We start from the raw sequence: 144,179 nt of genomic DNA, 5'->3' as shown, positions 1-144,179 counted from the left end.
TGTTCTCTCATAGAACTAATATCTCTGTGTCTGATTTTTCACTCAGAATATTTTGTCATCATAGGCATAGCTTCCTTCTGTTCCTGGATGTCTCTTTTCACCCTGCTGTAGAATGCCTTGGTCACTCAACTGAAAGACATAGATCCTGCTTTGTCATATCACTAAAATTATGATCTTAAGGCATCGATGTATGTAATAATAAGGAAATATGAGTTTTTGCAGCATTTCACTGACTATGCTAGAGTTCCCTGACTGCAAGGTAAGGATGACTGTTCACACATGGGTCATTTTATCTCAACTTTTAAAATTTTGTTTGATTTGGATAGAAAACATTCCAAATGTAATTTGATGTACATATTAAAAATTGAGGCATATGTGACACTATTCATCCAAACCTTTAGACTTCAAGTTCCTTGTAGTAGGAATAGGTATCTTAGAACTTAAACAATTCATAGTATTCTATCCTCTGTATTATGGGTCATCTAAGTTTTTTCTCCTTTTCATGCTCTTAAGTCTTTGTGTTTCCCTTTCAGTTTCTTCTCTATGTCCTAAACTTGTCTGTAACACCTGAAAGACTATTCATTCCTACAAATGATATTCAGGGTATAACAGGTCAGGTCAGAAAACTGTTCCAGATCTTGGCGTCCACTGAACTCACGCAAAGGAACTTTTTTTTTAATTACGTGGTAAAAGACAGGAGGCTGCAGTTAGCCTCAGATAGTTTTCAAAGGACTTAATGATTTTGGAATTTGAGGTCAGTACTTTTGGTTGGAAATAATCAATGGGCAAACAACTGGCTTATAAGAATGCAAAAATTCCTACTACCCACTTCATCTGTAGTGGTTTTCAGAAGTGGATGAGAATTTTGATAGAAAATTAGGAAATGTGTTTTTTATGGGAACATACTATTTAGATTAAAGATTTCTTTTACTATGGGGGTAATCGTAGTTTTCCTCTAACTCCTGAGAGGGTTTTTTTGTTTGTTTTTTTGCGGTACACGGGCCTCTCACTATTGTGGCCTCTCCCGTTGCGGAGCACAGGCTCCGGACGCGCAGGCTCAGCAACCATGGCTCACGGGCCCAGCTGCTCCGCGGCATGTAGGATCTTCCCAGACCGGGGCACGAACCCGCGTCCACTGCATCGGCAGGCGGACTCAACCACTGCGCTACCAGGGAAGCCCCTTCTGAGAGTTTTTAACTGAAGTCTATGGAGATAGAATATTATTGGGATTAATTTTAAGCTCAAAATACTCAATTTTTAAATTTTTGTTTTCAAAACAATGCACATAAAACATTTACTATATATAAACTTCCTTTTGGGATTTTGGGTAAGAAATCTCCATTTGTGTCATTTCTTGTTTCAAAATCATATTCTGTTGTAGAAAAACTTGTATAAGAACTGCTTACTTTGTAAGCAGACCTCTTTAGAAACGTACATTATCTGTACTATAGCAGCTGTTTTTCATCACTGCAGTGAGGTCATATAGCTTGAGAGAGAATTTGAGAACAGATCCATTGACTCTAATAAATTCTAAATAATAGTCACAGTGAATGTTACTGATTTCTTTTATAGCCTCCATTCATTGTTTTATCCATCCTAACAGTTCTTCAATTATCACCAAAGTATTCCACCCTGCTAGAACCCATGTGATTCAGGATTAGTTGGCCCCATCCTCAGAGAGTGAACTTGATTGGCCAGGGTTATCCCATTCCTTTAGGAACTCATGAATCAGGGCATGGCATTCCTTTTGCCAGGACTTGGCTTAAAATTACGCAGTTTACCATACTTAGGCCAATGAAATGCCATGGGAGTTTTTCTGAGAATTTCTGGGAAAGGTTTGCCTGCTCTTTGGAGAGAGTCACTGAAATAAATACTTTTTCATCTCATGGGACTAAATTATGTGAATGTGAAGTGTGGAAATGTTTTAACTATTTTGCCAGCTTCAGGGAACTGGTTTAAGGATAAATCCAACAAACAATAGGACAACCCGTTCTGTCTTGCATCATAGAATAGGGTAGAGATTTCTGTAATCTTTGAGGAACTTTTCTACTTCACTGGGCCTTGAACCAAAGATGCTGTAAGTACAGTCAAGGATTTACAGAAATAAGGAAAAATAATTGGGAAGAGATCATAGATCTGAGTAAAACAGAGGGTGAGTGAGGGTGCAGGATCAATATGGACAAACATCTTGATAAAGTACATTTCAGCTCAAGAAAAAGTGACACAGGGTTATGCTTTGCACTTGAACTCATCCGACCCAAGTGCTGATGTGGGGAAAGGGTGCTCAGAGCACATTGGAGTTTATAGTAAAAATCTGGTAAAGGGAGAAAAAGGAAGGGAGAAATTTAATGATGTTACATTTAATCTTTACATCATCTCTCTCCGGTAGGCGCTTCAGACTTTATTGCTAGTATGCAATAAAGTCAGGCTTTGAACCACATTGTTTTAACTCAGTAGCCCACAATCTTCTGAGAGGAGGAAGGAAGAGCTTATTTCTCCTCTGTTTGGGAATGTGTTTCCTGGTACAATCTGGCAAAAGAGTCGAGATATGATGTTGATTAGGAATGAAGGAAAAAAATATCAATATTTTTTAAAACATTTAAAAATTTTAAATTCATTTAAATTTGTTCTTTAATTGAAGCATAATTGAAATGTAACATTATATTAGTTTGAGGTGTACAACATGATTTGGTATTTATGTATTGTGAAATTATCACCACAGTAAATTTAGTTAACATCCATCACCACGTGTAATTTTTTTTCTTATGATGAGGACTTTTAATATTTACTCTCAACAGTTTTTGCATATGCAGTATGATGTTAGCTATAGTCACCATGCTGTTAAAATTACATCTCCATGACTTGCTTATTTTGTAATGGGATGTTTGTACCTTTTACCCCTTTCAGCCATTTTGCCCACCTCCACCACCTGCCACCTTTGGTAACCACCAACCTATTTTCTGTATAAAATTTTTACTTTAAAGATTTTTCTTTTAGATTCCATCCACATTTAAGTGAGATTGTACAGTATTTGTCTTTGACTTGTTTCACTTGGCATAATACCCTCAAGGTCCATCTGTGTTGTCAGAAATAGCAAGATTTCATTCTTTTTTATGGCTGAATAATATTCCATAGTGTGTATGCCACACTTTCTTTATTCAGACATCAATGGACACTCAGGTTATGTCTGCATCTTGGCTATTGTAAATTTGCAATGAACATGGAAGTGCATATATCTTCTTGAATTAGTGCTTTCGTTTTCTTTGGGTAAGTACCCAGAAGTGAAATTGCTGGATTGTATGGTAGTTCTATTTTTTAGTTTTTTGAGGAACCTACACACTGTTCTGCATAGTGGTTGCACCAGTTTGCAATCTCAGCAACAGCACAGGAGGGTTCCCTTTTCTTCATATCCTCACCAACACTTGTTATTTCTTGTCTTTTTGATAATAGCCAATCTAACAGGTGTGAGGTGATATTTTGATTTGCATTTTCCTGATGATTAGTGATCATGAGCACTTTTTCATGAACCTGTTGGCCATCTGTTTCTCTTCTTTGGAAAATAACTGTTCAGATCTTCTACCATTTTTTAATTGGATTTTTTTGGGGTTTTGTTTTTTTGCTATTGAGTTGTATGAGTTTTTTAATATATTTTGGATATTAACACCTTATATATATGATTTGCAAATATCTTCTCCCATTCTGTAGGCTGCCTTTTCATTTTGTTGATGACTTCCTTTGCTGTGCAGAGGCTTTTTAGTTTGATGTGTAGGCATACTATGGAGATAATTGCTGGTTCAATTCCAGACCACTGTAATAAAGCAAATATCTCAGTAAAACTAGTCACATGAAATTTTTGGTTTCCCGGTGCATTTAAGTTATGTTTACACTATATTATAGTCTATTAGGTGTGCAATAGCAATACGTCTAAAAAAACTATGTACCTTTGTTAAAAAACACTTTATTGCTAAAAAATGATAACCGTCATCTGGCAAAAAAAAATGTTAACCATCATCTAGCAATGCAAGGTTGCCACAAACCTTCAATTTGTAAAAAAATATTCAGTATCAGTAAAGCACATTAAAGGGTAGTGCAATAAAACAAGGTTGCTTATAGTCTCACTGTTTTTTGTTTTGTTTTGTTTTGTTTTTTTGCGGTACGCGGGCCTCTCACTGTTGTGGCCTCTCCCGTTGCGGAGCACAGGCTCCAGATGTGCAGGCTCAGCGGCCATGGCTCACGGGACCAGCCGCTCTGCGGCATGTGGGATCCTCCCAGACCGGGGCACGAACCCGTGTCCACTGCATCAGCAGGCGGACTCTCAACCACTGCGCCACCAGGGAAGCCTGTTCTTATTTTTTTCAGGTATGTACCCAGGAGAGGAATTGCTGGATCATATTTTTATTTTTTTGAGGAACCTTCATACTGTTTTCCATAGTGGCTGCACCAATTTACATTCCCACCAACAATGTACAAGTGTTCCCTTTTCTCCACATCCTCTCCAACATTTGTTATTCATAGACTTTTTGATGCTAGCCATTCTGGCAGGTGTGAGGTGATACCTCACTGTAGTTTTGATTTGCATTTCTCTAATAGTTAGCAATGTTGAGTATATTTTTGAATGCCTGTTAGCCATCTGTACATCTTCTTTGGAAAAAAATGTCTATTTGAGACTTGTGCCCATTCTTTGATTGTGTTATTTGTTTTCTTTGATATTGAATTGTATGAGCTGTTTGCGTATTTTGGATATTAACCACTTGTTAGATAATTTACAAATATTTTCTCCCATTCTGTAGATTGTATTTTTGTTCTGCTGATGGTTTCCTTTCCTGTGCAAAAGGTTTTATGTTAATTAGGTCTCATTTGTTTATTGCTGCTTTTATTTCTTTTGCCTTAGGAGACTGATCTAAGAAAATATTGCTGTGATTTATGTCAAAGAGTGTTCTGCCTATGTTCCCTTCTAGGAGTTTTATAGTTTCAGGTCTTATATTTAAACCTTTAAACCATTTTGAGTTCATTTTTGTATAATGTACAGGAATGGTCTAATCTCATTGTTTTTAATGTGGCTGTCCAGTTTTCCAAGCACCACCTGTTGAAGAGACTCTTTTCTCTGTTACATATTCTTGCTGACTTTCTCAGAGATTGACCATAGGTGTGTGGAATTATTTCCAGGCTCTGTATTCTGTTCCATTGATCTATGTGTCTGTTTTTGTGCCAATACCACACTGTTTTCATTACTGTAGCTTTGTCGTATATGTAGTCTGAAGTCTGGAAGAATTATACGTCCAGCTTTGTTCTTTATCCTCAGGGCTGCTATGGCAATTTGGGGTCTTTTGGGGTTCCATATAAATTTTAGTATTATTTGTTCTAGTTCTGTGAAAAATGTCCTGGGTATTTTGATCAGGACTGCACTAAATCTGTAGATAGCTTTGGGTACTAAGGCAGTTTTAATAATACGAATTCTTCCAACCCAAGAGCACAGGATATCGTTCCATTTCTTTGAATCATCTTCAATTTCTTTCATCAATGTTTTATAGTTTTCAGCCTGTAGGTCTTTCACCTTCTTGATTAAGTCTATTCCTAGGTATTTTATTATTTTTATGTGATTTTAAACAGGATTTTTATCTTACTTTCTTGTTCTGACATTTCATTATTATTTTATAGAAATGCAACAGATTTCTTTGTATTGATCTTGTATCCTGCATCCTTGCTGAAATTATTTATTAGTTCTTATAGTTTTTGTGTGGAGACTTTAGTGTTCTCTATATAGGCTATCATGTCATCTGCAAATAGTGACAGTTTTACCTCTCCCCTTCCAATTTGGATACTTTTTATTTACTTTTTGTATCTGATTGCTGTGGTTAGGACTTCAAAAACTGTGTTAAATAGAGGCATTGAGAGTGGCATCCTTGTCTTGTTCCTGAATTTAGAGATAAGGTTTTCAGCTTATCACTGTTGAGTAATATGTTTGTTGTGAGTTTGTCATAAATGGTCTTTATTATGTTGAAATATGTTCCCTCTATACCCACTTTGATGAAAGTTTTTGTCATGAATTGATGATGAATTTTATCAGTTGCTTTTTGTGCATCTATTGAGATATTCATGTGATTTTTATCTTTCCTTTTGTTAATGTGGTATATCACATTAATTGATTTACATATGTTGAATCATCCTTGTGACCCTGGAATGAATCCAACTTGATCATGGTGTGTGATTCTTTTTATGTATTGTTGGATTCAGTTTGCTAATATTTTTCGTTAGCTAATATATTTTTAAGGATTCTTGCATCTATATTCATTAATGATATCCACCTATAATTTTCTTTTTTTATCTTTGACTGGTTTTGGTATCAGGGTAATTGTGGTCTTGTAGAATGAATTTGGGAGTGTTCCCTTCTCTTCACTTTTTTGAAATAGTTTGAGAAGGATAGGTATAAATTCTTTTTTATATGTTTGGTAGAATTCCCCAGTGAAGCCATCTGGTCCTGGACTTTTGTTTCCTGGGAGTCTTTTTAAATTTCAAATTCAATTTCACTTCTAGTTATCAGTCTGTTCATATTGTCTGTTTCTTTTTGAATCAGTTTTGGCAGGCTATATGCTCCTAGAAACTTGTCCATTTCTTCTACGTTGTCCAATTTGTTGGCATATAATTGTTCATAGTATTCTCTTATGATTTTTTGAATTTCTGTGGAATTGGTTGTTATTTCTCCTCTTTTATTTCTACTTTTGTTTTTTCGGGTCCTCTCTTTCTTCTTGGTGGGCTTGGCTAAAGATTAATCAATTTTGTTTAACTTTTCAAAAAACCAGTTCTTGGTTTGATTTTTCTATTGTTTTTTGATGTCTATTTCATTTGTTTCCTCTCTGATGATTATTACTTCCTTCCTTCTGCCAACTTTCAGCTTTCTTTGTTCTTCTTCTAATTCCTTTAGTTGATAGATTAGGTTGTTTGAGATTTTTCTTATTTCTTGAGGAAGGCCTGCATCACTATGAACTTCGCTCTTAGAACTGCTTTTTGTTGCAACCCCTAGATTTTGGAAAGCTGTGTCTCCATTTTTGTTTGTCTTGAAGTGTTTTCCTTTTTCCTCTTTGATTTCATTGTTGACCCACATTTTTGGTAGTAACATGCGGTTTAGTCTCCATATGTTTGTTCTTTTCCCAATTTTCTTTCTTTAGCTGATTTCTAGTTTCATGCTACTGGGGTCAGAAAAATGCTTGGTATAGTTTCTATCCTCATAAGTTTGTTGATGCTTGTTTTGCGACCTAGTATGTGATCTATATTGGAGAGCATTCCATGTGCACTGGAAAAGAATGTGTATTTCTTATTTTTTTTAGAAGTAATGTCCTGTAGATACCAAGTAAATTCGACTGGTCTATTGTCCCATTTAAGGCCACTGTTGCTTTATTGATATTTGTCTGGATGATTGGCCCATTGATGTCAGAGGGGTTTTAAAGTCTCCTGCTATTATAGTACTATTGTCAAGTCCTCCCTTTGTGTCTGTTAGTATTTGCTATATATATTTAGGTGCTCCTGTATTGGGTGTGTATATGTTAACAAGTGTAATATCCTCTTTTTGTTTTCCCTTTATTATTCTATAATGCTCTTCTTTGTCTTTCATTATGGCCTTTCAAAGTTTATTTGTCTGATATGAGTATTGCTACCTCTGCTTTCTTGTTGTTTTCATTTACATGAAATATCTTTTCCTACCTCCTCACTTTCAGTCTGTATGTCTTTTGCCCTGAAGTGAGTCTCTTGTAAGGCACTATACTGAAGGCTCTTGTTCTTTTTTTTTTTTGGTGGTACACGGGCCTCTCACTGTTGTGGCCTCTTCCGTTGCAGAGCATAGGCTCCGGACGCGCAGGCTCAGCGGCCATGGCTCATGGGCCCAGCCACTCTGCGGCATGTGGGATCTTCCCAGACCGGGGCATGAACCCATGTCCCCTGCATCAGCAGGCGGACTCTCAACCACTGTGCCACCAGGGAAGCCCTCTTGTTCTTTTTTATCCAGTCAGCTGCCCTGTGTCTTTTGGTTGGAGCATTTAGTCCATTAACATGTAAAGGAATTTTTGATAGTTATTAATGACTTATTGCCATTCTAAAACTGTTTTCCAGTTGTTTTTGTAGTTTTTTTCTGTTCACTTCTTTTTGTTTTTCTGTTGTGGTTTGATGATTTTATTTCATAGTATGCTTGGGATCCATCTTTTTGATTTTTGTGTATCTATTGTACATTTTTGATTTGTGGTTATCATGGGGTTCATATATGTTAACCCATAATTATATCTACTTTCTTTAAACTAATAGTCATTTAAGTTTAAACACATTCTAAGAGATATTAATTTTTTATTCCTCTCCCTCATATTTTGTGTTTTTGATATTATATTTTACATCGTCATGCTTATCCCTTTACTGTTTATGGTAGTTATATTTGCTTTTGCAATATTTTTTTGTCTTTTAATCTATGTACTGGCTTATTTAAGTGCTCTTCAGGAAAAAAAGTGATCTTCAATCCTTACTTTATATTTGCTGTTTCTACTGTGATTATCCCTTTCCTTTAGATTCTTACTTCTTTTTCATTTAGAGAAGACCCATCAACATTTCTTTTTGGGTAGGTTTATTATTGCCAAATTTTTTTAGTTATTGCTTGTCTGAGAAGTTCTTTATCTCTCCTATTTTAAATGACAGTCTTGCTGGGTAGAGTATCCTAGGTTGCAAATTTTCCCTTTCAGGAATTTGAATAGATCACGCTGCCCCCCTTCTGGCCTGAAAGTTTCTGCAGAGAAATCAGATAATAGCCTTATAGTGATCCTTTTGTATATGACTTTTTGTCTTTCTCTTGCTGCCTTTAGAATTCTCTCTTTATTTTTAACTCCATTAATTATGATATGTCTTATTCTGGGTCTGTCTGAGTTCATGTTGTTTCAGATCCTCTGTGTTTTCTATACCTGGATGTCTGTTTCCTTCTTTAGATTTGGGAATTTTTCAGCCATAATTTCTTCAAATACATCTCGATAACTTTTTTCTCTCTTTCATCTTCTGGAACCCCTAAAATGCAAATGTTGGCATGTTTTATGTTATCCCAAAGATCTCATATGTTACTTTATTTTTATTTATTTGTCTTTTGTTCTGATTGGGTGATTTTCATTCTATTTTCTAGATTACTTATGCATTCTTCTGTGTCATTTAGTATTCTATTCATTGCTTCTAGAGTGCTTTTTATCTCAGATATTGAATTGTCTATTTTTGTTTGTGTCTTCTTTATATTTTCTAGTTCCCTGTTAAAATGATCTGTGCTTAGATGAATTCTCTTTCCTAATTCAGTTAGCATTTTTATTATCAACAGTTTGAATTCATTGTCTGGTAGACTGATTATCTCTGTTTCATTATTTTTTTTCAGGGGTTTTGTCTTGCTCTTTCAATTGAGAGTAGTTCTCTGCCTTTTCATTTTACTTGCTCTGTCTCTGTGAATATAGGTGAAACAGTTACCTTTTGTGGTCCTGAAGTGGTGTTCTTATGTGGAAGCATCCTTATGTAGACCTGTGTGCCGTTGGTGGGAGGGCTGTGTTTGATGTGGATTCCAGTCACACATTTCCTTAGGGTGTGCTGGTAGCTATCACCTTGGTGTAGGGGTTGTGGCTGGTGATGGAGAAGCCTGAGCCTGTGCAGGGTGTGAGGTGGAACTTCCACTCTCCTTAGTGGCCATCTCTACCCTTTCACAGGTGGAGTCTGCTCCCAAGGTGCTGGAGCAGAAGGTTGAGAATCTGGGTCGAGCTGGTTGTGTGTTCCATTTAAGTGTGTGTTTTTCCTCCTCCCTGCACTGGGGTCTTTTCCCCAAAGCAGGGGAGTACTGAAGCAAGTGGGGCTCCTGTGCTTACAGTGGTCTGATGCACTGGTTGTGTAGGCATCTGTGGCTACCTCAGACACAGCTCACATTCACATCTCTTCCCCTGTTGTGGTCACTCCAGATCTAGTGATAGGTTGTGGCATCAAGTGGGCAGGGCTGGAGCATTTGCTCATCTGGGATTGCATACTTGTGGTCACAGGAGTTCAAGCAGCTGGGCTGCCGTCAGAAGTCTGGGCTGCTTATGGGGTGCTGTCTTAGTAAGCACTAACAACGGCCTCCACCATCCCACCTGTAAACACCCCAGGCCCCAGGTCACCTCTGCATCCCAAGATTGAATCTTTTCCCAGTTGGTGGGAAATCTCCCTAGATCCAGGGCCAAGCTGTGGTGTGGAGTGGGTGAGGTAGGAGTGTTTGCTTGGCTTGGACTGGGGAGCCCAGTGAGGCAGCAACTACTAGGGCTGACCTCTCTCCGCCCTGTCTGTTGGCAAGCCAGCACCCTTGCATTCCACACGAGTGGAGCCCAGGCTTCTCCAGACTTTCTATCTCTCCCAGCATTCTCCAAGCAGCCAAGGGAACTTGTCTCCTTCCTGTAGGACCCTAGAACTGGGATGCCCAGTCTGTGACTGGACCCACTCACTTCCCAGGGTGAGTGTCCATCTGTGCAATCTCTTTTCCTCTTAGTACCCTCCCAGGAGTATTGGTCCCAGACCGGTGCTTTTTTTCTTGTCCTACTCAATTATGTGTGTATCTTACTTACAGCCTTGGTTTGTAGGAGTTCTGCCACTTTCCAGTTAGTTTTCCATGAGAATTGTTCCACCTGTAGATGTATTTTTGATGTGTTTGTGGGGGGAGGTGAGCTCCACATCGTCTTGCTCCACCACCATTTGATCTTCCTCTGATCAGTGATCTTTGACGTTACTATTGCAAAAAGATTATGACTCACTGAAGGCTCAAGATGATTAGTATTTATTACCAATAAGGTGTTTTTAAATTGAGATATGTACATTTTGAAGATGAAATATATTTGACATAAAACATTATGTAATTTAAGTTGTATAATGTATTGATTTGATACATTTATATTCAATATATTGTAATAGGATAGCCATTTTTCATGATAGTTCACACCTCTATCATGTCGCATAATTATTTCTTTTTGTGGTTTGAATAATTAAGATGTAGTCTCTTAGCAAGTTTGATGATTATAATATAATATGGTTGTCCATATTCACTGTACTATACCTTAGATCTCTAGGACTTATTTTTCTATGAGATGCAGATCTGTACCCTTAAAAGACATCTCTCCTATTCTCCTACCCCTCAGCTCCTGGTAACCACCATATTACTCTCTGTTTTTACAAGTTTGACTTTTTTATATTCCACATAAAATGGATATCATCTAGTATTTGTCTTTCTCTGTCTTTTAAAAAAATAAACAAAATGACAATCTTTAGCTAGATTAACTAAGGAAGGAAGAAGACATAAATAAAATTAGAAATGAAAGTGGAGACATTATAACTGATGCTACAGAAATACATACACTCGTAAGAGACTACTGTGTAGAATTATATGCCAAAAAATTACATTACCAAGAAGAATGAATAAATTCCTAGAAACATGCAATCTATCAAGACTGAATCAGGAAGACTTAGAAAATCTGGACAGTCATAATAAGTAAAGGTATTGAATCAGTTTCAAAAACCTCTCAACAGAAAACCCCAGGACCAGAAGGCTTCACTGACAAATTCTATGAAATATTTAAAGAATAATTAATGCCAGTTCTTCAAAAACTCTTCCAAAAAAATTAAAGAGGAAAGAGGGAACACTTCCAAACTCATTCTACAAGGCCAGTATTACCTTCAATATAAGCCATTATCCAGGAAGAATATAAATGCAAAAATTCTCATCCAAATATCAGCAAGTTAAATTCAAGAACATATTAAAAGGATTATATACCATGACCAAATGGGATTTATCCCTGGGATGCAAGGATGGTTCAAAGTACCCAAATCAGTAAGTGTAATACATTGCATTAATAGAATGAAATTTAAAATAACTTGATCATCTCAATAAATGTAGAATAACATTTGGCAAGATACAACATCCTTTCCTGATAAAAACCCTCAACATATTGGGTGTAGAAGGAACCTACTTCAACATAATAAAGATGTGATATATATAATACACACACACAAATGCACGCACACACACACAGAACTCAGTGTTATTCATCTATGAGAAAGAAGGACATCCTGCCATTTTTTGACAACATGGATGGACTTTGATGGCATTATGCTAAAATTCATGCTTTCATTCTAATCTTAATTACTCCTATAACTAAATATACATTGTGACATATATTTTGAAAATTGTAATTCTAATTTATATTTTTTTATCCTACAAGAAAACTGTGATCTTATTATAGCTGTTATTTTCCAACTAAACCTCATACTATAGTTGATTTAGTGTAATAAAAAATTCTTTGAGAAAACGATTGTAATGGTGTGATGTGCACATGATAATTTATTTAATTATTGCTTAATTTTGAATATTTACATTACTTCTAGTGTTGGCTTTTATGAATTACTGCCCAAAATATTGTTTTTGCACACCTTGATTAATTTTCTCTGTATGGTTTCTCAGGAGTATACTATGAAGTCAAAGTCTATAGCATTTTTAAGATTCTTGAAGCATTTTGCCAAATGTCTTAATTCTTTAAAAATTACAGAAATTTTCTGAGAACCTAATAATGAATGGAAAAGTTAGTAGCTTGAAGGAATAGTTTCTTTATATAATGAAATCTTCACAATCATTGATGGATTTAAATCTTATTTTGCAACTTAATAGCAAAAGCAACTATTACTAATTATTATCATTATCCTACTATTCATCCTTTCTTTGTCCTTATTCCTCTCCTCTTAACCTCCCTTCTTACTAATGCTATCACTTTCCTGCAATGAGAACAGAGAAATCTTTCAAAAACTAGGGTTAGATAGCATAGAACTTTCACTAACCTTATCTCAGACTTTGTTGGTGCAAATGGCATTATTTTGTTCTTTTTTATGGCTGAGTAATATTCCATTGTATATATGTACCACATCTTTTATTTATTTTTGGCTGCATTGGTTCTTCCTTGCTGTGCACGGGCTTTCTCTAGTTGTGGTGAGTGGGGGCTACTCTTTGCAGTGCGCGGGCTTCTCATTGTGGTGGCTTCTCTTGTTGTGGAGCATGGGCTCTGGACATGCGGGCTTCAGTACTTGTGGCTCACAGGCTCTAGAGCACGGACTCAGTAGTTGTGGCGCACGGGCTTAGCTGCTCCATGGCATCTGGGATCTTCCCAGACCAGGGCTTGAACCCATGTCCCCTGCATTGGCAGGCAGATTCTTAACCACTGTGCCACTAGGGAAGCCCTTAAGTCAATTTAAAAGAGATCATATCAATTTAAAATAGATTAGATTCTTGCTTTCCTTCATAAGGAATAGCATCCTATAAACTGAAGAGAATTCTTTGTATTTTTAAACTACGGGAAGTTTTCAGATTCAAGTTGTACAAATTATTTGCTGTTTAGTGTATGTGCAGAGTTTATGGTTCTTATATATGCAGTGTATATTTTCCCTGTGCTCATTCTGTTAGGCAGCTATGATGTTGAGATGTACATCCCTAAGGGAGCTTTACTGAGGTTTTCTATAGGATTGGTATAGGCAGAAAACACCTATCCTAATAAACTAAGTTATCTCTTTTATTCTGCAAGTTGTAAAACCCTGGGATTTCAAATGAGGAATGGTTTAAATGCTGATGTGAAAGCTAGGAAATGCTGAATTTGGCTCCACAAATTGTTAGGTCATACATTTATATTGTTCAAGAATGGTGTTCTTTTTGGCTAGTGCGCCAGTGAAGAATCTCAATCCTTAGAAAAGAATTTTATCATTTTATCTTGCTGATCAGATAGCCAAACCTTAAAAAATTCTTAAAATTAAAACAACTTTAACTTAAATGTATTAAATTATATTTTATTTAACTTAAATTTTATTACATGTATTAAAATTTTAATTCCCTTTATTTTTCATTTAAAAACTTAAAATTTACTTTTAAACAACTCCTTGGGATATCTACTCTTTAGGACTTTGCTAGATTATATAATCTTGATATATTGGAAAACCAGTTTCTAGTAATTTAGAAATTAGATCTAAGTGACTGGTACACATTGGGTTATTGACAGCATGGAATAGCAACAAAATAACAATAAAGACAATAGGTAATATTTTTTCTGGATCACTAAGTATGTTCCAGAGACATTTTGGGTGTTTCATACATACTAACAGATTTTTTCCCCACAACAATATGAGGTTTGTACTATTATTATAAGAGTTAAGGCGGACATAACTCTATGAACATTGTATTCTAGTTTTCCATCATTGTTGCCTGTATCTTGCAACAACCAGCTAAATGATGTCCCTTTTCACTCTTGCCCCTCTACAATCCAACCCAGTAACTACATCCTGTGTGTGTGTTTTTTTTTTATGTGAACATCTCTCTCCCTTTCTTTACCCTTTTAATTTTCTCCTTAATGCTCCTACTAGATGTTTCAAACTCCTTATAATTATCTGTCTCCAACTTACCTCTCCAGCATCATCTGCCTCTTTACTCAAACTCTTCCTTTTTAGGCTAAACTTAGACTTCTTGGAAACTGTCATTACTACTCTACCGGCTTTTCTTTTGTGCCTTCTTCTACCCCTGCCCTATCCTGAACATCTTTCAGATCTTGTCTTAATTATCAATGCCTCAGGGATAATATCTGTGATTCCTGCTGGATGTTTCCTTAGTGTTGTGGTCTTTCCTTATAAAAATTTCACACAGTTTTTACTACTTGCTGGTATTCTATCTTTCCAGGTAGAGTGTCAGATGGCAGAAACTGTGTCTACACCATTTCTCTACATATTAGCACTTATTTCTGGAATATGCTAGTCATTTTATAATTATTCTTTTAATTTTGTATAATAATTCTTTTAATGAAGTCTGATGCTTTATTATGTATTGAATAATGAAAGTAATAATTTTACTGACATATTCTCAAAGTCTTCCACTTTATTCTGTATTGATAATGAAATTCTGATACTTGTGTTGGTATAGAAATAAATATATGAGTTTCTAATTGGTAAGTCACTTTATCTAGCATCCCACATCTCTCTCACTGTAATTACATATTCTAAATAAAGAACACAGGATTATTCCTATTGAAAATGCAATGTAAACAAAACAAAATAAATAAGAATAGGTAACCTTAGGCAGGGGTTTGGCTGGTTTGCAGTGGAGGCCTCCAACAAATTCAAAATTTGGTAGCAGTGGGAGAGGAAATTCAAAATCCCAGTATGTTCGAATGAGCCACATTTCAGCTGTCCCCATTGTCTTTAATAATGTAGTCGGTCTTCCTGGAAGGATAAACTAAAACAACAAGAGTTAGATCAAATGAGAGTATTGCCATGTGAATATAGTAGGTAGTTTTTGGAAAGGAGCTTGGAATGATATAGCCAAAGATGTTTGAAAGTGTTCTCTAATAAAGCAAATATATATGTATGTGTATAGTGTACATCATATTGATATTGTATCATATCATATCATATAATACGGAAACCGAGCTACACAAGTAGAAACAATTTCCAAATGCTACCTAAATATTTGTGCTACAAATATGTGTGTAACTCTTCAATCTACCTGTCTTCATTTATCAAGGCATTTTATGAGGTTTCTAGTGATTTTTTTTAAGTTAAAAAAAGAAGTTTAGTAATATAGATATATAATTGCTTAGAGAAGTCCTAAGTGCTTCAGTTTGTGTTTTATGACTTCCTGGAGGAGAATCTGTATGAGTAATGGGAAACAGGGTTATACTTTACCCTATAATTTAATATTTTGATAATACTTATGAAATCATTTTATATTTTCATTTCCTTGTTTCACTTATAAGAGACAAAATTCTGTTACTTTATACAAACTCACCTTCCAAGGCACTAGGAAAGTTAGGACTTCATGCTACCAACTAAAAATATGACTTACCTAGTACTTCACTGTAAAACTGATTCCATTTATTCTCATTAAATGTCTGGAACCAAAAGTCAAAATAAAGTGCATATATCATATTTTTGACCCTGTCCGTGAATGTCACGTGATCACTTAATTCTGAAAACGTAGCAGGTACATAGGATGGTGGGAATGGAAGCCTTCCACTATACTTTTCAGCTGAATAGCCAGGAGAGGAGCGGAGACTGTATACTAAAGATACTTTAAGTACCTCAGCCAGCAGCTCACCACAGGGTCCAACAGCATCTGCAAGAACAGCATCAAACCTTGATTCATGTAGTTTTGTCATCAGCTTCTTGTTTGAAACAACATCTTTACAGATATTCATAAGCATATCAGAAAGTTCCCAAAATAAACTTCTCAATTATGAAAAATATGTCCACAATGAATTTTTTGCCAGATATGTCCATTTCTCTACCAAATGCTTGATGTTATGCTTCAAATTATCTTTAGTTAAAGACATAGGGAAAGTCTCAAACTTAATAGCAGATGGTTTGTTGGGATCAATAAGAATGGAAGCTGAAGTTGTCAGAACAGTCACCTTATGACCCGTCATGACAAGTTCATCCAGGATTGTCTTCATATTCATCCAATGACTGTATTTCATTGGTCGTGCCAGCACCTTTCCATAACTTCCAGAGCTAAAGTAGCAAGTCAGCTGTAGTAGCAGCAGAAGTGAGAGCCATTTCACAGACATCTTGTTCATATGCAATACTTTTCAAAAATTACATTATCCTTTTGCCATTGCTCATGTTTATATCCAAGGAGAAATCAATCAGGATGTTAAATTATAACTCCTGTGCCTCAAATAACTACATTATATGAATAGTCACAGCTGTGGAAATCAAGTGAAAGGGCAAAGTGTAGAACACTTCATGTTTATACTGGTGTTTAATATTATTTCATCAGTGCTATCACCCATCTAAAAGTCGATGACTTTGCACACACAAATCAGTTATTATGTAAGAGAGAAAAATAGTGTAACAACAGTGACAAGTGAGAGGCTCTTGTGTCTGCAGTCCCCTTGACACAGAATTAGAGATAATGTAACATCAACAGGATGGAGGGTTAGGAGGTCCCAACACTTGTATCCCCCATAAAAGCAAAAAAAAAAAAAAATAAATGAGCAACTACAAACCAATGTAAATTACTTTGGGAAAGCTCTGGACTACAATGAAGAAGCAGCAGAAACCCTGCAGATTGTAAAAACTGAGGATGGCCCTGTAAAAAAGCTTGGGAAAGATTTTACCTCCATCACCTCACCCTCCAGTTCAGAGCAGCTTGGCACCCACAGAAATTCCTTCAAATGGATTTCACCCCATGGGGAGAAGAAGAGCAGGAGAATCCCAGCAAGCTTCACCATCATAAAGGTTTGCAGTATTTGCTACTGAGGACTTCCACAGTCTTCACCAACACTGATTACAGCAGACACAGAGCTGCCCAGAGTCCCTGCTTCTGTGTCTTTCCTGAGGTTGGAAATGTTGCTGTGGTGAGATCTGACACTTGGGGCCCCATCACTCCGGTACTTTGCTTTCCCTGGTTGAGTTGCCACAATGCCTGACTATCTATGAGACTGGAGCTCCTGCTCTGTGCCCTGCCCACAGGTATTAAGTTAGTACTTTGTCTTGCCATAACTGGGGCAATTCTGCTATTGCTTGGACTTCACTGTGTATTCCTAGTTGTGGCTTTGACTGGTCATTACCTAGGCTGAGCTGCTGAGCTACCCACCATTCCTGGAGCCTAAGTCATGGCTTTAACCTATCATTGCTGGGGCTAAAATGCTGCTACTTTGTACCTCACCCTGGGTCAGGGTTCTGTTCCACAATTACCACGGCCACACTGCTGGGGCTCTGCACCCCAGCCCATGGGTCCTGACTTGTGACTTTAACAGGCTATTGCTGGGCACACGCTGCTGCTGCTCTGTGACTTCCACTAGGGCCAGAATTGGAATCTTGGCCCACCATTTCCAGGCTGTGCAGCTACAGGACCCTGGACCCTTGGACCTAAGCCATTGTAGAACCCTGTCATCTCAGGGCCTGTATCACTGCTGCATCCCACTCACCCCCCACCCAATATATTAACTATATGTCAAATGCCTAGGACTACAACTATATACATGTTTTACATGCTTGCTTTTTATATTTATTAAAAGAAGGAAGAAGACATATGCATTTATACTGTCATATAATTACTTATCTCACCAGTTCTTTCTGTTTTATCATGGTGATTAGAAATTGCAATCTGGGTTTACTTCCTTCAGTTTGAAGACTTTCTTTTAGTTTTTCCTATAAGGCAGATTTCCAAGCAATGAATTTTTTGGGGGGGAGTGGAGGGAAAGAAATATCTGTATTTTGCCCTCATTTTTGAAAGATAGTTTTGTTTGATATAGAACTTTTGGTTGACAGTTTTGTCTTTCAGCGCTTTGAATACGTCATCTCACTGCCATAGAGCTTCCATTGTTTCTGATGAGATATAAGTGATGTCTTATTGGAGTTCCCTTGTATGGATAAATTACTTTTCTTTTAGTGCTTCAAGATTTTCTGTCTTTAGCTTTCAACATTTCATTAAGTCTGTGTATGGCTCTCCTATGTTTATCGTACTTGGACTTGGTTGAACAATTGGGATACATAGGTTAATGCTTTTCATCATATTTGGGATGTTCTCAGGCATTATTTTTAAAAATATTTTGCTCCGTTCCTTTTTCTCTGACACTCCCATTTTGTGTATGTTACTGTGCTTAATTATGTCCCACAATTCTCAACCCCTCAGTTCATTTATCTTCATTCTTTTTTCTCTCTGTTCTTTGAGTTGTATTATCTTATTGATCTATCTTCAAGTTTGCAGGTTTTTTTAAAAAATTTATTTTTGTCTGTGTTGGATCTTTGTTGCTATGTGTGGACTCTCTCTAGTTGCAGTCAGTGGGGGCTATTCTTCATTGTGGTGCACGGGCTTTTCACTGTGGTGGCTTCTCCTGTTGCAGAGCACAGGCTCTAAGTGCATGGCCTCAGGAGTTGTGGTGTGCAGGCTCAGTAGTTGTCATGCACGGGCTTGTTGCTCCATGGCACGTGGGGTCTTCCTGGACCAGAGCTCAAACCCATGTCCCCTGTATTGGCAGGTGGATTCATAACCACTGCGCCACCAGGGAAGTCCCTTGCAGGCTTTTTTGTTTTGTTTTGTTTTTAAAGTTCAGCAAGATTTTTTTTTTGATAGACATTGATGATCTGATTTTTAAATTCATATGGAAAGGAAAAGGACCTAGAATAGCCAAAGTTGTATATCAAACTTTAAAAAGGAAAACAAAGTTGAAGGACTAACATTACCTGATTTCAGGAGTTATTGTAAAGCTAAGTAATCAAGAGAGTATGGTACTGGTGCAAAGACAGACAAATAGATCAGCGGAATAGAATAGCAAGTCCAGAAACAAACCCGCACACATATGGCACACATATATGGACAAATGATTTTTGACAAAGGTGTAAAGACAATTTAGTGGAGAAAGGATAGCCTTTCAACAAGTGGTGCTGGCATAACAGGATAGGCATGTGCCAAAAACAAAAAAATAAACAAACCAAAACAAGAACTTCAAACCATACCTTGTACCATACACAAAAATTAACTTAAAATGGATCATAAAATCAAATGCAAAATCTACAACTAGGGCTTCCCTGGTGGCACAGTGGTTGAGAGTCCGCCTGCCGATGCAGGGGATGCGGGTTCGTGCGCTGGTCCGGGAGGATCCCACATGCCTCAGAGTGGCTGGGCCCATGGGCCATGGCCGCTGGTCCTGTGCGTCCGGAGACTGTGCTCCACAGCGGGAGGAGCTGTGGCGGTGAGAGGCCCGAGTACCACTAAAAAATAATAATAAAAAAAAATCTACAACTATAAAACTCCTAGGAGAAAACTTTCATGGCCTTGAGTTGGGCAAAAACTTCTTAAATATGACACCAAAAGCATGGTTCAGAAAAGGCAAAACTGATCAACCGGACTTTATCAAAGTTAAAACTTCTCTTTGAAAGACACTTTTAAAAGAATGAAAGACAAGCCACGGACTTAGAGAAAGTATTTGCAAATCATATGTGTGATAAAGGACTTGTATCAAGAATACATAAATAACTCTTAGAACGCAATTAGAAAGCAAAAATATCATTTGTAAATCAGGCAGAGGAGTTGAACAAATACATCAGTAAGGAAGATATATGGTGGTAAATAAGGCACAAGAAAAGATGCTTAACATTATTAGTCATTAGGGAAATGCAAATTAAAACCATGAGGTACCACTATACACCTTTTTTTTTTTTTTTTTTTTTTTTTTTTTTTGCGATACGCGGGCCTCTCACGGTTGTGGCCTCTCCCGTTGCGGAGCACGGGCTCCGGACACGCGGGCTCAGCGGCCATGGCTCACGGGCCCTGCCGCTCCGCGGCATATGGGATCTTCCCGGACCGGGGCATGAACCCGTGTCCCCTGCATCAGCAGGCAAACTCTCAACCACTGTGCCACCAGAGAAACCCTACACCTATTTTGTTTTTTCTTTCGTAGTTACATGTTTTATTAATCTCGTCTGAGAAAAGTCATTGATTTTCATTTTGTACAGCATTATCTTGTAAGGACAAGATACAGTAACAACTTCCAAGTTTTTGCATATCAGAGCTGAAACTGAAAGCATCTCCATAATTGAATTTTCACTTCTTATTTGTAATAAGTTTATCCTTAGGAGGATACTTCATAGTGTTTGATCACAGAAGAGTTTGGGCATTGCTATCACTCAATAATGTTAAGCATCTGTCAGGTTCTTTCCTATACTATATATTAATTTTTTCTCCGTTAAGCAAATATTTATTGGCGGTCTGTGGGAATAAGATACATCTAGGTCCTCTTTCCTTGGTATATTCACAAAAGCCTCTGAAACTAAATTTCCAAGTCAGGCCATACTAAGCCATGGCATAGTAAGTTTTCATCATTAACAGTTCTTTTTTTTTTTTTTATTCAAACAGCAAGTCACAAAAATTATAATCATCCTCATCAGTTCACTCAGTCCCATGTAATTAATTTTTTTTTCATCTTGACCTTCTGTTAGCACTTTTATGAATTCATCAGTTTTCCATTAGAGTTCAGAAAATGCTTATTCATTCAGTTCAGCAGTGTAGTCAGTTACCAGAAACCTGTGCTTGTCAGAGTCTTTTCCATGAATTCCTAGAAGATGAAACACTTTTATAGGAACTTTTTTGCAAAAGCATCAGAGTACACCCAGAACTGTCTGTAAATGACAAAAGACTTAAAAATGACCACGGTTAAAGATTTGATGAAAGTTCATAATAATGCAATTGACAAGGAAATTTAGTTATTTCTGAGATATACATTTTAAAATAATAACTAGAATTATGACTGCTAACATTATACCAGAATATATAAGATTTTTAGGAATTTCATGTAATGTCTGAAACATTTATATTAACATATTTCTATACAAATAACCCAAAGGAAGTTTAGTATTAGTTGTTTTGTTTTTAAATTTTGAATTTTATTTTATTTATTTTTTATACAGCAGGTTCTTATTAGTCATCAATTTTATACACATCAGTGTATACATGTCAATCCCAATCACCCAATTCATCTCACCACCATCCCCACCCCACCCCACACGGCTTTCCCACATTGGTGTCCATATGTTTGTTCTCTACATCTGTGTCTCAACTACTGCCCAGCAAACCGGTTCATCTGTATCATTTTTCTAGGTTCCACATACATGCGTCAATATACAATATTTGTTTTTCTCTTTCTTACTTATTTCACTCTGTATGACAGTCTCTAGATCCATTCACGTCTCAACAAATGACCCAATTTCGTTCCTTTTTATGGCTGAGTAATACTCCATTTTATATATGTACCACATCTTCTTTATCCGTTTGTCTGTTGATGGGCATCTAGGTTGCTTCCATGACCTGGCTATTGTAAATAGTGCTGCAATGAACATTGGGGTACATATGTCTTTTTGAATTATGGTTTTCTTTGGGTATATGCCCAGTAGTGGGATTGCTGGATCATATGGTAATTCTATTTTTAGTTTTTTAAGGAACCTCCATACTGTTCTTCATAGTGGCTGTATCAGTTTACATTCCCACCAACAGTGCAAGAGAGTTTCATTTTCGCCACACCCTCTCCAGCATTTGTTGTTTCTAGATTTTCTGGTGAAGCCCATTCTAACTGGTGTGAGGTGATACCTCATTGTAGCTTTGATTTGCATTTATCTAATAATTAGTGATGGTGAGCAGCTTTTCATGTGCTTCTTGGCCATGTGTATGTCTTCTTTGAAGAAATGTTTATTTAGGTCTTCTGCCCATTTTTGGATTGCATTGTTTGTTTCTTTAATATTGAGCTGCATGAGCTGTTTATATATTTTGGAGATTAATCCTTTGTCTGTTGATTCGTTGGCAAATATTTTCTCCCATTCTGAAGGTTGTCTTTTCGTCTTGTTTATAGTTTCCTTTGCTGTGCAAAAGCTTTAAAGTTTCATTAGGTCCCATTTGTTTATTTTTGTTTTTATTTCCTTACTCTAGGAGGTGGATCAAAAAAGATCTTATTGTGATTTATGTCAAAGAGTGTTCTTCCTATATTTTCCTCTAAGAGTTTTATAGTGTCCAGTTTTACACTTAGGTCTCTAATCCATTTAGGGTTTATTTTCGTGTATGGTGTTAGGGAGTGTTCTAATTTCATTCTTTTACATGTAGCTGTCCAGTTTTCCCAGCACCACTTATTGTATATCCTTGTATATCCTTGCTTCCTTTGTCATAGAGTAGTTGACCACAAGTGCGTGGGTTTATCTCTGGGTTTTTTATCCTGTACCATTGATCTATATTTGATATATCTATATTTTTGTGCCAGTACCATATCGTCTTGATTACTGTAGCTTTGTAGTATAGTGTGAAGTCAGGGAGTCTGATTCCTCCACCTCCGTTTTTTTTCCCTCAAAACCGCTTTGGCTATTTAGGGTCTTTTGTGTCTCCATACAAATTTTAAGATTTTTTGTTCTAGTTCCATAAAAAATGCCATTGGTAATTTGGTAGGGATTGCATTGAATCTATATACTGCTTTGGGTAGTATAGTCATTTTAATAATGTTGATTCTTCCAGTCCAAGAACATGGTATATCTCTCCATCTGTTTGTATCATCTTTAATTTCTTTCATCAGTGTCTTATAGTTCTCTGCATATAGGTCTTTTGTATCCCTAGGTAGGTTTATTCCTAGGTATTTTATTCTTTTTATTGCAATGGTAAATGGGAGTGTTTCCTTAATTTCTCTTTCAAATTTTTCATCATTAGTGTATAGGAATGCAAGAGATTTCTGTGCATTAATTTTGTATCCTGCAACTTTACCAAATTCATTGATTAGCTCTAGTAGTTTTCTGGTGGCATTTTTAGGTTTCTCTATGTATAGTATCATTTCATCTGCAAAGAGTGACAGTTTTACTTCTTCTTTTCCGATTTGTATTTCTTTTATTTCTTTTTCTCCTCTGATTGCTGTGGCTAGGACTTGCAAAACTATGTTGAATAATAGTGGTGAGAGTGGACATCCTTGTCTTGTTCCTGACCTTAGTGGAAATTCTTTCAGTTTTTCACCATTGAGAATGATGTTTGCTGTGTGTTTGTCATATATGGCCTTTATTATGTTGAGGTAGCGTCCCTCTATTCCCACTTTCTGGAGAGTTTTTATCATAAATTGATGTTGAATTTTGTTAAAAGCTTTTTCTGCATCTATTGAGATGATTATATGGTTTTTATTCTTCAATTTGTTAATATGGTGTATCACATTGATTGATTTGTGTATCATGAAGAATCCTTGCATCCCTGAGCTACATCCCACTTGATCATGGTGTATGATCCTTTTAATATGTTGTTGGATTCTGTTTGCTAGTATTTTGTCGAGGACTTTTACATCTATATTCATCAGTGTTACTGGTCTGTAATTTTCTTTTTTTGTAGTATCTTTGTCTGGTTTTGGTATCAGGTGATGGTGGCTATTGAATGAGTTTGGGAGTGTTCCTTCCTCTGCAATTTTTTGGAAGAGTTTGAGAAGGATGGGTGTTAGCTCTTCTCTAAATGTTTGATAGAATTCACCTGTGAAGACATCTGGTCCTGGACTTTCGTTTGTTGGAAGATTTTTAATCACAGTTTCAATTTCATTACTAGTGATTGGTTTGTTCATATTTTCTATTTCTTCTTTTTTCTTTGTTCTGCAGCAGTGAATTCCACTATTCTGTCTTCTAGGTCACTTATCTGTTCTTTTGTCTCAGTTATTCTGCTATTGATTTCTTCTAGTGTAGTTTTCATTTCAGTTATTGTATTATTCATCTCTGTTTGTTTGTTCTTTTATTCTTCTATGTCTTTGATAAACATTTCTTACATCTTCTCTATCTTGCCTCCATTCCTTTCAGGAGGTCCTGGATCATCTCTACTATCGTTATTCTGAATTCTTTCTTTGGAAGGTTGCTTATCTCCACTTCATTTAACTGTTTTTCTGGGGTTTTATCTTGTTCCTTCATCTGGTACATAGCCCTCTTCCTTTTCATCTTGTCTATATTTCTGTGAATGTGGTTTTTATTCCACAGGCTGCAGGATTGTAGTTCTTCTTGCTTCTGATGTCTGCCCTCTGGTGGATGAGGCTATCCAAAAGGCTTGTGCAAGTTTCCTGATGGGAGGGACTGGTGGTGGGTAGAGCTGGCTGTTGCTATGGTGGGCAGAGCTCAATAAAACTTTAATCCACTTGTCTGCTGATGGGTGGGGCTGGGTTCCCTCCCTGTTCATTGTTTGCCATGAGGTGACCCAAAAATGAAGCCTACCCAGGCGTTTTGGTGAGGCTAATGGCGGGCTCTGGGAGAGCTCACACCAAGGAGTACTTCCCAGAACTTCTGCTGCCAGTGTCCTTGTCCTCACAGTGAGACACTGTCACTCGCCGCCTCTGCAGGACACCCTCCAACACTAGCAGGTAGGTCTAGTTCATTCTCGTATTGGGTCACTGCTCCTTCCCCTGTTTCCCAATGTGCACACTACTTTGTGTGTGCCCTCCAAGAGTGGAGTCTCTGTTTCCCCCAGTTCTGTCAAAGTCCTGCAATCAAATACCAATAGCCTTCAAAGTCTGATTATCTAGGAATTCCTCCTTCTGTGGCCGGACCCCCAGGTTGGGAAGCCTGATGTGGGGCTCAGAACCTACACTCCAGTTGGTGGACGTCTGTGGTATAAGTGTTCTCCAGTGTAAGTCACCTACCCAGCAGTTATGGGATTTGATTTTATTGAGACTGCACCCTTCCTACCATCTCATTGTGGCTTCTCCTTTGTCTTTGGATGTCAGATATCATTTTTGGTGAGTTCCAGTGTCTTCCAGTCGATGATTGTTCATCAGTAAGTTGTGATTCCGGTGCTGTCATAAGAGGAGATGAGAGCACGTCCTTCTACTCTGCCATCTTGAACCAATCTCCTATAATCTTTTAAGTATGAATTTTTCAAGATATTATCTCAGTTTTTTTCCCTCAAAGTTTCTAGTTTCTAAGAGTGGAGTTATCCATGCACAGTTTTACACGTTTTTATATAAAGCTAGGAACTGAAGAATAATACAACTGATAAAATTTAAAAAAAGACAATGCCACATTAATTTTCACTGACCATTATATGCTAAAATAGGCAAAGTAGCAGTTTATGCTTTCAGGAGATCTAACTGCATTTTATACAACGGAAAACACTAATTTAGAAGGTATCGAATATGCTATATCCAGCCCAAAGAATTCATGGTTACTGAAATTCTCACTTCTCAATGGGATGAAATCCCAAGGAATCCTAGGTTACTGGGGCAATTTTTTTTTTAAGGTAGGTGGCTGTCTATTACTTGTCAAGGCAGTCAGCCTGATTCCAGGCTGTAGAAGATAAAAATTGTTTGGGTTGTTTTGGGGCAGTTTAGATCATGCCTGAAGGTGGAAAGTAGTTCACCACTAGTGAGAGAGCTCAGATGGATTTATACTGTCATAAGAATAACTATAGGATTTACCAGGGAGCACTTCTGTAATTTTCTCTGTGCTAACCCTGACTACTCCCATGCTTTCCAGTTTTTGCCTCTCCTCTTCCTCCCCACCTCTGAGAAAGTAGCTGTTAATCCAATTGGTCAGAACCATATGTTGATTAGGCCAAATTGTTAATGGGCAGGACTAAGAGACCTTAAATTCAGAGCCTATGCCTCTTCCTGTCACCCTTCTCTGCTTTAACAGGAAACAAAGCATGGCTCCCAGGGGTCTCTCTTGGTCTTTTACTCAACGACTGGTTTTAAGACACAGACCTACTAGAGAATGGACTTGAGGATACGGGGAGGGGGAAGGGTAAGCTGGGACAAAGTGAGAGTGGCATGGACATATATATACTACCAAACGTAAAATAGATAGCTAGTGGGAAGCAGCCGCATAGCACAGGGAGATCAGCTTGGTGCTTTGTGACCACCTAGAGGTGTGGGATAGGGAGGGTGGGAGGGAGGGAGACGCAAGAGGGAAGAGATATGGGGACATATGCATATGTATAACTGATTCACTTTGTTATAAAGCAGAAACTAACACACTATTGTAAAGCGATTATACTCCAATAAAGATGTTTTAAAAAGAAAGAAAGAAAGAAAGAAGATATATGCTCTTTTCATCTTGGGAAAAGAGAGAGCAGGAACAGGAAGAAGGACTTGAATCTTTATGCTTCAACTCAGCCTTTTTCAAAATTCTATTTTGAATATTGAATATCGAGTGCAGCTACTAACTGAACTGTAACACAATGTCTCTCTGCTGCTCAGAACTTCCACAGTCCCCCAGGAACTCCTCTGGGAAAAATCATCATTTGTGGAGTTAGATTTGGACATTCTTGTGTTCTTACTATTAATTTAATAGCACTGAAACCTCACACATAACCTCTAATACAGAAGTGTCTCTGAGAACAAAGTAAAACTTGAATTGGAATATTTAAGCACATGAGTCCCCCTTGCACTATTTAAAAATTTGACTTCAAAAGAAAAACAGATATACCAGTTCATTTTGATCTAATTGTGTTATGAAATTCTCTCCCCCTTGCAAAAAGTATTTTAATGGACCCACTCCATAGACATTAAAGAGAGTCATTCAAGTAGTTGTTCAGCACAAAGGCAATGTATCATACCTTCTGTGGAATCTGGGCAGGGGCCAATACAATCATGTTAGCTTTTCCTTCTGGAAGGTTTTGGACCATTGAGCCCAAACTAAATAATACAATGCCATCTTCTCCAGAGCTTTGGACAACTTTTTGATTTCCTGAAAAGAAATAATTTGCAATACTACAAAGGGGCATCAGCAAAGAGAGAAAGAGAGAGTTTTGTTTGTTTGTTTCATTTATTCTTGTTTTAGTTTGTTTGAAGGAAATGAATATGTATATTTCTAAAGAAAGAAGTATTGTTAGAATGCCTCATCTTCTAACATGCCAAACCTTAAACCCCCTTGGAAAAAGATGTGTAATATGAAATCTATTTTCTTTAATCAATGTATAATCATTGACTACTAGGCAAGTATGGTGATTTATTTATTACTTATCAACAAGAGACAGCAGTAAAGTGAAAGTTTCCAGTGAAGAACATTTTACGTTGTGACAGCACAGGTTTAATTTTCTTAAGTGAGTTTTGTAAACAGTGTAATTTTTATTCCATGTCTCAAACAATAGCAGGACCAGGAATTTTTTTTCTAGTTATGTGTTAAATAATGCTAAGTTCCAGCAACAATGACTTAGTAATTTGTCCCAGGATGACAGGATTGTGACCAAGTAAAATAGTGTGCTTATTAAAACACGTGGCTTGCTCACCCAGACAAAATTCAAGACCTGACCTCACTGTGTCCAACAATCCAAAGTTATGCCTTGAACTTTGCCCAGTCCCAAACTGTTCCTTACTTTACAAATTCTTCCTCGATATCACCAACCAGGCCCCAACACCTTAGAATTATCTTCCCCTGACTTTCCTCTGCTGAAAAGTAATAAAACTCTGTCAAAGTGCTGTTCTTGTTTCCTATAATAAGTCAAATAAACCTAGCCTTGCTTGATCAACAAGGTATTTTTTGTTTGTTTGGATTTTTTTTTGGTGTTGTTTGGAGGAGTTGACAGAAGACAAATATTTAAAAGGACCTGAATTCCTAACAGAGAATCTGTCTGTAGCTCGGCTTCTTGAGATTTTATGTCATTCTATGTCCAGTGTATTTGTTACTGAATTGGTCTACTTTTCTTCTTGGCAGTTTTCAGGATGTCTCTTTTGGTGTACAGGCTTTCCTGATTATAAAGGCTACATATGATAATATAACCTGATTATGAGGTTACATATAATTGCTTTGGTAAAAGAACGAAAGTGCTCTTGTTAAATCATCTATATATAAATAAATGACTCTGAATTTGTTAATCACAATTTATTATTTATTTATTGGTGTTTCAAATTCCCAATATTGACAGGTTCCCTAAATTTAATCCTCAGTTAAGATCCTGATCTATTAAACTTCTGGTGATATTACATTAATTGACTGAAAGAGAAAAAGACTGATGAAAGCAATTTTCCTTATCTTAAAATATTATTTCCTTTTTCTTTCTACCTCATGCTCTGATAACACTGGGCATGCTATATTAATTTCATCTCTCTTAAGGAAATAGCTTTTCAAAACTTCCTGTAGTTTATTTCTCTCTATTTTCATTCAAAACCTAATGAAATTACAATATCAAATATTATCATTATTTTTATATGGGATGTTTAAATTTTGAGTATAAATTTAATTTTACTTCTGATCATGGCCCAGATATTTTAAGGGAATTAATGCTATGACTTATAATGAATGTGACAGATTTTGCCTGTAAATTGTTTATTTTGGGTGGATTTTACTCCACGAGAGTGTGATTTATTGGGTAAAACATCTGATCAGGCTATCTATGAACTAATTGGGGCTCATGACATAACGTTATGGAAAACTTTCATTTACATTTTAAAATTTGTAGCCTATTGTGCAGGTTAATACTAAACTAGGCACTTCCTCTCTGATATCTACTTTACTTTATTTGTTTCCAAACCTAGCTAGTGAGGTCAGGCAGTTTACATGATTGAAATAGAGCTATATCTTTATGCATTACTGGATGATTTTTAATGCACCACTACAACCAATTCCTGAGAGAGGCTTATTTCCATGAATTGTATTATCAGGATACAATAATTTCTGTTCTATTTTGTGCTGTGAAGTTCTTTGATCTCAAATATGATGAGAACAAATTTTTGGGAAAAAATATCATGAGTTTGCCAGTATGACACATACACAAGTGCATATATCAGAAGGAATCCCTCCAGTCTAGATACTAGTGAGACTGCTTAAAGCTTCAAATACAATTTTAACATTTTCTTCTTCTTACTTTGGTTCCTGAGACAAATTCCTTTTGTCAAAAGGGGCACTAAGAAATTTGTCACAATAGCTAATATTTATCAAGCACTATGTCCTTGGCACTGTGTATGAGCTTTATGTATCCAGTCGATTCTTTTTATTCTTAGTAATTATGTTCTATAAAGTTGCCACAAACATGTCATTTGTGAGTAATGAATCACTGCTCCTGGTTTCACCCAAGCTTCTTGTCGCAACATTTTTGTCAACTGCTCAATACATAAGCTGGTTTTATGTGTGTTTCTGTTTTAAGACACCTTGTTTAACATATATTGTTGATTCATCAACACTGAACTCATAGCCAACAGTGCTATAACTCATGGAATGGAATGAAGATTATCTGGCAAACATATTTTCTTCCTAAGGCACATCACAGCCTTCTTCTTTTCCAGAACAATAGAAAACATGTCAGCACTCTCCTTGGGGGGCCATTCCAAACAGCGACATCACCAACAAAAAGCACTCAAATGCAAAAATGTGGCATTAATTAGACCTGAAATGGACACTTATTTACAGTAGGAGAGCGGCAACAAAAAGGCAGAGGATTGCCTTGTTCAATGCTTAACTGGGAACATGCACGTCCAGTGAGTAACTTTTTTGCTGCTCTGTATATAGCTATGAATGACCATGAAGTACTACAAATATTGATTCTGGGGTTACAAATAAATTTTAGTGAGTAGGAAAATTTGAAAATACAGAATCTGTATATAATGAAGAATTACTGTATTAGACCATTTTATTCTCACACCACTCCAATGAGATAGGTAAGTAAACCCCCTCCCTCATTTTTCTTTTTTTTCTTGTGCATCCATATTTTATAGGAAAGGCACTACCGGCAGGATTTGGCTTTTGTATATTTCCTAGCTATCATAGTACCATATATTAAAGCACCAGATTCCATAACCTTTGAATACTCTCACATATTTCCACTTTTAATATCACATTATCAGAATTTAATTCTTTTAAATACCTCATTGCAATTTATTTTAATAAAATACAAGAGATAAGCTCCCACATTACCTCAGTTTTATGCATTTTGTGATTTGTACTTGATTGTAAATAACTATTTAACATTTATAGTTTTTCTGGCTGACCAGTCTATAATATCCCTAAGGACTACAACTGTGTCTATCTCGTTCACCCCTCCTTCTTCATTTCGGAGTGTAGAATCTGGTATCTAGCAGACAAAGAATACACATTTGTTGAAAAAAAATATAATTTCTTTTGTGTTGGAAGACTTTTTTATAGTGGCTATATCCACACAATCTTGCATTTCTCTCTTACTTTTCACGACTGTTATGTAGCTCAGAATGTTCAGTGATAATAAAACCTGAAACACATAATAGGTGAGGGCATGGTGTGAAGAAATTTTATATATTGTCCGTTTCTTTTCCATAAGACAGTATTTGGACTGGGAATAGAAAACTATTCAAGACACCAGTTTACCTTAGGCAGTGGTTTGGCAGGTTTGCTGTGGAGTCTTCCAACAAATTCAAAATTTGGTAAGCGTGAGTGGAGAAATTCAAAGTCCCAATAGCTACTTATCAGTCAAATATCAGTTTCCCCCATCAATTCACACAATGTAGTGAGTCTTCCTGAAAAAGAAAATAGGAAAATGAATATATGTAAATTTGTATCCATTTTTTCTTAGAAGATATAGCAATAAAGCTTCAAGTCTGTGTTGGTCAAGATGAACAAATAATGCCAGTGTTTTATAATTTAAACAAACGTATATACAGAAAAAAGAGAAGGAAAAAAATACATGTTAAGTGAGAGACTTACATAGCTTACAATAACTTCTCCCCTCTGCACCTTTGAACCCAGGTTCAAATAATTGTTAAAGATTAATCTTGTTTTATGTATTACATGTTCAAGGTAACTAACAGATTTTAATTCTAAGTCAATATCTCTCTGTAATTATTTAAGTATGTGATGAATATTACATTCTAAATGGTCATTTTCCTGCATAGCATTGTGCTTGTATCACATTGATGATATTTGTGCATTTTTACTTAATGCTCTAACATTTTAAACTTTTGTTTTTTTTTAACTAACTGAGCATCCCCATCTTCCAAGGATGACCCAGCATTGTGTGACTGCCATGGACCGACTGGCAGGCAAGCCCCTGGTGCTAATAGGTTAGAGAGAGGCTTCCAAAATGGTGTTTGCCAGTGTTAGCATGGTAGAACAAGATCCCCAAAATGGCTGCCACCAGAGTCTCCATCCCTAGGTGGAGTCCCAGCTGCACAATGCCTCTCCAGGAGACTCGCCAAGATCAGCAAGTGGGTCTCACCCAGTTGCCTTTTTAACTACTGCCTCTTCACTGGGACTCAGACTGTGTGAGATTTTGTGTGCACACTTTGAGAATAGAATCTCTGTTTACAGGGTCTCCTGTTCTCTCGAATGTAAGCCCGTCTGGTTTGCAAAGCCAGACATTCTGGGGGCCTGTCTTACCAAAATGGGGAGCCTGAAGTGGGGGCTCAGACCCCTTTCTCCTGGAGGAGAACGTCTGTGGTTGTGATATTCCTCCTGTTTGTGGGTGGCCAACCCCAGGGTGTGGGTCCTTGTTAGACTGCATCTCTGCTCCTCCTACTTGTCTAGTTGTGGCTCCTTCTTTATATCTTTAGTTGTGGGAAATCTTTTATGCTAGTCTTCAAGTTGTTCTCAAAGATAGTTGCTTTCTGAATAGTTGTATTTTGGTGTGTCCATGGGAGGAGGTAAGTTCAGGGCCTTCCTATTTCACCAACTTGATCTCACCCCCATAGAGATTGTTTTCTAAAGATTATTAATGATTTTCCACATTAAACAAGGACCTGCAGCATGATGAATTTGCACTGTTCACACTTATTTCAATCTGGTCTCCAGTGTCACTTAGCTAGCCACCAGAGAATAAACAGGTTACTCATAGGAAATTGAATTTCCTCTAGGAGTATAGAGAAAGGCAAGAAGAGAAACCTCAGTGGTTTTAGAAGCTTCCCTAATGATGCATATATCACTAAGAATGAATAGCCTTCCCTTGCATAACTTAAAGTCTCACACTTTCTTGTATGTTTTAAAGAAGAAAGCTTATTGTGGGACTAAATTCTTGGACCATCTGTGATCAAGAAATGGCATGATGAATGAGGTGCACTAAATGAAATGATGTCTTTCACTTCCATCTCTATGTCATTTATTTTTTCTGTCCTAGGAAATTTGAAACATTCTGACTGTATCAATTACTACAATCTAATATAAAGGGAAGGCTGCTTGATAACTGCCTAGAAAGGATAGGAGGCTAAGGAAGTATCACATGATTTAGACTGTGAAGTGTTTTCCCATATCTAAACTTGTCTCTTTGGTCTCCAGAAAAATTATAAATACTGGAAAAGCTAAAAATAAATATTATGAACAAGTGGGAATGAGTGATAAAGGAGACTCACCTGCCCAAAGCTGAAAAATATTCCTTTAGTGTTTATAACTTGGTCAAAGGATCTCCTTTGTTAGTTTCTATTCCTAGAATAAATCAGCAATGCTGTGATGGCTTCTTATTCAAGGAATGACAAAAAACTTCTGGAAAGTCAGACTGGAACACTGTCTTGGTTGTAAAAGTCTATTTGTGTCAATCGCTTTCACCTCTGTCCCCTTATTTACCTACAATTTCTCTAAGCTTTGGATTTTACCTACAATTTCGTGGCTTTGGATTATTTGCTTAGTCATATTCTCACAGACCAATGCACCCTCCCCATTCACAGCCCAGCATTCTACTTTGATTGTTATTTGGTGCCCTGTTTTCCTTCCCATTTCTGTGCATGTGCTTATTATGGTATCTCATTTAGGAGCTTATTTTCTATGACTTATGCTTCCTGATTAATTTTTATCTTAGAAACTTTGGTCTTTGGGTTATTTGTTTAGTCTTTTATTCCAGATAGGCCTACTCATCCTCCCACTTCATTCACCAACCAGCTTTCTACTTTGATTGTTTGGCATTTGATGCTCTGTTTTCCTTCACATTGCCTTGCATGCCCTGGCAATGGAATCTCATCTAAGAGCTTATTTTCTATGATCTGTGATTCTTGATTAATTTTTAGCAGAATTTGTTCCTGAGACGTTGACCTTGGCTCTATTCTCCAAGCCACTACGTCCTATAACCTCATATACTATATATGTAATCAAAGTTTAATGTTTATATAACTCGGATATTTATTTCCTTTGTAATTGTAAATTACCCTTTTAAATATTCTTAGGCATTGAGAGTAATTATGAATTTCTGTCAAGGATGGTTAAGATCAATTTGGAAGGGATACTTTTCTTAGGTTTCCAAAATTTTTACAATACTTCCCAAACACAAAGATGCTTTATATGTATCTATGAGTAAATGGTGGTGAGTGAGCATCTCTCCTGGCAAAAATGTTTGGTTAGTTCAGCGGTATATGCTGACTATGGAGAGTGTTTGTTATAAAGACCACCAACATCAAGAAAAACTAATCTTCTTGGTCTTCTGTATTGCAGCACACTTGGTGCTTAGCACAATGTTTCTCCAAATCGTACATGGAGTTTTGAAATTACAGTCTCATGCTTTTCTTTCAGTTAATGCAATATACAAGTGCTTAGGTTCAGGGGCCAGACTGCTGTGTTTTAATCCCATCTAGATCACTTCTTCCCCAAGAGAACCTGAGTAGGTTATCTTACTTAAGTTTCCATATTTATAAAATGACGAGAATAATAGTGCCTATGAACAGGATTTCTATATGTCTCTTTCATGAGTTAATAAATGTAAAGGATGTAAAAGATTTCCTGGAGAAGTGTAAATTCTCAATAAATATTTACTAATTTCCTTCTGTGCTTCACCCCCCCTCAAACAAGAAGAAGCTCAATAAATATTTATAGTTGAATGAATGTACTCACAGAATCAAGATTAGAAATCATCCAGATATGAAAAATATTCTGGAACTTTGCCTTTTGCTTCATTTTTCAAACTGTAGTGTTATAGAATCAGAAAGCAGACATTGATAATTCTAATATTAATCCCCAGTGTTTTAGGTTTGCTTAGCAAATGACTTTTAATCCATTGAGAGGGAAGGAGTAATACTAGATAATTCCCAGAGACAACTCATCCACACTAAGTAATTTTCCTTCTTAATAGATAGATGATGGAGATGTTAGAGATATTAAAATAATAGAAGAACTGAATCTAGAAGAGAGATATCAGAGACTTTGATGCTGAAAGCTGAAAGGAACTTAGGTATAAGTTCATAAAATGTTTACTTTTTTTTTTTTTCTTTGCGGTACGTGGGCCTCTCACTGTTGTGCCCACTCCCGTTGCAGAACACAGGCTCCGGACGCGCAGGCTCAGCGGCCATGGCTCACGGGCCTAGCCGCTCCAGGGCATGTGGGATCTTCCCGGACCGGGGCACGAACCGCTGTCCCCTGCATCGGCAGGCGGACTCTAAAACGCTGCGCCACCAGGGAAACCCTAGAAATGCTTAATTTTAAAGACAAGTAAACATAAAGTTTACACAAAGTGTCATACTTTCTTGTACATGAAGTCGATTTTTTTTACTACACCCAGGTTTAAAATTATATTTAATCATGACTGACTTTCACTTGATTTTTAAATATATTTAATGAAGTTTCTTACTATAGTATATTAAAAGTGGCTACGTAGTCTTTGAAACTCCTCCTATTGACAGGTGGAGGCTACTTCTTCACCTTTTGAATTTGGGCTTGTGTTGTGACTTGTTTTACCAATAGAAGGTGGCAGAAGTGATATTGTGTGACTTCCAAATCTAGGCCTAAAACTTTCATACAAACTATTCTAGAATTCTTCTGTCATGTGAAAAATTCCAAGCTTTTCTGTTGGAGAGGTCACTTGGAAGAGACAATCATAGTATCCTGCCAATCTGCCAAATCCCAGCCATGAGAGTGACACTTTCTTGGACTGATCCACCGCAGCCAAGCTGATAACTAACCGTAGGCTAATGAGTAAGCCCAGACAAGCCTCAAAGAAGAAACATTTCCCTGAGCCCAGACCAAGTTGCTGATTCATAGGATCATGAGCAAATGATACGTTTGCTCTTTTATTTTATTTTATTTTTTATTATTTTTACATCTTTATTGGAGTATAATTATTTTACAATGGTGTGTTAGTTTCTGCTTTATAACAAAGTGAATCAGTTATACATATACATATGTTCCCATATCTCTTCCCTCTTGCGTCTCCCTCCCTCCCACCCTCCCTATCTCACCCCTCCAGGCGGTCACAAAGCACCAAGCTGATCTCCCTGTGCTATGCGGCTCCTTCCCACTAGCTATCTACCTTACCTTTGGTAGTGTATATATGTCCATGCCTCTCTCTCGCTTTGTCGCAGCTCAACCTTCCCCCTCCCCATATCCTCAAGTCCGTTCTCTAGTAGGTCTGTGTCTTTATTCCTGTCTTACTCCTAGGTTCTTCATGACATTTTTTTTCTTAAATTCCATATATATGTGTTAGCATATGGTATTTGTCTTTCTCTTTCTGACTTACTTCACTCTGTATGACAGCCTCTAGTTCTTTCCACCTCATTACAAAAAGCTCAATTTCATTTCTTTTTATGGCTGAGTAATATTCCATTGTATATATGTGCCACTTCTTCTTTATCCATTCATCCAATGATGGACACTTAGGTTGTTTCCATCTCCGGGCTATTGTAAATAGAGCTGCATTCAACATTTTGGTACATGACTCTTTTTGAATTATGGTTTTCTCAGGGTATATGCCCAGTAGTGGGATTGCTGGGTAATATGGTAGATCTATTTGTAGTTTTTTAAGGAACCTCCATACTGTTCTCCACAGTAGCTGTATCAATTTACATTACCACCAACAGTGCAAGAGGGTTCCCTTTTTGCCACACCCACTCCAGCATTTATTGTTTCTAGATTTTTTGATGATGGCCATTCTGACTGGTGTGAGATGATACCTCATTGTAGTTTTGATTTGCATTTCTCTAATGATTAATGATGTTGAGCATTCTTTCATGTGTTTGTTGGCAGTCTGTATATCTTCTTTGGAGAAATGTCTATTTAGGTCTTCTGCCCATTTTTGGATTGGGTTGTTTGTTTATTTGTTATTGAGCTGCATGAGCAGCTTATAAATTTTGGAGATTAATCCTCTGTCAGTTGCTTCATTTGCAAATATTTTCTCCCATTCTGAGGGTTGTCTTTTGGTCTTGTTTATGGTTTATTTGCTGTGCAAAAGCTTTGAAGCTTCATTAGGTCCCACTTGTTTACTTTTGTTTTTATTTACATCTCTCTAGGAGGTGGGTAAAAAAGGATCTTGCTGTGATTTATGTCATAGAGGGTTCTGCCTATGTTTTCCTCTAAGAGTTTGATAGTTTATGGCCTTACATTTAGGTCTTTAATCCATTTAGAGCTTCTTTTTGTGTATGGTGTTAGGGAGTGATCTAATCTCATACTTTTACATGTACCTGTCCAGTTTTCCCAGCACCATTTATTGAAGAGGCTGTCCTTTCTCCACTCTACATTCCTGCCTCCTTTATCAAAGATAAGGTGACCATATGTGCGTGGGTTTATCTCTGGGCTTTCTATCCTGTTCCATTGACCTATCTTTCTGTTTTTGTGCCAGTACCATACTGTCTTGATTACTGTAGCTTTGTAGTATAGTCTGAAGTCAGGGAGCCTGATTCCTCCAGCTCCTTTTTTCGTTCTCAAGATTGCTTTGGCTATTCAGAGTCTTTTGTGTTTCCATAGAAATTGTGAAATTTTTTGTTCTAGTTCTGTGAAAAATACCAGTGGTAGTTTGATAGGGATTGCATTGAATCTGTAGATTGCTTTGGGTAGTAGAGTCATTTTCACAATGTTGATTCTTCCCATCCAAGAACATGGTATATCTCTCCATCTATTTGTATCATCTTTAATTTCTTTCATCAGTGTCTTATAATTTTCTGCATACAAGTCTTTTGTCTCCTTAGGTAGGTTTATTCCTAGATATTTTATTCTTTTTGTTGCAAAGGTAAATGGGAGTGTTTTCTTGATTTCACTTTCAGATTTTTCATCATTAGTATATAGGAATGCCAGAGATTTCTGTGCATTAATTTTGTATCCTGCTACTTTACCAAATTCATTGATTAGCTCTAGTAGTTTTCTGGTAGCATCTTTAGGATTCTCTATGTATAGTATCATGTCATCTGCAAACAGTGACAGCTTAACTTCTTCTTTTCTGATTTGGATTCCTTTTATTTCCCTTTCTTCTCTGATTGCTGTGGCTAAAACTTCCAAAACTATGTTGAATAAGAGTGGTGAGAGTGGGCAACCTTGTCTTGTTCCTGATCTTAGTCGAAATGTTTTCAGGTTTTCACCATTGAGGATGATGTTGGCTGTGGGTTTGTCATATATGGCCTTTATTATGTTGAGGAAAGTTCCCTCTATGCCTACTTTCTGCAGGGTTTTTATCATAAATCAGTGTTGAATTTTGTCGAAAACTTTCTCTGCATCTATTGAGATGATCATATGGTTTTTCTCCTTCAATTTGTTAATATGGTTTATCACATTGATTGATTTGCGTATATTAAAGAATCCTTGCATTCCTGGAATAAACCCCACTTGATCATGGTGTATGATCCTTTTAATGTGCTGTTGGATTCTGTTTGCTAGTATTTTGTTGAGGATTTTTGCATCTATGTTCATCAGTGATATTGGCCTGTAGTTTTCTTTCTTTGTGATGTCCTTGTCTGGTTTTGGTATCAAGGTGATGGTGGCCTCGTAGAATGAGTTTGGGAGTGTTCCTCCCTCTGCTACATTTTGGAATAGTTTGAGAAGGATGGGTGTTAGCTCTTCTTTAAATGTTTGATATAATTCCCCCGTGAAGTCATCTGGTCCTTGGCTTTTGTTTGTTGGAAGATTTTTAATCACAGTTTCAATTTCAGTGCTTGTGATTGGTCTGTTCATATTTTCTATTTCTTCCTGATTCAGTCTTGGCAGGTTGTACATTTCTAAGAATTTGTCCATTTCTTCCAGGTTGTCCATTTTATTGGCATATAGTTGCTTGTAGTAATCTCTCATGATCTTTTGTATTTCTGCAGTGTCAGTTGTTACTTCTCCTTTTTCATTTCTAATTGTATTGATTTGAGTCTTCTCCCTTTTTTTCTTGATGAGTTTGGCTAATGGTTTATCAATTTTGTTTATTTTTTCAAAGAACCAGCTTTTAATTTTATTGATCTTTGCTATCGTTTCCTTCATTTCTTTTTCATTTATTTCTGATCTGATGTTTATGATTTCTTTCCTTCTGCTAACTTTGGGTATTTTTTGTTCTTCTTTCTCTAACTGCTTTAGATGCAAGGTTAGGTTGTTTATTCGAGATGTTTCCTGTATTTTAAGGTACGTTGTATTGCTATAAACTTCCCTCTTAGAACTGCTTTTGCTGCATCCCATAGATTTTGGGTCATCGTGTCTCCATTGTCGTTTGTTTCTAGATATTTTTTAATTTCCTCTTTGATTTCTTCAGTGATCACTTCGTTATTAAGTAGTGTATTATTTAGCCTCCATGTGTTTCTATTTTTTACAGATCTTTTCCTGTAATTGATATATAGTTCTCATAGTGTTGTGGTCGGAAAAGATACTTGATACAATTTCAATTTTCTTAAATTTACCAAGGCTTGATTTGTGACCCAAGATATGATCTATCCTGGAGAATGTTCCATGAGCACTTGAGAAAAATGTGTATTCTGTTGTTTTTGGATGGAATGTCCTATAAATATCAATTAAGTCCATCTTGTTTAATATATCATTAAAGCTTGTGTTTCCTTATTTATTTTCATTTTGGATGATCTGTCCATTGGTGAGAGTGGGGTGTTAAATTCCCCTACTATGTATGTGTTACTGTCAGTTTCCCCTTTTATGGCTGTTAGTATTTGCCTTATGTATTGAGGTGCTCCTATGTTGGGTGCATAAATATTTACAATTGTTATATCATCTTCTTGAATCAACCCCTTGATCATTATGTAGTGTCCTTCTTTGTCTCTTCTAATATTCTTTATTTTAAAGTCCATTTTGTCTGATAATGAGAATTGCTACTCCAGCTTTCTTTTGGTTTCTATTTGCATGAAATATCTTTTTCCATCCCCTTACTTTCAGTCTATATGTGTTTCTAGGTCTGAAGTTGGTCTCTTGTAGACAGCAAATATATGGGTCTTGTTTGTGTATCCATTCAGCCAATCTGTGTCTTTTGGTGGGAGCATTTAGTCCATTTACATTTAAGGTAATTATTGATATGTATGTTCCTATTCCCATTTTCTTAATTGTTTAGGGTTCGTTATTGTAGGTCTTTTCCTTCTCTTGTGTTTTTTGCCTAGAGAAGTTCCTTTAGCAGTTGTTGTAAAGATGGTTTGGTGGTGCTGATCTCTCTCAGCTTTTGCTTGTCTGTAAAGGTTTTAATTTCTCCATCAAATCTGAATGAGATCCTTGCTGTGTAGAGTAATCTTGGTTGCAGGTTGTTCTCCTTCATCACTTTAAGTATGTCCTGCCACTCCCTTCTGGCTTGCAGAGTTTCTGCTGAAAGATCAGCTGTTAACCTTATAGGGATTCCCTTGTGTGTTATTTGTTGTTTTTCCCTTGCTGCTTTTAATATGCTTTCTTTGTATTTAATTTTTGACAGTTTGATTAATATGTGTCTTGGCGTATTTCTCCTTGTATTTATCTTGTATGGGACTCTCTGTGCTTCCTGGACTTGATTAACTATTTCCTTTCCCATATTAGGGAAGTTTTCAACTATAATCTCTTCAAATATTTTCTCAGTCCCTTTCTTTTCCTCTTCTTCTTCTGGAACTCCTGTAATTCGAATGTTGGTGCGTTTAATGTTGTCCCAGAGGTCTCTGAGACTGTCCTCAGTTCTTTTCATTCTTTTTTCTTTATTCTGCTCTGCAGTAATTATTTCCACTATTTTATCTTCCAGGTCACTTATCTGTTCTTCTGCCTCAGTTATTCTGCTATTGATCCCATCTAGAGTACTTTTAATTTCATTTATTGCGTTGTTCATCATTGTTTGTTTCATCTTTAATTCTTCTAGGTCCTTGTTAAATGTTTCTTGCATTTTGTCTATTCTATTTCCAAGATTTTGGATCATCTTTACTATCCTTATTCTGAATTCTTTTTGAGGTACACTGCCTATTTCCTCTTCATTTGTTAGGTCTGGTGGGTTTTTATCTTGCTCCTTCATCGGCTGTGTGTTTTTCTGTCTTCTCATTTTGCTTATCTTACTGTGTTTGGGGTCTCCGTTTTGCAGGCTGCAGGTCCGTAGTTCCCGTTGTTTTTGATGTCTGTCTCCAGTGGCTAAGGTTGTTTCAGTGGGTTGTGTAGGCTTCCTGGTGGAGGGTACTAGTGCCTGTGTTCTGGTGGGTGAGGCTGGATCTTGTCTTTCTAGTGGGCCGGTCCATATCTGGTGGTGTGTTTTGGGGTGTCTGTGGACTTATTATGATTTTAGGCAGCCCCTCTGCTAATGGGTGGGGTTTTGTTCCTGTCTTGCTATTTGTTTGGCATAAGATGTTCAGCAGTGTAGCTTGCTGGTCGTTGAGTGAAGCTGGCTGCTGGTGTTGAGATGGAGATCTGTGGGAGTTTTTTGCCATTTTATATTATGTGGAGCTGGGAGGTCTCTTGTGGATCAATGTCCTGAAATTGGCTCTCCCACCTCAGAGGCAGAGCACTGACTCCTGGCTGCAGCACCAAGAGCCTTTCATCCACATTGCTCAGAATAAAAGGGAGAAAAAGTAGAAAGGAAGAATTAGTAGAAGTAGAGAGAAAGAAAGAAAGAAAGAAAGAAAGAAAGAAGAAAGAAAGAAAGGAGGGAGGGAGGGAGGGAGGGAGGAAGGAGAGAAGGAAGGAAGGGGGAAGGAAGCAAAAAAAAAGAAAATATAAAGTAAAATAAAAGTAAAGTAGATAAAATAAAGATAAGTAAAATAAAATAAAGTAAGAAAATATAATAAAGTTATTAAAATAAAAAAATTATTAAGAAAAAATATTAACAAAAAAAAGAGAAAAAAAAAACATGGACAGATAGAACCCTAGGACAAATGGTGGAAGCAAAGGTATACAGACAAAATCTCACACAGAAGCATACACATACTCACAAAAAGAGGAAAAGGGGAAAAAATCATAAATCTTGCTGTCAAAGTCCACCTCCTCAATTTGGGATGATTCGTTGTCTATTCATGTATTCCACAGATGCAGAGTACATCAAGTTGATTGTGGAGCTTTAATCCGCTGTTTCTGAGGCTGCTGGGAGAGATTTCCCTTTCTCTTTGTTTTCACAGCTCCCAGGGTCTCAGCTTTGGACTTGGCCCTGCCTCTGCCTGTAGGTCGCTGGAAGGCGTCTGTTCTTCGCTCAGACAGGACGGGGTTAAAGGAGCCGCTGATTCCGGGGCTCTGGCTCACTCAGGCCGGGGGGAGGGACGGGCACGGAGTGCGGGGTGGGCTTGCGGCAGCAGAGGCCGGCGTGACGTTGCACCAGCCTGAGGTGCGCCGTGCGTTCTCCAGTGGGAGTTGTCCCTGGATTCCGGGACCCTGGCAGTGGCTGGCTGCACAGGCTCCCTGGAAGTGGGGTGTGGATAGTGACCTGTGCTCGCACACAGGCTTCTTGGTGGCGGCAGCAGCAGCCTTAGTGTCTCATGACTGTCTCTGGTGTATGCGCTTTAGCCGCGGATCGCGCCAGTCTCTGGAGCTCGTTTAAGCAGTGCTCTTAATCCCCTCTCCTCGCGCACCAGGAAACAAAGAGGGAAGAAAAAGTCTCTTGCCTCTTCGGCAGGTCCAGACTCTTCCCCGGACTCCCTCCCGGCTAGCGGTGGCGCACTAACCACCTGCAGGCTGTGTTCACGCCGCCAACCCCAGTCCTCTCCCGGAGATCAGACTGAAGCCTGAGCCTCAACTCCCAGCCCCGCCTCCCCCGGCGAGTGAGCAGACAAGCCTCCCGGGCTGGTGAGTGCTGGTCGGCACCGATCCTCTGTGCGGGAATCTCTCCGCTTTCCTTTCTGCACCCCTGTTGCTGCGCTCTCCTCCACGGCTGCGAAGCTTTCCCCCTCTACCACCCGCATTCTCCGCCCACGAAGGGGCTTCCTAATGTGTGGAAACCTTTCCTCCTTCACGGCTCCCTCCCACTGGTACAGGTCCCATCCCTATTCTTTTGGCTCTGTTTATTCTTTTTTCTTTTGTCCTACCCAGGTACGTGGTGGTGGGGGGGTGGTTCTTGCCTTTTGGGAGGTCTGAGGTCTTCTGCCAGCGTTCAGTAGGTGTTCTGTAGGAGTTGTTCCAAGTGTAGATGTATTTCTGGTGTATCTGTGGGGAGGAAGGTGATCTCCGCGTCTTACTCTTCCGCCATCTTCCTGGAGGCTCTCTCGCGTTTGCTCTTTTAAATGCTAAGTTTTAGGATGGTTGATTTTACAGCAATAAATAACAGACAGTATGGTTTATCGAAAACACAGTGAGTATGTAGCTTTCTAAATAAACAAGTCCCAAGAATATTCACATATTGGAATATTATTGTCAAATGGAGAGATATCTCCAGTGTCACACAGTTCTAGATTATTTTGCATGCTTTCTTGAATAGTTGATAAATTTTGACTGAGAAGCGTTCTATTTCCATTTTGACACTAAAGCTAAGAAAATACAAGTTATTTTTTATTTTAAATTATATGTATATATATACACACACATATGCACTCTAACCCACACAAAGGAAGTAAGGTTTCTTTCCATCTACTAGAGGGAAAACGTACTAAATAAACTAGACTTACCTAATACTTCACTGTAAAATTTATCCCACTACTTCTTGTTAAAAGTCTCAAATGCAAAGTCAAAATATAGCTACTACAACATATTTGTTACCATCTCCATAAATGTCCTTTTGTCACTAAGTTCTGATATGATAACAGGTACATAGGAAGGAGGTAATATGAGCCCTCCACAGAGTTTTTCATTTGTATTGTCAGTGGTAAGTCAAAGACTGTAGACCAAAGGTAGGTTAAGTAGTTCAGACAGCAGCTCGGCACAAGGAGAAATGGCATGTCCAAAAACAACATCAAATCTGTATTCTGCAGTTTTTTCACAAGTTTTTTGTTCAAAACTGCATCCTCACAGAGCTTTTGAACAGTATCAGAATATTCATAATATGTTTTTTGCATCTTTGAATCATATGCCCATAATATATTCTTTGGTAACTCGTATGTCCATATCTTGATCCATTTTGTAAAAAGCAAATCAAGCTCATTCTTAGTGAAGGATGTAGAGTGAACCTCAAATTTAAGGGTAGATGGCTTATTGGGACCCACAAGGTTGGTGAAGATACTAGCACAGTAACTTCATGGTCCCTCTGAGCAAGTTCATCCCATATTGTCTTTAAATTGATGCAGTGATTATATTCCATTGGCCACAGCAGCACCTTTCCACAAGATGCACAGCTGAAATGAAAGGACAAGAAGAGAAGCCCATGTCTTAGACATCTTGATAAAATCCAAACCTTCTTCATAAACTTTCTTTACTGCAGAGGTAGCTCTCACTTATATCCAGGATGGAGTCAATTAAGTAGTTAAAATATAACTGGCACATAGCAAGGTCACAATGACTATGAGGTAAAGATTTTGTTTCCAAGAGCACGCCTTCATAATTTCTCTGCAAGCTAATCTCCAGTTCAGAAGCTTTGGAAAGCAAATAGATAAAGAAAAGCGTATATGATCTTGTGCCTCTATGTGTGAAAAATAAATCCCAGTATCATTGTAAATGCTACTGGCTCTAGACTAAGAAGAAATTACCTTGTATGTAGGGAGTTTCCAGATACGAAAGCAGCACGTGTCAACACAAGGATATTCTGATTTATTTGAGCATTTCCAAGCATTTCTTTCTCCATATTTTCACACCTGTTTTATTAGCCCCATTTCATTTAGCTTGCTGTTGTTCTTTTGGCTATAGTTATTCCTTCCCTTTTTTCCTTTTTATCCAAACATGGGTGTCCTTTGAGTATCAACTTTGGTTACTTTCCTTTATTTAAGAATATTATCTCTGAATTATGATCATTTCCTTTTCTGAACATTTGCAACATTCCTTATATTTCTCTCACTTCTTCAGTACTTCCCAATACTTACTCTTAGAAAGTATTTATCCTCTAAGTACCTTCTTCTGAACTTTGTTTTGTATCCTGCCTTTGTAGTCCAGGTAAGTTATATTTTAAAATGACCTTACCAGGACTTCCCATCAAATTAGAAGTAGGAAGGGAAAGATGCATGTCATGGGATAGATTTGTTTTTATGCTATCAATAATCTATTGACCTGAAATGAGAGGAGAATCTCCTTTGAAAACGATTTGGATACAGATTCTATGTAAACATTCATTCTGTGAGTGATATAAGCTTTTTTTTTTTTTTTTTCTTTTTTTGCGGTACACAGGCCTCTCACTCTTGTGGCCTCTCCCGTTGCGGAGCACAGGCTCCGGACGCACAGGCTCAGCGGCCATGGCTCACGGGCCCAGCCGCTCCGCGGCATGTGGGATCTTCCTGGACCGGGGCACGAACCCACATCCCCTGCATCGGCAGGCGGACCCCCAACCACTGTGCCACCAGGGAAGCCCCGTGATATAAGCTTTTAAGTGTAGCAACTAATTTGGGAAAAATATCCTCATCATCTTGCCTTGTAAACATATGAAAGTAATGGATAAATTCACATTTCTCATGTCAGGATTCTCCTGAGGTATTGCATCGGGTTTTGTGAAGACTGGAATGGAAGATGGCTGCTAACTGCAAAGGGATGGTGCAGGAGTAATAGTACCAGCAGTGATTTCTTATACCTCTCACACAGGTAAGATGATACCATCATGACACCTGGACAGTGAATCTTCCCTCAGTTCTTAGTAATTATCGATGAAATAGCAGTTTTATCTCAACAAAGGAAGAAAGATCTAGTTTATTGCAAACTCTCCATGAGTTTTAGGATCTCCCCTATCATAATCTGCATGACAAGACTTTATGTCTAAGAGTCCTGGAAAGGAGACAAGATCTAAATTGAGGCATGTTCATGAGGGCAAAGGATCTCCAGGATAGTGGGGTGGCTTCCCTTCATGAAAATATCATAATTTTATCATCTGACAATTCCTTTAAGGGTGAAAGGTGCCTTCATTTCATGGTGTCATATGGATTGCTGATATCATAGAAGATTTCATCTGAGTGTATTAAAGGTTGTCTCTGGGGGAAATGACTGGCAGGAACTGACAATGAGAGGTTAGAATCTCAGCCTCTTTGGCTAAGTTTAGAGCCAGAATCTAGAACTTTGGTAGAATCGGAATGGAATTCAGAAGCAAACAACCTGGGGAGGAAATGAAATTGAGAAGCAGGTTGGTAGGGTTTCAATGTTCATTGCAGAACTTATGGTTCTCTATTTTATAGACAGCAGACGCTTCTAAGTCCCAAATGTATTACTGTTTAAAATACAGTTAATATTCTCCTAAATTAGGGAGTATGTTAAATCTAAGATACAGGTGAATCATTATTTTTGGTAAAACATGTAGAACATAAGAGAAACAAATCCTTCATTGTAAAAAACAAGCAAGTTTGAAAATCAAAACATAAAATATAAATCACTTTTTTGTGATGTATAGAAAGCGACTTTGTATTCACATATGTATGTATGTAATGTACAAAATACTTGCATCTACCTATTAGTGTTTTCAATTGTCATGATACAGAAGAAAATTGAGCAGGATTCTATAATATAGTCACATATGAATAGTAAATAGTTTAAAAATAAAGTATGTTAAGACATGTTATTTTAACTGACTAGAAAAGCCAGAGGTCATCAAACTCCTGAAAAATATGTTTTTATTAAAACTTAAACTAGAAAAAATATGATACGTTACAAAGGTTTAGCTTCTACACATCTAAAATTATTACCAGATTGTTAATATATTTAATATAATAATGTATAGATGATTTAAATAGGCAAATATTTGTGTTTAAGAAAAGCTTTGGTCTCTACAAGATAGAATATATTTGTTTATTTGCCAGGGTAGTTCTTTTGAATAAACTCAGAAATTGCTAACAAGGTATCCAAATCTTGAGTTTACTTAAACTCCTTTATGTTACATCATTTGATAATAATGAAAAAAGTGAAGGGATATCTTGACATTGGTATAAAATAGCCAAAGATTAAACTATGATTTTATAGAGTATTTTAGAAAATAACATTATCTTATTGCCAGAATAAATGATTTAGCATTATGGTAAATTATTGCTTCGATTACATTAATTAGATTGTAAACAAGGTGGCATTGTGTTTACATTTTTCAAAATATATACCTTAAAGCATTATAATTAATTATCTCAAAACCTCATAAAATTGAGAAAATATCTTTTTTTGTATATCTCTTTACAGTTAATTCCACACCTAAGAATAAATTTATCTTTATCTTGTTCTTATTTGTGCCACTATTCCTATAACAAAGAAGATAATTGCCCAAATGATTTATAACTATTCTAAGATAGAGCTATAATTTTAGGCCTCTTAAACTTGAGTTATAAATTTCAAACTCTGTGGTAAATCATTTAATGAACTTGGTTACTACTATGTAATACCATCACAGTTAAATAATATTTTGACCTCAAGGGCAAAACACTGACAAACATAATGGAAGATAGACTTTTTAGAAAAGAGAGGAAAATATATTCTTTATTTTTATTAAAATTGAACTTGTGTCTTCATGTTTACTGCAGATTTCTGACTGATGCTAATTAATAAAAAGCCTAGGTACTTGTGCTTATTATAGCTGTCCCAGTACAGTTCATGAGAGGACCAGGGGAAGTGATGGGACAAAGGAAAAGGAAGAAATGGGCAAACTCTTGAGTTTCTGATGGAGAAATCATACCCATAGAAAATAGCATTTCTGAGAAATACATTTTCTTCCCAAAGTATTTGCAGAGTAGCTCTTAAGTAATTTGCTTCTTCTTTTCAAATATGTACATTGTAAGTAAAATTAATGTAGGAAAGAATTAAATAAACTTTTAAATTAATTTAAAAGGGTAGGAATTAAATTCCAGTCATTTACTTCTGCTCCATCATATCATCAACCATGCTAACATATGATAATCAGCTAGTTCTCTGAAGCCACGAAGTGTTACAATACAAATGAAGTACTATCATTATTAATATCCAAATGAAGGGAAATCTTCAAATCAAAGACCAAAAATAGTGTTTTGTATTCCAAGAGGGACAAAGTCTGATGTGTCATATGAAAGGAAATTGATAGTGTAAAATCTGCTTTACAACAGATTAGAAACCCTGACAGTTTCCTGATCTTCCTGACCAGAAGGGCAGCTCTGGCTAGAGTAATATTTTACATTACTTCTTGTCTAATTCCTTTAGATAATATGCAATAATTCTCATACACTGGACCCAAAACGATGTTATTTAGGAAATATTCAACATGAGCAGTACTGAAAATAGAATTAATCATTTTGTTCCTAAGGTCTCAAACAGCATCTCATTTGGTTGAACTGAAAGAAAGAAATAAAGCACTGAGACTTTAATGGTAATAACTTCCATGTGTTTAATTGTTTATATTCTCTTTTAAAGAACAGATTAATTTAAACCTTAATTCTGAATCATGTGGCATATTTTTGGGGTGAGTCTTTGATCTGTGACTTGATAAGCTGAGGAATGGACAAGAACCTGGGGAAGTAGGAGAGGAATCTATTCTAATCAGTGGCTGGGTTAATTCAGATGGATCCTACCAAAGTTTCCAGCCGAACTGTTAAAAAAAAACTACTCTCTCTTTTTCTTCGCAGTTTTACCAAACTTCCAGCAACAAAACAGGCAATATTTAGTGATCAGGAATATAAAAGTTGCCACGTATACTAGGAGGAACCCAATCACATAAAAAAAATTGTACTGGTACTAGGTGTGGTTGTGGATGGCTGGCCAAAGGTGTTTGACTCCTTTATGGCACATGATAAACTCAATCCAGAAGAACTGCTCATTCCAGAGGCTTCATAGGCTGATCATGGTGAATTCTTGCTAACTTCATAGCATTCTCTTTATAGCTAAAATTGAATATACAGATAGCAACTTGAAAAATTTGTTAAGGACATGATATACCTAAAACTGTTATATATTATTAAAAGTATATTACATAATTATATAATAAGTTGTGTCATAAGTGATATCACCAAGAGTCAGAATGCATATGAAAGTTTGTTTCCTCTTGAGATATTTCTAGATATGGTGGCCTATCAGCTGGAATTTGTTGGATGTTTCATAGTCTCAGTAATGATTGGAGGCAGGGGAGAAAAGAATTTCTAACTGGAAATATCATTTTGAAAGTTCAGAAATAGGAATGTAGAATATGTAGGTTGAGAATACAGAATTTGGTTTCATTTGATGAGTGTAGTATTGGGAACATGATAGTGACAAGAAGCAGCAATGAGGGGAAAGTTTATGAAAAAGGAACCCTTCCCCCCACCACTCTGCCCTTCCCCACGTTCTGTCTGGAGTGTCAGTGTTAGCAAGGAGCTAGTCTTCAATAGTAACGGGAAATGGTTTCAGTCTGTGATTTTCATGGCCCTGACATTCCAGATGAAACCAATAAGTTTCATGTGACCGTCTGGGCAAGAAGTGAGCCTGAAAGTGAGTAGATGCTGGACTCTTTGCTTCAAGCTACAGAGGGATGCAAGTGCCAGTGTTGAGACAGAACAATGGCAATAGCTAGAACACTAACCCTTCTAACTTCTGTCATGGAACAAAGACCAGACCAAGGTTTGGTTTAAGGTTTTGAATGGCTGATTTAGAAAAAGGATTTCCTTGTATCTGTGAAGGAGTTGAAGGAGGAAGGTTATTCTCCCACACTGAAGTGCAGTCATCATTGATGGAGAATATAGAACATTAAATTGTAAAAGATAGTGGAAGAGCATGTAGAAAGTTCTGAGGAAGGGAACGGTAAATCAGAAAAACATCAAATCCTTGTTGCTCTTTGGTTTAAAAAAAAAAAAAGGCCTTTCTTAATACCAAGAATTTAAGGAATAAGTACTTCTGAATATATCTCAAGGAAACAAGGAAATAGCAACAAGAAACCCTCCAAGACACAAAAACAAAATATCTGTCAGATAAAAAATTAATGAAAAGAAAATCCTCCAGGAATAGAGAGACTGCAATAAAAAGAAAGTGCTTCATTAAATCCATATAAATACAAAACTAAGGCTAAATGTTATTCGAAATTTTGGTCATGGACAAAATGTGTACATTGTAAGTTTTGAACATGTTATAATGATAATACAGCAAACAAAAATTAAGATGTGATGTTTAGGTGACATGAATGGGAAGTTTAAAAGTGACTTCATAGTGAAAAGTCATTCTATATTGACCAAAATTGGAAATATTTAAAAAGTAATTATTCTAAACTCTAATGTAAATATTTGTACATAGAATTATAGGAAAATTTTAGTAAGAATTTATCTAATATTAAAAAAACTCTCCAACCGTGGCAATTCTTTTACTTTTAATATAGCTTATTTTTTTCCAAGAATATATTTGATTTATTTGAAATACACTAAAATGATAAATATAATCACTTGCTGTTGAGAATATTTTTATTTATTTATAATCACCATGCAGTACAAATATCCCTATAACTTATTCACTTCAAACTAAAAGTTTGTACCCTTTGACCAACATCTCTTCACTTCCCAAACCCCTAGACTCTAGTTACCACCAACCTGCTTTCAGTTTCTATGAATTTGACTTTTTAGATTACACATATAAGTGATATCATACAGTATTTGGCTTTCTCTGCCTGACTTATTTCACTTAGAACAATGTCATGTTACACAAATGGCAGGATTTCCTTCTTTCTCTTTCCTGAATAATATTTCTTTACATACATATACCACATCTTCTTTATCCATTTATCCATTGATGGATAATTAGGTTGTTTTTATATCTTAGTTGTTATGAATAACGCTACAATGAACATAGAAATGCAGGTATCTCTTCCATATTCCGTTGTAATTTCCTTTAGATGTATACCCCAAAGTGGCATTGCTGAATGATGTAGTAGTTCTATTTTAAATTTTTGGAGGAAGCGCCATCCTATTTTCCATAGTGGTTACAGCAATTTACATTCCTACCAACACCCTTCTTCACTTCCTCACCAACATTTGTTATACCTTTTCTTTCATTGATGGCCATTCTAATAGGTATGAGGTGATATTTCATTGTGGTTTTGATTTGCATTTTCTGATGCTTACTGATGTCAACCCCCCTTTCATGTATCTGTTGGCCATTTGTACATCTTCTTTGGAAAAATGTTTATTTAGTAACTCTACTAATTTTTAAATTTTTCTTTACTTGAGTTATATGAGTTTTTATATATTTTGTATTTTAACCTTATCAGATATCTAATTTGCAAACATTTTCTCCCATTTTGTAGGTTTTCTTTCATTTTGTAGATCATTTCTTTTGCTGTGCAGGAGCTTTTAAATTTGATGTAGCCCACTTGTTGATTCTTGTATTTGTTCCTTGTGCTGTCGTTGGCATATCCAAAATATTGTTACAAAGACCCTTGCCAAGGAGATTTTTTCCCCTATATTTTCTTCTAGGAGTTGTATGGTTTTAGGTCTTATGTTTAAGTTTTTAATCCATTTTTAGTTAATCTTTGTAAGTGATGTAAGATAGGGGTCCAATTTCATTCTGCTATATGAGATTATCTAGGTTCCCCAGCACCATTTATTGAAGACACAACTGTTTTCTTATTGAGTATTCTTGGCTCTTTTGTCAAATATTTTTTTACCTTATATGTGAGGGTTTACTTTTGGACACTCAATCCTGTCCGTTGGTCTATGTGTCTGTTTTTATGCCAGTACCATACTTTTAGAAGATCTGTAGCTTTGTAGTAGCTACAATTTAGGATTTGTGTTTCTATTTCTGTGCCCCAAAAGGCTTTAGAAACTGGTCACTCGACTTTCCTGTTGAGAAACTCTTTCTAGCTGGGAAGTTCCCTCTTGGTGTTGAGTAATGCTGGCTTGGAAATGGGATGATATGGGTAAAATGAAGCTGTCTTCATTCTGTTTTTGTGTGATTATTCTCAGGATTTTTTAGTTCCACAGTGTTGCTAAAATTCCTTAAGTGGACTTTAGAGCTCTCCCAGAGATGTTTTTGTTTATGGGTACTGTCATGTCTAATTGTCGATCTTTGTCAGGGGACAGGGAGGCTGGGGTCTTCTATGTCTCCATTTGGATCTCACTGTCTCACACTCTTTACTTCACTGTCTTTCTCTTGTTTTCAATTAAAATATACCAATATAGGATGTTTTTAATTAACAAGTAGAATGATCCTATTTTTATAAAAGTATTTCTATCTTTTTTTCTAGTTATAAATTAGTACAAGGAAATACCTAAAGTAATATTTCTATACTGATGGTTATAGCTGCATGTGGAGAGTTAAGTGATTTTTCATTTTTATTTCTCTATGCTTTTTTTTATATTGTCTAAATTCTTTATAGTGTTAACATCTGCATTTTTAAGAGATAAACAATAAGTATTATTAATAAAAATATTTGTATCTCTTTAACAGCAGCTTAGTTTCTTTAAATAAATTTAGTATTTCTTTGAGGTTGTAATCTATTACCCAGTAACAGTAGGTGAATCTAAATACTTTCATAGAATTTGAGAAGTGTAAGACAATCATATTTGATGTTAGTTATGTCCTGGTGATTATGTAAAAGTAATCAGTTTAACTGAATGAAACAACTTACTCCTTTTAAAATACCGACGCTTCTCAGAAAAGAATATAGTCTATACTCAGGAAGGGTTGTTAATAACTGTGTTCAAAGTGTTAAGGATATTGGAACTCGTAATTATGTGCAAATTTAATTCAACAGCTGCCCCTTTGGCTTTTATATGAGCAATATTATCATGCTGATCACCAAACAGGGGAATTACCGCCATAGGGACCCTGTGGTAAATAGCTTCATAGATCCCATTGGTTCCACAGTGAGTAATAAAAGCTCTGGCTTTGGGATGACCTAAAAATAAAATATATATCATTAGTAAGAGTTTCAGATACAGAAAATCATGACACCTTTATAAATCATTAATTCAATTAGGTAGCATCTTCTGCATAATTCTGTGCCATGAGGCCATATATAAATTCCTATAGGCTCTAAAGAAAGCAGCAATTAATTATTCCAGGCTAAGCAGCAATTAGTAATTCCAGCAATTAAGTCATTCCACACCTGTGAAAAGTTTGTGCAGAGTTAACCGATGGAGAGCACTTGACGTTGGACAGTTGCTGGGGTGAGAATACTTTAATAAAAAGGAATGGAGGGTTTTAAGAAAACAAACGCTTGCTTTAATAGGGAAAGGGAGTTGAGATGTGCAGGGTTTCAATGTGAGAATGTTGGCATAACAGGCTAGAAAGATCGACCTGGGCAAGTTCATGTAGTACTCTGTTTTAAAAATTGGGTTTTTAATTGATTATAAGTAATTTGAACCATTTATAATATTATAGATGGTGAAATGGCTTATCAGATTTTTTTTTCAAATAGCTACTGTGGGAAAAGTGAAGAGAGGAGGAAGATAATGGATACAGAAAGCCAGGAGGGTGTTGCAATATTCTATACAAAAGATAATGAGAGCCTGATGTAAAGGTACTTTCTTTGGCTCTGATTCTGAGGAGGGAGAGATTGTATCATAAACGGAAGAATTATAAATACCATATTTATGTTAGTGCTTGACAAAGATTCCATATTTGACCAAACTCTAGTCAGGCTCCTCTGAACTCTCTTTTCAAGTAGACCCTGATTTTGGGGCTTTTTGTTTATCTCTGCATTGCCCAATTTTAGCAACCATCCTTCTAAAGTCAGTTTAGCTAGATTCTCCCAGTACTGATACCTGATCACTCTTTTGAGCTGCTGCTTCCTCTTTCACCATCCCCCAAGTGATGGCTGATCACCCTGGCCTGCTGTCAACAAGAATCGGATTAGGTTAGTTTTGCCAGCGTCCTCCCTTGACCCTGATGTTTCTTCTAGTGATTTTCCATTCCACTGACCTCCCTCTCTGCACTTTGGTTATAAATTTCCCACTTTTCTTTCTGCATGCAGAGTTTAGTCCAATCTCTCTGTCTTACTGTAAAAGTCCATTGCAGTAGTTACTGTACTTATCATGGTGGTCTTGGCTAAAGTGTGCCTTACAGTCTTTAACAAGTGTCATGAATAAGTTTTTCTTTAACAAGCTCGAGAAGAAATGTGAAGAAGAAATTACGTTTTTTTTCTTATTTTGAATACAACTTATCTGTTATTGAGTAATCATTCAGATTATTCCTCATTCGTAATTAAGCAAAATTATTTAAGTTTGCTTCTCTTTGGTCTTACCCAAGAAGATCATTCTGTGGAATCCATCCATATAGCCGGGTATTTGCTCCTAGTGTTTCTGGTTTCTTTTCCTGTGTATCTCCACAGAACCTGCTAAGACAAGTGCATTTACTCTATTAGAAAACTTTTAGAATCACATCCCATCAGAAGGAGGCAGTTAACTTAGAATTAATCAGGTTTGATGACTCCAGGTAATATACAAGCAAACTGAGGTCCTAAGTGATTAAGTAATGAATGTTTTTAAACCTTTGACACCACAACAGTGTTTTCAAATGCTTGCAATAATCCTAGTCGATAGGCTATCATCATCAGGTTAATTCTAACTTGTAGACGAAGATAAAAGACAATCTGTATCTGAAACAAGTGTATATTGGTATTACTAGGCCATTCTGGTAAAGTGGATTTTGAAACAAAGTTTTCAGAGGCAAAGGGAAGGAATGTGATTTACCTCACTAAGAAATTGTTAGGGCTTTGATCTTTGTTATATACTTGGTAGTAACTTAGAATCAAGTATTTCCTTTTTTATTATAGTAAAATATACATAATGATGTCTATCATTTTAAAGTATTGTAATTATAGAATCTGGTGGCACTAAATACATCCACAGTGGTATGTAACGATAAGCACTATCTATACCCCAAATGTTTTCATCTTCCCTACATAAACTCTGTATCATTAAGCAATAACTCCCTATTCCCCCCACTCCCTAGCCCCTGGTACCTCTATTCTACTTTCTGTCTCCATGAATTTGTCTAATCTAGGTATCTGATATAAGTGGAATCATACAGTATTTGTCTTCTGACAACATTATTTCACTTAGCATTATGTCTTCAAGGTTCATGTATATTATAACATATCAGAATTTCCTTTCTTTTTAAGGCTGAATAATATTCCATTTTGTGTGTATATCACATTTTCTTTATCCATTCATTCTGGTATTGTGAATAATGTTGCTGTGACCATTGTTGTACAAATATCTGTTTGATTCCCTGATTTCAATTTCTCTTCATAAATAGTCAGGATTAGAATTACTGGGGCATATAACAGCTCTATGTTTAACTTAGTGAAGAACAAGAAAAATGTTTTTCAGAGCAGATACATCATTTTGCACTCTTATGAGTATAATAGAGAAGAACAAATCTGATTTCACATTAGATCTGTTTCTTTTACTTTAACCTTTCTGCTCTGTTTCCTGTGTTGGTCATGCTGGCTCTGTACCTTTTGTAAAATAATGTTGCCTACAGCCTGAAATGTACAGGATATCCTATTCTCAAGGCTCTGACCTTTAAGAGTCCATTAATATAGAGATAAAAGTTGCAGAACAGAAAATAATATTTGTCTTGTTGGAGGTTTACAGGAACATCATGACCTGACCTACTTGGAGAGTGGCAAGAACAAAGTACTGTCCTACACCAAGAAGTTTGCAACAACTAACCACATACCTCTCTTACCTTGCCTTTAAAAGTGCTTTGCTGAAACACTTTGGAGAGTTCAGGGCTTTCTGGGCACAAGCCACCCACCTCCTTTGTGGACTTGCAGTAAACCTTTCTCTGCTCCAAACTCCTATGTTTTGGTTTGTCTGGACTAACTGCATCAGGTATACAAACTTGCATTCAGTAACAGAATTGTAACGCACGAGGTCCTATTTCTCCATTTTCACACCAACCCTTGCTATTTTCCTTTTATTTATTTTTTATAATAGCCATCTTAATGTGTGAAGTGGTTCTTCGATTTGCATTTCCTTAATGATTAATGATTTTGAGCATCTTTGCATGTACTTTTTGACCTTTTGTTTATCTTATTTTGAGAAGTATCTATTCAAGTACTTTCCCATTTTTCAATTGTTTTTTTGTTGTTGTTGAGTTATAGGAGTTCTTTATGTATTGTGCACATTAGTTCCTTATCAGATACGTGATTTGCAGAGATTGTCTCCCAATCTGTATATTGTATTTCACTTTCTTGATAGTATCTTTTGATGCACAAAGTTCTGCATTTGATGAAGTCCAATTTATTTACTTTTATTGTTTGTGCTTTTGGTGTCATACCTATGAAATCATAGCAAAATACAATGTGATGAAGTTTTCCCTTAGAATTTTCTTGTAAAAGTATTATGTTTTTACTTCTAAAATTTGTCTCTGATCCATTTTGAGTTAATTTTTTTAAGGTAAGTGTCCAACTTTATTCCTTTGCATGTGGATATCAAGATTTTACAAGCACTATTTGTTGAGAAGATTGTCCTTTCCCCACTGAATGGTCTTGCATCCTTGTTGAAAATCAATTGCCCATACGTGTGAGGGTTAATTTCTACTTTGTCTTCTATTCCATTGGTTTATATGTCTGCCCTTTTCCCATTACTACACTGTTAATTTACTGTAAGTTTATAGTAAATTTCTAACTTCAGTGTTTGAAAGTGTGAGTCCTTTAACTTTGTTGTTTTTCAGGATTGTTTCGTCTATTTGTGGTTCTTGTAGTTCCATATGAGGTTGAGGATTGGATTTTTTATTTCTACAAAAATGCTGTTAGAGTTTTGATAGGCATTGCATTAAATCTGTAGATAGTTTTGGATAGTGTTGACATCTTAACCATGTTAAGTATTCCTATCATGAACATACATAGGATGAGTTTCCATGTATTTAGGTATCCTTTAATTTCTTGCAGCAATAATGTTTTGTGGCGAATTCCCTGGCTGTCCAGTGGTTAGGGCCCTGAGCTTCCACTGCAGGAGGCATAGGTTCAATCCCTGGTTGGGGAACTAAGATCCTACATGCCACGCAGCACAGTAATAATAATAATAATAATAATAATAATATTTTGTGGTTCTCATCATGCAAATGTTTTACCTCCTTGGTTAGATTTATTCTTAAGTATTTAATTTGTTTTGTTGCTCTAGTAAGTGGAAGTTTAAAAGTTTCATGTTCAGAGTGTTCACTGACCTTGTGTGTATGAACAAAACTGATTTTTGCCTGTTAATCTTGTATTATGCACCTTAGTTAAGTTTGGTTATTATCCTTAGTAGTTTTTTGTGAATTCTTTGAGATTTTCTATGTATAGTATCATGTCATCTGCAAACACACATTGCTTTACCTCTCTCATTCCAATGTGGATGCATTTTTATTTCTTTTTCCTGTGTCATTCCTATGCTGGAACTTCTGGTATAAGGTTAAATAGCAGCAGTGAAACAATACAACCTTGTATTTTTCCTGATCTTAGGAAGAAAGCTTTCAGTTTATACCACTGAGTATGACATAAGCTGTGGGTTTTTCAAAAGTATCCTGTATCATATTGAGGACTTCTCCTTCTATTCCTAAATTTCTTGAGAGTTTTCATCAAAAGAATGTTGGATTTTCTCAACTTCCTTTGCTGTGTAAGTTAAAATGATCATTTGTTTGTTTGTTTTTCCCTTCATTATATTCATGTGCTGTATTACATGGATTGATTTACATTTGCTGAACCAGCTTTGCAAAAATAGAATAAGTATCATTTTACTATGGTGAATACTCCTTTCAATATTCTAGAGGATTTGATCTGCAAATCTTTTCTTGAGTATTTTAATGTCCATATTTAGAAATGATCATGGTCCGTAATTTTATTTTGTGATGTCTTTATCTGGCTGTTGGGAAAACTAGTAAAGTAGTCTTGTTTAGGCTTCAGAGGCAAAAGAAGGCCTCTGACTGACTTGTGATCCTGCCTGGACTGCAGGCCTGGTTGCACACCTAACAATTCTTACTAACAAGTCAAGCAGCAAGTACAATAAGAAAGGGAGTGGGTCTTGGAATTTCTTGAGCCCTGGGGACCTGGCCAGTCCCCTGGGGTCTAGAAAATCTTGTGACTCATATGGTGAAACCAACAGCATTGTTACAGTTGAACCAGGGCTGCATTTTTACATGCAAACTGATGACATCAGTTTGTGGCCTGGAATTATAAACGGAAGCCCCCAGAACTACAATTTGAAGTTTCACCCCTGAGGTGGACGTACCGCCTGGGACCCTTCCCAGCTGGGACTCCAGATTGCTGTTACTCGGGATTTCCCAGCTGCTGTTTGAATCTGGATGAAGATGTTGGCCCAATCTGGTGATGTATACTCTGTTATGTCTTTCTAATACTTTTATTCATCCCCTTCTAATGACTGTATATTGAAATTAAGTTAAATCATCTTCTATTAAAGAAATTAATTAAATCTGTTCAGTTGTGTGAGACAAGTGGGTATTTTGCTGGTGAGTCCAACGAACCTTGAAACTGAAAGCAGGTTTTGGCAATACACAGGCTTTCATATCAGGTAAATCTAGCCTCACAGCATTATATAATGTTTCCTTCTTTTCACTTTTTTGGAATATTTGAAAAGGATTACTTAATTATATAAATGTTTGATAGAATTTGTCAGTGATGTTATCTCTCCAGGACTTTTCCTTTTTGGTAGGTTTTTGATTACTATTTCAGTCTCTTAATTTGATATAGGTCTGTTGAAATACTCTATTTCTTGTTTAGTCAGTGTAAGTAAATTGAGTTTTTCAAGGTATTTATCCACGTATTCCAGGTTGTCTAATTTTTGTTGTGCAAGTTTTGATAATATCCTCTTTTTTTTCTTTCAGTTTTGTTGATATATAATTGATATACAGCACTAAGTTTAAGTTGTATAGCATTATAATTTTACTTACATACATTATGAAGTGATTATCACAATAAGTGATAAGTGAATAAGTGAATATCCATCATCTTATGTAGGTACAAAATTAAAGAAATAGAAAAAAAATTTCTTCACATGAGAACTCAAGATTTACTCTCAACAATTTTCATATATAACATACAGCAGTGTTTGTTTATGATGTATATTGCATTCCTAGTACTCATTTATTGTATAACTGGAAGTTTGAACCTTTTAACCACCTTCCTCCAATTGTCTTTTCCCCAGTCCCCTGCCTCTGGTAACCACAAATCTGATCTATTTTTCCATGAGGTTGTTTTTTCTTTTCTGTTTTGAAGTATAACTAACCTACAACACTATGTTAGTTCCTGTTACACAGTATAGCTATTTGGTATTTCTATACCTCTCAAAATGATCATCACAATAAGTCTAGTTACAACATGTAAAACTATTGCATAGTTATTGTCTTATTCCCCACACTGTATTTAGCAAGATACATACATATATATGTGAAAATACATGATTATTTTAAGTTGCTGATCTCTTAAGTTCAAGTGTATTTTAACAACCTTGCATTTTTACTTCCCTCACCACACTTACTATTTTTGACATCATATTTTAAACCTTTTAGTTTCATGCATCTCTTAACTACTTATTATGAGTATACATGATTGTATTACTTTTGTGTTCTAACCTTCCTTCTAGCTTTATATCTGGCTGATTTACTAACTTTACTATATATTTTCCTTTACCTATTTTTCCTTTTGTGATTTTCATGTTTCTAGTTGTGACCTTTTCTCTCTCACTTAGAAAAGTCCCCTTAACATTTCTTGTACACCTGGTTTGGTGGTGCTGAACTCTTTAACTTTTGCTTTCTTGTAAAACTTTTGATCTCTCCATCAAACATGAATGAGAGCCTTGCTGGTGAAAGTATTCCTGGTAGTAGGTTTTCCCCTTTCATCATTTTAAATATTATATATTGTGCCACTCCCTTCAGGTCTGCAGTGTTTCTGCTGAAAAGTTAGCCAATAGGCTTATGGGAGTTTCCTTGTAAGTAACTTGTTCCTTTTCCCTTGCTGCTTTTAAAATTTTCTCTTAATTTTTGCCATTTTAATTACAATGTGTCTTGGTGTGGTCTTCTTTGGGTTGATCCTGTGTGGGATTGTCTCTGCTTCCTACAACTAGATGACTGTTTCCTTTCCCAAGTTAGGGAATTATAGCTATTATGTCTTCAAATATGTTCTCTGCCCCTTTCTGCCTCTCTTCTCCCTCTGGGAGACCTATAATGCAAATGTTAATATGCTTGATGTTGTCACAGAAGTCTCTTAAACTGTCTTCTTTCTTTTTATTCTTTTTAACTTCAATGATTTCCACTACTTTGTCTTTCAACTCGCTGATTGATGTCTCTGTATCATCTAATCTACTGTTGATTCTTTCTGGTGTATTTATCATTTCAGTTATTGTATTGTTCATCTTTGTTTTGTTCTTATTTATATTTTCTAATTTTTTGCTAAAAGCTTCTACCTTCTCACTCTGTTTATTTAATCTTCTCCCCAGTTTTTCTGAACATCTTTACAATCATTACCTTGAACTCTCTATGGGGTAGATTGCCTATGTCCACTTCACTTAGTTCTTTTTCTGGGGTTTTATGTTGTTGCTTCATTTGCAACATATTCCTCTGTTGCCTTATTTCACCCAACTTGCAGTTTTTATTTTTATGTATCTGAAGGTTGGTTACATTTCCTGACCTTGTAAAAGTGGCCTTTTGTATTAGACATCCTATCCATCCAAGCAGTGCACCCTCATCCGGTCACCAGACTTAGATGCTCTAGGGGTACCTGTATTTGGGCTGCCTGTGTCCTCTTGTTGTGGTAGATTGATTACTATGAGCCATTAGCTCTTCTGAAAGTACTCTCCACTGGCCTTTAAGGCCATTGTTTTGGGGGCATGGCTTCCTGGTGCTGGAGCCCTGGTCTGGGGAGCCTAATGTTGGGCTTGAACCATGCACTCCTTGGGGACAATCTTTGCTAATTTGCTCCCTTGGTGCTATGAGTCTTGACTATACCACTTCTTCATCCCCGCTATCTGTCTCACTGTGCTAAGAGGTAAGCTGGGGTATTCTTCTCCCATCTTGGCTACAACTCCTTCATATCCTCTTATAAACTTTTTATTTTTGAAAAGCCTTTAGTAATCTCCCTAGGTTCATTTCTCATTTTAAAATTATTTGCATCTACTTTTTTTTTTTTCTCTTTGGCAGTTTAGCTAAAAGTTTGATAATTTTGCTGACCTTTTCAAAGAACCAGGTTTAGGTATTATTGATTTTCTCTTTTTTTTTGTTTGTTTGTTTTGTTTATCTCTGCTCTAACTCCATTATTTTTTTCCTTCTGCTATATTTTGGTTTAGTTTGCCTTCTTTTTATAGTTCTTTACAGTATAATATTAGTATATTGATTTTTAGATCCTTCTTCTTATTTAATGTAGGCACTTGCACCTATAAATTCCTCTCTGAGTCCTGCTTCTCCACATCTATTGATTTGAACTGTTGTGTTTTCATTCATTAAAAAAATTTTTTTCTGGGGGCTTCCCTGGTGGCGCAGTGGTTGAGAGTCTGCCTGTCGATGCAGGGGACATGGGTTTGTGCCCCGGTCCAGGAGGATCCCACATGCCACGGAGCGGCTGGGCCCGTGAGCCATGGCTGCAGATCCTGCGTGTCTGGAGCCTGTGCTCCACAACGGGAGAGGCCACAACAGTGAGAGGGCTGCGTACTGCCAAAAAAAAATTTCCAATTACTTTTCTTTCCAGATTTTTAAAAAGTTTATATTTTACAATACTTTTACATTTACAGAAAAATTGCAGAATTTCCATAAACCCCACATCCAATTTCTGCTATTACTAGCGTCTAACATTAGTATGGTACACTTGATTTTTTTTAATTCTTGAATTTTATTTATTCTTTTTATGCAGCAGGTTCTTATTAGTTATCTATTTTATACATATTAGTGTATATATGTCAATCCTAATCTCCCAATTCATCCCACCACCCCTTGCCCCCATGTCCATACATTTGTTCTCTACATCTGTGTCTCTATTTATGCCTTGCAAACTGGATCATCTTTACCATTTTTCTGGATTCCACATATATGCATTAATATACGATATTTGTTTTTCTTTTTCTGACTTACCTCACTTTGTATGACAGTCTCGAGATCCATCCACATACCTACATATGACCCAATTTCATTCCTTTTTATGGCTGAGTAATATTCCACTGTATATATGTACCACATCTTCTTTATCCATTCGTCTGTCAGTGGGCATTTAGGTTGCTTCCATGACCTGGTTATTGTAAATAGTGTTGCAATGAACTTTGGATTGCATGTGTCTTTTTGAATTATGGTTTTCTCTGGGTATATGCCCAGTAGTGGGATTGCTGGGTCATATGGTAGTTCTCTTTTTAGTTTTTCAAGGAACCTCCATACTGTTCTCCATAGTGGCTGTATCAATTTACATTCCCACCAACAGTGCAAGAGGGTCCCCTTTTCTCCACACCCTCTCCAGCATTTGTTGTTTGTAGATTTTCTGATGATGCCCATTCTAACTGGTGTGAGGTGATACCTCATTGTAGTTTTGATTTGCATTTCTCTAATAATTAGTGATGTTGAGCAGCTTTTCATGTGCCTCTTGGCCATCTGTATGTCTTCTTTGGAGAAATGTCTATTTAGGTCTTCTGCCCATTTTTGGATTGGGTTGTTTGGTTTTTTGTTACTGAGCTACATGAGCTGTTTATGTATTTTGGAGATTAATCCTTTGTCTGTTGATTCAGACAACAGACAGATGGGGCAAATATTTTCTCCCATTCTGAGTGTTGTCTTTTCATCTTGTTCATAGTTTCCTTCGCTGTGCAAAAGCTTTTAAGTTTCATTAGGTCCCATTTGTTTATTTCTGTTTTTATTTCCATTGCTCTAGGAGGTGTGTCAAAAAAGATCTTGCTGTGATTTATGTCAAGGAACATTCTTCCTATGTTTTCCTTTAACAGTTTTATAGTGTCCAGTCTTACATTTAGGTCTTTAATCCATTTTGAGTTTATTTTTGTGTATGGTGTTAGGGAGTGTTCTAATTTCATTCTTTTACAAGTAGCTGTCCAGTTTCCCAGCACTGCTTATTGAAGAGACTGTCTTATATACATTGTATAACCTTGCCTTCTTTGTCATAGATTAGTTGACCATAGGTGCGTGGGTTTATCTCTGGGCTTTCTATCCTGTTCCATTGATCTATATTTCTGTTTTTGTGCCAGCAACATACTGTCTTGATTACTATAGCTTTGTAGTATAGTCTGAAGTCAGGGAGTCTGATTCCTCCAGCTCCAGTTTTTCCTCAAGATTGTTTTGGCTATTCAGGGTCTTTTGTGTCTCCATACAAATTTTCAGATTTTTGTTCTAGTTCTGTAAAAAAATACCATTGGTAATTTGTTAGGGATTGCATTGACTCTGTAGATTGCTTTGGGTAGTATAGTCATTTTCACAACACTGATTCTTCCAATCCAATAACATGCTATATCTCTCCATTTCTTTGTGTTATCTTTGATTTCTTTCAACAGTGTCTTATAGTTTTCTGAGTACAAGTCTTTTACCTCCTTAGGTAGATTTATTCCTAGGTATTTTATTCTTTATGTTGCAATGGTGAATGAGATTGTTTCCGTAATTTCTTTTTCTGATCTTTCATTGTTAGTGTATAGGAATGCAAGAGATTTCTGTGCATTAATTTTGTATCCTGCTACTTTACCAAATTCATTGATTAGCTCTAGTAGTTTTCTGGTGGCATCTTTAGGATTTTCTATGTATATTATCATGTCATCTGCGAACAGTGACAGTTTTACTTCTTCTTATCCAATTTGGATTCATTTTATTTCTTTTTCTTCTCTGACTGACATGGCTAGGACTTCCAAAACTATGTTGAAAATAAGTGGCTAGAGTAGACATCCTTGTCTTGTTCCTGATCTTAGAGGAAATACTTTCAGTTTTTCACCATTGAGAATGTTGTTTGCTGTGGGTTTATTATGTTGAGGTAGGTTCCCTCTAGGCCCACTTTCTGGAGAGTTTTTATCATAAATGGGTGTTGAATTTTGTCAGAAGCTTTTTCTGCATCTATTGAGATGATCATAAGGTTTTTATTCTTCAATTTGTTAATACGGTGTATCACATTGATTGATTTGCATATATTAAAGAATCCTTGCATATAACTTCCACTTGATCATAGTGTATGATTCTTTTAATGTGTTGTTGGATTCTGTTTGCTAGTATTTTGTTGAGGATTTTTGCGTCTATATTTATCAGTGATATTAGTATTTAATTTCTTCTTTTTTTTTTTTTGTAGCATCTTTGCCTGGTTTTGGTATCAGGGTGATGGTGGCCTCATAGAATGAGTTTGGGAGTGTTCCTTCCTCTGCAGTTGTTTGGAAGAGCTTGAGAAGGATGGGTGTTAGCTCTTCTCTAAATATTTGATAGAATTCACCTGTGAGTCCATCTGGTCCCGGACTTTTGTTTGTTGGAAGATTTTTATTCACAGTTTCATTTCATTACTTGTGATAGGTGTGTTCATATTTTCTATTTCTTCCTGGTTCAGCCTTGGAAGTTTACACCTTTCTAAGGATTTGTCCGTTTCTTCCGAGGTTTCCCTTTTATTGACATAGAGTTCCTTGTAGTAGTCTCTTATTATGCTTTGTATTTCTGTGGTGCCTGTTGTGACTTCTCCTTTTTCATTTCTAATTTTATTGATTTGAGTCCTCTCCCTCTCTTTCTTGATGAGTCTGGTTAAAGGTTTATCAATTTTGTTTATCTTCTCAAGGAACCAGCTTTTAGTTTTATTGATCTTTGCTATTGTTTCCTTTGTTTCTATTTCATTTATTTCTGATCTGAACTTTATGATTTCTTTCCTTCTACAAACTTTGGGTTTTGTTTGTTCTTTCTCTAGTTCCTTTAGGTGTAAGGTTAGATTGTTTGAGATTTTTCTTGTTTCTTGAGGTAGGATTGTTTTGCTATAAACTTCCCTCTTAGAACTGCTTTTGCTGCATCCTTAGGTTTTGGATCATTGTATTTTCGTTGTCATTTGTCTCTAGGTATTTTTTGATTTCCTCTTTGATATCTTCAGTAATCTCTTGGTTATTTAGTAACATATTATTTAGCCACCATGCGTTTTTTTTTTTTTTTTTTACATTTTTTCCCTGTAATTTATCTCTAATCTCATTGCATTGTGATCAGAAAAGATACTTGATGATTTCAATTTTCTTAAATTTACTGAGGCTTGATTTGTGACCTAAGATATCATCTTTCCTGGAGAAAATTCTGTGTGCACTTGAGAAGAAAGTGTAATATGCTGTTTTTGGATGGAATGTCTTATAAATATCAATTTAATCCATCTGGTCTTTTGTGTCATTTAAAGCTTTTGTTTCCTTATTAATTTTCTGTCTGGATGATCTGTCCATTGGTTTAAGTGAGGTGTTAAAGTCTCCCACTATTATTGTGTTACTGATGATTTCCTCTTTTATAGCTGTTAGCATTTGCCTTATGTACTGAGGTGCTCCTATTTTGGGTGCATATATATTTGTAATTGCTATATCTTCTTCTTGGATTGATCCTTTGGTCATTATGTAGTGCCCTTCCTTATCTCTTGTAACATTCTTTATTTTAAAATCTATTTTATCTGATGTGAGAATTACTACTACAGCTTTCTTTTGACTTCCATTTGCATGGAATATCTTTTCCATTCCCTCACTTTCAGTCTGTGTGTGTCCCTAGGTCTGAAGTGGGTCTCTTGTAGACAGCATATATATGGGTCTTGTTTTTGTAACCATTCAGTGAGCCTGTGTCTTTTGGTTGGAACATTTAATCCATTCACGTTTAAGGTAATTATCGATATGTATGTTCCTATGACTATTTTCTTAATTGTTTTGGGTTTGTTTTTGTAGGTTCTTTTCTTCTCTTTTGTTTCCCACTTAGAGAAGTTCCTTTAGCATTTGTTGTAGAGCTGGTTTGGTGGTGCTGAATTCTCTTAGCTTTTGCTTGTCTGTAAAGCTCTTGATTTTTCTATCGAACATGAATGAGATCCTTGCTGTGTAGAGTAATCTTGGTTGTAGGTCCTTCCCTTTCATTGCTTTAAATATATCATACCACTCCTTTCTGGCTTGCTGAGTTTCTGGTGAGAAGCTGTTAACCTTATGGGAGGTCCCTTGTATGGTATTTGTCACTTTTCCCTTGTTGCTTTTAATAATTTTTGTCAATTTGATTACTATGTTTCTTGTTGTGTTTCTCCTTGGGTTTATCCTGTCTGGGACTCTCTGTGCTTCCTGGACTTTGGTGGCTATTTCCTTTCCCAAATTAGGGAAGTTTTTGACTACAAACTTTTCAAATATTTTCCTGGGTGCTTTCTTTCTCTCTTCTCCTCCTGGAACCCCTATAATGTGAATGTTGGTGCATTTAATGTTGTCCCAGAGGTCTCTTAGGCTGTCTTCATTTATTTTCATTCTTTTTTCTTTATTCTGTTCCATGGCAGTGATTTCTACCATTTTGTCTTCAAGGTCAGTTATCCGTTCATCTGCCTCAGTTATTCTACTATTGATTCCTTCTAGTGTATTTTTCATTTTAGTTATTGCATTGTTCATCTCTGTTTGTTTCTTCTTTAATTCTTCTAATTCTTTGTTAAACATTTCTTGCATCATCTTGATATTTGCTTCCATTCTTTTTCCGATGTCCAGGATCATCTTCACTATCATTATTCTGAATTCTTTTTCTGGAAGGTTACCTATCTTTGTTTCATTTAGTTTTTTTTTCTGGGGTTTTATCTTGTTCCTTCATCTGGTGTATATATAGTCTTCTGCCCTTTCATTTTGTCTGTCTTTCTGTGAATGTGGTTTTCATTCCACAGGCTACAGGACTGTAGTTCTTCTTGCTTCTGCTGTCTGCTTTCTGATGGATGAGGCTGTCTAAGTGGTTTGTGCAAGCTTCCTGATGGGAGGGACTGGTGGTGGGTAGAGCTGGGTGTTGCTCTGGAGAGCAGAGCTCAGTAAAACTTTAATCCATTTGTCTCCTGATGCATGGGGCTGAGTTCCCTCTCTGTTAGTTGTTTGGCCTGAGGCATCTGAGGACTGGATCCTACAGGCTCTTTCGTGGGGCTCATGGCGGACTCTGGCAAGGATCATGCCAAAGAGTACTTCCCAGAACTTCTGCTGCCAGTGTCCTCATCCCTGTGGTGAACCACTGCCACCTCCCACCTCTGCAGAATACCCTCCAACACTAGCAGTTAGGTCTGCTTCAGTCTCCTATGGAGTCACTGCTCCTTCCCCCTGGGTCCTGATGTGCACACTACTTTGTGTGTGTCCTCCAAGAGTGGAGTCTCTGTTTCCCCCAGTCCTGTCAAAATCCTGCAATAAAATCCCACTAGCCTTTAAAGTCTGATTCTCTGGGAATTTCTCCTCCCACTGCTGGACCCCCAGGTTGGGAAGCCTGACATGGGGATCAGTATCTTCACTCCAGTGGGTGGACTTCTGTGGTGCAATTGTTCTCCATGTATCTTTTTTGGTGAGTTCCAGTGTCTTCCTGTCGATGATTGTTTGTTTTGATTCCGGTGCTCTTCCAAGAGGGAGTGAGCACACATCCTTCTACTCCACCATCTTGAACAATCTCTTTCCAATTACTCTTGTGACTTATACTTTGACCAATTGTTTGTTAACTTCAATAGCATGAAAAAAACTTTGCTCTTATAGAGACCTATCTATCTCTTTCTTTATTGATGTGATAAATTACATATTTATACATTGTGCTTCTAATTACATAAATTAATAATTTCTTTTTATGAATTTTTATTTTAAATCATTGAGAAAATTTTTTAAAAATTGGGGTTACAACACTACTGGCTTTTTAAAATTGCCTTTACTGTAATTTTACCTTACGGCTGACCTTTATTTCTTCATATGGATTTTTTTTTTTAACATCTTTATTGGGGTATAATTGCTTTACAGTGCTGTGTTAGTTTCTGCTTTATAACAAAGTGAATCAGTTATACATATACATATGTTCCCATATGTCTTCCCTCTTGCGTCTCCCTCCCTCCCACACTCCCTATCACACCCCTCCAGGCTGTCACAAAGCACCGAGCTAATATCCCTGTGCGATGCGGCTGCTTCCCACTAGCTATCTACCTTACTACGTTTGTTAGTGGGTATATGTCCATGACTCTCTCTCGCCCTGTCAAAGCTCACCCTTCGCCCTCCCCATATCCTCATGTCCGTTCTCCAGTAGGTCTGCGTCTTTATTCCTCTTACCTCTACGTTCTTCATGACATTTTTTTTCTTAAATTCCATATATATGTGTTAGCATACGGTATTTGTCTTTTTCTTTCTGACTTACTTCACTCTGTATGACAGACTCTAGGTCTATCCATCTCATTACAAATAGCTCAATTTCATTTCTTTTTAAGGCTGAGTAATATTCCATTGTATATATGGGCCACATCTTCTTTATCCATTCATCCGACGATGGGCACTTAGGTTGTTTCCATCTCCGGGCTATTGTAAATAGAGATGCAATGAACATTTTGGTACATGACTCTTTTTGAATTTTGGTTTTCTCAGGGTATATGCCCAGTAGTGGGATTGCTGGGTCATATGGTAATTCTATTTGTAGTTTTTTAAGGAACCTCCATACTGTTCTCCATAGTGGCTGAACCAATTCACATTCCCACCAGCAGTGCAAGAGTGTTCCCTTTTCTCCACACCCTCTCCAGCATTTATTGTTTCTAGATTTTTTGATGATGGCCATTCTGACTGGTGTGAGATGATATCTCATTGTAGTTTTGATTTGCATTTCTCTAATGATTAATGATGTTGAGCATTCTTTCATGTGTTTGTTGGCATTCTGTATATCTTCTTTGGAGAAATGTCTATTTATGTCTTCTGCCCATTTTTGGATTGGGTTGTTTGTTTTTTTGTTATTGAGCTGCATGAGCTGCTTGTAAATTTTGGAGATTAATCCTTTGTCAGTTGCTTCATTTGCAAATATTTTCTCCCATTCTGAGGGTTGTCTTTTGGTCTTGTTTATGGTTTCCTTTGCTGTGCAAAAGCTTTGAAGTTTCATGGGGTCCCATTTGTTTATTTTTGTTTTTATTTCCATTGTTCTAGGAGGTGGGTCAGAAAGGATCTTGCTGTGATTTATGTCATAGAGAGTTCTGCCTATGTTTTCCTCTAAGAGTTTGATAGTTTCTGGCCTTACATTTAGGTCTTTAATCCATTTTGAGCTTCTTTTTGTGTATGGTGTTAGGGAGTCATCTAATCTCATACTTTTACATGTACCTGTCCAGTTTTCCCAGCACCATTTATTGAAGAGGCTCTCCTTTCTCCACTGTACATTCCTGCCACCTTTATCAAAGATAAGGTGTCCATATGTGCGTGGGTTTATCTCTGGGCTTTCTATCCTGTTCCATTGATCTATCTTTCTGTTTTTGTGCCAGTACCATACTGTCTTGATTACTGTAGCTTTGTAGTATAGTCTGAAGTCAGGGAGCCTGATTCCTCCAGCTCCTTTTTTCGTTCTCAAGAGGGCTTTGGCTATTCGGAGTCTTTTGTGTTTCCATAGAAATTGTGAAACTTTTTGTTCTAGCTCTGTGAAAAATGCCAGTGGTAGTTTGATAGGGATTGCATTGAATCTGTAGATTGCTTTGGGTAGTAGAGTCATTTTCACAATGTTGATTCTTCCCATCCAAGAACATGGTATATCTCTCCATCTATTTGTATCATCTTTAATTTCTTTCATCAGTGTCTTATAATTTTCTGCATACAGGTCTTTCGTATCCTTAGGTAGGTTTATTCCTAGATATTTTATTCTTTTTGTTGCAATGGTAAATGGGAGTGTTTTCTTGATTTCACTTTCAGATTTTTCATCATTAGTATATAGGAATGCCAGAGATTTCTGTGCATTAATTTTGTATCCTGCTACTTTACCAAATTCATTGATTAGCTCTAGTAGTTTTCTGGTAGCATCTTTAGGATTCTCTATGTATAGTATCATGTCATCTGCAAACAGTGACAGCTTTACTTCTTCTTTACTGATTTGGATTCCTTTTATTTCCTTTTGTTCTCTGATTGCTGTGGCTAAAACTTCCAAAACTATGTTGAATAAGAGTGGTGAGAGTGGGCAACCTTGTCTTGTTCCTGATCTTAGTGGAAATGCTTTCAGTTTTTCACCATTGAGGATGATGTTGGCTGTGGGCTTTTCATATATGGCCTTTATTATGTTGAGGAAAGTTCCCTCTATGCCTACTTTCTGCAGGGTTTTTATCATAAATCACTGTTGAATTTTGTCGAAAGCTTTCTCTGCATCTATTGAGATGATCATATGGTTTTTCTCCTTCAATTTGTTAATATCGTTTATCACATTGATAGATTTGCATATATTGAAGAATCCTTGCATTCCTGGAATAAACCCCACTTGATCATGGTATATGATCCTTTTAATGTGCTGTTGGATTCTGTTTGCTAGTATTTTGTTGAGGATTTTTGCATCTATGTTCATCAGTGATATTGGCCTGTAGTTTTCCTTCTTTGTGACATCCTTGTCTAGTTTTGGTATCAAGGTGGTGGTGGCCTCGCAGAAGGAATTTGGGAGTGTTCCTCCCTCTGCTATATTATGGAAGAGTTTGAGAAGGATAAGTGTTAGCTCTTCTCTAAACGTTTGATAGAATTCACCTGTGAAGCCATCTGGTCCTGGGCTTTTGTTTGTTGGAAGATTTTTAATCACAGTTTCAATTTCAGTGCTTGTGATTGGTCTGTTCATATTTTCTATTTCTTCCTGATTCAGTCTTGGCAGGTTGTGCATTTCTAAGAATTTGTCCATTTCTTCCAGATTGTCCATTTTATTGGCATAGAGTTGCTTGTAGTAATCTCTCATGCTTTTTGTTATTTCTGCAGTGTCAGTTGTTACTTCTCCTTTTTCATTTCTAATTCTATTGATTTGAGTCTTCTCTTTTTTTTTCTTGATGAGTCTGGCTAGTGGTTTATCTATTTTGTTTATCTTCTCACAAACCAGATTTTAGTTTTATTGATCTTTGCTATCATTTCCTTCATTTCTTTTTCATTTAGTTCTGATGTGATTTTTATGATTTCTTTCCTTCTGCTAGCTTTGGGGTTTTTCTGTTCTTCTTTCTCTAATTTCTTTAGGTGCAGGGTTAGGTTGTTTATTCGAGATGTTTCCTGCTTCTGAAGGTGGGCTTGTATTGCTATAAACTTCCCCCTTAGAACTGCTTTTGCTTCATCCCATAGGTTTTGGGTCATTGTTCTCCACTGTCATTTGTTTCTAGGTATTTTTTAATTTCCTCTTTGATTTCTTCAGTGATCACTTCATTATTAAGTAGTGTATTGTTTAGCCTCCATGTGTTTGTATTTTTTACAGATATTTTCCTGTAATTGATATCTAGTCTCATGGCGTTGTGGTCAGAAAAGATACTTGATACGATTTCAATTTTCTTAAATTTACCAAGGCTTGATTTGTGACCCAAGATATGATCTATCCTGGAGAATGTTCCATGAGCACTTGAGAAAAATGTGTATTCTGTTGTTTTTGGATGGAATGTCCTCTAAATATCAATTAAGTCCATCTTGTTTAATGTATCATTTAAAGCTTGTGTTTCCTTATTTATTTTCATTTTGGATGATCTGTCCATGGGTGAAAGTGGGGTGTTAAAGTCCCCTACTATGAATGCGTTACTGTCGATCTCCCCTTTAATGGCTGTTAGTATTTGCCTTATGTATTGAGGTGCTCCTATGTTGGGTGCATAAATATTTACAATTGTTATATCTTCTTCTTGGATCGATCCCCTGATCATTATGTAGTGTCCTTTGTCTCTTTTAATAGTCCTTATTTTAAAATCTATTTTGTCTGATATGAGAATTGCTACTCCAGCTTTCTTTTGGTTTCCATTTGCATGGAATATCTTTTTCCATCCCCTTACTTTCAGTCTGTATGTGTCTCTAGGTCTGAAGTGGGTCTGTTGTAGACAGCATATATAAGGGTCTTGTTTTTGTATCCATTCAGCCAATCTGTGTCTTTTGGTGGGAGCATTTAGTCCATTTACATTTAAGGTAATTATCGATATGTATGTTCCTATTCCCATTTTCTAAATTGTTTTGGGTTCGTTATGATAGGTCTTTTCCTTCTCTTGTGTTTCTTGTCTAGAGAAGTTCCTTTAGCATTTGTTGTAAAGCTGGTTTGGTGGTGCTGAACTCTCTCAGCTTTTGCTTGTCTGTAAAGGTTTTGATTTCTCCATCAAATCTGAATGAGATCCTTGCTGGGTAGAGTAGTCTTGGTTGCAGGTTTTTCTCCTTCATCACTTTCAGTATGTCCTGCCACTCCCTTCTGGCTTGTAGGGTTTCTGCTGAGAGATCAGCTGTTAACCTTTTGGGGATTCCCTTGTGTGTTATTTGTTGTTTTTCCCTTGCTGCTTTTAATATGCTTTCTTTGTATTTAATTTTTGACAGTTTGATTAATATGTGTCTTGGCGTATTTCTCCTTGTATTTATCCTGTATGGGACTCTCTGTGCTTCCTGGACTTGATTAACTATTTCCTTTCCTATATTAGGGAAGTTTTCAACTATAATCTCTTCAAATATTTTCTCAGTCCCTTTCTTTTTCTCTTCTTCTTTTGGAACCCGTATAATTCGAATGTTGGTGCGTTTAATGTTGTCCCAGAGGTCTCTGAGACTGTCCTCAGTTCCTTCCATTCTTTTTTCTTTATTCTGCTCTGCAGTAGTTATTTCCACTGCTTTATCTTCCAGGTCACTTATCCGTTCTTCTGCCTCAGTTATTCTGCTATTGATCCCTTCTAGAGTATTTTTAATTTCATTTATTGCGTTGTTCATCGTTGCTTGTTTCATCTTTATTTCTTCTAGGTCCTTGTTAACTGTTTCTTGCATTTTGTCCATTCTATTTCCAAGATTTCAGATCATCCTTACTATCATTATTCTGAATTCTTTTTCAGGTAGACTGCCTATTTCCTCTTCATTTGTTAGGTCTGGTGCATTTTTATCTTACTCCTTTGTGTTTTTCTGTCTTCTCATTTTGCTTATCTTACTGTGTTTAGGGTCTCCTTTTTGCAGGCTGCAGGTTCGTAGTTCCCGTTGTTTTTGATGTCTGTCTCCAGTGGCTAAGGTTGTTTCAGTGGGTTGTGTAGGCTTCCTGGTGGAGGGGACTAGTGCCTGTGTTCTGGTGGATGAGGCTGGATCTTGTCTCTCTAGTGGGCAGATTCACATCTGGTGGTGTGTTTTGGGGTGTCTGTGGCCTTATTCTGATTTTAGGCAGCCTCTCTGCTAATGGGTGGGGTTGTGTTCCTGTTTTGCTAGTTGTTTGGCATAGGTTGTCCAGCACTGTGGCTTGCTGGTCATTGAGTGAAGCTGGCTCCTGGTGTTAAGATGGAGGTCTTTGGGAGTTTTCCGCCGTTTAATATTATGTGGAGCTGGGAGGTCTCTTGTTGACCAGTGACCTGAAGTTGGCTCTCCTACCTCAGAGGCAGAGCCCTGACTCCTGGCTGGAGCACCAAGAGCCTTTCATCCACACGGCTCAGAATAAAAGGGAAAAAAATTAGAGAGAATTAGTAGAAGTATGAGGAAAGAAAGAAGGAAAGGAGGAAAGGAAGGAAGGAAGAAAGAAGCAAAGAAGGAAAGAAAGGAGGGAGGGAGGGAGGAAGGAAGGAAGGAAGGAGGGAAAGAAGGAAAAAAGACAGAAAGAAAGAGGATACAGTAAAAATAAAGTATAATATAGTTATTGAATTAAAAAATATTAAAAAAAAAGGGTCCGATAGAACCTTAGGACAAATGTTGGAAGTAAAGCTATACAGAGAAAATCTTACACAGAAGCATACACATACACCCTCACAAAAAGAGGTAAAGGAGGAAAAATCATAAATCTTGCTCTCAGAGACCACCTCCTCAATTTGGGGTGTTTCGTTGTCTAAAGGAGGGAAGGAAGGAAGGAAAGAAAGAAAGAACGAAGGTAAAGTATAATAAAGTTATTACAATTAAAATTAATTATTAAGAAAAAAAATTAAAAAAAAACCATGGACGGATAGATCCCTAGGACAAATGGTGGAAGCAAGACTATACATACAAGATCTCACACAGAAGCATACACGTACACATTCACAAAAAGAGGAAAAGGGAAAAAAATCATAGATCTCGCTCCTAAAGTCCACCTCTTTAATTTGGGATGATTCCTTGTCTATTCAGGTATTCCACAGATGCAGGGTATATGAAGTTGATTGTGGAGCTTTAATCCGCTGCTTCTGAGGCTTCTGAGAGAGATTTTTCCTTTCTCTTCTTTGTTCTCACAGCTCACAGGAGCTCAGTTTTCGATTTGGCCCTACCTCTGCGTGTAGGTCGCTGGAGGGCGTCTGTTTTTTGCTCAGACAGGACGGGATTAAAGGAGCCGCTGATTCGGGGGCTCCGGCTCACTCAGGCCGGGGGTGGGGTGGAGGGGAGGGAGGGGCACTGCATGCGGGGCAGGCCTGCGGCGGCAGAGGCCGGCGTGACGTTGCTCCAGCCTGAGGCCCGCCGTGCGTTCTCCCGGGGAAGTTGTCCCTGGATCCCGGGAACCTGGCAGTGGCGGGCTGCACAGGCTCCGCGGAAGAGGGGTGTGAAGAGTGACCTGTGCTCGCACACAGGCCCCTTGGTAGTGGCAGCAGCAGCCTTAGCGTCTCCCGACCGTCTCTGGGGTTCGCGCCTTTTGCTGCGGCTCGCACCCGTCTCTGGAGTTCCTTTAAGCAGCGCTCTTAAACCCCTCTCCTCACGCACCAGGAAACAAAGAGGGAAGAAAAAGTCTCTTGCCTCTTCGGCAGGTGCAGACTTTTCCCCGAACTCCCTCCTGGCTAGCCGTGGTGCACTAATCCCTTCAGGCTATGTTCAAGCCGCCAACCCCAGTCCTCTCCCTGTGCTCCATCCGAAACGGAAACGCGAGCCTCAGCTCGCAGCCCCGCCCGCCCCGGCGGTTGAGCAGACAAGCCTCGGGCTGGTGAGTGCCGGTCGGCACCGATCCTCTGTTCGGGAATCTCCCCGCTTTGCCCTCCGCACCCGTCGCTGTGCACTCTTCCGCGGTCCCGTAGCTCATCCCTCCGCCTCCCGCAGTCTGCGCCCGCGAAGGGGCTTCCTAGTGTGTGGAAACTTTTCCTCCTCCACAGCTCCCTCCCACTGGTGCAGGTGCCGTCCTTATTCTTTTGTCTCTGTTTTATCTTTTTTTCTTTTGCCCTACCCAGGTACGTGGGGAGTTTCTTGCCTTTTGGTAGGTCTGAGATCTTCTGCCAGCCTTCAGTAGGTGTTCTGTAGGAGTTGTTCCAAGTGTAGATGTATTTCTGGTGTATCCGTGGGGAGGAAGATGATCTCCGCGTCTTACTCTTCCGCCATCTTCAAGCCGTACCCCTCTTCATATGGTTTTACCTTACTGTCTAGCAGCATTTTATTTCAATTAGAAAGACTCCATTTGCATTTTTACAAGGAAAGTCTACTGTTAATTATGTCCCTTAGCTTTTGTTTTTCTTGGAATATTTTAATTTCTACTTCATTTTTGAAGGAAATTTTGCCTGATATAGCATTCTTGGTTAACAATTTGTCTTTGAGGACTTTGAATTTATCAATCTACTGCCTTTTGGCCTCCAAAGTTTCTGATGAGATATTGGCTAGTCACCATAGTCAAGATACCTTTTAGGTGATGAAATCCTTCTCTCTTGCTGCTTTCAAGATTCGCTTATTATCTTTGGCTTTTAACATCCTGGTTATAATATGTCCTAGTTTAGGTCTCTTTGAGTTTATCCTACTTGGTGTTCACTAAACTTCTTGGTTTTGTAGATTTATGTATTTCATTAAATTGGGCTATTTTAGGCCATTATTTCTTTAAATATCCTTTCTGCCCATTTCTCTCTTTCTGGGGCTTCCACAATGTGTATGCTCATTCACTGGATGATGTCCCAGAAGTTTGTTAAGCTTTGTTCATTTTTCTTCATTTGTTTTTCTTTCTGTTCCCCCAACTTGATAATATCAATTATCCTTTCCTCAAGTTTATTTATAATTTTGCCTGTTCATTTCTGGTTTTGAACTCCTGAGGTGAGCTTTTCATTTCAGTTATTGTAATTTTCATCTCCAGGATTTCTTTTTGGCCCTTTCTTTAGTAATTTCTTTTTCATTATCAATATTTCATTTTGTACCTACATCATTTTTTTCTCTTTATCATTGTCTCCCTTTGGTTGTTAGTGCATCTTTACGGCAGTGGTTTTAAAGGCTTTTTGTAGCAGCCACAAAATCCAGACTTCCTCAGGAATGGTTTCTCTCTATTTTTTTCCTATGATTGAGCCATATTTTTGTCTATCTTCTTATGCCTTGTGATATCTGTTGAGAGCTGTACATTTGATTTTTATAATGCTCTAACTCCAGAAATCAGAATTGCCCCTTTGTTAGAGTTTGAATTTTTTTTTTTTCGGATTGTTGAAGTATTTGTCTTTACCAGAAACCAGGCTGAGTTTAAAGTTTTAGGTCTTCTCAGTTCTTTTATAAGCCAGTATCTTTCCCTGGACATGCACATAGCTTTTCAAATTCCACTATGTGAGGTTGTTTTTAATGACCTAATTCAATGTCTTGCTCCCTAATGGACAAAAAAAGAAAAAAATAGTGCTGATCCTTTAAAACTCCTGGATATTGTTTCTGCTTATGAAGGTTGAAACAACTCTGGCCAACTTCTGTGCCTACACTTCAAGGATCAGAGGCAGTAATCAGCAAACAGAATGCAGAACCCTAATATCTGGAAAATAAGGTCTTTTTTGCCCACAGTGGCTCCACCAATTTACACCAGAAATATAGGCATTTTGCCTGACATGGGGTTGAGTGATGGAGGCTTTGAAGTTGCTTTTAGTCTAAAGGGGTGAAATTTACTAAATTAACCACAGTTCCTAGTCAAGCTGTCCCCTGTGAGTTGTAAGTGCTCAGACAGGCCCCAGAGTTCCAATATAGTTACTTCCTACAGCTTTGGCTAGCACAATTATTTTTTTGGTAGAGAGACAAAAAAAATTTGTGCTTCCTATTCTACCCTGTTTTCACCCATAAGCATTGCATTTTAATGCAATTGAAAACTCAATAATTTTCAATAATTTTATGAAAATGCTTTTTGGATTAAATATTTAAATGGGTACTACTTACACAAAATAATTTTAAAGTAACTTCATTATGAATACAAAAATTATTATGATGATTTGTAACTTAAAATTACATTTAATTCTCTATTTTAACTAAAGGTAAGGAGAAAAGGGTGTCCCTGGCAGTTTAAAAGCAACATCACTCAGTTATAACCTAGAATGGTATCAATAAATAATTGTAATTTATAGGAACATCATAGAGTGAACTGCATAAATCTTTTAGTGTATTATTATAGTTTTTAACTGTTTAAATAGAAGAATCACTATTTAGGAGTATTTCAGGAATCTAAGCTGTCAATTCCGGGCTCAAACAGGGCCTGGTCCATGTCCATTAATTAAAAGGAAATAGAATCCCAAGGCATTCTGTAAATCAAAGCTATATTTTTGAATATCTATTCCCTTATTCTCCATGAAGGTAGTTGCAATTTGTGTGTATGCCTCAGATTAAAAAAACAATAAGCACAACAAAACAAGGTTAGATTACATGGAAGCCTTAAAATGTAGATACAAAGCCGACTGAAAATTTGACAGTAGTGAATGATTGTTTTAGCTTATTATTTAAAGAAAATTTTGCAATATGTTTTCCTGTTAGTAATGCCAGGTTTAAAACAAGACAGCAATCAAATATCCTGTTTTAACAGTTAATAACTTTTTTTTTACAGTTCAGTTAAATTGACACTAACATTGCCAATAACATTTCTGACATTTTAAAGCACGCTTTTAAGGAGATCTTCATGGAATTTAAAATAGCTGTCCCTGAAAAAATAAGATTATCTGACCTTCTGAGGAATCTGGGCAAGGGCTGATGCAATCACATTAGACTTCTCTTCTGTGAGGTTTTTGATCATTGACCCCAGAGTAAACACTACAACTGCAACTTTTTTTTTAAACATCTTTATTGGAGTATAATTGCTTTACAATGGTGTGTTAGTTTCTGCTTTATAACAAAGTGAATCAGTTATACATATACGTATGTCCCCATATCTCTTCCCTTTTGCATCTGCCTCCCTCCCACCTTCCCTATCCCACACATCTAGGTGGTCACAAAGCACCGAGCTGATCTCCCTGTGCTATGCGGCTGCTTCCCACTAGCTATCTATTTTACATTTGGTAGTGTATATATGTCCACGCTACTCTCTCACTTTGTCTCAGCTTACCCTTCCCCCTCCCTATATCCTAAAGTCCATTCTCTAGTAGGTCAGTGTCTTTATTCCCATCTTGCCCCTCGTTCTTCATGACCTTTTTTATTTTGATTCCGCATGTATGTGTTAGCATACGGTATTTGTTTTTCTCTTTTTGACTTACTTCACTCTGTATGACAGAACCTAGATCCATCCACCTCACTACAAATAACTCAATTTCGTTTCTTTTTATGGCTGAGTAATATTCCATTGTATATATGTGCCACATCTTCTTTATCCATTCATCTGTTGATGGACACTTAGGTTGCTTCCATGTCCTGGCTATTGTAAATAGAGCTGCAATGAACATTACTCTTTTTGAATTATGGTTTTCTCAGGGTATATGCCCAGGAGTGGGATTGCTGGATCATATGGTAGTTCTATTTTTAGTTTTTTAAGGAAGCTCCATACTGTTCTCCATAGTGGCTGTATCAATTTACATTCCCACCAACAGTGCAAGAGGGTTCTCTTTTCTCCACACCCTCTCCAGCATTTATTTTTTGTAGATTTTTTATGATGGCCATTCTGACCGGTGTGAGATGACATCTCATTGTAGTTTTGATTTGCATTTCTCTAATGATTAGTGATGTTGAGCATTCTTTCATGTGCCTCTTGGCCATCTGTATGTCTTCTTTGGAGAAATGTCTATTTAGGTCTTCTGCCCATTTTTGGATTGGGTTGTTTGTTTTTTTGATATTGAGCTGCATGTGCTGCTTGTAAATTTCAGAGATTAATTCTTTGTCAGTTGCTTCATTTGCAAATATTTTCTTCCATTCTGAGGGTTGTATTTTCATCTTGTTTATGGTTTATTTGCTGTGCAAAAGCTTTGAAGTTTCATTAGGTCCTGTTTGTTTATTTTTGTTTTTATTTCTACTTCTCCAGGTGGTGGGTCAAAAAGGAACTTTCTGTGATTTATGTCATAGAGTGTTCTGTCTATGTTTTCCTCTAAGAGTTTGATAGTGTCTGGCCTTACATTTAGGTATTTAACCCATTTTGAGTTTATTTTTGTGCATGGTGTTAGGGAGTGTTCTAATTTCATTCTTTTACATATAGCTCTCCAGTTTTCCCAGCACCACTTATTGAAGAGGCTGTCTTTTCTCCCCTGTATATTTTTGCCTCCTTTATCAAAGGTAAGGTGACCATATGTGTGTGGGTTTATCTCTGGGCTTTCTATCCTGTTCCATTCATCTATATTTCTGTTTTTGTGCCAGTACCATATTGTCTTGATTACTGTAGCTTTGTAGTATAATCTGAAGCCAGGTATCCTGATTCCTCCAGCTCCGTTTTCTTTCTCAAGATTGCTTTGGCTGTTCAGAGTCTTTTGTGTTTTCAAACAAATTGTGAAATTTTTTGTTCTAGTTCTCTGAAAAATGCCAGTGGTAGTTTGATAGGGATTGTGTCAAATCTGTAGATTGTTTTGGGTAGTAGAGTCATTTTCACAATGTTGATTCTTCCAATCCAAGAGCATGGTATGTCTGTCCATCTATTTGTATCATCTTTAATTTCTTTCATCAGTGTCTTATAATTTTCGGCATACAGGTCTTTTGTCTCCTTCGGTAGGTTTATTCCTAGATATTTTATTCTTTTTGTTTCAATAGTAAATGGAAGTGTTTTCTTAATTTCACTTTCAGATTTTTCATCAGTGTATTGGAATGCCAGAGATTTCTGTGCATTAATTTTGTATCCTGCTACATTACCAAATTCATTGATTAGCTCTAGTAGTTTTCTGGTAGCATCTTTAGGATTCTCTATGTATAGTATCATGTCATCTGCAAACAGTGACAGCTTTACTTCTTTTCCAATTTGGAGTCCTTTTATTTCTTTTTCTTCTCTGGTTGCTGTGGCTAAAACTTCCAAAACTATGCACAACTCCATTTTCTCCAGAGCTTTGCACAAACTCTTCTAACTCCTGTGAGGGAAACAGTCTTTGTTATATGAAAGTTGATAGTATCAAGAATAAGTCATACACTTTTCTCAACGTGTCAGAATTATTAGAACATTTCTGTTTTTCATATGTTAACCATTTCAGTGTACAAAATATGACCTGAAATCACTGGTTACTATACAAATTAAAAATGACTTAAATTGGATGTTCCCTTCAGCATGATAGAGCGGTGTGTGTGTGTGTGTGTGTGTGTGTGTGTGTTTACAAATTATTGACTACATATTATCTCCTGCCATGTGCAGAGCTCTTTACATGTATCCTTTAACTTAGATATATGGGAATTCTAAGAGATATGTATACATTTGCAAATGAGAAAGCTGTCTCAGTAAGGTTGAGTAAATTGTCCAAGTCTACACAGCAGTAGCTGGCAGAGCCAAATTTCTAAGTTAAGCTTGTTGATTGTAAAGCCAATGACTATATTCAGTACTCTCTATTGCCTTCCAAAACCCTCTCCACAATGTTCCAAATGAAGAATATTTGATTCCTGCTTTAAGTTAAATAGTTCCGGTGCTTCACTTTATATTTAGTTTTGGATGCTAATAAGATTATCATTCATTTTTCTGCTGAATCGCAGTCAGTATAATGACATAAGTTTGGTATATTTACTTTAACCTGTTTTCTAAATTTCAGTTTTCTTTTACCTTGGTTACATTTTCTCTTTGTATAAGCTTCCATAAACACATTTAGAAATGAGGTAGCCATGTAAATTCCTGACTAGATAAGACATGCAGAAAGAACTATAATGAATACTCTGAGGCTGACAGTAATATAATAGAAATATATGACTTTCCATTAAAAATAAAAATATATTTAATCATGTGGAAGTAAAAATGATCCTTTCATCCTATGTTTAACTATAAGAAAACTAAAACTAAGTCAACTAAATAAGAGAAGGAAAAAAATGTATGAGTCTTGAAAGGGAAAGACAGGGAAGAGATTTATATTAAGGAATTGACTCACATGATTATGGAGTTTGGAAAGTTTAATCTGCAGAAGAGACCATGAGGCTGGAGACTCAGAGAAGAGCCATTGCTCTAGTCAAGTCTGAAGTCTGTCTACTGGCAGAATTCTTTTTTGCTTGGGAGCATTCAGTCTTTTGTTCTATTCAGGTCTTCAACTAATTGGGTGAGGCTCACCCACATAATAGAGAGTAATTTGTTTACTCAAGGTCCACATATTGAAATGTTAATGTCATCCAAAAATACCCTCACAGAAACTTCCAGAATGATGTTTGGCTAAATAGCTGGGTGCCTGGCCCAGGCAAGTTGATACATAAAATTAAACATCACACTATATTTTACGTGGATTGACTTAATATGTAAAGCTATCAATCTCTTTAAATTTCTTTTCATTTATGGCATTTTTCTTGATAAATTGGCACATATTTTAAAATTTATTAAAAAATTACATTTTCATCGATAATGAATGAACTTTGAAAAAGCAAAGGAAATACTGGAGACTACTTCATCAGATAATAATGCAGAATACAAAATGAAGGCTACTGAATTGCTAACAGACTAAGTGAACCATAGAATAATGTAGTTAGGACAGAAAGAGAGACATGAGTATGTGATAGTCCCGTTTATGCTAAAAATGGTATCACAATTCACTGGGACAATCAGTGAGAAAAATTCATACTGGGTGGATTGTTTATCAGGTAGTAGTATAACAATACATTCATTATTCAGACAAAACAGGGAGGTGAATGTTTACCTCCTAGCATGTATTAATAGAAAAATCTGAATGCATTAAATATATCATGTTAAACTATAATATTATACATTTAAAAATAAAATATAAGAGAATGTCTCTTTAACCTCAGAAAAGATACAAATATTTTAAATGAGACTTTGAAAAGTACAAATCATAAGGTATTAAAGGATGGATTTGATTACATCAAATTTGGCAGTTTATGTTTAAAAAAGGAAATTAGAGGTAATATTAACAAATATATGAAGCCATAGGAGAAGATATTTGCAATGGCTAGATCAAGGATTAATACCTAAATATTCTATGCTATGGAAAGAATTTGTATTTCTTGCAAAAGTGTTAGAATATCCAAAATAATGTACTAAGTATATGAGTTTCAAAGAGGGAAAATAAGAATAATAAGTTTCTGAAAAGATGTTCAGCTTTGCTATTACAGAGAATACAAATAAAATTCAGCAATGTAATATCACTTTACCTCTTTGAAACTGACAAATAGAATAGTATCAAGGTGTAGATAAAATGTGGAAGATGTGACCACCTATGCACTTCTGATGAAACAACACATTTGTAGAGATATTCAGTGAAATTAAATATACAACACAATTAAATATGCCAATAACCCATGATACTATAATTTAATCCCACTATTGGATATAGATCTCAAATATATGCCTAGCTTTGCAAATTTTCCTCCTAATATTCTCCGTTGTAGGATGGAGATGGGGACACCTAATTATCCTTTGTGAGGAATAAATAAAATGTGATAAATACATAAACCAAAACTCTGCAACTCTCACAATGAATTAAATGGATTTACAAATAGAAACTTGGATATACTTGAAAAATATCATAGAGTAATAAGAAAAAGAAAATGTGAATTATAGTATAAAATAATTTATGTAATTATAAAACTCAAATCAATACTATATATAGTTTGAAGATCCACAGTATCTGTGTAAATTGAAGTGAGATGATAAATATTAAATGCATTTGACTGGGTACCTACTGGTTGTGGGGTAATGAAAAAAAAGAAGATAAAGAAAAAAAATGCTAGAAAATAAATCAAAAGAGATGTCAGCTATGGGCTGATTATCATATGGAATGAATTGTGAGAATGATTAATACATTCTGAGGCTCTGAAATTAAAAAAAGAAAACCCCAAATTCCACAATTCCACAAACTTACATTTTGGCATTCAAAATCAAATTGACATCTTTTTCATGTTGTAATGGAATCTGAATACATGTATCATATTGAAAATTCTATAATAGATCATGTGACAAATAGTGCTACTGACACAAACATTATTGAGTAATAATCTATTTTGAAGTGATAAATTTAAGGTTTAGATTGTGATTCAATGTCAGTTTGAGATAAGTAGTTCTTGTCCTGTGTGGATAAGTATTATTGTTGGAATTAGGCTGGTGATAAAAGCATATGAGATTGTTGTTTTACACAGGATGGATATATATTACTTTTGTAAATACTTGAGTTTATAATTGTAAATGTTATTATAATTGGAATTGTTAATATGAATAGTGTGACTAGTGTGAAGGAGGTAAATAAGTTTATTACTTTTATTTGGAGGGAAAATTTTCACTCCTCTCTCCAACCTTTTCCTACATCTTCCTTACAGGGAAAAGATGAAAGTCTGAGTCTTACTGCAGATCCCTAGTTGGGTCACATTCCTTAGAGGATTGTTGTGCTGAGTGCTATAAGAACACACATACATGATTAACTGTGACTCTCCCTCTACTTCTTCAGTAGATGGGGCTAAAAGTTTAAGAAGAAAAGACCCTGTTCCAAAGATGGGTCTTCAATACTGCTTTTTCCTTTTAATGTTTACATTGATCTGATTAATTTGACATAGCTGCCTGACATTGATATGATTTTGGCTCAAGGGTAGAAGCAGCTGTGTACACTTTGAGTTTAACCAAATGATCCAGGCTAATTTACCAGAGAGCTCTGCATAGGGATTAAGGCACAAATGTAGTTAACAAAGGGCTCGCACTTATATATCATCTGTCATTGTACATACTCTAACTCAGAAACAGAACACAAATGTGGTTATTGTTTGTGGAAATGTTCAAGTTTTACACTTTCTCCCATCATATTCCTTTCTATCAGAGCCTCAAACCTCACGATTACTTTACTTGTCACTCTCTTTATGTGTTAATTTGCACATTCACATGGACTCCTATTTGTATGTAAACGTAGATACAGTGTACTTTAGTATCTTTTTTTTTTAAAGATTTATTTATTTAATTTTATTTTTGGCTGCATTAGGTCTTAGTGGCAGCACGTGGGATCTTCATTGAGGCATGCAGGATCTTTCCTTGCAGTGCGCGGGCTCTTCGTTGGGGCATGCGAGCTTCTCTCTAGTTATGGTGTGCGGGTTTTCTCTCTCTAGTTGTGGCACGTGGGCTCCAGAGTGCATGGGCTCTGTAGTTTGCGGCACGGCAGGCTCTCTAGTTTAGGTGTGCAGGTCAGTAGTTGTGCGCAGGTTTAGTTGCCCTGCGACATGTGGAATCTTAGTTCCCTGACCAGGATCAAACCCGCATCCCCTGCACCATTAAGGCGTATTCTTTACCACTGGACCACAAGGGAGGTCCCCAGTATCTGCTTTTTATAGTTAGGGATACCATTGAAAATCTTCTGGAAATATTCTAATACCAAAATTAATCATGTGAATTATTCAAACAATTACATGTTATGAAAATGCTTGCTATATTAAAGAACCCCCTTACAGTTGTCATAAACTTAGGAATCATTTTTTTTCATGAGTGTGAGAGCATGTCATTATTGAACTGCAGAGATGTGATTGTGCTTTTGTAGTGTCCCCAGGGCCCTAGTGTTCTCTGATGGGTGGAGACAGGGGAAATAAGATCCATTGGAAATACTTCAAAGCTCTTACACTTTCTGGACATCCTTAAAGTTCATACAAAAGAAATCAGTTAGATCCTTGGTGACATATAGTTGGTAAAATAAATAAATGCACAAATTCACACAAACACACATTATATATACATGTATGTGTGTTACTGGGTCAATAATAAGGAAATAGGAGAATTCTGAATATTTTTGAATTATTAAATATAGCAAATATACTTATAAGTAAGTCTCACACTATCCCAACAGGGCATAGACCTTTTATCAAAAATTATGAAATAAAATAAAAAAGGCTCAGAATATTTAAGTGATTACTTTCTGAGCAGAAACAATGGCTTAGAACAAAGTAGAATGGAAATCCAATATCATTTAACTTGTCAAAATATTAATGTACATATTCATATAACAGGATAAAGTAAAAATTTCTGTTACATGATTTAAAAATTCCCCCAAATTCTCAACCTCTTCAATGAGTATTCCATATATTTCCTGACCTTACCTGAAACTCAGGTCTTGCCCTATAATCCTTTAAGTATGCTCAATCATTCTACCCTACCTACATCAAACAGGGTCCAGACAGAGTCTTAATATGTGTCCTGCTTTCTTTTGACTGACATTTCCAACTGTTTCATGTTCTCTGCTTTTAAAAATTATCCTTATCTTTATGTCTTTACTCTGTACTGTCAACTACTCATGTTCTCTAATGCCAACTGTCAGGCTGACAGGTGCAACACCTGTTCACACAAGCCTTAGACATTTGGATTATAGTCTCCTGTTCCACCCCAATTTCTGTTTTTTAACTCTGGGTGGTGTAATGTTTACAATAAACAGCCAATACAAAGTCATGTCTTCTTATTCCTTGACATCCCTAATTTAAAACCACTTCTTATGGAAAAGGCAAAACTATGGAGGAAGTAAAAATAGTGATTTCTAAAGATTTAGGGGCAGGGAAGGATGAAGAAATGGAGCACAGAGGATTTTTAGGAGAGTGGAGAGGCTGTATGAGAGTATAAGGGTAGATAACATGTCATTATACGTTTATCAAAAGATGGACTGTACAACACACAGAGTAAACCTTACTGTAAACCGTGGACATTTGTTGATATTCATGTGGATGTTGGTTCATAAAGTGTAACAAATGTGCTGCAGGTATGTGGCATATTGATGGTGAGGGAAGCTGTGTATGGGAGGGGGCTAGAAATAGGTGGGGACCCTCTGTATTTTGTGCTCAGCTTTGCTGTGAATATAAATGCCTCTAAAAATAGTCAATTAGTTTAAAAATAAACCCCACAAATACTGCATAGACCTGTCCTCTGAGATTGAAACAATGTATTTTATAGCTACTTGCTAGACACTGCATTGTATCTTATTCAGCATACCCATATATGAAACGATCATTTTCCCTCACAACTGCTCCCATTTACTTCACCTTTGTAAATGACAATATTCACTACTAAATTGCCCATATAAAAAATAATAATAATAAATAAGTAAAGGGCTGACATATACAAAGAAACAAAAGCCAAGGATTAATTCTGGCACTCTCTCTTTTAATCTCCACCCTCAGCCTATCAGAAAATCCTATTGATTTTCTTTGTAAATACTTCCTAAATCTCTCCATTTATATTCAAAATTGCTATCATATTGAAGTTTGGATCTTTATAATGACTTTCAGGAACTATTGCAACTGTATCTCAGTCCATTTCCCTGCTTTAAATCTTGCTCCATTCCAAACAATTCAATAGTCAAAATTTATGAAAGAGGACGCTATATCACATTACTGCTTACAAATTATATGTTGATTCTCATCAACCTTAAATTTGAAGTGAAGAATACTTAGCATTGTCCCTTTGTTTTTTCATAACCTATCCTCCGATCATGTCTCCAGTCTAATATCTCTCCTCTTTTCAAATCAAACAGGTCATCATTACTGAATTTCTGCCAAAATTTTACTGGGCCATCTCATTTCTATTAGATCTTTTATCAAAGTATTATAATTTCCCCACTATTGTCCATGTCTTAGACAAGACTATGCTAACTAACATGCAATTCCAAAATCTTAGTGGCTTAAAACAACAGCTTATTTCTTTCCCATGCCATATGTCCATCTAGTGAGCTGCAACTGTTACATATATTCTTTAACTAGGACTCAGGTTGACAGAGTAGCCACTCTGGAACACACCCCATTGATATTACAGAAAAGAGAACTCTGGAGTAAGTGCACCTGACAGTTAAATGTTGGACCTGGAAGTGATACATGACACTTCAGCTCATACTCATTGCCTGGAGAGTATTGAACAATTTGCACCAAACTCAGGGGCTAGGGATTTTATTGTTGTCAAATATCTGGCATATTTGATGAACATCATTAATGATTACCATGATAATGTTATTAATGCTATGGTATTATAATACTCCAAGTGGATAATTCCCATTAATTCCTATGTCCAAGTTTTCAGATTGAAGATTAAATACTAAAAATAATAAACTAGAAATCATTCCAAGAGGTAAACACTCAAAGAGACAATAATAAGTACATTTAATTACCTTTAGCAGGGGCTTTGCAGGCTTGCAGTGCAGTCCTCCAACAAATTCAAAATTAGGTAGTAAGGGTGAAGAAATTCAAAATCTCGGTAAGTTCGAATCAACCACATTTCAGCTTTCCCCATAATCTCACATAATGTGGTAGGTTTTCCTGAATAAAAATAAAGAATGATAGAGGGGAAAAAATGATATATGAGATGGGAAATGTTTTACCATCAAATTTTCTAAGAAAAATCTTTAAAGAACCAGTATTGGTCCCATGTAACTATTGCCTTTTCCCTGCAAGAGTACACAATAGTGAGATTATGAAGAATCAGACACAGATTTAAGTATGGAACAAAGTCAAAAGCCTGCTGCTTTCTCTGTCAACAGACTCTTTCAGCTTGAGCTAAGTCTGAGCCCTACTCCATGCTCAGAATCAGCACGTGCTCTGAGCAATGAGCAAGAAATTCAGCCAGTGATCCCAGCCTACTATGGTAGAGTCTCCTCCTCTTCTGGAATTCCAATTTATCTCATCCTCATTGCTCCAAAAGAATTTGATATCTTTAAAAATCAGCTTTTGTAATTGATCCATCTTTTTTTTCCCTGGTGTTTGGGAGTTTGCCGCCACAACTAACTATACCCTATCAGGACTGAAATCTTTTAATAAATATTTAAAAGTGATTATCTCCTTTGCTATCCATAATTATAGTTCCTGTTTCACAAGATCTTGTCCTCTTTGGTGAAGATATAGCACTTCATAATAATCTGGTGATGTATTAGTTGTTATTTTGACATATTTAGCTGACAAACACTACAAAAGGGGTACCTTTCAACTGAAGTGGCGACCAAGTGAATATTAACAGAATAAGAAATAAAATTAGTGACTCTGATTAAATTATTTTTCTTAATTTTGAACCAGAGCCTCCTTTCTGAATTCTATTCAATTACTGTGGTGTAAGGGACCTTACCCAGCATTTTGGTGTCCTTTCAAAATATGTACTCTATATCACTAATAGGAGGAAACCATTGCTATCTGGTTTCTCTCCACATGGCTTTTTGAATAATCTCCTTGATATTCTAAGTGTGTTAAAGTTTGATTAGAAAATGTAAGCGATTTTGAACTGCCAGGAAGATCTATCTGCATGAGATCACAAGAAAATCTCATTAATTTAGGTTTTGATTCTGGTAATGCCAAAGGTATTCAAAATCCAGTTTCATACTCAGTGTGTATCCCATTTCACTGCCTTATTGGTGTCAGCCATGAGTATAATATTATTCTCTTTGTGAAATGTTTCACTCTCATACCCTTTCGTAAAAGTTTCATTGAGATATATTTTAAATACAATCAAGTCTTCCTTTTAAATAAATGACAGTGTAGTTTTTGGTATATTTATAATGTTGTGAAACAATCACCACTATTAAATTTTAGAAAATCATTAATCCCCAAGAAATCCTGTATCCATTTAGAACAGATACTCGATAAAAGGAAAAGGGAAGCAGTTATAAAACAAGAGATCACAACTATAAAGGAAAATTTTAATTTTTCAGGAATAAACTAATTTTTTAGTAATGATGCCTTATTAGAGATATTTCTGTCAAAAATAGTAACAAAGAAAACAATTTTAAAATTCACATGAAACTGAAAAAGACCCCAAATAACCAAAGAAATCCTGAGAAAAAAGACCAATCTGCAGGCATCACAGTTTCTGATTTCAAGCAAGATTATAAAGCAATAGTAGTCAAAACAATTTGGTACAGGCATAAAAACAGACGCATGGACCAATGGAACAGAATCAAGAGCCCAGAAATAAACCCATGCATATTTGATCAACTAATATTTCACAAAGGAACCAAAACAACTCAATGGAAAATGACAGTTTTAAACAATTCTTGCTGAAAAAAATGGATATTCATGTGCAAAGGAATGAAACTAGACTCCAATCTTACTCCACAAAAATTAGCTGGAAATAGATTAAAGATGTCAATGTAAGACCTGAAACCAAAAAATTTCTAGAAGAAAACATGACAGAAAATTTTCTTGACAGAGGTCTTGACAATGACTTTTAAAATATGACACAAAAGCATAAAAAACAAAATTAAAAATAAATAAGTGGGACTACTTCAAACTAAAATGACTATGCACAGCAAAAGAAATGATCAACAAAATGAGAATGCAACCTATGAAATAAGAGACATTATTCTCAAACCATATATTGGATACAGGGTTGCCATCCAAAATCTCTAAGGAATTCATACAATTCAGTACAAAAAAAATAATAATTCAATTAAAAATTGAGCAAAGGACCTGAATAGACATTTTTCCAAAGAAGCTATTCAAATAGGTAGCAAATATATAAAAATGTGCTCACCATTGTTAATCATCAGGGAAATGCAAATTAAAACCACGGGGAGATATCACCTCACACCTATTAGCGTGGCTATCATGAAAAGACAAGAGATAACAAATGCTGGGGAGGATCTGGAGAAAGGGGAGCCTTTGTGCACTGTTGGTGGGAATGTAATTTGTGTAAAACTATGGAAAACAGTTTGGAGATTCCTCAAAAATTTAAAAATAAAACTACTATGGCACTCCATGTTCACTGCAAGTTTGGAACATTATACAGTAGCCAAACTATGGAAGAAATCTGCATGTTTTTCAATGGGTGAATGGATAAAGAAAATATGATTATATATACCATGGAATAGTATTAAGTCATGAGAAAAAAGGACAACCTGTCATTTGCCTCGACAGATGGAAATTGAGGAAATCATGGTAAGTGAATTAGGTCAGACAGAGAAAGAAAAATCCTATTTGATATCACTTAAATGTGGAATCTAAAAAGAAAACAAAACAAAAAAGAAAATGAACTCATAGAACCAGAGAACAGATTGGTGGTTGCCAGATGCTGGGGCTGGAAGATGGGCACAATAGGTAGGTGAAGGTGGTGAAAGGGTACGAAATTGCAGTTATAAAATAAGTCAGTCCTGTGGCTGTGATGTACAGCATGGTGACTATAGTTAATAGTACTGTATTGTATATATGAAATGTGCTAAGAGAGTAGATCTTAAAAGTTCTCATCTCAAAAAAAAAAAAAAACTACATTCAGTGATGAGTGTTAACAAGTTCTTGTGGTGTTCAATATGTACAAATATAAAACCATTATGTTGTATACCTGTGATAAAAGGAAATGATTTTAAGGCAGGACAAGAAAAATTTAACATAAAATTTTCTCTTCCATTTGAGCCACTACCCCACCCGCCCCCTTTAGTGTATCTGCATTCTACATTAACTAGGTCCCCTTAGAAGACACAAGAGTGCCTACTCAACCACCACCACCACAACAACAAAAAAACCAATTTCCTCCTGGTGCCAGCAAGGTAGCTCCTTAGGAGATAAAATTCCTTCCTTAATCCCTTAAGGGATTACAGTGACCCACAGCTCGCCTTCTTGACCTATGTAAACTGTCAGTATATTACTTTGATGTATAACACTTTGTCTCAAAAACTTGTACAACTGTGCTTTGACTTCTAATGGGGAGAACATTCCTCAGAGCTTTATGAAAAACTGTCTCCTGGATTATAATCCTCACGTTGGCTCGAATACAATTTTCCAGTTTTTTGTAGACTGACTATTGATTAATTTTTGTAGATCCCTGAAATGAATGCAATGTTACATGTTAATTATATCTCAAAAAATCTAAATAATGTAAGTAGGGTAGGGCTTCCTCAAAGATAAATAATGTCTTATGCAAAAATCATCCATGACACAATTAAATGAATGCTTTTCAAATAAAAAAAATCAAAAGGAAAAACAGAGGGGGTAAACAGACTTGCTTAAACAGAGAAAAACTTTGTGCTCAGAGTAAAAGCTCACTAGTTGACCTCTAATGAAATTTAAAATAGAACAACAGCAACAATAAAATAATAGGTTAAAAGTTTAGAAACATGGTCCTTTAGGGAAAAATATTCCTTTTTTCTCCTTTGGAAAACAAGAGCAGATGAAACGAAGCTACATTTATTTATTTATTTTCTAGTTTCATGCTCACCACATGCCAAGCTCTGCAACCAACTAACCAATCCCTGATAGAATGCAAACAGAAAGCCTAAGAAGCAGCTGTTAATCAGAAAGAAAACAGGCTGTGTACCAGAAGTAAACAAGAGAGTAGTCCAAGGTTATGGAAATTAAGCACAGTGTCAGATTTGGGTTTTCCAGTTACTTCAAAAAAACCTACGGGCATCGGTCAGGATTTATGCATAGATATATAGAATATTCCTTCTTTGATATATTGTCAGTACTCCATCATATAAAACAAAACAAAAAAGAGAAAAAAAGGAAAAAAAGAGAAAAAAAAGAGAAAAGAAAGAAGAAAATTATTATTTTTTCATTCAATACAGTTAAGCAAGAGGAGCTTGGGTTCTCTCTTAAAAACACTTTTTTGTAAGTTTTTATACAGTCAGATAAATATTTACATTTTACATATGAAATAAGAATCATTACATGCACATTTCTCTTACCTAAAACCTTGCTGTAATACTTATCCCATTCCAGAAATATATCATATGAATATAACATTTCACTCATTGCATAGAAAAACCCAATTCTTCAGCCTCTGTATAAAAGTCACATTGTCTGTCAGTACTGATGTGATGCCAGGAACATATGAAGAAGGTATAAGATGCTCAGCACACAATCTCTCAATGACATTCCCATAAGAAAACCAAAAAGAATATATAAATGGGATATTGAGGAGTTCAGCCACTGATTCCCCACAAAAGCTTAAAGGGTCATCAATACAGATATCAAACTTAGCTGCCTGTAGCCTGTTGAGTAACTCCTTGTTTGTGATAGCACTGTCACATGCTCATTTGTCTGATGTTAATAAACTGCTGATCATTTTTGTTAGTTTTTCTTGCAAGTCCCACCATGAAAGTTTCGGCACTTCAAAAGAAATTGTATAGAGACCAGTATCAAATTCTTCCATGAAAGCTTCTTTAGTTACTGGAAGTTGGATGATCTCCACGTTGAAGGGAATCTTGGTATTATCCAGCAGAAGGCTTGGTGAAGGTACCAGGATGGTTATCTCATGTGTGTGAAGGAGGAGTTCTTCCAGAATAACTTTTAAATTAATCCAGTAACTAAAATCCTCAGGCCATACAAGTACTTTCCCAGTCCTTCCAGGGTCAAAGAGACATAGATGCAGCCTGAAAAGGACACAGAAGCCTTTCACAGTCTTCATGGTTAACTCTTGCTCAAACTAAATCTTATCCATTTTATTTTATTTTATAGTAGGCTGGGTTGAACTTTGAATTGTGTACTTGTAAATCCACCATATGTCAATTAAAAAATAAATTAATTAATTTAAAAGAAAATGATTAAAATGCAATGCAACTGCTGTGACGGAAAAAAAAGTCAATGAAGTCAATAATATATTAAGGAAAAAAAAACAAGTGAGAATTTCCAAACTTCTTTTGGATGATATAAAAATAAAAAGGCTTAAAGTTAAAGACAAATCCATAATAATTTCTTGGTAATGTTAAAAAAATCCATCATCATGTGATGCATACTCAATTAAAACTAGATTTTTTGGAATTTTTCTCTGGTTTTCTTTGAATGTCCATTTGAAAAGAGTGGTCTCTCTAGTATTTCTCTTACTGATAATTATGCTAGATATTCTACATAGGAAAGAGACAAACACTTACTGCCAGAAAAATAAAATATGTCGAGTTTAAGAGCTGTTAAGGCAAGGAGAATTTAATATAAATATTCTGATGCTAAATAAAGTGCCAGTTTGGCTGTATCACAACTATCTTTAAGAAAAATATCTTTTTGCTATTACTGTGGATATGAGTCAAGTTCTGATTCTAGGTGAGATTAATGTTATGTTGTGAAGAGATAACTTAGAATGGAGAAGGTAAATCATGAATAAGACATCTTGATTATCTTACGCTTCCTTCTAGTGTATCCACTTCTCTTTTCTTTGCTTTCTTGTTCTAAGATTCTTCTTATAGTGTAAAATTCCCTTTTTTTTTTGGCTTGAATCTTCACAACTGGAAGCCACTACTCCATGTAGAAATGGAAACAATTATATTTAGGATCATAACTTCATCTATAGTTCTTTTGCTTAAAACGTTGATTTTCCTCAAGTTATTAATCAATAGGAATATAGGATGATAATAACATTATCATAAGAATAATTGACTAATAATAAAAATATAATTGCATAATTACTCAATTTCCTACTATATTAAATTCTACCGCCAAATGGTAAGCCAATCTATTTTCATTTGCAGTCTTCACTATCATCAATCGAACCCTATTCAGTTTCATATCTAATCTGGACTTACTGAAGTACCCTTCCAATATCACTTCTTCAACTTCTGCACACCTGCAACTTACTCTCCATAGAGAAACTTTTCTGATTTTCAAAAAGATTCTATTTCAGAAAATATCATACTTGAGCAAAATGGTTTAATAACTTTCTCTTATATGTACATTAAAATCTATACTCTTTGAAATGGCCCACAAGACCCTAGTTTTCTAATTTTATGTTGTTTCACTTTCCCCCTTCATTGATATCAGCTTCCTTTAAACTTTCCATGATAAGAATTTCTTTCCTGTAGTGACAGCATCAACACTGTAGAAGGAGATCTCTACTGTCATCCACACAGAATATTGATATTGGCAGTCATCCAGGGATGAACGTAAGTTTCTGGGAGTCCGGTGGAGAAGTTTTATCCCACAATTGGAGCAAATCATTCCAAGAACAGATTCATTGAAGAGGGTAAGAAAACAATTTCACTTTGCCTGTGTCATTCCTTCCACAGGGCATTATGGACCAGTTCCAGGAAAGTTCCTTGTAAGAACTTCTTCTTTAGGAGAACTGTAATTTCTCCTACGTGGAAAGTGAAATCTTATGAGTATTTGGTTTCCCCAGCAATAAGGGATGTCCACTTCTTTCTCACCTTTCCCAGATTACTGAGGTGATCTGCAAAGCTAAGGAGATAGGAGAGGCTGGGATCATCACCAGGCCTTAGAACTTATCAAAGCAAGGCTAGTAACCGCTCTGTGGTTCTTCCTTCTAAACAATTTCTGGACTCCATTAGGAAGCCTGCCCACCATCTTCTTAGGACAACTCATCAGAAGACTGCTCTGTGAGGCCATAGACTCCCCCAATGCTTTGTGCTCCTTTACTAAACCCTGCTGCTCCTTCTCCCTGACCCACAGAGCTGTCTCCAGCTGTACACTGCCATGGAGAATAAGAGTAAGCAAGTGCAGAAACCTGACCCATATCTGTGGGACTGGGATAAGACTCACAAACTTGAACATTTCAGGACTCTACACTAGGGAAAACAAATTGGAGACCCTCAACACACAGCTTCCATTGTGGAATCAAAAGAAGGCATACAACCTGAAGAAATCCCCCTAAAGAGGGAAAAAGCAATGTGGAACAGACATATCCATAAGAAAGGTCTGAGAAAGTCTCAGATTTTCTAGTCAGACTGAGAGGAGAAAGCATTTCTGTCCCAAAGCCAGTCAGTAACGATTGTGTGAGGTAACTGATGCTTTATGTGCAAACACCAACACAAGCCTTTAAGGAACATAAAAAATTAAGGAAACATGACATCACCAAAGGAACACAATAACTTTCCAACAACAAATTACAAAGAAATACAGATCTTTGAATTCCCTGAGAAGAATTTTAAATAATTTTTAAAGGAAGCTAAGAGAGCTGTGAGAGAACACAGACAATGAAATACAGCTCAGCGAAATCAAGAATACAATACATGAACAAAATAAAACATTCAACACAGACAGAAATCATAAAAAGAAACAAAAATGAAACAGGAAAAATTATAGACCATATTTTTCTAAAAATAACACAACAATGAAAAGAAACAAACAACATACCCCAGAAATCCTGGAGCTAAAGAATACAATGAATGGAATGAAAAATGAATACAGAGCCTCAAGAGCAGACTCAGTGAAGCAGAAAAAAGAATCTGTGAGCTCAAAGACAAGTCATTGGAAAGTATCTAGTCAGAAGACAAAAAGGGAAAAAGACTAAAAAAGAGTGCTGGAGGCTTATGTGAAGAACGGGACACCTTAAAGTTAAACAATACTTGCATTATTGGATTCTCAGCAGGAGAAGAGAGAGAACAAGGTGCAGAAAGCTTAATTTAAGAAATAATAGCTAAAACTTCTCAAGCTCGGGGAGGAATGTGGACTTCCAGGTACATGAAACTCAGAGGTTCCCACACAGAATCACCAAAGAGAAGACTTAACCAAGACATATGATAATCAAATTCTCAATAGTTAAGAACAAAGAGCAAAGGGAGAAAAATACCAAACCAGCAAGAGAGAAAAAAACAACTCACTTCATACAAGGGAACTCCCCATAGGGATATTATTAAATTTCTCAGCAGAAACTTTGCAGACCAGGACAGATTTGGTTGGTATATTAAAAGTTCCAAAAGAAAAAAAACCTATGATCCTGAAATATTTTATGTGAAAATGATGTCCTTCAGAAATAAAGGAATGATACTTTCCCATACAAACAAAAGCTGAAATGGTAGAAAACTCAGACCAATATCTCTGATGAATATAGATGTCAATTTTTTTCAACAAGACATTAGCAAACCAAATTCAACAGCACAAAAAAGGGACCATACACTGTGATCAAATAAGATTTATCTCTGGGACTCAAACATGGGTCAACATACATAAATCAGTATTATGATACACAATATTGACAGAATGAAAAATAAAACTCATATGAGCATATTATAGACACAAAAATTTTGAAAAAAATATAACATCTTTTCATGATAGAAATGCTTAACAAGTTAGGAATAAAAAGAACATGACTCAACATGATAAAGGCAATCTATGCAAACCCACAACTAACATCATACATAACAGTGAAAGTGATAGCTTTTCCTCTGGGATTTCATCAGGAATAACACATGTGCTCTATTCAATACTGTACTAGAAGTCCTGGCTAGAGCAATCAGTCAAGACAAGGAAATAAAAGGCACCCAAATTGGAAAGAAAGAAGTAAAATTGCATTTCTTTGCAGATGATATTATCTTTTATATAGGAAATTATAAAGACTACCAAAAAGTTTTAGAAGTGACCAGTGAATTCAGTGTATTTGCAGAGTACAAGTCAATGTACAGAAATGGGTTGTATTTCTATACACTAACAACAGAACATCTCAAAAAAGAACAAAGAAAACAACTCCATCCAAAATAGCATCAAAAAGAATAAATGTTTAGGAGTAAATTTACCTAGGATGTGAAAGTTCTGTACACCAAAATTTATAAGACTTATTTGAAATAAACAGAAGACACAGAAAGTTGGAATGATTCCCATATTCATGGATTAGTAGAATTAATATTGTTAAAATATCCATACTATCCAAAGCCTTCTGTATTCAATGCAATTAATGTAAAAATTCCAAGGCATCTTCACAAAAATAAGAAAAACAATCCTAATATTTATATGGAGCCACAAAATAATTGCCAAAGTAATCCTGAGAAAGAAGGACAAAGCTAGAAGGCTCACACTTCCTGACTTCAAATTATGTTACAAAGCTATAGTAATCAAAACAGTATGACACTGACATAAAATATGCATGTAGACCAATGGAACAGAATTGAGAGTTTAAAACAAAAAAAGCATTGACTATAAGGTTAACTCATATTTTATATGGGATCCAATAACACTAAATGGGGAAATGATAGTTTCTTTTATAAATGGGGTTAGAAAACTGGATAACCACATGCCAAATAATTAAACTGGACCCCTATCCTACATCACTCACAACATTTAGCATGCAATTGATAGAGAATTAAACATAACAAAAACTGAAAGCATTCATAGAAGAATAGATAGGAGAAATGCTCTTTGACTTTGGTCTTGGCATTGATTTTTTTTGATTGACACCAGAAGCATAGCAACCACAGCAAAAATAAACAAGTGGGACTATATCAAACTAATAAGTTCTACACAGGAAGAATAAAAATAAACAAAATAAAAGGCAACCTACAGAATGGGAGAAAATATTTGCAAATCATATATCTGATAAGGCATTAATATCCAAACTACATAAAGAACTCTATACTTAATAGTTTTAAAAATCTGTTTTAAAATGGGTAGACACATTGAATAATTTTCCCAAAGAATACATATTATAAATCACCAAGAGGTATGTGAAGATGTGCTCAACATTTCTAACCATCACAGAAATGCAAACCAAAGCCACAATGATCTATCACCTCACATCTGTTAGAATAGCTATTATAAAGTACAAGACACAAGAAGTATTTGTGACCATATGGACAAAAGAGAACTCTAGTGTACTATTTGGGGGAATGTAAATTAGTACAGCTACTATGGAAAACAGTATGGAGGTTTTGTGAAAAAAAAAAAAATAGAGCTACACATATTTAGCAATTCCCCTTCTGGGTACATATCCAATGGAAATGGAAACAGGATCTTACAGCGATATCTGCACTTATGTTCATTTTAGCATTAATAACTACAGCCAAGATATAGAAATAATCTAAGTGTCCATCAATAGATGAATGGGCAAACTGATGTGATATATGTATACAATAGAAGATTAGTTAGCTATGAGAAAGAAGGAAATCTTTCCATCTGCCACAGCATAGATGGACATTGTGGGCATAATGCTAAGTGAAATAAGTTTGACAGAGAAAGACATACTGTATGATATCACTTATATGTGGAATCTAAAGAAACCAAACTTACAGAAACAGAGAATAGAATTGTGGTTTCTAGAAGGTAGGGGTTAAAGTGAAGGGAGAGATGATGGTAAAAGTGCACAAACATACAATTATAAGACGAATGAGTTCTGGGGACCTAATGTACTGCATGGTGATTATTGTTAATAATACTGTATTACACTTGAAAGTTGCTAAGTGAAAACATTTTCAATATTTTCACCACAAAAGCAAAGAATGGTAATTATGTGGTGTCTCAAAGATGTTATTTAATGCTAAGGCAGTAATTATTTCTAATATAAAAGCATTTCAAGTCACCTCAAATTTATACTATGTTGTATGTTGATTATATCTCAATAAATGTTTGGATATCATTAAAAATTTCTTGTATTAATGATTCTGCTGAATTATATTTGTTATGAACCACAAAAGGGATAAATAACTTTGACCCACAGCCAATGAATTCATCCATTATCAGTATTACTCTCTCAATGTTATTAGATGTTTCCTGGCTTGGATGTTAACCATTTGTACTTTAGTAGGAAAAAACTAAAAGTGTTTATTTTGTTCTCTTAGTCTTAGGAAGTCTGGAAAAATAAGAGAGTGGGCTTTCTCTTGGATTTGAGTTCAGTGAGTCACTAAATTTTTACATTACAAAAATTCCATTCTTGTTGGAAAGCTTCCTCCTGTTCTGCTTCAATTTGTTTATTCAAAGATTTTTCCAAGTCATTTAAATTTCTTAGTAATTAAGTCAGTTAAGGTATTGACTCCATTTTTGTCCATGATGGTGTAACTGGAACCAGACTAACCTTCTGCCATGAGCAAATAGAAAACTGGACAAATTATACGTAACACTATTTTCAGTTATGAATATCAGGCATCACAGAAACATGACAACTAAGAGAAGGGAAGCTAATGAGGTGAACCCTAAGATCACTATAGCTTTCTGACTATAGCCACTTTTGAGATTACATTGCCAAAAACAGAATCAATAGCAGAAACTCGGGGTATCAATGAGTGAAGAAAAAGAAATGAGAACTTGAGGAGAATTGACATCTGGGAAAGGAACTGCCATAAATTGGAAATTCAAAATGCTCTACACTGTTTTCTACTGAAAAACTAAGGTACTCAGTTTGTGTTGATGCTGAAGTCAATTTTCACCCGTGACCTTAAAATATCTTGATTTTTTAAACCACTTTTATACCTCTCAGTCTTAGGAACCAATAAAATTGCTAAAATTCTGGGTCAATGAAATGTGACCTTTTTGCAGAGTCCATGTAGATAATAAGATAAAATCATTTCCAGTATTATCTAACTATTTCTGTCAGGGTAAATAGCCAGTGTGAAAGGGATCCAATTTAGGAAATTGGCCTCAGTGTCCAGTTGGTCTACTCTAGCAATGATGCCCTATCAGGAACTCAATGTTTAATTCTCTTCCAAGCAGATATGATCCTTTTGACACTCAGGGAGTAGTTACATGAGCCTCAGTAAATAGGATCCCATACACTGGGGCCCATGCATAGCTTTACTCTCTGTCACCATAGTCACTTTGTTAATTTGTTCTAGGAGTCAGAACTGGGGTGGATGATGATAAAAGCGGTCTGATGTGACCTGGCTGGGTAATTTTGCCTACTTAATTGCTTAATGCCAATTCTATGATGGTTGGTCTCTGGTGAGAAATACCATGATGTCCCATGGTTGAGTGTTCCATGTTTAACAGGGTCCCATAACATGTCAGGAGTTGTTTTTCCAAAAACACATAATTCTTCAGTTCAGATGACTTTATATTGCTGTGTTGTGATTCTTCTGTTAAGCTTGGCAGAGATTCCATACAGTGTCTTCTCTCACTGCTGATGTATTTAATACTATAAGGTCTACCTAATATTACAGACTATTACAGGCTGGACCTACTGCAGAATTCTTTCCTGCTCTGGGTCCATTCAGAACTGATAGTCTTTTGAGTTATCTGGCCTATGAGTCACAGAATGGAAAAATATGCTTCCCCTAATTCCTGAAAAGGCATACACTATCTATTATTTTTCTTTGCAGAAAAAAGGCAAAATGCAAAATCTATCCTCTTTTGGAAATGATAACCTTAAATATCCCTGATCACTGGATCTCAATTAATTTTTCTGATGTGGAAGATCACACTTGAATATTCATAGGGTTTTTCTCCCACTTTCTAAAGCTCATGTGTCTTACACAGTTGCCCAACATACTAACCACTTTTTGCTCATCTTTCTGATTTGCATAGTGTTGTCAACATAGCTGGTTAGTACAATTTTCTGAAGGATATCCAGATAATTCATATCTTATTGGCCTATATTATGAGGGAAGAGAAGAAAGTTTATTTTATATAGTCTTCAGGCAAAATTGTATATACATGTATACTATTGTCTTTTCCAAGTGAATGAGAACTGTATCTGATCTTCTTTCAGATAGGGATGGCAGAGAACAGCTACCAGAGCAATGACCTCATCCCATGTACCTGAAGATGTGTTAATATGCTTTAGCAGAGATATCACATCAGACACAGAGTATGAGAGTAGAATGAATTCTTGTATGAGTTTGCAGGATCCACTACCATTTTCCAGGATCTTTTGGTTTTGAGGGGCCCAGATAGGATGGAGCTCATCATCCTGCATTCTTTGACTCTTTAAGATTTTTAATTTTCACCATACACAGAAGTGTGATCCTGTCTTCTGTTTGTGTTTTTGGGGTCAAGTGATGGTGAGAATAAGTTGTTTCAAGTCTGTAGTGGGTTGACTAGTGGACACCCCAAAGTATGTCCAAGTTGTAACTCCCAGGATCTATAAAATTGACCTTATATGGAGAAAGCAGTCTTTGAAATATGCAGGCATACCTCATTTTATTGTGCTTTGCTTTATTGTGTTTCACAAATATCAGCTTTTTAACAATTGAATGTTTGTGGCAACCATGAGTCAATCAAGTCAATCAATGCCATATTTTCAACGGCATTTGCTCACTACATACCTCTGTGTCACATCTGGGTAATTCCAGTATTATTTCAAACTTTTTCATTATTATTATATTTGTTGTGGTGATCTGTGATCAGTGATCTTTGATATTACTATTGTAATTTTAGGGGGTGCCACCGAACCTCACCCATACAAAATGATGAACTTAATCAATAAATACATGTGTTCTAACTGCTCCATCAACTGGCTATTCACCTGTCACTCTCCTGCTCTTCAGATCTCCCTATTCCCTTAGACACAACAGTATTGAAATTAGGCCATTAAAAACCCTGCAATGGTCTCTGTGTTTTCAACTGAAAGAGTTGAATATCTCTCCTTTAAATCAAAGGTAAAAATAATAAAGCTTAAGGAGAAAGGCATATTGAAAGCTAAGATAGACCAAAATTTAGGCTTCTTGCACCAAAGATTTTTTTTTTTTTTTTGCAAAGGAAATGTTCTTGAAGGAAATTAAAAATGCTACTCCAGTGAACACGCAAACGATAAAGTGAAACAGCCTTATTGCTGAAATGGAGAAAGATTTCATGGTCTAGTTAGAAGATTAAACCAGCCACAACATTCCCTTAAACCAAAGCCTAAACCAGAGCAAGGTCCTAACTCTTTTCAATTCTAAGAAGGCTGCAAGAGGTGAGGAAGCTGCCTAAGAAAAATTGGAACTAGCAGAGTTTGGATCATAAGGTTTAAGGAAAGAAGCCCTCTTCAAAACATAAAAGTGCAAGGTAAAGCAACAAGTGCTGATGTAGAAGCTGTAGTAAGTTATCCAGAAGATCTAGCTAAGATAATTCATGAAGGTGGCTACAGGCAGCAGATTTTCAATGTGGATGAAACAGCCTTATATTGAAAGAAAATGCCATTTAGGACATTCATAGCTAATGAGGAGAAATCAATATCTGGCTTCAAATTTTCAGAGAACAGGCTGACTCTCTTGTTATGGGCCAAGCAGCTGGTGATTTGAAGTGGAAGCCAAAGTTCATTTGCCATTTTGAAAATTCTAGGCCCTTAAGAATTATGCTAAATCTACTCTGCCTGTGCTCTATAAATTGAACAACAAGGCCTCGATGACAGCATATCTCTTTACAACATATATTTACAGCTAAATATTTTCAGCCCACCTCTGAGACCTACTGTCAGAGAAAAGAACCTTTCAAAATGTTACTGCTCACTGACAAGGCACCTGATCATCCAAGAGCTCTCATGGAGATGTACAATGAGACTAATATTGTTTTCATACCTCCTAACACAATGTCCATCATGCATCGCATGGATCAAGGACTAACTAAAACTTTCAAGTCTTATTATTTAAGAAATACATTTTGTTAGGCTATAGCTGTCATGGATAGTGATTTCTCTGATGGATCTGGTCAAAGTGAATTGAAAACCTTCTGAAAAAAACTCACCATTTTAGATACCATTAAGAACATTTGTGATTTATGGGAAAAGGTCAAAATATCAACATTAACAGAAGTTTCAAAGAAATTGATTCCAGCTCTAATGGATGATTTTTAAGGAGTTCAAGACTTCAGTGGAGGAAAGAACTGCACGTGTGAAAATAGCAAGAGGACTCAGAAGTGGAGCCTAGGCAAAAAATATACAAATCAATTTTCACTGCAAAGTAAAGGAACTGTTACAGTGGAGGATTACTGGACTGAATATCAATATTATGACATAGTATGAGTATGTTTCGTGTTTGGTAATTGCAATCATTGTTGTTTTTGTTGTGGTCATCCATTTACAGTGCTTGGTGTCAGTCTATCTTTTGTAAAAATAAAATACAGGTTGTATGTGTTGTTGTGTGTGTGTGTGTGTGTGTGTGTGAAAATAAATAAATAAAAAGTAATAGAACTTAAGATTTAGAAATAAATAATAAATAAATAAAATAATTTATTTTAATGTTTAAAAAAAAAGAAAGAAGTGGAGCCTAGGGACTTCCCTGGTGGTCCAGTGGTAAAGAATCCGCCTTCCAATGCAGGGGACATGGGTTCAATTCCTGGTCAGGGAACGAAGATCCCACATGCCACGGAGCAATTAAGTCTGCGCGCCACAACTACTGAGCTTGTGCACCTCAATGAGAGAATCTGTGTGCCGCAAACTACAGAGCCCACGCACTCTGGAGCCCACACCACAACTAGAGAAAAGAAAACCCACCCTCCATAACTAGAGAGAAGCCCATGTGCTACAACTAAGATCCGAAGCAGCCAAAAAAAAAAGAAGTGGAGCCTAAAGATGTGACTGAATTGCTGCAATCTCATGATAGAACTAATGGGTGAGGAGTTGCTTCTTATGGATTAGTAAAGAAAGTGACTTCTTGAGATGGAAAGTAGTGCTGGTGTAGATGCTATGAAGATTGTTGAAATGAAAACAAATGATTTAGAATATTGCATAAACTTAGTTGATAAAGGGGCAGCAAGGTTTGAGAGGATTGACTCCAATTTCGAATGAAGTTCTACTGAGCACAAAATGTTTTCAAATAGCATTGTATGTTACAGAGAAACAAAAGAGTCAATTGATGTGCAGACTTCACTGTTGTCTTATTTTAAGAAATTGCCACAGCCACCCTTGTCTTAAGCAACCACCAGCCTGATTCATTAACAGTCATCAAAAAGGTAAGACCTCCACCAGCAAAAAGATTATGACACATTGAAGGTTCAGATGATGATTAACATTGATTAGCAATAAAATCTTTTTTAATTAAGGAAGGGACATTTTTTTACACACTTAATAGATTACATTACAGTGCAAACATAACTTTTACATCTACTGAGAAACAAATAAATTTGTGACTCACTTCACTGTGACCTTTGCTTTGCTGTGGTGGTCTGGAATCCAACCTGCTATACCTCTGATGTATGCCTGTAATTAAGTTAAAGATATGGAGATAAGTTCATACTGGATTTAGGATGGGCTTTAAATCCAATGACAGATATTCTTATGACAAGAAGGATGGAAAGGGTTTATAGACACACAAAGGAAAAGGTGATGTGAAGAGAGAGACAGCAATTGGAGAGAAACCACAGCCAAGGAGCAGCATGCATTGTCAGTAGCCAACAGAATCTAGGAGAATCATGGAATGGATTTTTTCAAAAAATCTCAAAAGGAAATGGACCTTGACACACTTTGATTTCAATCTTCTGGCTTCCAGAACTGCGAAAGAATAAATTTCAGTTGTTATAGACTACCAAGTTTGTGGTAATTTGTTATAGCAGCCGTAGGACTCTAATACAGACTGCTTCTACCCAACCTTTCCCACTATTACAACTTTTATCCCACATGTCAAGGATACAGTTTGGATTTGTGCCACTGACAAAGTATTTCTATCCAATTATATATTTGAGGGGCTGAAAAAATCATCAGTTGCCCCAGGATGCTTTCATCCTCTTGGGAAAGAATTGAGGAAATTATTAGCATGCACACTTACTGTGATGCTACAGCGTTCTTCCTCTAAAGGACTTAGTCTCTTCATTAGTCAAAGGATCAGGTCTAAAAACTCTCAGGTCTAAAACTTGGCAAGTGATTATGATTTGAGTGAAGCGATGGTCCTCATCCTTCTGATACTGATCCTCAAACTCTTCTGGTAGTACAGACAGGACAATGCCCTTTTTGGTGGCCTGTTTATCTCTATCACCATATTGATAGCTTTTCATGGGTTAAGATTGCTTGGCTGCCACTCTAACCTCATTGTTCACTGTGATCATTGTGACTGTCTGACTTCTGATGATTGAGTACCATCACCTAGTCTCTCTTATTTTTGGATTTGATTACAATTAACATTATTGAGCTCAGTTTTGTTACTGCCAACAGCCTGGCCCTCACAGTATGGCCACAATGAACATTTTATAACTTCAGTAAACAATCATGTGGTAGATTTTCCAGACTTACAAGCATATAAATCTTAATATATCCACTATTCTAAGCCTTTGGATTCCTTATTTCACTGTTTATCATGGCACTTCCAGCATATCAATTTTACTTCCTATGGGCCATCACTTTTTCCAAGTTTCTACAGGCATCTTAGTACTCTGTTACCACCATCTCCTGGAGTCTGAACCCAGGTATTAAATCCTATGTCCTGAGAGTGCTCCAAAATTTTAAATGATGCTTCCTTATACAACTTTATGTTTCACTTTCCTTAATCCTATTCTTCAGCATACAGTTCCATATATAATCTCTCAGTTCCTGCTGGTAAATATTGGATAGGTCCTCCAGTTCTTTTGAGCTATACTATGTTTCCTCCCTTGGTTGATCCTTCTTATACCTGGCTTTATACAGTGTGACTTAACCCTAGTCATTGGCCTGTGGCCAAGAGGGGAGATAAGAGCAGATACTGAGAGGGACATAAGATGTTGTATAGGGTAGAGGACCCTATATCATCCTCAAACAATGGAGAAGTGCTACCCCTTCACAGAGAGGAGTGGGCTCAGGGGAATCTAGGAATTCAAGATTTTCACATACATTAACTATTTCTCTGATGTCTTGGCATTCTTTTCTTTCTCAGCCAGGGTCCTGCTCTTCAAAAAAGTTAAAACTACGTTGGGAATTTAAGTAGAACTGGAAATGTTTTATTTTAAAATAAAACTGATTTTTCTTTTTTTTTTGCCTTTTGCAAGAGATGAGAATTTCTTTATATTCTGACAAGGAGGCTCCTCTGGCTTTCTCACTTAGTCTTAATACGATGGTCTAAAGTTCTCATTCTATCAGATTTTCCAAAGCACTAATTCTGCAGAAAAAAAACATGTACCTTCATTTTCCTCATAATTTCTGCTTTTTCCATATTTATCAAATACATGATATATCAAAAACACTGCTACCTTCTATTGGGTTTTAAAACGGGTCATGAGGCAAGACCAAATTCAAGGCTGGAGGAGTAGCTTCACCTCTTGATGGGAGGAGTTACAAAGAAAACGTAACCATTTATATTATACTGCAGTAAGAAACTTCATTAAATGTAAATAAACTCATGAGGAACTACATCTTTCAAACATGGTTTTAGTAAAAAGTCTACTTTAAACATAAGAAAGTATGACTACTTTATGTAAACTTTATGTTTGTTTGCCTTACAAATCAAACATTTCTAAGGGCTCACACCTGATGTTCCTGCAGCTTTCAGAATGATATCTCTGATATCTCTTCTCCAGATCAAATTTTTCTATTATTGTATCTGTGTTATTTCTCTATTAGGAAGGAAAATTGCTTAGTTATGGATGAGTTGTCTCTGGGCATTGTTATTACTCCTTCCTTCTCAATGGATTAAAATTCATTTGCTAAGGAAAACTAAAACTTTGGGGATTAACATTAGAATTATTATTATCAAGTATCTATTTTCTGATTCTACTATTACTGCCAATAGACTTTTACAACCAAGTCAGTTCTCCAGCCTAACTTTCCAGATTTTTTATGTCATTCCTTGAACAGGCACCCATCACAGCATTGTTGATTTAGTCTATGGATAGAAGCTGACAAAGGAGATATTTGACCAAGCTATAATATATAAAAGTGCTAATTTTTAGCTTTTTGCTGTTGAATCTCCCTTTTACCCATTCCTCCTTGCTTAGTAATATTTTTCAGTTTTTCCAATACTTATATTTTTTCTTGAAACCAGAGACACAAATTTAGATATGGGAAAACATTTGATAGATTAAATCATGCTCTACTTCTTCATGGACTTGTTCTTTCCAGGCAGTTATCAAGCAACCTTTTATTTATATTAAATTGCAATAATCAATACATTTCAGGAAGTTCCAGCTTACCTAGGAAGAAATATATAAACGACATGGAGATGGAGGTGAAAGACATCATTTCACTTAGTGCATCTCATTCATCACTCACCTTACTGATCATGGATTAACCAGGAATTTAGTCCTGCAATAACCTTTATTCTATAAAATATACATAGGAGGATGAATCTTTTCGCTATGGAAGGGAAGACTTGTTGATTCCTGGTGAGATCTGCATCATTAGGGAGGGCTCTTAAGCCACTGGGGTTTCTCTGCTTGCCTTTCTTTACACCCCAAAAGGAAATTCACCTTCCCATGTGTAACCTGTTTATTCTCTGGTGGCTGACTAGGTGCAACTGGAGACCAAATTGAGACACATGTGAGTGATGCAAATTCTTTATGCTGCACTTCCATACTTAGCATGGAAGAAATTATAATCTTTAGAAATCAATTTCTCATTTAACCATTTATATCGACCTTGGGGCATTTTTTCATTCTCAGTGAGCACGATGAAATAGCAGTTTTATATCAATAAAGGAAGAAAGGTCTAATTTGTTCCAAACTCTCCATGAGTTTTAGGATCATCACTATTGCTAACTGCATGATGAGATTTTATGTCTAGGAGTCCTGGAAAGGAGACAGGATCTAAAATGAAGCATGTTAACCAGGGCAAATGATCCAAGATATGGGGAGCTTTCCCTCTGCAGAAGAATCATGATTTTACCACCTGACAAAGGTGAAAAACAGGTGCCTGCATTTCATGGTGTCATGTTGACTTCTGATATCATATAAGAGTGGTTTACATCTGAAGATATGAAAAGGTCATCTCTGTGGGAAATTAATGGAGGAATTGAGAGTGAGACATTAGAGCCAGAATCTAGAACCATCGTAGAATTGGAGTGGGATTCATAAGCAAAGAACCTGCAGAGAAAATGAAATTGAGAAGCCAAGGGTAGGTAGTGATTCAATGTACATTGCGGAACTGATAGTTCCTTGTTCCATAGGCAGCAGACCCAAAAGTACCAACTGTATTGCCGTTTGAAATATCACCGTTGATATTCCCATAAATTTGGAGAGTATGGTAGATTTGAGGCTGTAGGTTAATCATTATTTTTGGTAAAATATGTAGAACATTACAGTAACAAACACTTCCCTCATCAGAAAAGGGAAGCAAGTTTGACAATCAAGACATACAACCATATGAATCACTTTTTATTTATAACAGAGCTTCACTTTGTGTTCACACATATATGCATGTGCACATGTACAAAATACTTGCATACACCTATTATCATTTTCAAATAAGTCATGACACAGAAGATATTTGAGCAGGATTTCCTAACATATAGATTATATAGATTATAAAATATAGATTATGTGTAGTTTACAAATAGAGTATTTTAAATCATATTGTTTTAACTGACTAGGAAAGCCAGAGGTCATCAAACTCCAGAAAACATCTTCTTATTGAAACTTAAACTGGAAAAATATAGCATATTAGAAAGGTTTAACCTCTGCATACCTAAAATTATTACCAGATTGTTAATTTAGTTAATATAATGATGCATAGATAATATAAATAGGTAAATATTTGTGTTTAAGAAAAGCTTTGGTCTCTATAAATAGAATATATTCATTTATTTTTAGGAGTAGTTTTTTTTAATAAACAGAAATTGCTAACAACGTATCCAAATCTTGAGTTTAAACTCCTTTATATTAAATCATTTTATAAGAATGAAAAAGTAAAGAGATATCTTGACATTAAGATTAAACTATGATTTTAAAGATTATTATAGGAAAGGACATTACCTTATTGCCAGAATAAATGATTTAGAAGTATGGTAAGTTATTGTTTTGATTACATGAATTAGATCTTAAAACAAACAGCATTAGTGCTTACATTTTTCAAACTTTATACCTTAAAGTATAATAATTATTTAATTATTTCAAATCTCAAAAAATTAAGAAAATACATTTTTTCTGCTATATTTCTTTATAGTTAATTTGCCATTTAAGAAAAAATTTGTATTTACATTGTACTTATTTGTGCCACTATTCCTGTTTAAAAAACAGATAAATGCCCAAATAATTTTCATTTGTCCTAAGATAATTTTATATTATTTTCTAAAATAATTTTATATTTTATAGACTTATGTTTGTTCTATGATAGTAACTTTCAGTCTATTTTGCTTGGGTTATAAATATCAAAGTCCATAGTAAATTATTACTGAACTTGGTTGATATGTATTATATTGAATAATTTTTTGACCTCATGGGTAAATTATTGGCAAGCATACTGAAGATAGACTTTTTGGAAATGAAAGAAAGAGACTTTTTTTTAAATGGAGAATTTGGCAGAATTTCAAAATAAAATCACTGTCAGAACTCCCCAAAATTGACCCTGTATGGTTAGAGAAGAAGGAGAGGGAATACTTTTTTTTGAGACCTTTCTATTAAAATTCAACATGTTGTCTTCATGTTTACTGCAGATTTCAGGCTGACACTAGTTAATAAGAAGCCTAAGTACTTGTGCTTGGTGTAGTGATCACAATACAGTTTGTGAGAAGACCAGGGGAAGTTATGGAGTAAACGAAAAGGAAGAAATGAGAAAACTCATCGAGTTTCTGATTATATGTAGAAATCATCCTCACAGCAGATAGTATTTCAGAGAAATGCATTTTTCCCTCAAAGAATCTGCAGTGTAGTCTAAGAAGTTTGCTTATTTCCAAATGTGTTTATTGTAAGTAAAATTAATGTAGGAAAGAATTTTTTTTAAAATTAAGTTACTTTTAAAAAGTGGGTATTAAATTCCAATCATTTACTTTTGCTCCATCATACTATTAACCATGCTAACATATAATTAGCTAGTTTTCTGAAGCCACAAAGTGTTACAATACAAATGAAGTACTATCATTATTAATATCCAAATGAAAGACAATCTTCAAATCAAAGACAAAAAATAGTGTTTTGTATTCTAAGAGAGACAAAGTCCAGTGTGTCATATGAAAGGAAAGTGATGGTGTAAAACGTGCTTAATAGCAGAGTAGAAACCCTAACAGTCTCCTGACCTTCCTGATTGGAAGGGAAACTGACTAGAGAGAGTATGCTCTACACTACTTCTTGTATAGTTCCTTTAGATAATATGTAATAATTCTTACATGCTGGACCCAAAATGATGTTAGATATTTAGGAAATATTCAATATGATCAGTACTGAAAATTGTTAATCATTATGTTCTTAAGCCCTCAAGCAGCATCTCAATTTGTTGAGCTGAAAGCAATGAATGAAGTAAAACACTAAGTCTTTAATGGTAGCAACTTCCATATGTTTATTTGTTTATCATCTCTTTTTAAAGAATAGATTATTTTAAACCTTAATTCTAAATCATGTGGCACATTTTGGGGGTGAGTCTTTGATCTTTGACTTGATAAGCTGAGGAATGGATAAGAACCCAGGAGAGTAGGAGAGGAATCTGTTCAAATCAGTGGCTAGATTAATTCAGATGGAGCTTATCAAGGTTTCCAGCCCAACTGTTAAAAAAACAAAAAAACCCCACTACTCTTTCTTTTTCTTCTTTGCAGTTTTACCAAGCTTCCAGTAACAAAACAGGCAACATTTAGTGACCAGGAATATAAAAGTTGCCATGCATGCTAGCAGGAACCCAATCACATCCAAAGAATTGTACTGGTACCAGGTGAGGTTGTGGATGGCTGGCCGAAGGTGTTTGGCTCCTTTGTGGCGCATGATAAACTCAATCCAGAAGACTGCTCGGTCCAGGGGCTTCATAGGCTGATCATGGTGAATTCTTGATAACTTCATAGCATTCTCTTTATAGCTAAGGATTGAATAAATATGTAGATACTCACTTGAAAAATTTGTTAAGGACATGAAATACCTAAAATTTTTATATATTATCAAAGGTATATTACATAATTATTAATACATTATTTCATAAATATATCACTAAGGGCACAGAATGCACTTGAAAGTTTGTTTCCTCGAGATATTTCTAGATAAGGTGGTCTATCAGCTGGAATTCACTGGATGTTTCATAGTCTTAGTAATGATTGGAGGTAGGGGAAAAAATAATTTCTAATTGGAAGTAGAATTTTAAAAGTTCAGAAATAGGAATGTAGAATATGTAAGTTGAGAATATAGAATTTGATCTCATTTGCTGAGTATGGTATTGGGAACATGATAGTGACAGGGAGCAGCATTGAGGGGTAGGTCTATGAGAAAGGAACCCCTTCCCCTTCCCCCTCAACCTTCCCCAGGTTCTGTCTGGAGTGTTAGTGTTAACAAGAAGCTAGTCTTCAACAGTAGCAAGAAAGATTTCAGTCTGTGATCTTCACGGCCTGATATTTCAATTGAAAACAAAAAGCTTAATATGACCCTATGGGCAAGAAGTAGGGCCTGAGATTGAGTAGATGCTGGAAACTTTGCTTCAAGCAACAGAGGGTTGCAAGTGTAGTGGTGAGAGGGAAAAATGGCAATAACTAGAACACTAACCCTTCTAATTTTAGTCAAGGAACAGAAGACCAGTCCCTGGTTTTGGTTTAAGTTTTTGAATGGCTGACTTAGAAAAAGGATTTCCTTGGGTTTGTGAAGGACATGAAGAAGGGAGGTTATTCTCCCATACTGAAGTGCAGTCACCATTGATGGAGAATACAGAACATTAAATTATAGAAAATAGTGGAACAGCATGTAGAAAGTTCTGAGGAAGATAATTGTGGCTAAAAAAAAAAATTATACAAAGTCCTGTTGCTCTTTGGTTAAAAAAAAAATACTACAGGCCTTTCTTAATACACAAGAATTTAAGGAGTAAATACCTCTGGATATATCTCAGAAAAATAAGGAAACAACAACAACAAAAGCTCCAAGACACAGAAACAAAATATTTGTCAGATAAAAAAATAATAAAATCGTTCAGGAATAGAAATACTGTAATAAAACATGAATTACATCAAGTCCATATAAACACCAAACTAATGCTAAACAATGTTGGAAATGTGGTCATGGACAAGATGTGTATGTTGTAAGCTTTGATAATGTTGTAATGATAATGCAGCTAACAGAAATTAACATGTGATGTTTAAGAGACATGGACTGGAAGTTGAGAATTGACTTCAAGTAAAAGTCATTCTATACTGACCAAAATTGGAAATATTCACAAAATAATTATTCTAATCTCTACTGTCAAAATTTGTTCATAGATTTATATTAAATTTTTAGTAAGAATTTATCTGATATTAAAGAAATATTTATCCAAAGCCTGGCAATACTTTTAATTTTAATGTTTTTTCCTCACAGAGTATATTTATTTGATTTTTATGAGAAAGAATAACATAATAAATATAATCATTCATCATAAGGAATTTATTTATCTATGATTACAGCTAATCTTCATGTTGTACAAAGTTCCCCACAATTTATTCACTGAAGTAAGTTTCAATTTACTGAAAGTTTGTAATTTTGTATAACATCTCTTCATTCCTCCAACTCCTAGCTCCTGGTAACCACCACTCTAGTATCTGTTTCTGTGCGTTTCACTTTTTATATACAAATATAAGTGCTATCATACAGTATTTTTCCTTCTCTGACTTATTTCATTTAGCATGATGCCATATTATCACAAATGCAAAGATTTCCTATTTTCTCTTTGCTGAATAATATTCCTTTATATACATATACCACATATTCTTTATCCTTTCATCCACTGACAGAAACTTAGGTTGTTTTCATATTTGGCTATTGTGAACAAGGCTGCAATGAACATGGGAGTGAAGATATCTCTTCCATATTCTGTTTTTATTCCCTTTAGATACATACCCAGAAGTAGGATTACTGGAGAGTGTAGTAGTTCTATTTTTAATCTTTTGAGGAGCCTCCATACTTCTTTTTTATAGTCACTGCACCATTTGCATTCCCACCAAGAGTGCACTAGAGTTCCCCATTCTTCATATCCTCACCAACACTTGTTATAACTTGTCTTTATTTTTTTTTTTAAATAGATCTTTACTGGAGTATAATTGCTTCACAATCTATGTTACTTTCTTTTGTACAACAAAGTGAATCAGCCAAATGCATACATATATCCCCATATCTCCTCCCTCTTGAGCCTCCCTCCCACCCTCCCTATCCCACCCCTCTAGGTCATCGCAAAGCACCAAGCTGATCTCCCTGTGCTATGCTGCTGCTTCCTACTAGCTAATTATTTTACATTTCGTAGTGTATATATGTCGCTGCTACTCTAACTTCACCCCAGCTTCCCCCTTCCCCGCTGTGTCCTCAAGTTCATTCTCTATGTCTACATCTTTATTCCTGCCCTGCCACTAGGTTCATCAGTACCATTTTTTAAAATTCCATATATATGCGTTAGCATACGGTATTTGTTTTTCTCTTTCTGACTTATTTCACTCTGTGTGACAGATTCTAGGTCCATCCACCTCACTACATATAACTCAATTTTTTTTATGGCTGAGTAATATTCCATTGTATATATGTGCCACATCTTCTTTATCCATTCATCTGTCAATGGGCATTTAGGTTGCTTCCATGTCCTGGCTATTGTAAATAGTGCTGCAATGAATATTGTGGTACATATCTGTTTTTGAATTATGGTTTTCTCAGGGTATATGCCCAGGAGTGGCATTGCTGGGTCATATAGTAGTTCTATTTTTAGTTTTTAAAGGCATCTCCATACTATTCTCCATAGTGGTTGTATCAATTTACATTCCCACCAACAGTGCAAGAGGGTTCCCTTTTCACCACACCCTTTCCAGCGTTCATTGTTTCTAGATTTTCTGATAATGGCCATTATGACCAGTGTGAGGTGATACCTCATTGTAGTTTTGATTTTATCTCTAATAATTAGTGATGTTGAGCATCTTTTCATGTGTTTGTTGGCAATCTGTATGTCTTCTTTGGTGAAATGTCTATTTAGGTCTTCTGCCCATTTTTTAATTGGATTCTTTTTTTTTTTTTTTTTTCTGATATTGAGCTCCATGAGCTGTTTGTACATTTTGGAGATTAATCCTTTGCCCATTGCTTCATTTGCAAATATTTTATCACATTCTGAAGGTTGTCCTTATGATCATACACCATGATCAAGTGGGATTTATCCCAGGGATGCAAGGATTCTTCAGTATATGCACATCAATCAATGTGATACACCATATTAACAAATTAAGGAATAAAAACCATATGATCATCTCCATAGATGCAGAAAAAGCTTTTGTTCAATACCCATTTATGATAAAAACTCTCCAGAAAATGGGCCTAGAGGGAACCTACTCAACATAATAAAGGCCATATATGACAAACCCACAGCAAACATCACACTCAATGCTGAAAAACTGAAAGCGTTTCCTCTAAGATCAGGAACAAGACAAGGATGTCCACTCTCGCCACTCTTATTCAGCATAGTTTTGGAGGTCCTAGCCACAGAAATCAGAAGAAAAAGACATAAGAGGAATACAAATTGGAAAAGAAGAAGTAAAACTGTCACTGTTTGCATATGACATGATGCTATATATAGAAAATCCTATAGATGCCACCAGAAAACTACTAGAACTAATCAATGAATTTGGTAAGGTTGCAGGATACAAAATTAATGCACAGAAACCTCTGGCATTCCTATATTCTAACAACAAAAAATCAGAAAGAGAAATTAAGGAAACAATCCCATTTACCATTGCAACAAAAAGAATAAAAGACCTAGGAATAAACCTACCTAAGGAGCTGAAAGACTTGTACTCAGAAAACTATAAAACTCTGATGAAAGGAATCAAAGATGACATAAACAGATGGAGAAATATACCATGTTCTTGGATTGGAAGAATCAATATTGTGAAAATGACTATACTACCCAAAGCAATCTACAGATTCAATGCAATCCTTATCAAACTAATGGCATTCTTCACAGAATTAGAACAAAAATTTTTACAATTTGTATGGAAACACAAAAGACCCCGAATAGCCAAAGCAATTTTCAGAAAGAAAAACGGAGCTGGAGGAATCAGGCTCCCAGACTTCCAACTATACTACAAAGCTACAGTAATCAAGACAGTATGGTACTGGCACAGAAACAGAAATATAGGTCAATGGTACAGGATAGAAAGCCCAGAGATAGACCCATGCACATATGGTCACCTAATTTACGACCAAGGAGGCAAGAACATACAATGGAGAAAAGACAGTCTCTTCAATAAGTGGTGCTGGGAAAACTGGACAGCTACATGTAAAAGAATGAAATTAGAACACTACCTAACACCATACACAAAAATAAACTTCAAGTGGATTAAAGACCAGACACTCAAATGTAAGACAAGACACTATAAAATTCTTAGAGGAAAACATAGGAACTCCTTGACATAAACTGCAGCAAGATCTTTTTTGACCCACCTCCTAGAGTAATGAAAATAAAAACAAAAATAAACAAATGGGACTTAATGAAACTTAAAAGCTTTTGCACAGCAGAGGAAACAATAAACAAGATGAAAAGACAATATAACTTGTCTTTTGATGCTGGCCATTCTACCAGGTGTGAGGTGATACCTTATTAAGGTTTGGATTTGCATTTCCTGATGCTTAGTGACATCAAACTGCTTTTCATGTACGTGTTAGCCATTTGTGTGTCTTCTTTGGACAAGTATCTATTCAGTAACTCTGCTTTATAAGAGTTCTTTATATGTTTTGTATATTAACCTCTTATCAGATATGTACTTTGCAAGTATTTTCTTCCATTTTGCCAGTTGCTTTTCATTTTGTGGATCATTTCTTTTGCTGTGCAGAAGCTTTTAAGTTTGTTGTAGTCCCACTTTTTGATTTTTGCATTTGTTCATTGTGTTGTTGGTGTCATACCTAAAATATTGTTGACAAAACCCTTGTCAAGGAATTTTTCCCCTTTGTTTTCTTCTGGGAGTTTCATGGTTTCAGGTTATGCTTTAGTATGTAATCCATTTCTAGTCAATGATTCTAAGTGATAGAACATAGAGTTCCAAATTTCATTCTCCTGCATATGATTATCAATTTACCCCAGTACCATTTAATGAAGAGACAACCATTTTCCTATTGATTATTCTTGGCTCTTTTTTCAAATATTATTCAACTTTGTATATGAAGGTTTGTTTCAGTGCTCTCAATCCTGTCCTTTGGTCTATGTGTCTATTTTTATGCCAATACCATACTTTTAAATTTACTATAGCTTTGCAGTATAGTTTGAAGTAGGAAGTGGGATGCCTTCAGCTTCATTCTTCTTTCTCAGGACTTCTTTGGCTATTTGAGATATTTTGTGGCTTCATACAAATTTAGAATTGGTTTTTCTACTTCTGTGCCCCAAAAGGCGTTAGAAGCTGGTCACTCAGTTCACTCTTCCCTTCCTGGTGAGGAACTCTTTCTAGCTGGGAATTTCTCTGTTGGTGCTGAGCAATGCTGGCCTGGGGATGGGATGATGCAGGCATAAATAAGCTGTCTTCACTGTTCTTGTGTGATTATTCTTAGAGTTTTTTTGTTCCACATTGTTGCTAAAATTTCTTAAGTGAACTTTAGAGCTCTCCCAGAGATATTTTTGTTCATGGATAGTGTCTAATTGTTGATCTTTGTCAGGGGATAGGGAGGCTGGTGTCTTCTATGTCTCCACTTGGAGCTCTCAATTTTACTTCATTGACTTTCTCTTGAAATATTTTTAATTAAAAAGTAACATGATCCCATTTTTATAAGATTATTTTTCTTTTCTATTTATAAATTAGCACAAGGAAATAGCTGAGGTAATATTTCTACTGGTAATTGGTTATAGCTACATGAGGAGAGTTAAGTGGGTTTTCATTTTTATCTCCTTATGTTTTTGTCATATTGCCTGAATTCTTTATAATGGTAATATCTGCAATTTTTAAGAAATAAACAACAAACACTATTAATAAAAATAATAATATTTAGTAATAGCTTAGTTTATTTAAATAAATCTAGTATTTCTTTGAGATTGTACGTTGTTGCCCAGTAATCTATTGCCCAGGTGAATCTAAATGCATTCATAAAATTTGAAAGGTATAAGCCAATCATATTTAATGTTAGCCAGCCCCTGGTGATTATGTAAAAGTAATCAATTTAGTAGAATAAAACAATTTACTCCTTTTAAAATACTGATGCTTCTCAGAAAAGAATATATTCTATACTCACGAAGGGTTGTTAATAACTGCTTTCAAAGTGTTAAGCAGATCGGAACTTGTCATTCTTTGCAAGTCTACTTCAACAGCTGCCCCTTTGGCTTTTATACGAACAATATTATCATGCTGATCACCAAACAGAGGAATTCCCACCATAGGGACCCCATGGTAAATAGCTTCATAGATCCCATTGGTTCCACAGTGAGTAATAAAAGCTCTGGTCTTGGGATGACCTAAAAAGAAAAAAATATATATTATTATTCTATGTTGTAAGAGTTTCAGAAACAGAAAATCATGACACCTGTATAAATAATTCAATTATGGAGCATCTTCTATATAATTCTGTGCCATGAGGCCATATGTAAATGCCTATAAACTCTAAAGAAAGCATCACTTGATTATTTCATGCTAAGCAGCAACTAGTGATTCCAGCAATTAAGTGATCCCGTAAGCCTCTGAAAGGTTTGCACAGAGTTAAATGATGAAAAATACTTGCCTTTGGACAAGTTTTTGGGGTGAGAATTCTTTAGTAAACAGGACTGAGGGATTTAAGAAAAAAATGCTTCTGTGGTCGGGGAAGGGGGGTAATATGTGCAGGGTTTCAATGTGAGAATGGCTAGAAAGATAAATGAGGGCAAGGTCATGAGGTTTCTGTTTAGGAAAATGGAATTTGCCCTTTATTTTGAGTAATATGGAACCATTTAAAACGTTATAGTTGGTGAAATGGTTTATTCGATTTTTTTCAAATAGTTATAGTGAGAAAAAGAGAAGAGAGGTGGGAGAAAATGGATACAGAGTCAGGATGATGCTGAAATATTGTATACAAAAGTTAATGAGAGCCTGATCTAAAGGTACTTTCCTTGACTCTGATTCTGAGGAGGGAGAGATTGTATCATAAATGTGAGAATTATAAATTCCATATTTATGTTAGAACTTAGCAAAGATTCTATCCTTGACCAAAGTCTAGTCAAACTCCTCTGAACTCTCTTCTCAACTAGGCCCTGATTTGGGGGTTTATTTGTTTATCTCTGCATTGCCCAATTTTAGAAAGCATCCTACTAAGTCAGCTTAGCGAGACTCTTCCAACCTGATATATGATCACCCTATGTAGCTGTTGCTTCGTACTTCAGCATCCTCCAAGTGATGTTTGCATTCAGCAAGAATCTGATTCAGGCAGTTTTGCCAGGGTACCCACTTGGCCCTGAGGTTTCCTTAGTAATCTTCCATCCAGTGACACCCCCCACTCTGAACTTTGCCTACAAATTTTCCACTTTTCCTTTTTGCACTCAGAGTTGAGCCCAATCTCTCTGATTTACTGTAGAAGTCTATTGCAGTAGTAGCTATATGTATCATGATGGTTTTGAATAATGTGTGCCTTACAGTCTTTATCAAGTGCCATTTATAATTTTTTCTTTAGCAAGCTCCACAAGAAATGTGAAGACATCAAGGGTTTTTGTTGTTGTTGTTTATTCCTTATTTTGAATAGAAATTTGTTGGATTTATTTGTTATTGAATAATCATTCAGATTATCCCTCATTCACTTCCATTTAATTTTGCTTCTCTTTGGTCTTACCAAGAAGATCATTCTGTGGAATCCACTCATATAGTCGGGTATTGGCTCCTAACGTTTCTGGTTTCTTTCCTGTGTATCTCCATAGGACCTGTTAAGATAAATGCCTTTACTCTAGAAAAATTTTAGAATCACATCCTATCAGAAGGAAGCAACTGACTTAGAATTAATCTGGTTCGGTGCCTCCAGGTAATACACAAGCAAACTGAGGCCTGAAGTGATTAGGTAATGAATGTATTTAAACCATTGATGCTATAACCATGTTTACAAATGCTTGCAATAATCCTAATCGATAGGCTATCATCATCAGGTTAATTCTTACTTAGGAGATGAAGAAAAAAGGTAACCTGTACCTGAAACAATTACATAGTGGTGTTACTAAGCCATTCTGGTAAAGAGAATTTTTGAAACAGTTTTCAGAGGCAAAGGGGAGAGATGTTATTTACCTCACTAAGAAACTGTTAGTGCTTTGACCTTTGTTATATATATATATATGTATGTGTGTGTGTGTGTATATATATATATATATATATATATATATACACACACACACACACACACATTAATATAGAATCAAGCATTACCTTTTTTAATTATAGTAAAATATACATAATGATATTTATCATTTTAAAGTATTGTAAGTATAGAATTTGGTGGCATTTAATACATCTATAATGTTTGTAACCATAAGCACTATCTATACCCCAGATATTTTCACCTTCCCTAACATAGACTCTGTACCATTAAGCAATAACTAACTCCCTATTTCCTCCACTCCCTAGCCCCTGGTAAAGTACATTCTACTTCATGTCTCTTTGAATTTGACTACTCTAGACATGTGATATAAGTGGAATCATACAGTATTTGCCCTTTTCCCACTTAACATTATTTCACTTAGCATTGTCTTCAAGGTCATGCATGTTGTACCATGCCAGAATTTCCTTTCTTTTTAAGGCTGAATAATATTCTGTTTTGTGTGTATAACACATTTTCTTTATCCACTCATTTACTATTGTGAATAATGTTGCTGTGAACATTGGTGTGCAAGTATTTGTTTGAGCCCCTGATTTCAATTCTTTTGGCTATATAGCCAGGATTAGAATTATTGGGTTATATGATAGCTCCGTGTTTAATTTTCTGACGAACCACAAAAATGTTTTCCAGAGAAGATGCATGATTTTGCTCTCCTACTAGCAATGCAGGAGGTCTCATTTCTCCATTAACACTTGTATTTTTTTTTTTTAATAATAGCTGTCCTATGTGAAGTGGTATCTCTTTGTTCTTTGATTTGCATTTCCCTAATGATTAACGATGTTGAGCATCTTTTCATATACTTTTTGACCACTTGTATACCTTCTTTGGAGAAATGTCTATTCAAGTACTTTCCCCTTTTTCAATTGGGTTTTTGTTGCTGTTGTTGAGCTGTAGGAGTTCTTTATGTATTGTGCATGTTAATTCCTTGTCAGCGATATGATTTGCAAAGATTTTCTCCCAATCTGTACATTGTATTTTACTTTCTTGATAGTATCTTTTGATGCACAAAAGTTCTGCATTTGATGTAGTCCCATTTGATGTAGTCCAATTTATTTATTTATTTTTTTACTTTTTTTGCTTATGCTTTGGTGTTATATCTATGAAATCATGACATAATCCAATGTGATAAAGTTTTCCCTGAGAATTTTCTTGGGAAAGTGTTACAGTTTTACTGCTAAAGTTTGTCTCTGATCCATTTTCAGTTAACTTTTGCATATGGTGTAGGGTAAGGATACAACTTCAGTCTTTTGCATGTGGATATCAAGATTTTATCAGCATTATTTGTTGAGAAGAGACTGTCCTTTCCCCCAATTGAATGGTCTTGCACTCTTGTTGAAAATCAATTGACCATATATATGAGGATTAATTTCTGCATTTTCTTCTGTTCCATTGGGTTATATGCCTGTCCTTCTTCCAGTACAACAGTGTTAATTTACTGTAGGTATTATAGCATATTTCTAATTTCAATGTTTATAAATGTGGCTCCTTTAACTTTGTTGTTTTTCAAGATTTTTTTGTCTGATTGTAGTTCTTGTAGTTCCATATGAGGTTGAGGATTGGATTACTCATTTCTATAAAAAAGGCTGTTAGAGTTTTGATAGGCATTGCATTAATCTGTAGATTGCTTTGGATAGTATTGACTTCTTAACCATGTTAAGCGTTCCTATCTATGAACATGGGATGACTTTCCAAGTATTTAGGTATTCTTTATTTTCTTGCAGCAATAATGTTTTGTGGTTTTCAGCAGCAAATATTTTACTTCCTTAATTAGGTTCATTCTTAAGTATTTGTTTTGTTGTTCTTGTAAATGGAATTTAAAAAATTTCATGTTCAGTGTGTTCACTGACATTTATATAAACAAAACTGATTTTTGTATGTTAATCTTGTATTCTGCACTTTTGTTAAGTTTGGTAATTAGTTCTAGTAGCTTTTTCTGAATTCTTGAGATTTTCTATGCATAAGATCATGTCATCTGCAGATACACATTGTTTTACCTCTCTCTTTCCAATTTGGATGCCTTTCATTTCTTTTTCTTCTATAATCCCCATGCTAAAACTTCTAGTATAAGGTTATATAACAGCAGTGAAACAATACATCCTTGTATTGTTCCTGATCTTAGTTTCCACCATTGAGTATGATATTAGCTGTGGGTTTTTCAGAAATACCCTGTATCATTTTGAGGGCTTTTCCCTCTATTCCTAGTTTCTTGAGAGTTTTTATCAGCAGAGAATGTTGGATTTTCTCAACTTCCTTTTCTGTGTAAGTTGAAATGATCATTTGATAGTGTTTTTATTTCCCCTTCATTATAATCATGTAATGCATTACATTGATTTACTTTTGGTAAATCAATGAATGTAATATTTATTTACTTTGCATAAATAGCATAAATACTATTTTACTATGGTGAATACTCTTTTCAACATTCTAGTGGATCTGATCTTCAAATATTTTCTTGAGTATTTTAATATCTATATTTAGAAATGATCATGACCCATAATTTTATTCTTGTGTGATGTCTTTATCTGGCTTTTGTAACAGGGAACATCTGGCCTGATAGAGTAATTCATTGTTTCCTTCTTTCCACATTTTTTGAATATTTGAAAAGGATTACCTTAATTATTCAATTCCTTAAACATTTGGTAGAATTTACCATTGATGTTATCTGACCCTGATTTTTCCTTTTTGGCAGGTCTTTGATTACTAATTCAGTATCTTAATTTGATATAGGTCTGTTGAAGTAATCTGTTTCATTTTTAGTCAGTGTAAGTAAATAGAGTTTTTCAAAGCATTTATCCACTTCTTCTAGATTGTCTAATTTTTGTTGTGCAACTTTTCACAATATCCTCTTTTATTTTCCAGTTTTATGAGGTATAATTGACATACAGCACTGTGTAAGTATAATGTGTACAGCATTATGATTCTACTCACATACATTATGAAATGATTCTCACAGCAGGTATAACATTAAAGAAATTAAAAAAAAGTTTCTTGACATGAAAACTCTTAGGATTTACTCTCTTAGCAATTTTCACATATAAAGTACAGCAGTGTTACCTAAATTTATGATGTATATTGCATCCCTAGTACTTATTTATCTTATAACTGGAAGTTTGAACCTTTTAACCGCCTTCTTCCAATTGTCCCTTCCCCAATCCCCTGACTCCGATAACCACAAATCTGATCTGTTTTTCTGTGAGGTTGTTTGTTTCTTTTTTGTTTTTGAAGTAAAACTGACCTACAACACTATGATAGTATCTGTTACACAACATAGTGATTTGGTATTTCTATATGTGTCAAACTGATTATCATGATAAGTCTAGTTAAAACATGTGAAGATATTACATAGTTATTGTCCACGTTCCTCACACTGTACTTAGCAAAATAAATACAAATATATGTAAAATACTTGATTAAGTTGCTGATCTCTTAAGATTAAATGCATTTTAAACAACCTTGCCTTTTTACTTCCCTCACCACACTTACTGTTTTTGACATCATATTTTAAACCTTTTTGTTTTGTGTATCCCTTAACTAGTTATTGTGAGTATACATGATAGTATAATTTTGTCTTTTAGCCTTCCTTCTAGCTTAATACATGGCTGATTTACTGACTTTGCAGTATATTTGCCTTTACCAATGAGATTTTTCCTTTTGCAATTTTTATGTTTCTAGTTGTGGGCTTTTCTTTCTCACTTAGAGAAGTCCCCTTAACTTTTCTTGTAAACCTAGTTTGGTGGTGCTGAACTCTCTTAGCTTTTGGTTGCTTGTAAAACTTTTGAACTCTCCATCAAATCTGAATGAGAGCCTTACTGGGTAGAGTGTTCTTGGTTGTAAGTTTTCCCCTTTCATTATTTAAAATATATCCTGCCACTCCCTTCAGGCCTGCAGTGTTTCTGCTGACTAGTCAGCTTTTAGCCTTATGGGAGTTTCCTTGTACTTAACTTGTTCCTTTTTCCTTAGGCTTTTAAAATTCTCTCTTTATGTTTTATTTTTGCTGTTTCATTACAACATGTCTTGGTGTGGTCTTCTTTGGGTTCATTCTATTTGGGATTGTCTCTGCTTGGATGACCATTTCCTTTCCCAAGTTAGGGAAGTTTTCAGCTATTATGGCTTCATTACTTTTTTTTTTTTGAAGAGTTCACATATTAACAGGTTTAATGTTTTAATATAACTCTCTCACCAATTCTCTTTGTATCAAAATTTCAACTTGGGGTCTACAAGCTATGGGTGACTAATTTTCCAGTTCACAGTAATGCTAAAGATTTTTTTTTCTTTTAATCTTTATTGGAGTATAATTGCTTTACAATGGTGTGTTAGTTTCTGCTTTATAACAAAGTGAATTAGCTATACATACACATAGATACCCATATCTCCTCCCTCTTGCATCTCCCTCCCATCCTCCCTATCCCACCCTTCTAGGTGGTCACAAAGCACTGAGCTGATCTCCCTGTGCTATGTGGCTGCTTCCCACTAGCTATTTTACATTTGGTAGTGTAAATATGTCCATGCCACTCTCTCACTTCATCCCAGCTTACCTTTCCTCCTCCCCATGTCCTCAAGTCCATTCTCTACAGCTGCGTCTTTATTCCTGTCCTGCCCTTAGGTTCTTCAAAACCATTTTTTCTTTTTTTAGATTCCATATATATGTTAGCATATGGTATTTGTTTTTCTCTTTCTGTCTCACTTCACTCTATATGACGGACTCTAGGTCCATCCACCTCACTACAAATAACTCAATTTCGTTTCTTTTTATGTATATATGTGCCACATCTTCTTTATCCATTCATCTGTCAATGGACACTTAGGTTGCTTCCGTGTCCTGGCTATTGTAAACAGAGCTGCAATGAACATTGTGGCACATGACTCTTTTTTTTTTTTGAATTTTTGTATTTAATTTATTTTTTTATACATCTCATTAGTTATCCATTTTATACATATTAGTGTATATATGTCAATCTCAATTCATCACACCACTCCCCTCCACCACTTTCTCCGCTTGGTATCCATACATTTGTTCTCTATGTCTGTGTCTCTATTGCTGCCCTGCAAACTGGTTCATCTGTACCATTTTTCTAGGTTCCACATTTATGCTTTAATATACAACATTAGTTTTTCTCTTTCTGACTCACTTCACTCTGTATGACAGTCTCTAGGTCCATCCACCTCACTACAAATAACTCAATTTCTTTACTCTTTATGGTTGAGTAATATTCCATTGTATATGTATACAACATCCTCTTTATCCATTAATCTGTCGATGGGCATTTAGGTTGCTTCCATTACCTGGCTATTGTAAATAGTGCTGCAATGAACACTGGGGTGCATGTATCTTTTTGAATTATGGTTTCCTTTGGGTATATGCCCAGTAGTGGGATTGCTGGGTCATATGGTAATTCTATTTTTAGTTTTTTAAGGAACTTCCATACTGTTCTCCATAGTGGCTGTATCAATTTACATTCCCACCAACAGTGCGAGAGGGTTCCCTTTTCTCCACACCCTCTCCAGCATTTACTGTTTGTAGATTTTTTGATGATGGTCATTCTGACCTGTGTGAGGTGACATCTCATTGTAGTTTTGATTTGCATTTCTCTAATGATTAGTGATGTTGAGCATCTTTTCATGTGTTTGTTAGCCATCTTTCTTTGGAGAAATGTCTATTTAGGTCTTCTGCCCATTTTGGATTGGGTTTTTTGTTTTTTTGATATTGAGCTGCATGAGCTGCTTGTAAATTTTGGAGATTAATCCTTTGTCAGTTTCTTCAAATACAAATATTTTCTTCCAGACTGAAGGTTGTCTTTTCATCTTGTTTATGGTTTCCTTTGCTGTGCAAAAGATTTTAAGTTTCATTAGGTCCCATTTGTTTATTTTTTATTTCCATTTCTCTAGGAGGTGGGTCAAAAACCATCTTGCTGTGATTTATGTCATAGAGTGCTGTGCCTATGTTTTCCTCTAAGAGTTTTATAGTGTCTGACCTTACATTTAGGTCTTTAATTCATTTTGAGTTTAGTTTTGTGTATGGTGTTAGGGAGTGTTCTAATTTCATTCTTTTACATATAGCTGTCCAGTTCTCCCAGCACCACTTATTGAAGAGTGTTTCCCCCATTGTATGTTCTTACCTCTTTTATCAAAGATAAGGTGACGAGGGGCTTCCCTGGTGGCACAGTGGTTGAGAGTCCGCCTGCCTATGCAGGGGACATGGGTTCGTGCCCTGGTCCTGGAGGATCCCGTATGCCGTGGAGTGGCTGGGCCCGTGAGCTATGGCCACTGGGCCTGCGCGTCCGGAGCCTGTGCTCCACAATGGGAGAGGCCACAACAGTGAGAGGCCCGCGTACTGGAAAAAAAAAAGATAAGGTGACCATATGTGCGTGGGTTTACCTCTGGGCTTTCTATCCTGTTCCATTGATCTATATTTGTTTTTGTGCCAGTACCATACTGTCTTGATTACTGTAGCTTTGTAGTATAGTCTAAAGTCCAGGAGCCTGACTTCTCTAGCTGTTTTTCTTTCTCAAGATTGCTTTCGCTATTCAGGGTCTTTTGTGTTTCCATACAAATTGTGAAATTTTTTTGTTCTAGGTCTGTGAAAAATGCCATTGATAGCTTGATAGGGATTTCATTGAATCTATAGATTGCTTTGTCTAGTATAGTCATTTTCACAATGTTGATTCTTCCAATCCAAGAACATGGTATATCTCTCCATCTTTTTTTTTTTTCCTGTTCAGCTTCAGTGTTTTCCAGTACTTTATCTTTCAGCTCACTGCTCTCTTTCTCTGTATCATCTAATCTGCTATTGATTCCTTCTAGTATATTTTTCATTTCATTTTTTGTATTATTCATCTCCATTTTATTCTTCTTTATATTTTCTAACTCTTTGTTAAAAACTTCTAACTTCTCACTCTGTTCATCTAATCTTCTCCTGAGTTCTTTGAACATCTTTACAGTCATTACATTGCACTCTCTATCAAGTAGATTGTTATGTGCACTTCACTTAGTTCTTTTTTAGGGTTTCATATTGTTGCTTCATTTGGAACATATTCCTCTGTCACCTTATTTCATCTAATTTGCTGATTTTTTTTATATATATATATCTGGTATGTTGGTTACATTGCCTGACATTGGAGAAGTGACCTTTTGCAGGAGACATCCTATGTGTCCAAGCACTGCACTCTCCTCTAGTAATGAGAGCTACATGCTGTAGGGCAGCTCCAATTTGGGCTTCATGGGATCTTCTGTGTTGTGTGTTGACTACTATGAGCCCTTGGCTCTTCTGAAAGTAATCCCCACTCACCTTCAAAGCCAGTGTTCTGAAGGCTTGACTTCCTGGTGCAGGAGATGTGTGCTGGGGAGCCCAATGTTTGGCTCAAACTGTACACACCTTGGAAACAACCTCTGCTAATTTGCTCACTTTGAAATACGAATCTTTTTTTTTATAGATGACTTTTGTTTTATTTTATTTTAATTTTTATTGGGGTATAGTTGACTTACAATGTTGTGTTAGTTTCATGTGTACAGCAAAGTGAATCTGTTATGCATATACATATATCCATTCTTTTTAAGATTCTTTTTTCATATAGGCCAGTACAGAGTATTGAGTAGAATTCCATGTGTTATGCAGTAGGTCCTTATTAGTTATCTATTTTATATATAGTAATGTATATGTGTCAGTCTCAGTCTTCCAATTTATCCCTCCCCCACTCTTACCCCCCTGTAACCATAAGTTTATTTTCTGTTCTTTTGAGTTTTTCCATAACATTGTATGAAAATCCCAAAAGAACTTTTTGGCCAAGCCAATAGATAAGGTAACTTGAAGCCTTTTTTTAGATTCCACATGTAAACGATATCATATGATATTTGTCTTTCTCTGACTCACTTCACTCAGTATGCCAATCTCCAGGTCCAACCATGTTGCTGCAAATGGCATTATTTTGTTCTTATTTTGGTTCTTTGTTCTTTTCTCTTAACCATACTGCTTCTCCATCACTCCTATCTGGCTCATTGTGGTTCCTTCTTTATATCTTTAGTTGTAGAAGATCTTTTCTGCTCATTTTCTTTTTCTCATCAGTAGTTCCTCTGCAAATCAGAGCTATTTTTGTGTGCCTGTGAGAAGAGGTGAGATTGGGGTTTTCCTACTCTTCCATCTTGGACACAGCTCCATCATATCCTCTGATAATATTTTAATCTCTGTACAGCCATTAGTAATCTCCCTAGGTTCATTTCTGATTTTAATTATTTGCATATACTCGATTTTTCCTCTTTGCGAATCTAGCTAAAGTTTTGATAATTTCCCTTTTTCAGAGAACCAGCCTTTGGTTTTATTGATTTTCTCTGTTTTTTGTTTGTTTGTTTTGTTTATCTCTGCTCTAGTCTTTATTAGTTCTTTCCTTCTGCTAGCTTTTGGTTTAGTTTGTCCTCTTTTTATAGTTCTTTAAAATATAAGATTAGGTAATTGATTTTAGATCATTATTCTTTTTCAATGTAGGTACTTGCAGCTATAAATTTCTCTCTGAACTCTGCTTTCTCTGCATCTCTTGCTTTGGTCTCTTGTGTTTTCATTCATTTAAACAAACATTTTCATATTACTTTTGTAATTTATTCTTTGACCTATTGATGGTTAACTGCAATAGCATAAAAACATGTGCTCCTTTATAGATCCATCCAGCTCTTTCTATAATTGATGACATAAATTACATACATATACATACTGTTCCTAATTACATAGATCAATAATTGTTTTTATAAATTTTTATTTTAATCATTGAAAATTTTCTTTTTGTGGTACACAGGCCTCCCACTGTTGTGGCCTCTCCTGTTGCGGAGCACAGGCTCCGGATGCACAGGCTCAGCGGCCATGGCTCACAGGCCCAGCCACTCTGCAGCATGTGAGATCTTCCCAGACTGGGACATGAACCCGTGTCCCCTGCATCGGCAGGCGGACTCTCAACCACTGCGCCACCAGGGAAGCCCAAGAAAAAATTTTAATAAATGGAGTTACAACAAAAATAACAATAATACTAGTTTTTATTATTGCCTTTACTGCAATTTTACCTCACTGCAGATCTTTATTTCTTCTTATGGTTTTGTGTTACTGTTTAGCAACCTTTCATTTCAACAAGAAGTATTCCCTTTTGCATTTTTTACAAGGAAAGTCTAGTGCTAATCATGTCCCTCAACTTTTGTTTATCTGGGAATGTCTTAATTTCTACTCTTTAAAAAAATTTTTTTAAGGCCACACTGTGTGGCATGTGGGATCTTAGTTCCCCACCACGGATCAAACCCATGGCCCTTGCATTGGGAGGGTGGAGTCTTAAATACTGGACCACCAGGGAAGTCTCTACTTCATTATTGAAGGACATTTTGTCTGATATAAAACTCTCAGTTAACAAGTTTGTATTTCAGCACTTTGAATTTATCAATCCACTGCCTTTTGGCCTCCAGTATTTCTGATGAGAAATTGCCTGATCACTTTATTGAAGATATCTTTTAGGTGATGAATTCTTTCTCTTGTTTCTTTCAAAAGTCACTCACTATCTTTGTTTTTCACCAACTTGAATATAATGTGTCTTGGTGTAGGTGTCTTTGACTTTATCCAACTTGAAGTTCACTAAGCTTCTTGGATTTGTAAATTTATGTATTTTATTAAATTGGGACTATGTTAAGCCATTACTTCTTTAAATATTCTTTCTGCCCATTCTGCCCATTTCTGTCTTTCTGGGACTCCCACAATGTGTATGCTCATTCACAGGATGGTGTCCCACAAGTCCCTTAGGCTTTGCTCATTTTTCTTCATTCATTTTTCTTCCTTGAACTCAATAATTTCAAATATCCTTTCTTCAAGTTTGCTGATGCTTTTGCCTGCTCATGTCTGGTTTTGAACCCCTGAGGTGAACTTTTCATTATAGTTATTGTAATTTTTATCCTCTGGAATTTCTTTTTGATTCTTTTTAAAAATAATTTCTTTCTCATTATCAATATTTCCTTTTGTTCCTCCATCATTTTCTTCTCTTTATCATTGTCTTCCCTTAGTTCTTTGTACATCTTTAAAAATGTGGTTTTAAAGGCTTTTTCTAGTAATTCCAAAATCCAGGCTCCCTCAAGAATGGTTTCTCTCAGTTTATTTTGTTTCTTTGTTTGGGCCATACTTTCATCTATCTTTGTATGCCTTGTGATATTTTTCGAGTATTGTACATTTGCTTTTTATAATGTTCTATCTTCAGAAATCAGATTTGCCCCTTGTTAGAGTTTGGTTTTGTTGTGGCTGTTGTTGAAGTGTTTCTCTTTGCTAGAAACCAGGGTGAGGTTAAAGTTTTAGGTCTTCTCAGGTATTTTATGAGCCAGTGTTTTTCTCTGGATATGCACATAATTTTGTAAATTCCACTATTTGTGAGGTTGTTTTTTTTAAATGTCTAATTCTCTAATGCCTGGCTCCCAAATGGAGAAAAAAGTAAAAAAAAAAAAAAAAACTTATCCTTTAAAATGCCTGGAAGTTGCTTCTTCTAATGAATGTTGAAACAACTGTGCCCAGCTTCTGTGCATATACCTCAATGACCATGGGCAGTAATCAGCAATTAGAATGCAGAACCACAGTATTTGGAGGATAAGGTCTTATTGTCTACCGGTTCCACCAAATTACACCAGGAATGCAGGCATGTTGGCTGCCATGGGACAGAGTGATGAAGACTTTGAAGATGCTGCTATTCTAAAAGGATGACATTGACTAAAATTAACCATAGTTCCCACTCAGTTTTTCCACTGTGAGTTGCAAGTGCTCAGTTAAGAGTCCAGAGTTCCAATATAGTTACTTCAGACAGTTTTTGCTAGTACAATTTTGTTTAGGTAGAGAGACAGGTCTTACTGCTTCCTAGTCTACCCTGGTTTCACCCCTAAACATTGTATTTTAGTGCAATTGAAAGTTTAATATTTTTATGAAGATGGAATTTAGATTAAATATCTAGATGGGTGCTGCTTCCACAAAACAATTATTGAAAGTAATTTGGTTATGAATACAATAATTATTGTGAGCATTTGTAACTTAAATTTACATGCAATTTTCTATTTTAACTAAATGTAGGGGAAAAAAGTGTTCATGGTGGTTAAAAACAATGCCACTCAGTTATAACCTAGAATGGTATAAATAAAAAGTTATAATTTTGGGGAACTTCAAGGAGTGAACTGCATAAATCTTGTACTGTATTATTAAAGATTTTAACTGTTTAAAATGAAGAGTATCTATTTAGGAATATTCCAGGAATCTAAGTTGTCAATTCCAGGCTCAACCATGGCCTGGCACAAATCCATTAATTATAAGGAAATATAGTCCTAAGGCATCCAGTGAATTAAGGCTGTATTTTTGAATATCTATTCCTTTATTCTCCATCAAGGTAGCTGTAACTTGTGTATATGTCTCAGATTAAAAAATAAAGAAACAAACCAAAAAACTCAATAAACACCAAAAAACAATGTTAGATTACATGGAAGCCTTAAAACCTAGACACAAAGCTGACTGATTGTTTGACAGTAGTGAATGATTAAGTTTTAGGTCATTATTTAAAGAAAATTGTGCAATATGTTTTCCTGTTAGTAATGTCAGGTTTAAAGCAAGATAAGAATCAAATATCTTGTTTTACCATTTAATATTTTTTCTTTACAGTTCAGTTAAATTGACACTAACAATACCAATAACTTTTCCTAAGTTTTTAAGCACACTTTTAAGGATATCTTCATGGAATTTAAAGAAGCTGTCACTGAAAAAGTAAGATTATCTGACCTTCTGAGGAATCTGGGCAAGGGCTGATGCAATCACATTAGACTTTTCTTCTGTGAGGTTTTTGATCATTGACCCCAGAGTAAACACCACAACTCCATGTTTTCCAGAGCTTTGAACAAACTCTTCTAACTCCTGTGAGGGAAATAGTCTTTGATATATGAAAGTTGATATTTACAAGAATGTCACACACTTTTATCAATATGTCTGAATTCTTAGAACACTTCTGTTTTTTCGTATGTTAACCATTTCAGTGTACAAAATATAACCTGAAATCACTGGTTATTAAGCAAATTAAAAATGATTTAAATGGAGGTTCCCTTCAGCATGATGGAGAGGTGTGTGTGTGTGTGTTTACAAATTATTGACTACATGTTATCTTCTACCAATTACAGAGCTCTTTACATGTATGATTTAACTTAGATATATGGGAATCTTAAGAGATATGTATACATTTACAGATGAGAAAGCTATCTCAGTAAGGTTAAGTAATTTGTCCAAGTCTACGCAGCAGTAGCTGGCAGAGCCAAATTTCTAGTTTAAGTTAAATAGTTCTGGTGCTTCACTTTATATTTAGTTTTGGATGCTAATAAGATTATCATTCATTTTTCTGCTGAATCGCAGTCAGTATAATGACATACTTTTAGTATATTTACTTTTTTCTGTTTTCTAAATTTCAATTTTCTTTTATTTTGGTTATATTTTCTCTTCGTATAAGCTTCCACAAACACATTTAGAAATGAGGTAGACGTATAAATTCCTGACCATATAAGACATGCAGAAAGAACTATAATGAATACTCTGAGGTTAACAGTAATATAGTAGAAATATATGGTTTTCCATTAAAAATAAAAATATCATATCTAATTATAATGAAGTAAAAAGAAATCTTTTCATCCTATACTCTGAGGTTAACAGTAATATAGTAGAAATATATGGCTTTCCATTAAAAATAAAAATATCATATCTAATTATAATGAAGTAAAAAGAAATCTTTTCATCCTATGTTGAACTAGTAACAAAACTAATTCAACCAAATAAGAGAAGATAAAAATGTGTAAGACTTAAAGTGGAAAGACAAGGAAGAAATTTATATTAAGGAATTAACTCACATGATTATGGAGTTTGGAAAGTTTAATCTGCAGAATAGGCCATAAGGCTGGAGACTCAGATAAGAGCCATTGCTCTAGTTCAAGTCTGAAGGCTGTCTACTGGCAGAATTCTTATTTTGCTTGGGAGTGTTCAGTCTTTTGTTCTATTCAGGTCTTCAACTAATTGGATGAGCCTCAGCCACATAATGGAGGGCATATTTAAATGTTTATGTCATCCAAAAATATCCTCACAGAAACTTCCAGAATGATGTTTGGCTAAATATCTGGGTACCTGGCCCAGGTAAATTGATGTATAAAATTAACTGTTACACTGTATTTATAGATGTATTGATATAATATGCAAAGCTATCAATCACTTCAAATTTATTTTCAATTATATCGTCATATTCTTCAGATACTAGGAAATATTTTAAAAAGTATATAAAAACACATTTTCATAAATAATGAATAAACTTTGAAAAAGAAAAAGGAGTACTGGAGACTATTTCAATCCGATAATAATAAATAATACAAAATGAAATCTACTGACCTGCTAACAAAGTCAACAATAGAATAAAGTAGTGAGGCCAAAAAGAGAGCCATGAGTATGTGAAAGCCTCCTGTATGATAAGATGATATAATTCATTGGGATAATCAGTGAGAAAATATCACACTGAGTGGATGATTTATTAACTGGTGGTACAATAATATGTTCATTATTCAGACAAAAAATGGAGGTGAATATTTACCTCCTATCATGTATTAATTTAAAAAATCTGAATGGATTAAATGTATCATGTTAAAATATAATATTATACATTTAAAAATAAAAAATAGGAGAATGTCTTTTTAACCTTAGTAAAGAGAAAAATATTTTAAATGAGATTTTTAAAAGTACAAATCATAATGTATAAAAAGATGGATTTGATTACATCAAATTTGGTACTTTATGTTTAAAAAACGTAATTAGAGAAAATATTAACAAATATATGGAGTCATGGGAGAAGATGTTTGCAATGGCTAGATCAAGGATTTATACTTAGATATTCTAAATGATGGAAAGAATTGATATTACTTGAAAAAAAAAAGATTATCCAAAAATATACTAAATATATGAGTTTCACAAAGGGAAAATAAGGATAATTGATGTTTCTGAAACAATGTTCAACTTTGCTATAAATGGAGATTACAAATAAAATTCATCAGTGTGATACCCCTTTACCTCTGTGAAACTGACCCGTATTAGAAAATAGAATAATAATCAAGGTCTAGATAAAATGTGGAAGATGTAACCCCCTAAGCATTCCTGATACCAAAATTCTCTGCTACAGTCAGAATGAATGAAATGAATTTACAAATAGAAACTTGGATACATATGAAAAAAATTATATATACTAATAAGAATGAGAAAATGTGAATTATAGCATAACATCATTTATATAATTAAACAACTCAAATCATTTCTACATATAGTTTAAGGATACACAGTTATCTGTTTAAATTGAAATAAGGCCTAAATAGACATTTATCCAAAGAAGATATACAGATAGCCAAAAAACACATGAAAAGCTACTCAACATCACTAATTATTAGAGAAACGCAAATCAAAATTTCAATGATGTATCACCTCAGACCAGTCAGAATGGCCATCATCAAAAAATCTACAAACAATAAATGCTGGAGAGGATGTGGAGAAAAGGGAACCCTATTGCACTGTTGGTGAGAATGTAAATTGATACAACCACTATGGAGAACACTATGGAGGTTCCTTAAAAAGCTAAAAATAGAATTACCATATGACCCAGCAATCCCACTACTGGGCATAAACCCAGAGAAAACCAAAATTCAAAAAGACACATGTATCCCAATGTTCTTTGTGGCACCATTTACAATAGCCAGGTAATGGAAGCAACCTAAATGCCCATCAACAGATGAATAGATAAAGAAGATGTGGTACATATAGACAATGGAATATTACTCAGCCATAAAAAGGAACAAAACTGGGTCATTTGTAGAAATGTGGATGGACCTAGAGACTGTCATACAGAGTGAAGTTAAATCAGAAAGAGAAAAATATCACACATTAACACATGTATGTGGAATCTAGAAAAATGGTACAGATGAACTTGTTTGCATGGTAGAAATAGAACACAGATGTAGAGAACAAATGTATGGACAACCAGGGAGGAAAGGGGGGTGGGATAAATCGGGAGATTGGAATTGACATATATACACTAATATGTAAAAAATAGATAACTAGTGAGAACTTGCTGTATAGCACAGGGAACTCCACTTCACTGTACAGTAGAAACTAACACAACATTGTAAAGCAAGTATACCCTAGTAAAAAAAAATATTTTTTTTAAGTTCAATTTTTAAAAAAAGTATACTTGTCTTTATGTCTTTATTCTATACTTTCATCTATTTCTCTAATGTCAATGGTCAGGTTTTCAGAAATAACCCCTCTTCACAGAAGCCTTAGGCATCTAGTTTATAGTATTTTGATCCACCCCAAGTTCTGTTTTTCACTCTGGGTGATGTAATGCTCACAAAAAGCAGCCAGTAAAAAGTCATGAGTTCTTATTCCTTGACTACTAATGTGAGACTACTGCTTATGGAAAAGGCAAATCTATGGAGAAAGTTTTAAAAAATGGTGATTTCCAGAGATTTAGGGGCAGGGAAGGATGAAGAAGTGGAGCACAGGGAATTTTTAGGACAGTGGAGAGTCTGTATGACAGTATAAGGGTAGATACATGTCATTATGTATTTATCAAAATATAGAATGTACAACACAAAGAGTTAACATTTTTGTATGCAGTGGACATTGGTTGAAATTAACGTGAATGTTGGTTCATAAAATGTAACAAATGTGCTGCAGGAGTGTGGGATATTGATGGTTGGGGAAGCTGTGCATGGGAGGGGGCAAGAGATAGGTGGAACTCTGTACTTTGTGCTCCATTTTGCTGTGAATGTGTCTCTAAAAATAGTCTATTAATTTAAAAAACCATAAATACTAAATAAATCTGTTCCCTGAGATTAAACCAATGTATTTGGTAGATGCTTGCTATACACTGCATTGTACCACATTCAACATATGCAAATATGAACGAATCATTTTCCCTCACAACTGTTCCCCGTTCCTTCTTCTCCTCATAAATGATAATATTCTCTACTAAATTGCCTGTACAAAAAATAAATAAAGAAATGTAAAGAAATGACATGTACAAAGAAACAAAAAGCCAAGGATTAATTCTGGAACTCTCTCCCTTAATCTCTAGCATATCAGAAAATCCTATTGACTTTCTTTGTAAATACTTCCTAAACCTCTCCATTTATACTCAAAATTGTTATCATATTGTAGTTTGGATCTCTACAATGGCTTGCAGGAACTATTGCACTTCTATCTCAGCTCATTTCCCTCCTTTAAATCTTGCTCCATTCCAAACAATTCAATAGATAATATTTATGAAAGGGTAAGTTGTATCACGTTACTGCTTAAAAAGTATACATTGATCATTCATTGACCTTAAATTTGAAGTAAAGAATACTTAGTATTGCCCATTTGTTTATTTATAACCTATCCTCCGATCATCTCTCCAGGCTAATTTCTCTCCTCTATTCAAACCAAACAGGTCACCATTACTGAACTTATGTCAGGATTTTGGGTGGGCCATCCATCTCTATTTGATCTTTTCTCAAACTATTATAATTTCCCTACTATGTCCAGCTTTTAGACTAGGTTATGCAAAATAACTTTCAGCTCCAAAATCTCAGTTGCCTAAAACAACACCTTATTGTTACCAAGTCCAAGCTCGCTATGCTCACTGCAGGACTGCCCAATGAACTGAAGACGAGGTGCTGAGGCAAGGAATATGACTTTATTCAGAAAGCCGGCAAACTGAGAAGATGGCAGACTAAAGTCTCAAAATAACCATCTTATCGGGGTTTGGATGCCAGTTTCTTTTATAGCACAAAGTGTGTGTGGGGGAGATGAGGAAGTAAAGTAAAAAGGCCATAAGTTTTGCAAATATCACCTGGAACGGCCAGCCTCGGGGAGGGGATGTGTTAATTTCTTCTTTCTTGTAGCCATCCACAGGTGGACAGGGTCTGGATGTTTGCCTGAACAAAGGCACTTTGGTTTAACATTCAGGCAGAGGGGTAGGGTTCCCCAAGGCAAGCCATTATGTATAGACAGTATCCTTTTAGTGAACAAAAGCAGCAGAAAGCAAAGGTTAAAGTAAAAGAAACAGATACAACATGTAGTCAAGATTTGGCTCTTCCCTGTTATATTATTTCTTTCTCATGCCATATGTCCATCATTGAGCTGCAACTGTTATATATATTCTTTAACCAGGACTCAGATTAGCAGAGTAGCTACTCTGGAACACAGCCCAAAGACATCACAAAGGAAAAGAGAACTCTGGAGTAAGTGCACCTGATAATTGTGTTGGACCTGGAAGTGATACCTGTCACTTCAGTTTATTCTCATTGCCCTGAGAGTATTGGACAATTCCACTAAACTCAGGGGCTAGGGACATTACTGTTGTCAAATATGTGGCATATTTGATAAGCATCACTAATGATTACCACAATAATGTAGTAAATACTTAATGGTAATGTAATAGTCTAAGGTGGATAATTCCTGTGTCCAGGTTTTCAGTTTGAGGGTCAAATACTAAAAAATAATAAACTAGAAATGATTCCAGGAAGTAAATACTCAGAGAAGCAAAAAGAAGCACATTTAATTACCTTAGGTAGGGGCTTTGCAGGCTTGCAGTGCAGTCCTCCAACAAATTCAATGTTAGGTAAGTAAGGGAATGGAAATTCAAAATCCCAGTATGTTCGAATCAACCACATTTCAGCTTTCCCCATAATTTCACATAATGTGGTACATTTTCCTGAACAAAAATAAAAGACGATAGAGGGAAAACAATCTGATATGTTAAGTGGGACATGTTTTACTATAGAATTTGCTAAGAAAAATCTTTAAAGAAGCAATATTAGTTCTATGCAACCCATGAGAAATCAATAGGCCTTTGCCCCCCAAGAGCACACAATACTGAGATTATGAATAACCAAACACAGATTTAAGTATGGAACAAGGCAAAAGCCTGCTACTTTCTCTCTGCCAACAGACTCTTTCTGCTTGAGCTAAGCCTGAGTCCCACTCCAAGCTCAGAATCAGCATGTGCTCCTAGCAATGAACAAGAAATTCAGCCAGTGATCCCAGCCTACTATGGTAGAGTCTCCTCCTCTTCTGGATTTCCAATTTATCTCATCCTCATTGCTCCAAAACCTCTGATATCTTTTAAAAACAACTTTTGAAATGTATCCATCTTTTCTTCTGGTGTTTGGGACTATGCTTCCATACTTATTATATCCTATCAGGAATGGAAATCTTTTCATAAACATTTAAAAGTGATTATTCCTTTGCTGTACATAATTATAGCTCCTGTTTTACAAGACTTTGTCCTCTGGTGAAGAGAGAGCACTGCATAATAATTTCGTGATGAAATATTTGCTATTTTGACATATTTAGCTGGTAAACAGTACAAAAGGGTTACCTTTGAACTGAAGTGGAAACCAAGTGAACATTAACAGAATAAGAACTCAGATTAGTGACTCTGAATTAAATCATTTTACTTAGTTGGGAACCAGAGCTTCATTTTTTTTTTTTTTTTTTTGTGGTACGCAAGCCTCTCACTGTCGCGGCCTCTCCCGCTGCGGAGCACAGGCTCCGGACGCGCAGGCTCAGCGGCCATGGCTCACAGGCCCAGCCGCTCCGCGGCATGCGGGATCCTCCCGGACCGGGGCACGAACCCGTGTCCCCTGCATCGGCAGGCAGACCCTCAACCACTGAGCCACCAGGGAAGCCCCAGAGCTTCATTTTTGAATTCTATTCAATTACTGTGGTATAAGGAACCTTACCCAGAGTTTTGGTGTCCTTTTGAAATACGTACTCCATATCACTGATAGGAGGAAACCATAGCTATCTGGTTTCTCACTGCATGGCTTTTTGAATATTCTCCTTGATGTTCTAAGTGTGATAAAGTTTTGATCAGAAAATATAAGGCTTTTGATCTTACCAGGACAATCTATCTATGTAAGAGATCACAAGCAAATCTCAGTAATTTAGGGGTTTTATTCTGGTAATGACAAAAGTATTCAAAATCCAGTTTCAGACCCAGTACAGACCCCATATTGGAGCCTTATTTGTATCAGCCATGGGTATAATTTTATTCTCTTTGTGTGATGCTTTACTCCCACGCTTTTCTTAATGACAGTTTTATTGAGGTATAATTTATATACCACAAAATTCTTCTTTTTAAATAAACTATTGAGTAGTTTTTAGTACATTTATAACATTGTGAAACCATCACCATTATTAAATTTAAAAAATTTTTATTACTTGCAAAAGAAATCCTGTATCCATTGGCAGTCATTCTTCATTTCTCCCTCTTCCCAGCCCATGACAACCACTAATCTACTTTTTGCTTCATTTGCCTATTCCAGAAAAACCTTATTTAACTTAATATAAATGAAATCATACACTATGTGGTCTTTTTTGCTGCCTTCTTTCATTTAGCATAATGTTTTTCATGGGTCATCCACGTGGTAGTATGTATCAGTATTTCATTACTTTTTGCTGTTGAATGATATTTTTGTAAGGATATACGTCATTTTGTTTATTCATTCATTAGTTGGTGAACTTTTGGGTTGTTTTCACATTTATCTACTATGAATAATGCTGCTCTGAGCATTCGTGTATATGTTTTCTGTGGACATATGTGTTCATTTTTCTTGGTTATAAACCTAGGAGTAGAATTGCAGGGTCATATGTTTGGTTCACTTTCTTTCATATCAAGATGATATCTTTTTCCTGTTAATTCTCCACTACTGATTTAGTAATCTGGTGTGATTAATGCATCTTATTGAAATGAAGATAATATTGTAGGAGAAATAAAAAAATAATTGATCTGAATAAGGAGATTGTGAGAAAATATGTCAAATTTGGAAAAACTTTTCCAAATTTCCAAAAGCAATGCCACATTTGATATAATGCTGGAGCATTTGTTGAATGATTAAAGGATTATTTACATCTTCAGGAAAGTGTGCCTACATTTTATTTTGTTATTTATTATTGATTTATTTTGGACTTTTTTGTTCAGACACTGTGAAGTTAAAAAGTTGGTGTGCATATTTCTGTCTGGTAGAAAATATCATCCCCTAAATTATGATTTTATTGCTCTATTAGACATTGACCATTTTTGTGTCTAACCCAGTAGTATTATCCTAACATTCCTTTGTCTCCCAAAATGTTATATTAATATTTCCTCAAAATATTGTTTGAACCAGATACCTTCTTACTTGTTTTCTCCTCAATTATTTGAACATATCTATGACATGATTCAATTTATAATTGTATAAGTTATGAGTTACAGTTTTAAAATTTGAAAAATATACTTGGAATACATTTTATAATGGAGATACTAAATTGATACTGAATGATAATCTATGTCTAATAGCATTTTAAAATTTATGAGAGTAAAAGAAATTTTTTTCTTCTATTTACCAAGACTTTATTATTCTTTCTCAGATTATTGATATATTCCCCAAAAGAATGTTCTAAGCTGCCAAGAGCTAGCAAGGAATCAGAGACAGAGTTGTGTCCTATAACTTATGTCTCACTATAAAAGAGCTTCCAAAACTGAGTACAAAATTGCTGGAACCAGAGGTAAACAAATAACTTCAATACACCTGTAGATCAGTCACTGCTTGATCCATGGCTCAGAAAATGTCACTAGGATGAGATTTTAAGTTATCTTTTTTCGGTTTTGCCTTTTGCAGCTTGGACTGTGACTTTGGGTAAGTGATGGGTGCAGCAGTTTCTGTCCACATTTTTTTTTGTTTTAGGGTCAAGTCTAGAGATATAAGCACCTGTTTCTGTCACAGAGTGCCCAGAAAAATCCTCAGTGCAACATGTCGACCTTGATTAAGTTATATGCCTTTTTTGAATATATGGCATATTCCTGGGCAGCATACTTCATTAGAAGCACTCATATTGTTTGTGAGTTGTTGAAGAAATAATTTCTCAGAGGAAATTTTGAACAGATATCCAAAAAAGAAAAAAGGAAGTGGCTACATAAAATAATAGATCACAACCAAAATGGTAAATTTTAATTCTTTAGGAATAAAATTAATTTTTAGTAATGATAGGGTATTAGAGATACTTCTGTTAAAATATGTAACAAAGAAAACACTTTTAAAATTCATATGGAAGTGCAAAAGACTCCAAATAGCCAAAGCATTTGTGATAAAGAAGAACAAATCTGGAGGCATCACACATTCTGATTTCAAGCAATATTTTAAAGCTGTATTAATCAAAACAATGTGGTACTGGCATGAAAACAAACCCATTGATCAGCCCAGAAATAAGCCCATGCATATAAGGTCAACTAATATTTCACAAGGCAGCCAGAAATAGTGGAGGAAGACAGTCTTTTAAATAATTTTCGCTGAAAAAATTGGATATTCACATGCAAAAGAATGAAACTAGACCCACATTTTACTCTGCTACAAAAATTAACTTGCAAAGGATTAAAAACATAAATATAAGACCTGAAAACCCATAAAATTCCTAGAAGGAAACATGGGAGAAAAGCTTCTTGACATGGGTCTTAGCAATAATTTTTAAAATATGACACCAAGGAGCTTCCCTGGTGGCGCTCGTGGTTGAGAACCTGCCTGCCAATGCAGGGAACACAGGTTCGAGCCCTGGTCTGGGAGGATCCCACATGCCGCGGAGCAACTGGGCCCTTGAGCCACAACTACTGAGCCTGCGCGTCTGGAGCCTGTGCTCCGCAACAAGAGAGGCCGAGACAGTGAAAGGCCCGCGCACCGCGCACCGCGATGAAGAGTGGACCCCGCTCGCCGCAACTAGAGAAAGCCCTCGCACAGAAACGACGACCCAGCACAGCCAAAAATAAATAAATAAATTTAAAATATGACACCAAAAGCATAAGCAATAAAATTAAAAATAAAAAAGTGAAGACTACTTCAAATTAAAAAGCTTCTGAAGAGCAAAAGGAATGATCAACAAAATGAAAAAGCAACCTATGAAATGAGAGAAAATATTTGGAAACCATGTATCTGATTTGTCATTACCACCCAAAATGTCTAGGGAACTCGTAGAATTCGACAGCAAAAAAACAAACAAACAAAAATGCAAATAATTCATTTAAAAAAATGAGCAAAGGACCTGAGTAGACATCTTTCCAAAGAAGATATTCAAATAGACAACAAATACATATAAAGGTGCTCAGCATCACTAATCATCAGAGAAAGGCAAATCAAAATCACAATGAGGAATCACCTCACACCTATTAGGATAGCTATCATCGAAAAGACAAGAGTTAACAAATACTGGTGAGGATGTGGAGGAAAGGGAGCACTTGTGCACTGTTGGTGGGAATGTAAATTGGTGCAGGTACTTTGGAAAATAGTATGGATGTTCCTCAAAACACTCAAAATAAAATTCCTACTATACTCTCATGTCCATTGCATCATTATTTACAATAGTCATAATATGGAAACAATCTGTTTTCCAATGGGTGATGGATAAAGAAAGCATGGTTATATAAACAATGGAGTAATATTAAGTCATGAGAAAAAGGGACAACCTTCCATTTGCATAAACAAGAATGGAACTTGAGGAAATTGTGGTAAATGAAGTAAGTCAGACTGAGAAAGACAAATACTGTTTGATATCATTTAGATGTGGAACTTCAAAAAAAAAAAAGAAAAAAACGTTTCAGAGAATAGATTGGTTGTTGCAAGATCCTACGGTTGGAGGGTGGGCACAATAGATAGGTAAAGGTGGACAAAAGTTATAAACTTTCAGTTCTGGGGATGTAATGTACAGTATGGTGACTATAGCTAATAATACTGTATTGAATATTTAAAATGTGCTAAGAGAATAGATCTAAAGTTTTCATCTCAAGATAAAAAAGACTTTTAACTATGTGTGGTGATGAATGTTAACTAGAGTTATAGTGGTGATCATTTCACTATATATACAAATATAAAATCATTATGTTGTCCACCTGTGATGAAACAAAATGATTTTAAGGCAGGACAAGAAAAATTTAATGTAAAATTTTCTCTGCCATTTGAGCTACTACCCTGCTCCCCTTTAGTGTCCATTTTGCATCTGCATTGTACATTAACAAGATCTCCTTAGAAGACACAGGAATGCCTGCTCACAAACAAAACAAAAATGAAACAAACAAAAAAGCCAGTTTCCTCCTGGTGCCAACAAGGTAACTCCTTAGGATATAACATTCCTTCCTTAATCCCCTAAAGGGTCACAGTAACTCATTACTCGCTTTGTTGTCCTATGTAAACTGTCAATACATTACTCTGATGTATAACCCTTTGATGTAAAACCCTTTGTCTCAAAAACATATAACTGTGCTTTGACTTCTAATGGGTGAAATATTCCTCAGAGCTTTCTGAAAGACTGTCTCCTGGGTTATAATCCCCACATTGGCTCAAATAAAGCTGTCCATTTCTTAGATTGACTATTGATTAACTTTTTCATCCACACCTGAAACTAATACAATGCTATATATTAATTATATCTCAAAAAATCTAAATAATATAAATAGGATACTGCTTCCTCTAAGATAACTAATATACTATGCAAAATCATCCTTAACACAATTAAATAAAAGTTTCTTTAATAAAAAAATCAGGGCTTCCCTGGTGGCGCAGTGGTTGAGAGTCCGCCTGCCAATGCAGGGGACACGGGTTCGTGCCCCAGTCCGGGAAGATCCCACATGCTGCAGAGCGGCTGGGCCTGTGAGCCATGGCCGCTGAGCCTGCGCTCTGCAACGGGAGAGGCTACAACAGTGAGAGGCCCGTGTACCGCAAAAAAAAAAAAAAAAAAAAAAAAAATCAATTATGCAAAAGGAAAATTAAAGTGGTTACAGACTTGCTTAAATTGAGAAAAGCTTTGTGCTCAGGGTCAAAGCTCTCTAGTTGACCTCTAATGCAATTATGAATAGAACAATAACAAGATAACAATGGGATAAGTTTAAAAGTCTAGAAACATGGTCCGTTAGAGAAAAATATTCCTTGTTTCTCCTTTTGAAGACAAGAGCAAATGAAATCAAGATATATTTATTTATTTTCCAGTTTCATGCTTACCACTTTCCAAGCCCAGGAATCAGTCAATCAAGGCTTGATAGGATGCAAACAGAAAGCCTGAGAGACAGCAGGTTAATCAGAAAGAAAACAAGTGTATAAAAGGAGAAGTAGACAAGGGAGAAGTAGTCTAAGGTTATGGAACTTAAGCACACGTCAGATTTGGGTTTTCCAGATACTCTGGAAAAAAAATTAGTAGCATCAAACAGAATTTATGGAGAAATATAGAGAATATTCCTTCTCTGATATGTTTGCAGTACTCAATGATCTAAAAAAAAAAAAAGAAAAAGTTTAAAAAAAGAAAGAAAAAGAACTGTTTTTATTGTTTTCACTCAAAACAGTTAAGCAACAGGAGCTTGGGTCCTCACTTAAAAAAAAAAGTCTTTTGTAAGTTTTCCTACAGTCGGATAAATATTCACATTTTACATACGACATATGAATCATTATTACATGCAAATTTCTCTCACCTAAAATCTTGCTGTAATACTCATCCCATTCTGCAAATGCATAGTATGAAGACATCATATCACTCATTGTATACAATAACCAGTTCTCCAGCCTCTGTATAAAAGTCATGTTGTCTGTCAGTCTTGATGTGATGCCAGGAACATATGAAGAAAGCATAGGAAGCCTGGCACACAATCTCTCAATCACATTCCCATAGGAAAACCGAAAAGAGTATATAAATGGAATATTGAGGAGTTCAGCCACCAATTCCCCACAAAAGCTTAAAGGGTCAGCAATACAGATATCAAATTTAGCTGCCTGTAGCCTGCTGAGTAAATCCTTGTTTGTGACAGCACTGTCACATACTTTTTTAGCTGATGCTAAAAAATTTTTTATAACTTTTGTCATTTTCACTTGCCTGTCCCACCATGAAAGTTTCGGCAGTTCAAAAGAAAGTGTATAGAGATCAGCACTGAACTCTTCCATGAAACTTTTTTTACTTATTGAAAGTTGAAGTATCTCCACATTAAAGGGAATCTTGGTATGATCAAGCAGAGAACTTGTTGAAGGTACCAGGATGGTTATCTCATGTCCATGAAGGTGGAGTTCTTCCAGAATAACTTTTAGATTAATCCAATGACTAAAATCCATGGGCCATACAAGTACCTTCCCAGTCCTTCCAGAGTCAAAGAACCATAGATGCAGCATGAAAAGGACACAGAAGCCTTTCACAGTCTTCATGATATTAAGTTTGCTCAGACTAAATCTGGGCTTAAACCAAGTGCATGAAACTCACAATCCAAAGATTTGTACTTGACCCTCCCAATCAATTTATAGTAGGTTGGGCTGAACTTTGAGTTGTGTACTTTGTATTGAGGAGTAAAATGAAATGCAAGTGCCTTGATGGAAAAAAAATGTCAATAAAGTCAATAAAATAAGTTAGGAAAAAACAAACCTCAGAATGAGAGTTACCAAACTTCTTTTAGAGGATATCAAAAAAAGGGTGTGTGAAGTTAAACACAAATCCATAATAATTTCTAAATAATATTAAGAAAATCCATCATCATCTGATGCATATTCAAATAAGACTAGATTGTTTGGATCTTTTTCTCTGGTTTTATTTGAATGTTCTTTTGAACA

At 35.8% G+C, this 144,179-nt stretch overlaps 2 protein-coding genes and 2 pseudogenes across 3 annotated transcripts; all 4 read right to left on the bottom strand.

The window, feature by feature from the left end:
• Positions 1-12,750: 12,750 nt before the first annotated feature.
• Positions 12,751-16,613, bottom strand: LOC136123166 (UDP-glucuronosyltransferase 2B4-like). Its single transcript, XM_065877227.1, is given in 3 exon segments — positions 12,751-12,783; positions 15,113-15,261; positions 15,884-16,613. Coding segments are annotated over 3 exon segments (912 nt in total).
• Positions 16,614-27,073: 10,460 nt separating this feature from the next.
• Positions 27,074-43,837, bottom strand: LOC136123165 (UDP-glucuronosyltransferase 2B17-like; annotated as a pseudogene).
• A 4,277-nt stretch (positions 43,838-48,114) lies between these two features.
• On the bottom strand, positions 48,115-92,055 carry LOC136123596 (UDP-glucuronosyltransferase 2C1-like; annotated as a pseudogene).
• A 17,519-nt stretch (positions 92,056-109,574) lies between these two features.
• Positions 109,575-143,846, bottom strand: LOC136123406 (UDP-glucuronosyltransferase 2B17-like). 2 transcript variants are annotated; one of them, XM_065877602.1, is made up of 6 exons: positions 143,060-143,846; positions 136,137-136,285; positions 130,300-130,431; positions 118,008-118,095; positions 116,448-116,667; positions 109,575-110,106 (listed from the first exon to the last, which is right to left on the bottom strand). In XM_065877602.1, exons 1-6 carry the CDS (start codon positions 143,778-143,780, stop codon positions 109,827-109,829), a joined length of 1,590 nt encoding a protein of 529 aa, XP_065733674.1. In that variant the 5' UTR covers positions 143,781-143,846; the 3' UTR covers positions 109,575-109,826. The 2 variants fall into 2 exon arrangements, with proteins under 2 accessions (XP_065733674.1, XP_065733676.1); XM_065877604.1 differs by having other exon boundaries at positions 109,827-110,106; positions 136,137-136,300; positions 143,327-143,384.
• Positions 143,847-144,179: the final 333 nt, after the last annotated feature.

Source organism: Phocoena phocoena, chromosome 5, assembly GCF_963924675.1.
Source record: "Phocoena phocoena chromosome 5, mPhoPho1.1, whole genome shotgun sequence".
In the NCBI taxonomy this organism is placed as follows: Eukaryota; Metazoa; Chordata; class Mammalia; order Artiodactyla; family Phocoenidae; genus Phocoena; species Phocoena phocoena.
This window is presented reverse-complemented; position numbering and strand designations above follow the sequence as displayed.

Excerpts from the sequence above, each read along its gene's own strand:
- LOC136123406 (XM_065877602.1), bottom strand. The coding sequence starts at position 143,780 with ATGAAGACTGTGAAAGGCTTCTGTGTCCTTTTCATGCTGCATCTATGG. Across the intron at positions 118,096-130,299 it reads TTGCCCAGATTCCTCAGAAG|GTCCTATGGAGATACACAGG; the intron begins GTCAGATAATCT and ends TTATCTTAACAG. Across the intron at positions 110,107-116,447 it reads GCAGTTATTAACAACCCTTC|CTATAAAGAGAATGCTATGA; the intron begins GTGAGTATAGAA and ends TTCAATCCTTAG.